Source organism: Streptopelia decaocto, assembly GCF_964273445.1.
Source record: "Streptopelia decaocto genome assembly, chromosome: 9".
Taxonomy (NCBI): domain Eukaryota; kingdom Metazoa; phylum Chordata; class Aves; order Columbiformes; family Columbidae; genus Streptopelia; species Streptopelia decaocto.
Window position 1 is genome coordinate 4,359,201 of NC_138664.1, and position 111,237 is coordinate 4,470,437.

Consider the following 111,237-nt stretch of genomic DNA (forward strand, 5'->3'; position numbering starts at 1 on the left):
GCATTTGGTCTCGCTCCCACTCTGCGTTATTCTTTTTCCTTAGCTGTGATCCTACCGCTGTGTGTGGGCTTGTGTTAGAAACTGAATCACTGACGTGAGACAACAGCTATACAGGTGGGAATGGGGGAAGGAAGAAGGCAGAAACTTGTTAAATTGGCTTCACCAAGTTCTTTTGGAGGACGCACCTTTCTTCTTTCTGTGCATGGCTTCCTCTCTTTCGCTACCTTTGCCTACCTGAGCAGTCCCACCTGTTACATGTAGATCATGTTTCTGGTAATGAGCTCTTCACATCTGTGTGTACAGACATATGTCATAATGAATGGAGCAAAATCAGTCTCTCTTGTACACCTTTTAGCCAGTACAAAGTGTAGTTGTACTACTGGAGCACACAGGACATAGAAAATGAACAGCACATCAGGTTAAACCAATTACAGTTCTGAGTTGTAAGGATGATGTGTTAATGGGGCTTTTCAAGCAAGTGACTTGGCCTCTGGCTGCTCGTGGGGATGCTGGGTGGTATAATGATAGAATTTTCACATGGCCAGAATTTCATTACATCATTTGTTAGTATATAGAATATCACAAGGGAGTTCTACTCTATTTAACATAGTAACAATGAACAGCTGGCTGCATTGCAGCCCTCTGTGTCAGCGAGGATACAGTCAAAATATATTAGTCTAGTTTAAAACATTCAGATTACATTTTTGTAGGTTAGCCAGTCTGCACTGTGAATGAGCAAAACAAGGAAAAGACAATTGAATAGTGGAAATAAAATGTCAAACATAATGAGAGTTTGAGTACTATGCAGAAGAAATGTTGGCATGAAAGGTGTTAGAGGGATTTAACCTATTTAAGGGGCATAGATTATAAAGGTATCTAGTTTCCAAGACTGCTCTGTTGCCTAACAGGACTTTAAGCCAAGAGTTATATCAGATACGATGTTTATATCACTATTCTGATAAAATTATGATTTTACTTGCCTGTAAATTCCAGTGTTAAAAATGTCAGCTATTAGCTCCATTTGTGCCTCTGTGAGTTTAGCAGGGACATTTGATCATTCCCAGCTACTGGCATTGCCTGGTCTGTTCGTGTTGTTCTGTATCACCTCTCCAGCCATCCCAGAGAGCATCATCGCTGCTGCTGCGAGGACATTGGGCTTCTCTGCCAGTTTTGATCTGTGTGACATAGAGAAGTCCAGACCCATCTGCACACTAGCACTGTGTGATCTGTCACAGCCTCTGGAACGGCTAACAGACCATGCTGCGTTAGCCTCTTCTTTCTCATTCATTCCTGTGGGGCCTTCGTCAAGTTGCTTAATTTTTCTGAGTCTCAGCTTGCTAACTAGAGAATCAGGTTTAAGCATGATTTACTCGCGTGTTTTGACAGATGGATAGAATTCTGTGATCTATTCCCTAGCAAAATATAAATATTCTGCACAAACTCCCATTCTTGTGGGATTTTTAGTGAAGTTTACTGAAGCAGATATAGTATTATACAAGTTAAAAATAGGAAGAAGGGGACTTAAGATGTCACTTCTTGCTAGTTTTTGGTATTACCCACAGACCTTTTCAGACTGTCTGCAAATGTAGTTTTACAAGCTGAAAAGGACATTGTGTTCCCACAGTTGCTACAAAAGATCTTTCTGTGGTATTGAAACATGGAATTGACAGGAAGCTTTCTCTGATGATTGTTCTGATTTTTTTTTTTTTAAGTATGCATGTTTATACTGTGGCATTTGTATTTCTCTAATAGCCAATAGAATAACACTGTCGTCATCTTTTCTTGCCAATAGGCACAACTATATGTATTCAGCATGTCCAGTCTTACAGTATCTGATTTCTCTGGGCATCAGTTGTTTGCATTGCTTTTCTTGGAAGATCCTCCAGCTCACCTGTTATTCTGCTTTGGAGGCCAGAACAAAGTGAGGGTTTCTAGATTTGGTGTACAAACCATTGAATGAACAACCAGTTGAGGTTTTATTAGCCAATTAAATGTAACTTAGGCATACTCAAACGCTCAGACAAAAGGAGATTCAAAACCGGGAGGGGAAAAAAGATGCAACAACAGCCTTGGGGTATCACCATCAAAGAAGGTGTTCAACAAGATGTCCCAGTTTAAGGTTGAACAATTAGAAAAAGGACCGAATGATATTTCACCATTTTTTGTTGTTGTTGGGTTTGTCTGGTGGTTTTTGTGTTTTTTTTTGTTGTTGTTGTTGTTTCTTCAGAAACAATTTTCTGATTGTGAAAGATATTGAGGGGGAAACTTCAGCTCCAGCAGAAGTGAATCAAAATTCATTTTTACAGTTCCTCTGAAAGAAATATAAGGTGACGGATATTGTCTCGCATCTTCCCATCGCTGATGGGGAAAGTGAGGACTGAAGGTGGGAAGGGTGGGTGAAACCTGCCTAATGCAGAGACTCTGCTGCTTGGGTCCATAACTGACAAATATACTTCTGGAAATGGACTAAAAATCACAAAATGCAAAGGAAAACATGAAATGCAAAGGTCCTGCTGATCTTCAGCAAGAAAACCACATTCTTGCCTCTCAAGCAAGAGGCACCAAAAAGCAAAGCTGCTCTTCTCCTAGTGAACAGGTGTTATAAGGGTTTATTTAGCTGACAGGAACATGACGGGGGTCTGTGTGAAGGAAGGTGCCTCTTAACCTGCGGCATCCCAGCAGAGGAGGCAGACAGCAGGCGATGCATGCGATTCCTCTTAAATCATACATTGATTCTGCCAGGCCTCTTGATTGGAACGAGCAAATTAAAAAAGAGATGTAGTATTTCATGCTGGCTCAAACACTTCAGACGACAAAAAAAAGAGAGGATGCAAATGTAATAAAAATGTTACTGTCTTCAGAATCATGGGGAGAGAGATTTATTATGGTTTTTTTGTGTGACAGCAAATTATGTAATGAAGAATGAACTATAACAACAGTTGCGACAAGAGCTATTTTTAAGGTCCGCAAACTCTTTGACAAATTCTCCTTTTAAGCTTTCTTGCCTCTCCCAACAGGTGATTAAAAATATATATATTTACAAAATTAAATAAAAAACATATCCCGATTCCAGGTCGCATCATTTAACAAAAAGAGGTTAAGAAATAACACAGTAGGGTTCAATGGAAAAAAGTAGCTCATACGTAGCAATTTCTATGCCTAAATGTAAAGTGTAGGGCCATGATGGACGTTTCAGGCCAGGACATTCAGGGGCTCAGGAAGAGCTGATCCCACGTGTGCTCTCGTCTCTGCTGGGAGGACACAAAATGCTTAGAGCTGGAGTGCTAATAGTGTGCACATAAAACATTTATTAAACCAGACTGTCTCTAGCCATCATGTCTTCATGTAGTTATTTTCCAGATACCAAAAGTTTGGTTTATTTTTTGAGACACAAGTACAAACTAGAGCATAACTTTTCATTATTTGTGAATGTTACATGTTTCATTGCTGAAGAGCAGTATCAAAGCTTTACACAGGATATTGAATTCAGTGCTGTTAAGGGAAAATCCATCTTCCCTATGCAGAAAGCATTACGTCATGAAGGGATGGAAACAAAGAGCTTGGAGGGACTGGGATAGGCAAACTTCCCTGCTTTTGCAGGAAATGGGTGAAACCTTGCTTGAAATTATTATTCAGACGTTTTGTGCTGTGAAGGAAATGTCTCCTGATAGCACAAGCTATTGGTTTCCTGTTGTGAACTAACAGTTTTGGCATAACCAAGAATGGACAGGAAGGGCAGATGATTGGGGGTCATTTGAAGAACTAGTTTTAATGAAAAGACCAGCCCAAGTAAGCGGGAAGAAATGTGGCCTGAAAAAAGACTGAAATTAAAAGGGAGACGGGGAAAGAAAGGGGATCAGTTGCTGACTGCTATAGTATCTTTATGGTAATAAATAAACAGTTTTTAAAAATCACACACGAAGTTTTAGCAGGTTTAGCAGAAAGCGGGGGGGACGCTGTTGCTGAGCAGGAAGTATCGCGGGGGGAGAAAGCCCTTTGTATCCTACCTAATTAGAGCCTGATTCAACAAATATATATCCGGCTTCTACACTGAGGAAAGCAATTTTTGGAAGTTTTCACAGACGTGGAATTGTTTTGGGGTGGCTTTTTTTGTTTTGTTTTTTGTTTTTTTTCAACCAGAAACTTCTGACAGAGGCACTTAAAGTGCTATTTTTCAGCCACGGTGTATAAATAGCACTGCCAGCAGGTCCCTGAAACTGCCTTAGCGCCAGGCCATCTTCTTGTCTTCCCTTCAAAGCAAAAGCAAGCACAGGGAAAGGCGCACACGGCATTTTCCTACCTCAGGACACCTTCCCAGCCTACTGCGAGAGCAGAAAGGAGGTGGCTTCCCCTCGTTTTTCACTGGGGTCTCTGGGGATCGATACCACCTTCATGGGCTCGCTAATGCCATGCCAGAGCTGCCCTCACATTTGCATTGTTGCCTTAGTCGTTATGGCTCTTGGTCCTAAGGGGACTGTCCAAAACTGTCCAGTGCCTCACAGAATCATTTTGGTTGGAAGATAAGATCATCGAGTCCAACCACAACCTAAATCGAGCACTAAACCATGTCCCTAAGAACCTCATCTGTACATCTTTTAAACCCTTCCAGGGATGGTGACTCCACCACTTCCCTGGGCAGCCTGTCCCACGGCTTTACACACAGAATCACAGAATGTCAGGGGTTGGAAGGGATCTGGAAAGCTCATCCAGTGCAATCCCCCCATGGAGCAGGAACACCCAGATGAGGTTACACAGGAAGGTGTCCAGGCGGGTTGGAATGTCTGCAGAGAAGGAGACTCCACAACCCCCCTGGGCAGCCTGGGCCAGGCTCTAGGACCCTCAGTGAGAAGAAGTTTCTTCTCAAATTTAAGTGGAACCTCTTGTGTTCCTGTTTGATCCCATTACCCCTTGTCCTACCACTGGTTGTCACCAAGAAGAGCCTGGCTCCATCCTCCTGACACTCACCCTTTATATATTTGTAAACATTAATAAGGTCACCCCTCAGTCTCCTCCAAGCTAAAGAGCCCCAGCTCCCTCAGCCTTTCCTCTTAAGGGAGATGTTCAACTCCCTTAATCATCTTTGTTGCCTTTCCATGAATGAATTTTTCCTAATAGCTAATCTTAACCTTCCCTGGTGCAACTTGAAGCCACTTCCTCTCATCTTATCATTTGCTACTCTGGACCATAGGCCTTGTGCCTGGTTGTAGCTCAGGAGCCCATGTAGACCCTTTCTCCTAAAACATGCCCCAATAGCTGCACTGCAGGGACTTGTCCCCTCCTTTGCTGTAGATCAGCAAGACATGGCGGGGAGCACTTGCTGAAGGAACCGTCCTGCTGCAATGCAGGCGCAGAGCTTTCATTTCTAGAAGAAAGAAGTAAATTGAAAACCCTCTCTTAGGTGTTGCAGGCTTCTTTTTGAGATGGTGCTCTAAGTTTCATTTTAAGCATTCAAAATGTTTAAAGGCTATTTTTAAAACAAATGAAACCCGCTTGGGTTTTTGTGTTATGTATTTTTTTGGCAGCAACCATTTTCACCTTTGCAGAGATTATTTCAATTGTATGAAAATTCAAGTTATAGAAAATGGCTGCCTTTTACAGAAAACACAACATTAAAGGGGTCGCTTTGCGTTCGCTGATTCATACAGGCCTTCCTTAAAGTGTTTTTTTTATGATGCCAAACCCACAACAGTGTGTAAAAATGTGCCTGAATTTGTCCTTGGATTTAAATTAGATACAATTTTAAAAAACATATACAACATTTCTGCATCCTACTCTTAGAAAAATGCAAACTTCAGTCACATTTGAATCACGCTTTTTATTTTTCTAACATCTCCTTTTAAATATTTTTGTTTCCATTTAGGACTGCCAACATCACCATGGAAACCCCCAAAAAATAAAGACTTGCCCAGCCTTGTGAGAGCACACCTGCAAGAATAAGAATTGTCTGTCAAAAGCAACTCCCCTTTGTCATTGGTGTCACCTAAGGACATTTTTGTGGTCAGTATGATTTGTTATCTCAAAATTCATTGAAAGTAAATTATTAGAATTGATATAATTTGGAATCTTGCCATGGACCAGTAACAAATGTCTGTTGCTGTTTAATATACTATCTCAGTTTCAAGAAAAAAAACACCACCACTACTCTTTGCAGACTGTAGGTTTGAGATTGGAAACCCTGAAATAACAAGATGAAATAAGCACTCATATCGGTGAGACAAAGACGTAAAATGAAGTCCTAATAAGTTGTCTTAATAAAAATCTTTCCACTGGCTTTGGAAGGACTTGGAGCAGAATTACAAAGAGAATTGCAAGAATTCATCTGATTCTTCCTAGCAGAGAGGCGGAGCATATTTACTATTGAACAGTTGGCTGCTATGAAAATTGGTCTTTTTAGATTTTTCGACATTGCTAATTTTATACATGTATACTTTTCACTTACAGAACTAACTTTGAAGCAGTTTGATCTGAAATTCTACAATTGCAACTAGTTCTGTGCAGTTTTCCAATTTTAAAAAAATTAGATAATTACAATGGTTTAACATGTATTTTCTTCAAGCAGAAGGCAGCTATGGTGGTAGAACTGAATTCAGATAATGTGGCAGTATATAAGAATATATTTCAAGACAATGTTCTTAAATTATATTAAGAAAACTCAAATTGACAAGATATTTCTTTTATATTTTTTTTCTTAGTGCTTACTGTTTGTTCTCAGCTATATGAATTGTATATTCTGCTTGCTAAATTATTAAATTTCCAGTATATGAAGGCTTTTGATTTGTATATCTTTCTGCAATGGTAGTGGCAATTTGACAGCAAGTCTGCATCAGTAATGAGCACCACTGGGAAAACAGAGATTGTTTGTTTCTCTTTGCTAAGGAAAGACTTTCCATAGATCACAAACCCAATGAAAAACTGAACTTTACATTAGGTAAGAAATACACCTTTGTGTTATTAACAATAACACAGGATTTATTTTTTTTTTTGCTATTTAAGCAAACTTAATTTAAATGCATTCAGGTCTCACCTAGATTTATTTTTCAATGCTGTTTTAATGAGCAAACTCCTTGGCAGAATTGTTTGTCAGCATAGACAAACCTCAGAAATGCTAACTGTAACACCTGCATGTCTAATGCCAAATGATCTTCCTCAAATCAACAGGACATTTTTGGAAATGAGATGATATTCCACATCAACAGGAGTATCAGACCTCACCTCTCCAGGAATATTAAAGAATGAAAGAACAAATTCAGACCTCAAAGTATTTTCAGTACTGAGCTGAGTGTGGAGAGAGAGATTCATTCAGGGAGAACATAGGAACTGTACATGACAAATTAGTGTCATGATTGTTGCACCATCTCACATGACAACCTCCTCAGGATGTGTGTGTTTTGCAGGACCGGAGTTTCCTGTTGTACACATGAAAAATGTTCACAGAGAAGTCATCTGGTGTTTACAAGAAGGAATCTTCCCAGCATTGCACAGGTACTATCAGCATGTTCCAATGGTCATTCTCATGTGGTCACCCCACTCCAGCTGTTAACCAAACCTCTGCCCTAATCACAGTGTTGAAGTCCTTTTTGCTGAATTTATCACCTTTAAGCACAGTACTATCAAAGTGCTGGATATTTGCAGTCAATACGGTTTCTATGCCACATGAGAAATGTTTTCCCAGCAAATTCTGATTCAAATGTTGTATTTTCTCGTTGCTTCTGTTGTTACCCTAGGATGATGATTATTTAGTGTTGCTACAACTTGTCGTATTACTTATACTGCTCTCCAAAGAGGTGGTTGTGTTCCCGTGTTAGGTGGGGAGTATTCCTATGTGTGCATTTGTGCTCAGAATGACCATTTAAAAATTCTTGTTGTGTATGTTCATTGATACCCTGTAAGATGGATTTGTGTTGCAGATGGGAGTAGAAGTTCAAGTTCCCCGTGAAGGTGGGTAGGAGCCCCACCGGCAATCAGATTAAATGGGAGAAGGGTTATATGTGTTTTGGGTTCTTCCGTGGCAAATGCTGTGGAAACTGTGGACAGATGAAATGCACGGGGGTTATTATGTGGGGTTAATTTTTCAGGAATTGAGAAATTCAATTAATTGTAGTTGAAGTTGTAAACTGGCATAGATTTGAGCTCAATCATTGTAGAATTATTCCTGTTCTGTTGGCTGGATGCTCTGTGCAAGCTGCAGTTCCACCTCCTAAAGTGTTAAAATCACTTCTTTTCATTTGTGCATGCTTTCTGGAACTGATGAGATCAAAACAGCATCATACCACTTCAACTCAATAGGGAATGATTGCAACTGAAAAGCAATTATTTATCTGGTGTGAATCATTCTGTATTACGTTTTGGTTCCATACTGAAGGCAAGGTTTGTTTGTCTTTTAAAGAGGTACCTTTACTTTGCTAATGCAGCTGCTGATGTATTGCAAAAGGACATTTAGGGCTGCTTTGATGATTCTAGTGTTTATCGTTACCACATCAAGTTTTTGCCATTGGTTATCAGGATGCTGATCAGTGCAAACAACAAATAATATTGCAACATTAGTATCATAGAAGAGGTTACAAATAAAGACAAATAGTGGGGTTGACTGTAATGTCAGTTTATTGATTCTGCCTTGCTAGTAGTCTTTGAAATTAGCTAAACATTAAATAGGCCAAGTTTTGTATAACTATAAGGCAGATGCTTTATGGAAAAAGTTATTTCTTTAAGAGAATTGGTGAATTGTGGACAGCAGAACTTAATATTATGGTAAGCACTTAGATTTTACTTTTAACCATATCAATAAATAAATATCAATTAATGACAACTTTCCAAAAACAAACTCAAAAATGGTAGCTGCTACAAAAGTAAAAAACAAACAAACCAACCCACAGGAGCAACACTTTCACTACTCATTTCCATCTCTGTCTTCTTAAGCCCAACCTAAAAAGACATGTTGAGAAGTAGAAGCTTCATTTTTCTGTTCATTGCACTTCCTTCGCCCACTTCTTACTCTGAATTTCCTCCATCAAAGTGTGTCAGTGACTTTGTGTCAGTGTGAACCAGTGATTAACTGCGGTTCCAGGACAAACAGCTGCTTTTATGGATTTTGGCATTACAACTCCAGCCCACTCTCAATCTCCTTGAGTTCTACCTGGAAAGTTGGTTGTTTCCAGGCCAGCTGGGAAGAGTCTCTTCACCAGGTTTGGTTCCACGCTGTAGGAGTCAGGCACTGTTCCTAATGTTGCTCTGAGGAGCAAAGCTGGTCCGAAAAAGCTGCAGATTCCATTAGTTATAGCCATAGACTGATTTATGAGAAAAGCCTTGTGCTCCCTATGCTCCCATATCCTCTGTGTGACAGTGACTTCAGAATCCCAATCATCATGTCCAGCTCATGGGGAGGAGGTTTCTTCCTTAACCAGCTGCCAAAGGGCTCTTACGCTAATGTACAGTAATTTGGCTTTTATTTTTTAACTTAGTTAATGGTTCAGGTCAGACCTATTTATTTCAATTTACATACCTGCCAATCATTCCAGGCTGGAACTAATAATCGTATTGTAGCAAGAAAGAAGCAGAGTTTGTAGGAAGAGAACATACACATAAAATTTTTATCAGGCAAATTAATATAATTGGAAAGAACAGGCAGGATTTCAAGCTCAAAGTCTTTTCTCTGGGTCTGAAAAGGACTGGCAGAATCCAAGCTGGAGTCAAGGTTAGGCCCAATTCCTCTTATTTTAATCTAATTATGTTAGGCCACTTGAGAAATAAGGGTACTTAGAAAGTGTAGGGCAAAGCTCCCTTCCCTATTACAGCAATCATAGTGTGCTGGGAAAAGTTCCGTTGCAAGGTGAGCGACACAAGGCTGTAGAGCAGTTTTCAGAGAGACCTCCTGGGTCCTTAATTGCTGACACACATTTAGGCACACTGGCGTCACACACAGCATTTCAGCCCAGCCACAGGAATACAGGACCTGCGGTGTTCAAAAATCATCCCTTTTAACACCTCAGTGCGATGTTTGCTCAGAGGGCTCCACTGAACCTGTGGCTTCATCGGTGGTTGTCGGACTGCTGAGGAGGCCAAGTCCTTCTCAGAGACCGAGAAGAGCTCAGCACCTGTGATTTTGGGAGCCTCCTTAGGACTGCTCTGGAGTCTCTCCCTGAGCTGGTGGGTGGATGAGGTTCCAATCAGACGAATGGATGGATTACCGATAAGTCTTGTTTGGCCATCTGGATGCGCTGCTGCCACCAGGCTCATTTTTCAGCTTGATGACCATAACGATTTTGGCAACGTTTGTGGCTGTTCCCATTCATTCTTCTAACAATTTCCATTACCCTGGCCAATTATTTTTGGGGTCCTGGCCTTTTCTTTCAGAACTATGTGGTTTTATATTTCAAGATCTCTGAATAGTGATTTGTATGAATATGTCCCTTTTGAGGCTGCTCCTCATCTTCTTGGAGCAGTTTTTACATAGAACATACGCCTTTTGAACTAGCTTGTGACAAAGTGACTCAGACAATGCTGCTCTAAATAACCTTCCCGGATATAGTGAATAAAAAGAAGACCAGTCTCGGCTCTTCCTTTTGCTGGACAGGGCATGCACAGTAAGCATACAGTCAAACAGATGGAAAAAAACGTGGGTTTAGTAATGCTGTCAGTAGCAGCTCCCAGCTGTTCCCCCTGATATAGAGACCAATCATATAGGACTGGTTTCAGCTGCACTTTATGCTTTTGTCTATCTTTAGTATTTTGCCAGCCCCAACAGGCTGAAATAGGCATCTTCTTTGTATTTTAAACCGAAAGAAAAGTCAGCAAACAAATACCGAGGGAGTCTATACAGGCACACAGAAACAAAGCTAGCATTATAGGATATGCAATCGCTTTTTCTGAAGCATCGTTAAGTCTCATTCTCGCAGATCCATACACACTGTCCAGCTCACGTCTTAGCCCACTGGGGAAAAAACGAGTTCCCAAGCGTGCCTGAAATACTAAACTAGTCCCAGGAGGGAAAACCTAAAAAAACATTATCCCCCTCGCTGAACACACCCGATCCTTCCCTAATCTAAACAGCCACTGACACTCTTATCACTTTCTGCCAGCAACTCTAACTGGTGTATTGTTAGGAAGGAAGGCTTATAGTGCTTGTCTAGGGTTTTGCCACCATGCCTCAGACACTCGGCTGTGTGCTGAGGTTCTTAGACGGGCTCTCCCAGACAGAAGGGGATTCTGTATAAAAATGCTGCTGCACTAAGACTAGTGGTGACTGGTCATTAGGTCACTACCGGTGACTTGTGGTGACTGGTGCCACCCGTTACACAAGGGGCTAAACAGCAGACAGAGACTCTGGCAGAATGGCTTCTGAATGACATGCTTCCTATGGTCAATGTATGTGTGTATGTACGTATCACAATAAAATAGACCAGGCATTGCTAATTACTGTTGCTAAAACACAAAAGTAGGGTCGGCCAGTCTTAGTCTCTGGATACAAGAGGTTATAAAAGAATCAAAACTGTACTTGCTGAAAATACCACCAGAAATAAAAGCATTTTAGATGTCCTTTCCTTTAATATATGCTTAATAGTTTCAAATCTTTGAAAGCATGTACCAGCTCCTCCCCATCACACAGCTGCACCAACTCCACAATCCTTGGATTCAGTTCAGATCTTGTTTTCAGTATGACAAGAACTTTTGCGGACACTAGTTAAGAAACAAGCAGCATGCCAGTAACAATACAGACAAATAAAAATACCTTGGCGAATAGGTAAGGATCAACAGCCTTGGGAAACGCTGGCTGAGTTTCTAGCACCAACAGGCACGTAGCTGTAGCCCTGGAGCTTTGCTTAAAGTGTACCCGAGATGGCCACTCCTAGGAACAGGTTTTGAGACATAACGCAACTTTTCCTTTCCAGGCAACCTGAATCCAAATTGTCTTATAGAGTCCTCACATCACACCACGTCAGAGAGGCCACAGGACATCTTGTCTGTCTAGCCTCAAACATATGGTCTCATCACAAGGGCAGGGGGGACGCAGGGAGGTGACTGGGCCAGGTGATGCTCAGAGCCCGCTCGCGCTGCAGGATACGGATCAGACGCTCGGAGCAAACTTGAGTTTTCTCTGAGTGTGCCAGTTAGTTCATCAGTCTCGAATTTGCTCCTGGGGCCTGATGGGGAATTTAATTCAAAGCAGTCATAAAATTGTTCTTTAGGCTATACACATTGCGCTTTCCTATGCATTGGATCAAGGAAATTCCTAAAAATTACACATCAGGTACGCACAATTTCATTACAAATGCAAATACACATATAAATACACAGGATTGCATCTGTAGCATGCTGGAGGCCTACTTAAATATCAGTATTTGCTTCTCTTAAATGTGTATGTAATTCATAATGGCCAGCAAACTTCATTAAGTTCTTCTTGCTCAAAGGCTGAAATACTTGGATATACATCACTGCTCCCATAGAGTAAAGAAAAAAAAACAAAAGAAAATAGGAATATAGGTAAAAGAAAAGAGGACAATTCACTCCCTACAGAGAAGACTCCTCTAGGCTTTAAGGATGTATAACTTCCAATTCACGCTTTACAAAAGGCCTAATACATGGAACATGACTAAGGCGTAATACTACCACAAAATAAATTTATCTGATAAGGTCCCTATAGCACTACTGTAGCACTGCAAACATGTACCAGTGAATCCATCTCCAATGCAGTTCATCTGTCTTGGGAATGAAGTTCATCTTTCACAGTACAACATGGTCTTCTAGACAGAAGGAGAAAGAAAAAAACATTTATCATTCCCGTGCCAGGCAGAGTTTGACTTGAAAGAAACCGGATGAAATGTGTATCATTCATCTGAAGAACAAATCCACATTACAGATTTGTCTGCGAGACAAGTGAATGCAATCCAAAAAAGCTATCTGTTTCAGAATGGGAGGCTTGAATTCGGTCCAACTAGAAAATGCATGCTAAATAGCATCCATTTATTCAGAGCAGTAATGGCTTCTTTTAAAAGCATGATGCCTTGATCAGTTGTGCTAAACATGGCACATATACCAATAAAAAAAATCCCATTTTTTGAATGCAGACTATCTACCAGCTCCAGAAAGGGATTTCTTTCTTTTTTTTTTTTTTTTTTTTTAATTTTTTAAATAGCTACTGCACTAGGGCTGTTGCCTGCAGAGCAGGTTTTTTATGTTCAGCCTACTGCGATCATCAGGTCTGAGTGCACAGTAAATGGAATTCACAAGCCTTTCCAAGTCACCTCCTGTGCAAAGCCCTGAACAGACAGTCCCAGAAGTGAAGTAAGGAACAACTCCTCTCTCCGCCCCTTTGGGCAGCTCGCAGTCGTGCTTTTAGCAATACCTAAAACAAGAAAAACACCTAGATCCACTTCACTGGGATTGACAGAAACAGAATGAGAAACTGATTTAAGTGGTGAGCCAGCTTCACATGCAGAGAAACTTCTAACTTTCTTTCCTAATGATTTTTTTCTTTAAAGCGTTTCATTTTAGCTTGTATTCCACTTAAAAAAAAAAACAGGAAAAATCTTGGCCCGTGATTTCTCAGTGCCTACACAGATGAAAGCTGTGAGAGGCCTTAAATGACTTCAGCAGGAAACTACTGGGAAGGGGAGTGGTCTGTTTTCTGACAGTCCCATTACACATTTCTAGGAAAAAATCTTTTCAAGTTCTGTGTACGAAAATGAAACAGGATTACAGCACTGCTTCTCTCTTGGAGACAATCGCAACAACACTTTTCCTGCTCCCATGCTGGAACGGTGCAAAGTAATCCCCTTCTTTCTGCTCCTTTCTCCACTTCTCTAGCTCAGGATCGTGGGCTCGGGGATAGCACTTTAAATGCATGGATTCTAAAAATTCCTTCAATCTAAAGTCTGCTCAAATAGAACCCATGTTTATTTCAGGTAACTTTGATGAATACTTGGTCCTGCAGTTGCATTCATAAATCTATCTGCTGTTGCCCAAACCCCTCACAAACTGTTTAGTGAGCTCAGGAGTTTTCCACTTAGTAGCGATGACAAAGCAGCAGACTACTGCAAAACCCATGACGGAGAAGCTGAGCAATAACAGACGCCAGCCAAATAGATCACTGGGGTGGAAGGTCATCCTTGAACAGTATTTCCATTTTTCCCCTCTTGGTAAATTGCTCTGGGAACAATCCTCTTTTCTAGCATAATGTAATCAAGAATTAGAAAGTCACCACCACTTACACAGAGCTGCAATTCCTGGCCTGACTGGCCGTGTTGGGAATTTTAACTGATGTCTCCACCCAAGCAGCATGTGGAACCAATGTAATGGCTAACACAATTCAGAGCTTAAAATGGAGCGATGTTGCAGTTCCAGCTGGTTTTGTAAGTCAGCACAAGAGATTTTTTGGAAGCATTAGAGGAGAAATAGAAACAGAGGTGAGGAATGGCTCCTAGTCTGATGATGTACACTGAGGAACGTGTGAGTGACAATGCAAAAAGCAAGAACAAAGTAAAGCATCACTTGACAGTATTACATAGCACTGTGCTCAGGAGCAAGGCAGCAACGAGAAAGTGAGGACTGGTGGGACATACTTCATGAGAAAGAGGTGCATTATTTTTTAATCTCTATTTTTTAGGCAAGGCATAGCCCTCTACATATGGAGAAGTGAAAATACAGAACAGCCTAGGTGTAGACAGCAAAGCTTTCATTCTGATGAAGAAGAAAGGTTTGCTATAAGTAGACTTAGCCCAAGTGCCCTTGACAGGTACTGTGACTCACAGTGCCCTACAAATCCCTTAATTATTAATACCAGAAAGCTGCATCTCCCTATGTATCAGCTTAATCCAAGCTAACTCTGGAAGGGCCTTTTTCTTTCCCGAGAACTGATCTATACTTTTTGACCAAACAAGTTTCCACATTCTTCCCTAGTCCTAACATGTAGAGGCCCAAAATCACCAGCAAGGCATGATGACAACAAGCATTTCTCATATTACCCAATATATTTCCATGTAGTCCCTCCTTACAAGCAGAGGTTCTGAGCTAGCTGCTTATTCTGATGCAGATTTTTAGCCATGTAATAAGTATTTAGTAGTAATTTGGTAGATCTGCTGTCTATCCAAGGCCCCTGACTAATGGTTACCTGCTTTTCCAGCAGACTTTGTCTTCCCACCAGTACTTATTATTCTTTGAAGGCAAGAAACATACTGTTTATAGAGAAGCATGTGGGGAAGAAAGGTCAGATCTTAGGAAGGTGTTCCCTTTGTATGTGTGTTTATACCTGTATAACTCATACCTGCATCTACCACACCTGATCCTTATCTGGCTGAAAGGATCCCTGTGGCTACACCAGTTATTGAGATCAAGGCAAAGTTCATTGTTTTCAGAGTTCATCCATCAAGACTAACAGTACAGGTAGGATGCTAGAGACAAAGAATTCACCCAGGGAAGAAAATCATTATATAATCTCTATCCTTGCTGAAAACAGGATCTGATTTGCTACCAACATCAATGGGTCGTATTCGCACAGGGCGCTTGCTGTGTCTTTAGGAAAATATCAAAAAAAGGCAATGGAAGTATTTAACTAAAGAGAGGTGAGATCACCATAATAAGCTTTTCTGGACCTTTCACCCACAAAAACGTATCTACAAGGCTGCCTTTAAATAATAAAAATCTGTGTTTCTTTGAAAAATCCCAGATACCCAGTCTTAGGTAAAGCAGTTCTTAACTAGCACTACAACACCCCCCTCACAACATGCTCAACCTGTACAGCCCAGTTTCATGTCTGCAGGTAGGACCCACCCTGCCAAATAGATCTAACCGAGATCCTATTTGCTAAACATATTCTAAAAGGCTTTAATTCCCAAATAACCTAGTCTGGAAGAGATAATTCTGTAATCTCTGGAATGGTGATAAAACTAAATCATTTGAAAATAACATGCTTCAGGTTTGTCAGAGTCCTCAAACGCACCACTACAAATGCAACAGCCTTTGAAATTACTAGGTTGAATTTATCTGACTTACGCCAAGCACTAGCTTTTCCCCTTAGAAATAAATTTAATATCGTTTCACTTGATCATTAACCAGGATTATTTAGTTCTGAGGAAGAATTTATGTACAGCCGATACGACTGAAGCACATAAACAAGCTGAGAGCTTTTCTAAAATTAAACTGTAGGATGTCAATGCAAATCAACAGTAAAAAGGTGTTTTAGAGTGCAATAAGCAGTGGAATAACTTAGTTACGCAGCATCTAATAAGCAAAGGGGATATTGATTGTTTTGCAGCCCACTTCTGAAAACCACAACAGAGGCTTTCACCTTGTTTCCTCCGCACTGATAAAACAAACCCTGCTCTTTTTTGGCATAAAAATACATTTAAAATGTTATTTTTAGATAGGCTATAAACAAAAGCAAAACATGAAGGAAGGCTTTCCCTCATCATGTAGCATTCAGCTGCCATCATTTGGCAGCTGAAATTCTGTAAATACTGCCATTAATTTTAAGTTAATATTCTTGAGGAAGAGGGAGTAATTCAGACAGAGAGCTTTTGGAAGACAGTTGTCCATCTTACAGAATTTTCCTATAGATGTGCTCTGAAGATTCTTTATGCTTTATTGTCTTGACAGGAGTGATTTTCCCTGGACATGAGTGATTCATGTGAACTCCAGATCACTTCAGTGAAACACAGTCTTACACGGAAGGACGTGCAACATCCCACAGATCACAGCCTTAAAAAGGATCCAAAACCAGTCAGCAACTGAATCTTCCGTAAGTGAAATCAGTCCATCTTATAGGGGAGGAAATGTCCAACAGTAATATTATGTGAATGTAACAAAACCAACTAAAACTATGGCTAAAACGATACTCTGGGGAAAAGCTTTGAAAAAGTACTGCTTAAAATCGTGTTTCTAACAGATAAATTTATTAGTTTTTAAGACTCTGTTTTACTGGAGCTTCTGAACACCATTGTGCATTTGTAAAGCATATTTATCATCCAGGGAATGTCTTCTACAGCCCACCATTATTTTCAGAGAAAAAGGGAAAAATACAGAAAAAGCTTCAAATATGTGAGCGAATTATTTCATCCCTTTACAAGTGCAGCATGTGCTCACCCTTCTCTAATGACACAGTACAAAAAAACAAGATATCATTAATGCAATTCCTCTGCCAAATGAGTGAGATCTTATAAAAGAAATTGGCACATAATTCTGATATGGGCTTTCTTGTCTTAAACAAAACCAAACTTAATAGAGAATGTTATAACGAAATAACAGGGTCCTTCAACAGATGGGTTTTCTTTTTCCAACAAAAGTGACTGCGAAGTGCTGGGTCTGTAATCAAAAGGTTATTCAGCATCCAAAACAGCAATATTGATGAAGCCAGGCATTTTTGTGTACTATCATGTAAGTAAATCAAAGAAAAATATTTAGCATTTTGTTATTTCATGTACCAAGACAGAAAAGCATGCTTTTTGCTCTGTTCCGCCCCAATGAACAGATGTGACCTTAATCGCATCCAAAACAAGATGCTCACAAGTTTCAGACTATGACTTTGAAATTTACGAGTAAAATTATTTTTCCAAGATAGCGATTTTCATCTAATTATCTTGAAACTGTCCATTAAAAGGTAGGAATTGGATAAATATACCAAGAAGGGGTTTGTTTATTTGTTTGGGGTTTTTTTTTCGCAGTTGGAGAGAAAAATAATTTTGATAAATTTTAAAATTGTGTTTTATTTTTTAGTTTAATTGTAAAACCACATGCAATCAAACATCACCATAAATGACCAGGTCCACAAACTTTCTAGACGTGCAGCTCCCACTGCAAATGACTGGGAGTTAAGCCTCTAAATACTCTCACAGTTCTGACCTAATAATTTCTCCTTAAAAACTAAGTTGCGCCCTCACTTTGAAACAAACCATCTCTTGCTTGTGCCTTTTTTCAGTCCTATATTTCACTGTAACTCTTCATGAGCATAACAACCATATGAGATACCCTGACGAGCAGCACGTATCTCTGAAGCTTCAAAGATAGAACTGGTGTCTCTGCAGCTTGTTCCGCTCACTTCAACAACTGCTCTTCAGCCTGTTCTGATGCCACCAGCTCCATTTACAAACTCCTCTAATATGACAGTCACAAGAGAAGACAAAATTACAGGTTCTGACGGAGTTCATGCCTAAAGTCAGTATTAAGGAAATCTCATGCAGAATAGTTTTGCTCACAGATGTTCTTACAAATTCTAGGACCAATCTGAGTTTCTAAAAAGCGCGTTTTTAATTACGAGCAGAGAAACAATAGCTCATTTCAACATGAAAAAGAATACACCCACTATTTTTCCATGGTCTTTAATTTAAAAATAGGTCGACCCATTAGCTTTAAAGTTTTTTAAAACACTAAAACTCAAATACAGGGCTCAGTTTTCCTTTCTGCTTTTAAAGCCAGACCCTGAGATTGAAAAGTTTCAGAATAATGGCTACTTAAAGATGATAAAAGGGGTTAAAGTGTTTAAACTATGAATCTAACATTGCCAGAACAGTAAATTTTTAAACAGAAAGTAAATTTTTAAACATCGATTAAATCGGAAGCATTTAAGTAAGACCAGAGCATTAACTACATGCCACTTTGCCAATTCAGAAGTGCTGTGGGGCCTATAATTTGTCACACTGCACATACAGCTCGACTTTTCTCACTTTTTTCCATAGCGTGCATGTTCAGAATGCAAAGAGGGGCCAAAGTACACCTGACCAGCATGCCTACCAATTCAGAAGACTTCCTATATTTAATGTGAACCAGACAGAACCAATACATACCGAAAAAATTGCCTAGGAAATGGCATTTTTTTTACTCCGTACTTTAAAAACATAACTATTGAGGCCAAAATTACCGTCTTGACCATTTGGCAATTGACAAGAGAATTATGATTGGTGGGACATAGATTCCCAGTGTTTCCCAAGCACCTTCTGCATGAACGGGAGGAACACCTTGTACACCGGGTATGAAACACATGGTCCTGCAGTTCATCAGCACCACAGGGCCCAACAGGCACCGCTCTTTTGAGAAACATTTCTGGACTCAGCAGTTTGCTGAATTTCAACCAAACTTAAGCCTCAAAATTGCTAAAATCCAGACAAAGGCCAACCAGACCTGGCTCTGCTGCTGATGCTCTGCATGCTAACGCAGGATTCAGGGCCGTGTACGATGCTCTTCAGGATTCTCTATCCCTAGACTAAAGTTCAGCTTTTTGCTACCCAGACAAACCCGGAGAAAAACTGTTGGTTTAAAATCTTAGTAGGTAAGTCAAACTCTGCCAAAAACCAGCTGCTCTGAGGTATCTCATACTTGCCATCATTTCACCTCAAACTAATTTAATCTTAAAACTGAAGTTAACAACTTGTTAGTAATCACCTTTCAAGTATTTATTTACTCTGTTGGGGGAGGAAGGGAGGGAGGAGAGAAAAATCAAGCTATTTAGCTTTCCAAGTATTTAACATAAAGCCCAAAAGAGCTCCATCTGGCAACCAGCAGGATTTCTAAATAATCTAAATAGTATCTACATAAGAACCAGGCTGTCTGTGGAGTAAGACAGCTTCAACTTTTACAGCCATAGGAAGCCTTTATTAACATAAAAGGAAATGCTAAAAAATTAAGTTAGGACAGGAACAAGAGTCTGGCGAACTGACAAAAGACCCCAGGAATTTCTGCATTAATCTTGAAATGCTGCTTTTGACTTTGTTGGAATATGGCATCGTACACCACATAGTTAAACAAACCAAGCAAAACCCAGAACCAAAAACACACACACAAAAAACCCCAAACAACAAAACCAAAATCAACCAAACAAAAAAACCTCTTAGGTTCAAAGGACTCTAGTACAATAAAACCAGTTCTAAGAAAATATTTAGCTTAATTAAAATTAATATGAAATTCCTTACTTTGCAATGCGAGACAACCCCTCACATTTTAACATAATTTGCAGAAAATATTAACATTTAATTACACAGGCTTCATTGAGTCATGGATGAGGCCCTTCATGTCTGTCTTCATTAAGAAAATGGTTCAGAATACTACTTCTAATTATGTTAATTAAATATACCTTTGAACTACTGTTATACAAAAAAATTAATAATTCATCATTCCCAAGTAAATAAACACCTCTCAGACTACACAGTATTTAATTTTCCAGGTTGTTCATATGAAGGATCTGACCTGGCACTTCATACCTAGCCTGGATATTTTTTGGCCCAATGATCCAAACCTGGTGGTGGTTTGGTGCCCTATGTGAAATATTTTTATGGTCCTAACGGCCCATCAGGTTGCCACTGGGATTTACTATCAGTTTCTTGGCAAAATGGCAAAGACTGAAACCAGTGGGCCCCCCCCCCAAAAAAAAAACCACAACAGGTTATGGTGATGCTGTGAGGATACGGCAGCCTTAACAAAAAGAGTGTTATCCCTGCGCTACAGGAAGAGAATTTCTATCTTTATTATGGCCCATCTGGCACCTTTCACAGGCAGCAAGAACAAAGTAGAATGTACTGGTTCCTACCATCTGCTTCTGCTTGTAAAGTCTAGAAAGAGCCTGATAGGGAAGAGAGGAAAAAGAAATAAAATAAAATAAAATAACAACCCCTTCATTTCCCATCAAACTGTTCTGGCAGGTAGATGTTTTTGCCGGTACTTCTTCAATACCTCAGGGCAAGCCCACAGGCCCTTGGTGCCCTCCAGCAGCACAGCTGCTCAACAGAGCATCCCCAACACTCCCAGCCCCACAGCTTCATTCACAAGCGTCGTAACAGCCCGGAAAGAAGGGTTGCGTTGAGATTTGCTTTATTCCATCGGCCTCTGTTTTATCTAGAATAGGAAAATTCCTGTGGGTTTAATAGGAGGTGTTACCCTAAAGATTTTCTCTGGTTCCACCTCCTTTCCCATCAGCCACATCCCCTCTTGCTGCAAGGCTGCATACACCATGTGTTGGCTCGACCCCTTCTGTCTCTGACAGAAGTTTGGCCAAAAAGAGCAGATTTTCTGCTACTTTGATCATTTCCTGTGGTAAAAAGTGAAGGGAATTATCTGACCCGTGGTCGTTTCTTTCTTAGTTTTGAAAAATAACATAGATTTACACTTGCAAATTCCCTTAAGTAGTGTACTTGCTTTTCCATAGTGTTTTGCTGCTAGTTTACTAGTTGTCTTACAGAACTTATTTTGTTTAGAATCAGAAAACATTGCTCCGATCTCGAATTTCGAGACTCAGCTGCTGTATTAAATCAATAAGGAACTTCACTGTGATGAAGCAGCAATCAAAAGATAATACCAAATTCATAGACTATGCAAAAGTGACAACTTCTCTGTTAAAAAATTCTTACATTTAAAAAATAAGCTTAATTCTCCTTTGGTGGGGATAGTGTTATTTTTGGCTACAAATGTGCATTGCATAATGTGTTTAGAAATAAGTTAACCCTTTTATTAAATGCACTGTTAGAGTAGATCTATGACATAGGTGATGTAAGCACCCTGAAATATTTTCTTTTGTCAAAATCAGCAAGGTTCCAGAACAGAAATTACATCTCATGCTTGTTTAAGCCTATGTTGAAATAGTGACACTACCCATTGACCTAAATGCCGCAAGCATTTCAGCGACAAGGGCCTAAAGTATGATGCCAAGTGATAATCAGTGACCTTGATGCGGCTGCAATCGCACCCTGAAACTAGTCCATTATGTATTTTTTCTGTCCCAGAAAGTACAAAGTAAAAACACAACATGAGTATATCTACTGATATATCTCTTCTATCAGAATTAATACTCTGTAGGAATACATTTCAACTAAATCATCACGATATACAATGTCTTTATAAATGCAGCTCTACAGCATGTAAAACATACATATGTTCACAGTTAGTAGTGGAACCACACTCCTTCAGCTCAGAAAATGCCACAATGTGCATATGTATATATATTTTCCTGTTAATCATTTACTCATAGTGCATAAAAACAGTTGTACTTGTTCACATCAAAAGCCTTTTTTTTTGAACTTTGCTGTACCGATTTATGAATAGCACAGATTTGGACAGATACTCTCTTAAGCTGAGGCCAGGGAGCAGTGCACGTTGCCTTTCTGTGGGTTCTACTCTGGAAAGAAATGATTGAACGTTTTGAAGTGTTAAAATTACTCTTATTTTAGAATGTTACAGTAAGTTGGGTGAATTTACTATTTGTATATATATATATATATATTTTAAAATCAGCTTGTTAACTAAAATCCTGGCCTGACTACTTTTCACGTTATATGTTATAAAACGCACACACCTCCAAAGCAATGAGAGGTCAGAGCAGTTTGTTTCTCTTCGGTGTTAAAAGAGAAAAAAGAAGATACAAAATTATTTATATTAATATATGTATGCATGGACTTCGCTTCAAAATATAATCAAAAAGGAGGAAAGAATCTGCAGTATCCTTGTTAAAACAAAAATTGCACTAAACCACTTAAAATCTTACCACAACAAAAACCGGCGCTATCATAATTAATAATATATTGCCTTTCATATGCAGAGGTAATAAGGAGGCCGCACTGTGATCCAAATAACCTCAATAATGTATAAATGAATCAAAAAGAATCTAATTAGTTCAGCAGCACCGAAAATTACTGAGTAGAAACATCAAAAGAGCCGGTGGGACATGACTTTCTTCTCTTTTTTTGTCAGACATGCTGCGGCGCTGCCCTTCAGAACCCCCTGGTTTATATCTGGAAGGAGGCCTCGCAAATGTAGGTCACGGTAACTCAAAAGAAGGGAGCTAAAGGATGCTGCCCTGGTACACGCACCCTCCCACCATGTCCACATGTCCCACGGGACGTTCTGCACCATCAGGATCTGTGCAAGGGAAGGGTGGAGCCGGCTCCTCACCTCCTGTCTGCAGCCACAGGAGATACCACATCCTGCGAGCGCTGCCTTCCCTACAGCCCCATTTTCCTCCTTCCCCTCAGCAAAACGGCGGAAAAGTAGGAAAGGCAGATGGAGACGGCATCGTGGCTTCCACAGAGACATGCTAGGAGGGAGGGAGACACAAAGGATAGTTGAGGAGACAACCGCAAATGCTACAGAGACACAGGACCTCCCCGTAGATGGCCTTGGCTTCCTACGAATCCCACCGGAGCCCTACAGCTGTTCCTGCCATCCAGATGGGAAAACGTGTTTGCACGCACATGCGAGAGCCTCTGAGGAAATACCTGTGGAGGCATCTAAGTCAAACTTCAAACAGCATGTGTATGTATTTATTTATAAAAACAGATGCTGACATCCATGCTTCTACAGCATATACAGCTAGAGTTATATTGCATCAGAGATAACACAGTGAGAAAATCATACCCCAGAGGAATGTAGCTTGAACTGATTTTTCCCTAAGAAAAGACCTAATCATAGAATTCCTGAAGTCAGAAAAGTTTAATTTAAAAATAAATAAAACCTAATACTGGGGTTCACTGTACTTAAGTCAAGGAATTATTTTCTTCTAACCCCAAAGATACGGCTATACAAGCTTAGCTTGTATCTCCTTTGACAGGACGTATTTGTCTACTACTCATTAATGTTTTACTCATGTTTGAAATTAAGTAAAAGCATCTCATGCAAGAGAAACAATAATGCTATAAAAGGAAGACCTTTCACTACTCCAGGACTGTTCCATATCCAAACCCAAACTGTTTACTTCTTCAAAGGGATAAATAGGACAGTACTCATGCAGTAAAGGCTTAAACCATGGTAACCACATTTTTAAGGTACATTCTCCAGTAGTTTTCAACATTGTTCGACTTGCAGACCTATAAAAAAAAAATCCAGTTATGCAATGGAGCTCGGCAGACAAAGAAAGCCTCCTTGCCAGAGACCTGCTATTCTATTAACCTTTCATGGAATACATAGAAGGCAACAGACCCCACAGGTTCACAAAGACCAAGCTGGAAAAAAAAAAAAAAATCATCATTGCAATTACAGGATCTACCACAGTATTCCCTAAGGTCCACTCATAATTCTCAAGGAGGCGGACTGGGCCTCAAATTAGCTAACTTTTCCCATTATCTGCACTAAGAAGCTCCAACACAAACCGCTGAGGAATCAAAGGGCCCAGTCCAGCAAACCTTTGCGCTCCTAAGCCAACACATGGAACAAGCAGGGCTACCCGGCAAGGTAATGTTTGTCAAGAAATCCTTAATAAATTAATATGGGAACTCACAAATTTAACACAGGTGGCCTACATCTGCAAGAATTAAACTGCACAAGCATCTCAAAGAGAACACAGAACGCTGATAAAGATGGACCAAGCCAGCCTGTGCCCCTTGCAGCGCCTGCCGAGCAATTGTCCCAACGCCACGGCACTGTCCAGCGTCCCACAGCCACAGCCACCCAGCAGCTGGCACAGGCGTCCCGAGGAGCAGGGGCAGCAATTGCGGGAGGGACAGTATTTATGAAAATAAAAGAAATGAATTGCAGCCTGTACGCTGCTGTCTAGAACAGCAGCTACATTTGTACCACCCATTCCCTGGGGAAAATGACATACAATGCAAACAGGCCTAGTTGTTCAATTATTCAAGTATTAAGAGATTCACAGAAAGACATCTGAGAAACATAACATTTTAATAGATGAAATAAATACTCCAGTACATGCAAGATAAAAACTGACATTGGAAAAAAAATTAAAAATCACTTTTGTTATAGTGTAATTTGTTTGTTTGTTTAAACACTCACAGTAGCTTTTCCCCCAGTTTGGAAATCAACACATGGAAAACATAATCACAACCTCCAGTCCTTCCACTCCTACACACCAAATGCACTTCTAACCTAACACTTGATGCAAAATAAAAAAAAGTCATACAAAACAAAACCAAACAAAATAGTAGCTACATCCATCATCTACGTGGTGTTGGGTTTTTTCATTTTTTTAAATGAGTGAGAACTGAGGTAACCTTTTTCCTGCACAACCAAACAGTAAAATTTAGAAGGGAAATTTCGGAAGACAAGACAAGACAAACTTTAAAAACCGCACCCAGCGCGATTAAAGCTTTTTTTAAAACTTTTCTTTTCCTAAGATACCCCCACCTCCCCAAATATAAAAAACCTTTTAAACAGTTGTTATTACCATTTGTGTGAAGACCTTGCTGAATAAAGGAAAATTTATCTGCAGATAACTTGCTTGACTTTAAAGTAAAATAATGAGAAGCCAAATCTGGCTACCTTTATTAGTACATATAGTTTGAATATGTTCTGCTTCTTCACCACATGAAATCAAAGGATTGGGCTCATCCAAGCAAATTCTTTGGTATACAAAAAAGGGGCGAGGAGGTGGGATATTATTTTCCTTTAGCAATGACAAGTATCTAAACAGAAGATGTGGGGGGTTAATTCACAGAATTGGAGTTCACTGGCGGTAAAGTCCTGGGTGAAGATCTTTCTCTTAGTGCCTGAGATAACAGGTTGCAACCATCTGAGACGGCGCAAGCTGAGTTCCTCAACCTTTCCCTGTAATCGCTCATTTTGGTGCTACTTTCGGGGTGTTGGGCTATATCCCTGAGGCATTGGGTCAGGAGCACACAAGCAGATACCACACTCATGGCTCCTCCGAGGATGGCAGTTTGCACAGCTTTGCCCTCTGGATTAATGGTGGCAGCTTTACCCAAAAACTGGGGCTCAGTGGCAAAGCCCACCAGGGCATAGACAGACTGCACCAAAGGTCCGCTGAACAAGATGCATCGGTTCCTGGTCAGCTCGCTGGGTGAAGTCTTGACCTCCTTGACACACGCCAAGAGGGCAGTGGCGCTGGTGCTCATACATTTGACACTGAGTTTGAACTGCTCCTTAGCAAATTTATCCTTGGATTTCTCACTGGCCAGCACACAGGCATCTGTCAGGAATTTCAAGTTCTTGGACATGTTCTGAGAAACCTCTAGCAGGAGCTGAGGGCTCATATCTGCCAAAGGGGTGGTCTTCAAGACCCCACAGCCGTGCTCCACCTCATGCCTACATCGGGTCACCTTGTAGCGATCCACCAAGCCAGGCATAGCAGGCTGGGCCCCCGGAGTCTCCACTGCAGCCAGGTAGGCAGCGTGGGCAGAGCATTCGGTCAGGGAGACCACCAGCTCCCCCATCTCCATCAGGCTTTCCCCCACCTCCCCGAAGCGTCCCATATTGAGCTGGCTCTGGACGTCATGGGTCAAGATGGAGAGTCCTTTGGTCCTGGCAATGATCGTGTCCCTGCACTTCTCGAAGGACTCACCGAAGACAGACAGGCTCTCAGTATTCACCGGCCTGGTCTCGCTCGACAGCAGAAGCAGATCAGCCACCAGTTGCATCTTGATCTTGCAGTGGTCGCAGATAGAGATGAGCTTCTTCCTCTGCAGGGAGCTGCTGCTGGGGATGCCGCCGCCAGACACCTCACTGCTGGACTTGCCAGAGCCGCCGCTAGCCATAGCGCCGGGGGGGCACTCGCATGCCGCTCGCTACCCCGCTGCCACCGCCTCTGCCACCGCCGCCCGCGCAGTCCCGACTGAGCCCGGCAGGATCGCTCTGCCTTTTCCGCAACATCATTCCATTAATCGCCGGGAGGCAAGAAAGGGCTCTGGGCGCCGGGGCTGCCGCTGCTGCGGGGAGCGAGCTCCGCCGGGGCGCCCGCCCCGCTCCGGCGCCAGCCTTCGCTCCTACGGCGTTCCCGCGGCGGGTCGGTGCTCGCTGGGAGCCGCCGGGCCCCGTTCCGGCATCTCTTAGCTAAAAATATACAGATAGATATATTTTTTTTCCTCTTCGCAGGTTGGCTCCCCTCCCTTCCACCACCTCCTCCAGCTGTGGGATCCTGCGCAAAGTTCCCTTTACGAGACGGAATACCTCAGGGACGCCCAGCAGTCGCACGGAGTTGGGGCATGGGCACAGCCCTCCAAGTTGCTACCGTGTCCCCGGCTCCTCCGGTCGCTGAGCGCCAGCCGGGCGCAGCTCGCAAGGGCCGGAGGGGCGGCGGCTGCGCACCATGTGCCGCCCCCGGCGCGCCCGCCGCGGCCCCGCGCCGCCGGCTCGCAGGAAGCGCCGCGGAGGGTGTGGCCCGCCCGCCGCCCCGCGCCGCCACAGCCCCGCCGCGCACCCCGCCGCCGGGCCGGGGAAAGGGGCACCGCGGGGAACCGGGACGGGGGGCACCGCGGGAGGGAAGGGAAATTAAAAAAAAAGAAAGAGGGTGGGAGGGGGTGAAAAAAAAAATCCACCGGATCCGGGTGCTGGGGGCGGGCGGGATCCGTTCCCCTTCCTTCTGCCGCTGCCTCACTCCTTCCTGCCTCGATCATTCACGCGGCCGCTGCGAGCTCGCTCCCCGCCGCCGCGGTCCATGCCCCTTCGCCCAGGGCCCCGCAGACTCGGCGCCGCCGGCCCCTCCTCGCTCGGCTCCCGCTGTGGCCGCCGCCGCCGCACCAACTTAGGCTCTTCCCGCAAACAAGGGTGGTGGCTCCGGGCTGCAGCCGCGGATGCTGCGACCCGCCTGGCCTTGCGCTCCTCCTGCCATGTTTTCTGGCTGAGTCGCCAACTCCCAGGGAAAGAAAATAAAAAAAGAAAAAAAAAAAAAAACGGAAATCTTCTTTTAAATTCCCTTTCTCAGGCTTTCAGACAAACTATTGGGAAGAGGCGGCTGCGGCGGATCTGCCAGCCAGACGCTGCATGGCTCTGAGGGAGGCTCCCCCCTCCCCGTTGCCTTTGCTGTAACCTCACTTAAGCCTATCGAAATCTTTTGTGCGGTGTCACCGCCCTTCGTTTAAATCCTGCCCTCCCCCGCCGGCCCGCTCCACGCCCGCCGCCTCTTGCTCCTCCCAGGCGGAGGGGGCAGCAGCGCCGTGCGGCGGCCGGCACCGCCCGCCCGGCGCCCGCGGGCCCTCACCGGCCAGCGGCACCAACGGCACCGACGGCGGCCGCTGCCCTTCCCGGGCGCGCTGCCCGGCTGGCGGGAGGCGAATCCCGTCCCTACGGGCGGGGGATTACAGCGGGTTGAATGAATAAATAAATGACGGTGTGGGGTTGAGCACGGCGGGGCGGGGGGAGGAAAGGGGCAGCCGGATGAGCTCAGCCCGGCGGGGCTGCGCGGCGGCCGCGGCCGCCCATTGGGTGGGAGCGCGTCGTGCAGTCGGATATCGGAGACGGAGGAGATGCCGAGGGGGGAATTGAGAAGCCGCCCTCTGCCCCAGGCGGCTCGGGGCACACGCTGCCCGCCAGGCCCGCTGCCCGGGGCAGCCCGCCAGGTAAGTGCGACGTTGCGGTCGAAGCTCCCGTCGCTGTCACCGCCCGGCGGGGCTCGGTGAGGACACGCAGGGCAGCGCCGGGGCCGCCGCACCGAGCGGCCGTTGCGGACTGTCCGGCTGCAGGTAGAAGAATCCGTTCCCTATTTGAGCCAGTGATGGTTCAAAGGCAGTTTAACAGTGTTAAAGGCAGCGGCCTTCCCTACATGAGCGGGACTCTGGCTGGCTTTGCTCTGATGTAATGAAAAAGCCCAAACCTCTTGCTAGCCATAATTAGTGCTGTAAATATGGTTTGGGATCTTACTACATCTTTATTTACATAGAAATATTTCCCTCAGCACTGGTCTTGACCCATTTTTTAAACCAATGAAAATTAATTCGATATGTTTTGCTCGTGTTTCTGCCATTGCTTTTGAAGACTGGTTACCATTTGTTAGAATTTAGCAGGGAAAATGTAAACCTACTGACACTAACTTTGTGTACCGAGAGCAGTAAAAAAGGAAAGAAGACTTTGTTCTCTGATCTGTTGCCATTCTGCAGCACACCAAGAACTTCATTAGACGATTCTTGCTAAAACCAAGATGTTATGCTCACTAAATCTGAAGCATTCAAGTAAATGCCATTAAACAATAATAAAATTAAAATTACTAATTGGGCTGGAACAAGTTATAAGAAGATGGATTTAATGCTGCCTGGGATGCTTCCAAAGGGTATATATAGTTTTGTAAATGATGGTGATGAGAATATTTACATCCCACACATCAGATTCTATGTTGTTATGCATTATCTCCATCAACATAATCCTGAATAATCAGAGTCCATGTTGAAACCATATCTTAAAATTGTTACATATTTTGCTGCAGCTTAAGCTCCAGCTAAATAATAACATTTGTTTGCTCATTTCAATCAGACTTTCTTTTTTTTAAGTTAGACTCTTAATTCTAGGCATTTACAATGCATTTAGCAAGCTGCAGAAATCCAGAAATACATTTGTCCCACTTCACAGTTACATTAATGTCCTGCTACGTTCATATGACTGCAGAGGTATAAGTGACCTTGACATAAATGAAAACTGGACCAGACTTCTCACTTGCAGGCCAGATCCACCAATGTTCTGGCACAAACAGAGCCCACCTAATGGGTTGCATACATTTAAAGAGCTTCAGACACATTTATTTGTACATATTCTCACTCATTAGGCAGAGGAACTCTTGACCTTCTCCGCAGACTTATAAGGAAGGATGTGAGCAGCATGAATGTAGATCTGAAAGTGGAGGGTTAACAGGGCAAACACTGTTGGAGGGGAGAGGGAAAGCCTTGCTGTGGAGCCAGGCTGGAGGAAAGGGGCAGATTCTGGTCTTTGGGTGTGTTGAAAATATGGCAGTTCTCCACCCATCCCTCCTCACAGCAACAGTGTGAGGGAAATTCTGTGTACTTGAGTCAGATTATAGCAGTTTAAAGGAAGGTCATGATTTGGACCTAAACAATTTTGGCTTACTGCCAGCAACTCGCTTGCAAAACTATAAATAGGAATGATTTCAGAATACTCTGAAAAATAAAAATCAATGGGCAGCAGAAGCCAGCTGAACTCTATTTCAAAATATTTCCAGATATGTCCTTAAATGATATTATGTAGCACGAGGAATGCCTCTCATAAATATTAACCTAGTTTATTTTTAATGAGGATTGACTAGATTTAATTAGGGTTTGAAAGATTTCATTTTAGGAAACGTAGGCCTCACCTCTGGCTAGGAAAGGTGTTAAATGACCTAATAATCTTTTCCACTTTTAGATACCTCCTCCTGCCGTGATGCTCCCTGTGATTTGTGCCATTCCCCAAGGACAAAATGGAGAGGTCCTTGGTTTGGACAGTTCCACTGTGGCTCCTCCACCAGCCTTCCTCCCAGCCGCTTGCGCCAGAATCAAAGCCAGGTTGTAACCCATGGCAGCTGACAGGGCCACCAAAGCTCTTTGTAAGTGCTATAATGTAAGGCAAATATTCTCTGAGCTCCTCCAATTTGTCCACAAGATTGATCCAGTGCTTATCAGCCTCAGTATCAGCAAGGGGCAAAACCGGTCATTATTATCATGCAGTAGGTGTTGCTCGTGGACAGTCTCTCTCTCTCTGAGGCGGTCTTGACAAATGTAATTTTCCTCCAGTAGCAGCCCTGGGTGTTCAGCTCTTCTACATATGAAATGCATTGCTGTTTGGAAAAAAAAAAAAAATAGAAAATACCACCTTAATTGGTAATTTTTACCGTGGAAGAGGCATTTCTTGGAGCAGCAGCCTGTTAAATCCTTCCTACAGAGTGCATTGTTGCTTCATAAGTACTCCTGGCCCAGCTGGGTCCAAGATCACTCATGGTCTGGTTTTACCATGGTTATGATTTGACCATCAACACATAGTCTTACTATAAAAATGAGCCTCAAAGACAGGTTCTCTTGGGTCCAGTCATTTGAGTAGAATTGAGGATCAGCTTGTTACGTGCTTTAAAAGTCCGGTAGATGTATCTGTGTGGTTTGGGAGGAAACTTTTACTCTGATGTTTGGGGTGGGTATTTCCTTCATAAGTGTTTTGCACATCTCCTTCAAGGGGAATGTGTGCAGACCCATTCATGTCATGGCTGCTGAGTCCAAAGGTGACCCATGGGATTTGGGCAGCTCTGTGAACTGGTTGTATAGACTTGTAAGACTGAAAATCAGGTGGCCGTGCTTGGCTTTTAAAAAGCTTTGACTGACAAGAGCCTGAATGAAATAAGTCTCTGGGGCTCAAAACAGCAGGCATTGTCAGATACAAGGGATTAAAAGGCTTTTTAATGTGGCTTAGTAGTGTACAGAAGATTGGCTTACTTGTACGAGTTCGTCTTTTGTCACATTGATCTTTATTTTGCATTGTGCTTAGTACAACAGAAACTGGAAGCTGAAGTCTTATTTCCCCAGTCATTTGACAGGACTTGGCCCTTTTATTGCTTAGTAAAATAATTTTTTCGGAGGAGGCGGAGGAATTGATTTTTGCAAGCGTAGCCAGTGTTGAGTAATAGCTGTAGAATACCAAATTGCAATGATTTTATGAACACTGTAAGTGGCCAGGTTGGTGAGAGGAAGTACTGTACAATGGGTTATACTACTTTATGTTACTTTCCTGTATAGATGTGTCAATCTAACTTCATAGGGAGCTAACTGATGAAGGAATAAAAGGCAATTCAGTGGTTCCCATGTGTCAGCTATTTGTGACTAAACCCACGAGGTGGTAATTACAAGATGATAGCTCCTATTCTGAGGGATGCAGCTGGTTTGTCAGGCTGAGGACTAAAAATCAGAGAAGGATAAAGTTGGCAGAGACTGACAGAAGAAATAATTTAACACAGAGGCAGATTTTGCAGAAGAGGCTGGAAGAATCTGGGCCTTCCTCTCCATGGCAATGGACTAGTAAGTCATACAGAAGGAAATGCAAGTGTGTTGACTGGTTTGTTGTTCTTAAGATCTATTTTACCTTCAATGTTTTGGTGCTAAGTAAGTGTTTTGTGGTTAGTACTTACAGTCATAACTTCAGGAGAGACTAAAACTGCGAGATCCGGGTCTGTCTCAGGTCTGCAGAGGTAATCATGGTTGATACACTGGGGATGCAACCTAAGAACTGGTCTGTGTGTAGCAAAAAAAGAGAGCTAGAGGTCTGGAGGAACAGTTAACTGGTCACTTGCAACAGCAAAATGCAAACACAGTCACAAGTTTTGTTTTTACTTCTTTGAAAATGGTTTTGTGTATAAATAAGTAGCTCCACTGAAACATAACACAGCAAAAGTGTTTTGTATTTTGTTGTCTTTTAGTCACCATTTATTGTACTGTTGTTTTCACCTCTTACCACATACAATCGATTGGTTGTCTCCTGCTGTTACCATGGATATTTAATGCATAGACATGGAAAAAAGACATTTTTATGAAAAGGAAAATGCAGGTACAAAACTCCTCTTGCACAGAACAGAAGGCTGCACCGGATTTTATGTTGATACAGCCAATAATGGCTTTCTGCTTCATGTTCTTAGCTACCATCTAGACACGTGGCTCTCCATCCTATACCTCACGTTTTGGGAGGCTGGTGCCCAGGAGGGAGGGAGATGCACACAGCTCCTTGTGTCCATCCCCCCCAGGACAGGCAGGGAGGGCCAGGGCTGTAGGTCAGTTGGCCTGAAACTCAGAAGCACTTCATGGAAGAGTGGAAAATGCTATTGATAAGAATGGTCCAGCATAAACAGGAATCCAAGACCCTCCCTTCAGACTCTCAGGTCTGGGGTTTGTTTGAGATCAAAGGAGAACTCAGTATTTTGAACAAAATGTGCGAGGGCCCACCCTTCCTGAATGGCACTTTTGGTTGTATGTTGTGTCCTGCAGCTGTGATACTCTACAGAAGAGTTCAGGGTTTCCCCCCACCCCTCCTTTTTAAATATATATCATGAGAGAAATTGAACAGATGTTTTCATAGGAGTCTCTGATCCTACACTTTTCTCGTTATGCCTGCATGTTCTATGAGGAGAGCTGTTGATCATTACTCGTTTAAGACTAGCACCTTTAATTCGTCAGACGTGCGTGTAATATATTACTTACATTAGATGTAGGTGCCAAAACTGACCTGTAAACCTAAAATTAAATTGGGACTACAAAATTAATTTCACTTAGATTGTGGAAATTAGACTATAAATGAAATTCCTATGGGAACTGTGTAAACCTTCTTTGACATTGATTTAATGTAATTCTTTTCTTAATAGGGTAACTTGAAATTGTGTAACCAGTACATAGTTTTTAACCAGCGCAGATTTGTAGCAAATATTGCAGTAAGATGAGTAGTAACAGGAACATTCTGTGGTGTTTCTGAATTTAAGGATTACAGTGTATTGCTTTATTGCAGCTGACTAGACAGTCTGGGGTCATACCCCCTCCCAAACCCGATCAGATAGGTAACCATACAAAGCTAACGTGTCATTTCTCAAATACCTCCAGTCAGGCAATAAGTTTTAATTTCTAAAATGCGAATGGACAGGATAACATGAATTTGAGGCAAAGATTTATTTTGTGGTCAAAACTGAATTCAGAATCTGAATGTCAAGGTTAGTACCTGAATCAATATTTCACGTCCTAATCGCAACAATTAATCCCTAGTTTGGGAGAATTTTGAATTAAAAACTTCATTTTTCAAATTAGAATTCAAGGTCTGACTAGCTCTGGAACAGAAATCTGCATTCTCTTAATAGATGGTGAGTGTGCTCATTTTATGCATGAAATTAATTTGAGGACTGAAATTATTCTGAATCATTCAAATGTTTATGCTCTAGATGACAGCGTATTTTGCTTGATGTGCTTCTAGTAACAGGATTAATAAGCATATTTTATTTTGATTTAAAAATATTGTTGTTTTTAAAGATAACATGTTCAGGTCTGATTATGAGAGGTTTTCTCTGAATGTCGTGGCATTCAGAGGTCTGAATTAACACATGTACTGTCTGTGTATGAGAGCTCATGCATTAGATTGTCTCCGCAGGGCAACATTTAAGGTACTTAAGATAATTTGACCTATGAAAACATTATTTTTGAATGTTTTACTGAAAGTAACTCAAGATATCCTGCCATTCTGTAAAATGTATGACAATGCTTTTAAACAGGGTAAGAATACTCTGAATGCCCAAAACTTGCTTCAAGTTTTCCAGGATAAGTTACTCAGCAAGTCTTCTGTATTATTTAACAGGATATTGTCCCCGTCCTTCACTAAACTGGTAGGTGCAAAAGCAGTTCTGATGCCTGTCAGGCTGTATAAAGAGCACAGCTGTACTCCAGACCTCACTCGTTTTAGTTATTAAAAGTAATCACTAAAAGGCTCCCTTTTGCGACACTTCATTAATCTGAGCCAGTACTAAACATCCTTTTGTATTAGCAGAGTTCTTAAAATGAACTAATTCTTCCAGACAGGGCATGTGTTGATAGCAGGTAGCCCTTGCATGTTCATTCTCCCTTCTGCGTGCTTAGGGCTGTTCTGATCTTGTTAGTTTAATCTCTTAATTGTCTATGTGTCCTTCCAAGAAGGCGCTGCCCTTTCCTTGATGAAGTCCTTTGTTCTTTCCAAGGTTTCATTCTAAGGAATGTCAAGGGACAAGCTCAAGATCCTACTGTACTGTATTTGCAAAGACAAGTAGAATGTGACAAATGACAATTCTCTTTAAAATAGAAAACTGCACGCACAAAAACTACCACTTGCAAAGACCTGAGACGGCTTTTGGCAGCTAAAAATATGTGCACATTCTTCGTCTAACTCATAAGAAATAATGGTATGAGAAGTATATTTGCACAAATATGGTTCCAAAAAAGCAGGTTATATCTGAAAAAAAAAAAAATCCCAAATTTCATTAACAGAAATGTAGAACATCCTGAATCCTCTCATATTACAGCTTGACCCAACCCTACTCAGTAATGAAAGCAGTTTACATCAACGAGGGGAAGGTAGATCTGCCTTTCTGATAAGTAATTGAAAGTACTACTAATAAAATTCACATGTTGCAGAAGTAAAAATGACAGACAGAGCTTGAGATGTTCCCTGGCATGACTAGAGGGGACTTTAAGCTACAAGACTAAAGCCTTAAACACCTTACTTTTGAAATCAATAATTAAAGTAGCTGTCTATTATTGGTTACGTTCTGCGTTGTAATCACAACAGATTTAGCTGTTAGGGCTATAAAAACTTTTAAGGAATGTGATAATCCTTAAACTATAGAAAACCATAATTGTACGATTCTACAGATAATCTGAACAAAACACAGTGTGCTTCAATAAAAAGGAAATGCAATTTAATGCACCCCGGTAGTGGTAGGTGTTTCTAGCTGCATTGCTTTTGTTTCTTGCATGGGAAAGAACAGGAGAGTGAAGAGAGAGGCTGAATAAGTGTTTGTCCTGCAGCTGACTCCACTTTGAACAAGTTCTTTCAGGACACAGAATTCCGCCTGAACAGAGATGGTTGCAAGGTCAGAGCCAAGCATGAAAAATATCTCCCTTTCAAGTGAAAACCTTTATATGCATGACAAGGAAATGCACAGTGGTGTTTGGTGCAGTGCTTGGATATACTGAACGACTTGTTCACTTACCAAAGGGAATTGCATTACTTTTGAGATCCACATCTGAAAGTCAAAGTCGGGTCGGTTTGTTCTAATACGAGAACACAGAATTGAAGAAAGTATTTCCAAGTAGAAATTCAGTGAAACTATTTTATGCTCTAAGTCCAGCATTCCAAAATTAAATCTTTAGTCTTTTTTTTTTCCAGTGAATGTATTCATGATCCAGTAATAACAAAAGTTACCAGAAACATACTTTAATAAAACCTCATTAATCAGGGCAATCTGAAATGGTATACCTGATGTTCATTATATTTAATGAGAAATCACTGAGCAAATGTGCTCATTAGTGACTTACTGGACAGCTTTGTGAAAGGTGCTTGACTAAGACCCCATTTCATTACTGTACATTTAACAAGCTCCATGAATAGCTCTGGTCTAACTGCTTCCTGTTCTTCGGGCGCACTGGCAGTCCTGCTGAAATGGTATAAAACGATAACCCTCCGTATGGAGGTTCCACACCAGGCTGGCTGTTTATCAGGGTGCTGAAATCTTGGATCCCACATCCTCCTCTGCTGTTTCTCATGCTGTGCGAGCACTTGGCAAGCTGCTGCTACTGCTTCACGGGGCACGTCTCCCTGCTGTTCACAGGCTACACAGCCCTTTGGTGTCTGACAATTTCTGGTTAGTCCTGGATGCAAAAATCCCCCAAGCCCACCCCCCTGCTGACTGACTGCTTTTGCATCTGCACACTGTGCCTGTGAGGGCAGTGGGCTCCTTGGTCATTAAAGGACTATATACAACAACAGAATTGAGGTGTTCACTCTCTAAAATTCATCCCTCTGTTCTGAACCTGCTCTCCCATCAATGCTGCCACTGGAATGGAAAAGCACCCAGCTCAGCACCCATCAGCCTGGCCGTGACCAGTATCTACCAGTAGCAATGATGCTTCCTTGAAGTTCCAGGTTTAAACCTCTTGAAAAGGCAAAAGACCCTGCTACTTATAATTAAAATGGCTTCCATGAGGAAAAAATTAAGACTGAAGAGTGAAATAAGGCAATGCAGACATCAATCTGTATAATTTCGCTTGTTCTGCATAATGGAAAAATTGAAAGAACAAAACTTGATCTCTTAACTTTGTGTGCTGTTCAGATGTTCTGGAGCTGTACTTTAATAACTTAATGGTTTTATTTTTAGAAGTCTTCTAGAAACCTAATATTCCAAGATACTAGGCAAAATCAGGAGTCTCAGTGCAGTGAGCCCAGTTCCTATCACAAATATCAGTGAATGCAGTTACTTGTCATCCCGCTTTAAAAGCAACCAAGAAAAAAATAATCGCGAAGCGTTCTTCCAGGAGCGGGTCCATCAGATGTTTGAAAAACAGCCCCAAAACAATGTCCACCTTTGATTCAGCAGTCGGGGCCGAGATCTGCAGGGACTACACCCGAGCGGCGCCGGGGCCGCCTGAAGCGGCTCATTGTGTGGGGACAGCGCGTCACACGCCGGGGCGCGACATCGCGGAGGAGGAAGAGGAGCAGGAGGAGGGTGCTCGCCGTCCACCCACGACCCGGTCGCTCCCGGTGCTCGGCCACGCGTGTCACAAGCGGCACAACGGCCCGGAGCAGCCGCACACGGGCCCGGGAGGCCCCGCCCCGCCGCCCCGCCCCGTAAAGCCGGCGGGGCCGCCTCCCCGCGGCGGCGCGGGCCGGGAGAAGATGGCGGCGGCCGCTGGCTGGGTCGTGCTGGGCCTGGCGCTGTGGTTGTGCGCGGCAGGCGGCGAGCCGGAGGGGAAGCGGCGGGCGGGGCCGGCCAAGAAGAAGGATATTCGAGACTACAACGATGCGGACATGGCTCGGCTGCTGGAGCAGTGGGAGGTGCGGGGAGGTGTCGCGGAGCGGCTGCGCTCCCCGGAGCCCGCAGAAGGAATCCCGGTGTGGGGAGAGGAGGAGCCGCGCTCCCGGCTCGGGGCAGCCCGGGCGGCTGCTCTGCGCGGCGCCTCGGCGCGGGGAACGTGGGGGTTGGCCCCCGCGGCCCCGCCGTCCCGCCCGGGCCTGGCGCGGCGGGCGGAGCGATCGCCGGGGCCTGGCGGCGCTGGGGCGGCTGGTGCCGGGTTCGTGTGGGCTGAGGTTACAAAATCGGGGCGAGCGGGCACGGAAGGGGCGCCCGGGAGAGTTGCCGTACGGCCCCAGGCCCCCTGCCGCCCCCTTCCCTCCTCCCGAGCCCCAAACCCGCTGTCGGTGCACGCCAGCGGCCTGGTTTGACTTACATGCCTGCTGGTTTGGGGTGTTGAGGGATCCGTGTTTTGCAGCTGAAGGATGGATTGCAGGAGAAATACTCACTTCACATTAACAGAGTAGATTTTTTTTTTGGTTTGGTGTGTTTTTTTCCTTTCCACTCCTCATTGTAAAAGCTTTAAATTTTAGTTCTCTCCTGTCCCCCTTCGTTCCCCTCAGCCCGCTGCATTAACTTTCTCAGGCAGTTCCCCGTTGCTGTTTTCTCCATGTGGTTGTCATGCCACCGTTGGGTTCTTTTCGCTATTTTTATCTTCCGTCATCTTCTGATAAATGCCAGAGCGCTCATCAGTGTCTTTTTGTTCTTTCCCGTGAGGCTGTTCCACAGAATGTTATGCACAAAACCTGCAAGAAATAATAGAGTGAAAACTTTTGTGTCCTGTAGCACCATTTACAGCTGTAAATCAAGGTGGAGAAAGAGATTTTGTACGTGCAGTACAGATAAAGTTACCTATTTGAGAAGTAAGGATGTCTGCCTTGGACCTGGTTGGCAGGTTATGGACTTGTTCATCCCATTGACTATTACTGTGTCTATCCCTTTAGGAAGGGAGATTCTTAGAACATTGAGTTAAAATTTTAAGTAGAATTACATCAAAAGGTCAAAGTTCACCTGTTAGTGGTATCAGCCAAGGACCAGGTAGCCCTAGTTGCTAAAATATCAAGGCTTATATGATAATATTGTCCAGCTTCAACTAAATTTGGCATTGTAGTAAAAAGTTGATGTGCATCTCTGAGTTTGAATTAGGTGCCTGGGTGGCTCAGGTTAACGCTGTTGTGACTCTTTGACTGTATGTTCTGTTCCAGCCATGTGGCAGGCAGGCTCAGGATGTTGTTCAAGGTTTTTCCTCTCTAGCTGGAGCAGGTCTCTGATCCACTTCACCATGTGCTGCACAAATGCTCGTAGCCATGTTGCGTGCAGATGTCGCCGAGCAACTGGAGAGTTGGGTGCTGCGGTTGGCATTGGCACTGAGGAATGTGCATAGAAGGAAAAAGACACTGAATCAGGGGCTCAACAATTGACGGTTGTTTGGTCTTGGGGTTAGTTGGCTGGATGGCATTTTGCCTGGTGGTAGTTAGAACACATATAAGTGACATGAAAGACATGAGGGGGTGGTGGCTGGAGGAAAGGGCATGAGTGCACTTGATGGGGCGGGATGAGAAACAAAGGGGCCGTTATGAGTTTGGATAAAAGCGGGAATTATGCTTGGGAGTGAGGGACGCAGGTCTGTACAGAATCAAGTGCCATTATAATACTTTAACTTAGTGCGATGACTCTTAATATTTTTTTTATTTCCATGACAATGGAGCCAGGCTCTTCTTGGTGACAGCCAATGGTAGGACAAGGGGTAATGGGTTCAAACAGGAACACAAAAGGTTCCACTTAAATTTGAGAAGAAACTTCTTCCCAGTGAGGGTGGCAGAGCCTGGCCCAGGCTGCCCAGGGAGCTTGTGGAGTCTCCTTCTCTGCAGACATTCCAACCCGCCTGGACACCTTCCTGTGTAACCTCATCTGGGTGTTCCTGCTCCATGGGGGGATTGCACTGGATGAGCTTTCCAGGTCCCTTCCGATCCCTGACATTCTGTGATTCTGTGATTCCTCTCAGATAAGTGTTGTTCCCACTTAGTGAGGGCAGAGGGACTTTCCTGGGGCTCTCCTTCGCTTCCGATTCTTTTAATGTGGAATTCTCAAAGGCGTGTGGACTCCTTGAAGGCATGCTTCAGACTTGCAAAACTGAAATAAATATATACTAGTAAGGAAAGAAAGGATCCAATCCGAGGCTTCTACAACTGTTGTTCTGTAGTAACTAAATTTTAAACTCTCTTGTCAGAAAGGCAGCAAACTCAGTGTAATTGAGAGGAGGAGAATAACACAGGTCACTCATATCAAACCATAACCTTTAAAGGGTATGGGATGCTCCTTGTAGTGGGATGTTGTAAGAGGATGGTGTTGAGGTTGTATATATGTATGTGCAGAGATGAGGCTGTAATGTGTACTTAGATGTAAAAGTCAAGCTCAGCTCCTGACCTTTGAGGCTTCTGAAGGGAATTTCTTTACACGCTGCTACAGTTCGTGTTCTGAATGGAGTGATGCGTAGTTTCACTAAATGCTTGAAGTCAAAACAACACCTAAAATATCTGCCTTTTTTTTGTTGTTTGTTGGCTTTTGTTTGTTTTGGTTTTTTAGTTATTAATTCTGTGACACAAATACTGTTTAAGCAATCAAGTTCTTGTTTGATAAGTTGTCGCTATGCTCACTCCTCTCTGTTTCAAGCTGTTTTAAGGGGCAGCAGTTTGAATTCTGCCTTTCCAAATATTTAAGTGCCTGTCAACCTCAGCAGAGACATCAAGAGTTGTTTTTCATTGTTTTTTCGAAGTGATTTACTCTTGGTGATTATGTTGTCAGATGGTGAACTGCATCTGTGCATTAGAAAAGTCATGAAACCTTTTACTAAAGTTTTCCCATGGCATGAACATTGAAATTGTGAATTCTTGTGGTTCTATTTGTTTAAAGGCACAAAGAAAATTACATTCTCAAGTGATCCCATGATTCCCAGAAGTGAGTTTTGACCTCTGAAAACAACATGCAGAAGGCGGCTTTTTTATGTATGTGTTTATGAGGCTTTTTAGTGCAACTTTCTCAGTTCGTCTTGTATACTTAAAAAATTTATGTGCAAGTGTGAACAAAAAAAAGGTGTTATTTTATGAGGTGCCTAAGTGGGATTGTATTGAATTAGCCTTGCAGCTGAAATATTTGTCAGTATGTTATAAAATGAGATTCTACCTGTCAGTATGAAAATGTGCATCATTTTGAGTCGAGGGTTATAAATGGGAAGAGTGTTCTTGGTGAAGTATCCTGAAACAAAACTCATTGTTTCTTTTGGTTTGAGAATCTCCGTCATTAAACTAAAAAATACTTTTATCAAAGCAGAATTATTCTCTAAATATTGGGGAATTTCAAAAAAGAACAGCTTTGTGGAACAGTTGAATTTAAAGCCTCCTTTTCCTTTTCAAAACAGAAAGATGATGATATTGAAGAGGGGGATCTTCCTGAACATAAAAGGCCTCCAGCACCAATAGATTTCTCAAAAATTGATCCAGGCAAGCCTGAAAGTATCCTGAAGCTGACGAAAAAGGGGAAGACTTTGATGATGTTTGTCACAGTGTCGGGAAATCCCACAGAAAAGGAGACGGAAGAAATTACGAGCTTGTGGCAGGGCAGTCTCTTCAATGCCAACTATGACGTGCAAAGGTAAGCTGTTGTACACGAAGATAAAATTATTGCTTTTACAAAACCCTTGTTCCTTTCCTCCTGAAAATATTTTCAATTGTTCATCCTGTGCCCTTCCCCACCTTCATTTGTCACTATTTCTTTGTTTCTTTATCAGTTTATATGCCTGCTTGTTTTAAGTCATGCTACAAAAATTCTGCTGTGGTGCACAAATCTTTCTAACGTGCGTGACGTATATATAGCCCTGTTGCTTTTTATCTCATTATGTCTCAGCTATTTATCAGTTTTAGTGGCAGTAGTTTGCTTTTATGTGCCTTATGGAAAATCTCACACTTGGAAGACTTGTCGCCACAGAAAGATCTTTGTTACACTGGCTAAAAATGCAATTTTTTTCTCAGAGAGAGGGAATCCTTTTGCAACAGAGGAGTGTTGCACTCTCAAATTGAGGCTCAGAAGTTTTGCAGTAATTTTAAACTGAGATTGGACATGGCACTTAGTGCCATGATCTAGTAAACGGACTAGAGTTGGACCAAGGGTTGGACTCGATCTCTGAGGTCTTTTCCAACCCAGTCGATTCTGTGATTCTGTAATTTAATGCATGTTACATAGTGCCAAATTAGTTCGTAATGTGTTTTATTTTGTATTCTCACTCCTCTTTGGTTATTTGTAAACTTAATGCATTTTATTTTTATGTGTGCTATAAAATTGTTCTCTTGTCACCATTCCCAGAACAAAACCAACTTCTTGCTCTTAAATATGTGCCTCAGTTGTGGAGGTGCTCTGAATTAAACAAAATGTTGTTGTGCTTGAAAGATGTGGAGCTAACTGAAAAGATATATGTCTTTCCTTTAGGTTTATTGTTGGCTCAAATCGCGCCATCTTCATGCTGCGTGATGGTGGTTACGCCTGGGAGATCAAAGACTTTCTGATAAGTCAAGAAAGGTGCGCGGATGTTACTCTGGAAGGTCAAGTTTATCCTGGCAAAGGAGCAGAAGAAAGCGAGAAAGTGAAAAACAAAACCAAACCTGAAAAAGCAAAGAAGAAAAAAGATGCAGACAAGAAATCTGATAGCATCAAAGAGGACAACCGAGCAACCAAACAGAGAGAGGATCTATGACGGACACATGAACCAGACTGAACACTGCTCTGCCGTTCCTTGAAGGGAAACTAATTTTCCATACAATTCTTGGCTTTACTGGGCGGGGAGGGGGAAAGAAGCAGAGAGTACTGAGCTTAAAAGACTTTTATGTTGAAACACACCGGTTTACTTATTAATGTTGGCGTTTGTTTAGTTACAGGAAAGGTAATGTTTAATACCAGCGATTGACTACTTTAGTTTGTCATTTTTTCTGCTTTTGTTTTTGTTTAAAGTTAACATACAACTGCATGCGTCTAACATCATGAATTTAAATTGAAGTGGAAAAGAAGAAATACAATCTCAGAATACACCGATGTTCATCTGTAGTAACCATGTCCATCTTGGGTACGTAAGTTGGTCATAGATTTAGAGCTGCTGTCAGGTAGCAGAATACAGTGCTAAAAGATTCTCTTGGACACCAGTTTGCTAGACTCAGTTTGCAAAACAGCCTAAAATTGCAAATAATAGTGTTACAATGGCCAAAGGTGCCTGAAATTATGGCATTTAGGGCATGTCTAGTTAGACAGCCTGTTTCTTTAAAATAAAACCCATTCAGTGTGTCCCCACAAATGCACACAAGTGCGGTAGGAGCTAAGGCAGATACGCTAATGCACCCCAAATCACTGCAGAAAGGAGATTCCGTACCCACCCGAAGTGATGCTGGGATGTTACTGGAATTACAGTTCCCACATGAGCAGTGTCGGGGAGAGAAGGAGCAGTCAAATTCTTGTCATTCAGGTTGCTATTGCTGCCAAAGAACTGAGCCTGCGGAAACAAGTGTTAAGTATTCCCCATTATCTAGACAGTGAGCTAGAAGAAATCGCTTTAACTCTGAAATTAATTTGTTTTATTGGTTTAAGGGTTTGCTTAAGTCTTTGAAAAAGCACTCGTTACAGTACAGAGTTAGACTTTGAGTTAGACGTATTAGTTACTGATGTTGTATGACCAGGTATACTTTTTTGGGTACAGATTCCTGGATTGACATGGTTGATTATAAATGAACATTGGATTTAAATACTGTAATTCGCATGTATGGGAGCAAATTTGATTTCTTCTCCGAAGGTTTTGAATAATTGGGGAGGTTGTATTATATTCAGATTGTATTCAATCAAATGCATCACTTAGAATTGTTTTCCTTCTGCCTTACTATGCGTTAAGGACTCAATGCACCAAGTATTTATGGTCCATGTCATTTTCCAGGGGATGAGCACAGTATTAACTGTCTTCATTCGATACTACTAAGATATTACTTTGATTCTTTATTGAAGGTGCTAAAATCCAAGTGTTTTGGATAAAAGGTCCTAATTGAACCATAATGGTTGATCTTGTGGAATATTTCAGTATCAAAAGTGGAGAAACTATGACTTACTGAGTGCTTGTTCAAAATAAAAGATGTCACTAAACCTCCTGTTCCACTGAGTAGTAAAACCTTTTAAACAATTATGCATTAGATATTTGGGAGACAGGTAAGTCATCCTTGTATGTAAGGACTAAATGATGCTGATGAGGGTTCTAGGTGACTGATTTTATTTAATTATGTGTGTATTAATTTAGGATTAAGGAAACCTTTTCTGCCACACTTAATTTAACAGGCCTTTGCCTGTTTGTCTGAGTAGAAGAAATGAAAATCCTGTGTTTCTTCTAGTTTAACTCCATTACTTTTGTATCCTACTATTAATCCAAATGTGTAGCAGAGTTGAGAATAGTCTCTTGGATATCCCATTGGATTGAGGAGAGATGCACAGTCCATTTCTTATTCGTAACTAATTTATCATTTTTGCAAGTGTTCTGGGTTTGCACCTCACTTTTTTTTTTTAAAGAATGTTGCTTCTCATATCAAGAGGTGAAAAACTTCTAGATATGAAACGGTTAGTTAGATTATTCCTTTTAGAATTTATGGTATAGAGATGACAATTCAGATTACGATTAGAAACGTGTGGAAATGCGGTTTCCTGTCGTTACGAAGGTTATCATGACTTCTTTTTTGATTGAATTGCGTTCATCCTGAGCTAAGTAATTCAGCAATGCAAAACCGGATACAAAGCAAATTAGCCAAGAAGAAGAAGATACAATCACTACACTATCTCTGTAGCCCAACTTTTCCGAGCAGGTACTTGTTTTAGCCATTCAGAAATGGGCTTTTGCTGTTGTGGTTCCGAGTGGGGCAACAGCTGCTCTGCGATTCAGCCAGCTGATGAGAGGGCTTCACTTTGGCTGGTTTGACTCACTAAGTTGCCTCTGCAAAACGCAGCCGTGCTTTGTGCCACATGCTTTATTGAAATTTCAAAGTGTTTCGAGGGGTTTTCTAGGTTTTTAATAGGAGTAATGGCTTGATATCAAGTACAAAAATACTGCCTTCAAGGAGCTTTTTTGGTCTTCCATTTTTCTTTTCCCTTTCTTAAGCTTTACGCTCAACAAATAATTCAATATGGTAGCAAGTATCATATGTCAACCTAGCAGGAACTTCTTTACTGGCCCGTCCTCTGGTACCACAGCTCACAGCTCTACTCCAAAACAACTTGTGTTCCCTTTTAGAACCAGTAAATGCTTGAGCGCTTGTCCTGGTGCCGAGTTACACAAGCAGCTGTGATTTTGTTATGATTTAAGAGGCCTGAACACAATATAACTTGTATAAATAAATACCTTGAAGGTCATTAATGCTCCAAGTGGCCCAGCAGATACTGGATTCTGCTTTGTAGGTGCTGGGTGTTTGAGTCTCATCAGACTTCAAATAGCAACTTTTTGACACTACAGACGTGCAATTTGGATACAGCCTTTAAAACGTCTTTCTACAAGTAGGGTGGTGATTATGGCTCTTATTTCTTTATTTTTTCCACTGCTATGCAGGGGTACGTGGAAAATCATTGGCTTTCATGACAGGTGAATGTTTGCTGCCTTTCTCCACTCAGCTCAGTTTTCTAAGTTCTATTTTATAACCCAGACATCCTGCTCAGAAAAAAAGTTTGTCCAGGATAGTACACAAGATCTAGATAACGCTTTGCAAAAAAATTTCGATGGACAATCAGCTTTTTATGTAATAAAATACTGGAACAAATATCTTGGCTTTGTTTTGGTTGCTTGTTGGTTTGGTTCTCATTCTCTTTTTCACCCCTTTGTCTTTTTTTTTCCCCCATTTTTTTGCCTCTTTCTCTTTTTACCTCCTTTTCTCAACCCTTTCTACTTTTCTCAACACTTTATCCTTTTCTCAACCATTTTTTGCTCCTCTTATGGGATTTTTTTTTGCCCTTTATTTTGCCATTTTCTCTTTATTTCACACTTTTTTTTTGCCCCTTTCTCTTTTTTCACCCCCTTTTTTTTTAGGCCTTTTTCATGTTTTGTTTTTTTTTTTTTTCCCCTCTTTCTTTGTTTTGCCTCTTTCTTTGTTTTCATCCCTGCCCCTTTGTCTTTTTTACAGCCCTTTTTTCCCCACCTCTTTCTATCCTTTTCACCTTTTTTTGCCTCCTTTTCTCGACCCTTTTTTTCTCTTCTTTCAGGTCTTTTTTTTTTGCATTTTATTTCACCTATTCCTCTTTAGTTCCCCCTTTATGAGGCTTTTTCATCTTTTTATTTGTTTTGCCTATTTCTCTTTATTTTGCCCCCTTTTTTCCCCTTTCTTTCCCCCCTGCCCCCATTTTAGGCCTTTTTGCTGTGTGTGGTGTTTGTTTGGGTTTTTTTAACTTTGCCTCTTTCTGTTATCACCCCGCCTCTTCTTTTCACCTCTTTACACTCTTGGTTTATTTTGATTTTTGCCTTTTTTTTTTTTTCTCCTTTTCAGGATTTTTTTTTGTCCCTTTGGGTTTTTTTCTGTCCCTTTTTTCACCTCTTTTTCTGCTCTTTTTCTGTCTTCTGTTTTGCCCCTTTCTCTTCCTTCCCCCCCTCCCGCCCTTGCTTTGGCCTTCCTCCTCCTCCTCACCCCCCACTTTGGCCTTCTCCCCTTCTCTCCTTTTCCCCCCTTTTTTCTCTTTTTTCAACCCTTTCACTTTTTTTTGCTGTTTTTTTTCTCCTCCCCCTCATTTTTTAGCCTTTATTTTTTGCTTTTTTTCATCTTTTTTCCACCTTTTTGCCTCTTTTCCCCTTTATTTCTATTTTCCCGCCTTTTTTTCACCTGTTTCTCTTTTGTCTTTATTTTGCGCCTTTCTTTTTTTTCACCTGTTTTTCCCGCCTTTTTCTGTTTTCACCCGGCCTCTTTTTTTCCTCTCTCTTTTGCCTCTTTTTCTGCCTTTTTTCCATCTTTCTATTTTTTCATTTTTTTAGGCTTTTCGTGCCTTTTTTGCCTCTCTCTTTACTTTGCTTCTTTATCTTTATTTCACCTTCTTTTTCCGCCTCTTTCTCAGTTTTCACCCGCCTCTTTTCTTTTTGTCTTTTTTACCTCTTTCTCCTTTTTTTTTTTTTTTTTCACCACCTTTTTTAGGCTTTTTCAGGCTTTTTTTTTTGGCCTTTTTTTGGTCCCCTTTCTCTTTTTTTTTTTTTTTTTGCCTTATTTTTCCTGCCTTTTTTTTTCCACCTCTCTCCTTTTTTTTTTTCCGGTCTTTTTTTTTCACCTCCTTTTTTGCCGCCTTTTTTCACCTTTTCCTCTTTCTGCCTCTTTTTTTACACCACTCTCTTCTTTTTTTTTTTTTCCTTTTTCTCGTTTTTTCCTTTTTATTTCACCCATTTCTCTCTATTTTGCCCTTTTTTCACCCTTTTTACCATTTCTTTTCACCTCTTTTTCCATCTTCTGTTTTGTCCCTTTCTCTTCATTTTACCCCCTTTGATGCCTTTTTCTCTTTTTGCCCTTTTTCACTTTTTCTGCATTTTTCTTGTTACCTTTTTTCACCCTGCTCCTTTTTTTGGCCATTTTTCCCTCTTTCTCTTTTTTTCCAACCTATTCACCTTTTTTGTCTTTTTTTCCCTTTTTCCCCCACACATCTCACTTTTTGCTTCTCCTTTTGCACCTTTTTTTTCACATTTTTATCTTTTACCCTTTATTTCGCACCTTTCTCCCTTTTTTTGCCCCTTTTCCCACTCCTTCTCTGCCTCTTTCTCTCTTTTACCCTGCCTGGGGTATTTTGTCTCTTTTCTCGCCTTTTTCTTTTTTTTTGCCCATTTCTTTTTCCCCCTTTTTTTCACCCCTTTGTCTTTTTTCAGCCTTTTTTTGCCTCTTTCTCTTTTTGGCTCCTTTTTAGGCCTTTTCCTTTAGTTCTTCATCTTTCTATTTACTTTGCCTCTTTCTCTTTCTTTAGCCATTTTTCCACCTCTTTTTTTTTCACCACTCCCTCTTTCTTCTCTTTTTTTTCCACCTCCTTCTCTTTTTTCCCACCCCTTTCTCTTTTTTCACTTATCTTTTAAGCCTTTTTAATCTTTGTTTTCTTTGTTTTTCCTTTTTTTTTTCTTTATTTCACCCCTTTTCCCACCTCTTTCTCTGTTTTTTTCCCACCTGCCTTTTTTGCCTTTTTTCACCTTTCCCCCCCCTTTTTTTTCCCTTTCTCTTCTTTTTTTGCCTTTTGATTTTTCCTTTTTTTTGTTTGTTTGTTTTTTAGGCTTTTTTTCAGAGGGTTTTTTTTTGCCTTTTTCTCTTTGCCTCTTTTTTTCACACCGCTCTTTTTGGGTTTTTTTGTGCCCCTTTTTCCACTTCATTCTTTTGCCTTTTTCTCATTTTGCCTCTTTCTTGCGCCTTTTTCTTTCACCCCTTTCTCTGTTTTACCATTTACCTCTTTTTCTTTTTTCACCTTTCTGGTTTTTTGAGGGCTTTTATTTTGGCCTATTTTGGTTTGTTTTTTGGGTTTTTTTTTTTTGCCTTTTTCTGTTTTTTACCTCTTCCCTCCCATTTCTTTTTTCCTATTTTTTTTTCTTTCTTTTTTTCCTCTTTTTTTTCTGGCTTTTTCAGGGTGTTTTTTTCTTTTCCCTTCCCCTCCCCTCTCTTTTTTTTTTTTTTTCTTTTAATGGCCCTTTTTTTTGTCCTTTTTCACCCTTTTTTTTCCTCTTTTCTCTTTTTACACTTTTTTAACCACTTTTTTTTTTTCAGATTTTTATTTTCTGCATCTATTTTTGCCCTTTTTTTTTCCTTTTTCTCTTTTTTTCACCTCTTTTTCCACACCTCTCCCTGTGTTTCCACTTTTCCTTTTGCCCCCTTTTTTTTTTCCCTTTTATTTGCCTCTTTCTCTTTCTTTCACCCCTTTTTCCACCTCTTTCTTCGCCCATTTCTGTTTTCACCCTGCCTCTTTTTGCCATTTTTCCACCTTTTCTTCTTTGTCTCTTTGTTTTCATTGCCTCTTTTTTTTCTCTTTCTCTTTTTTTGTTCACCTTTTTGCCTTTTTAATTTTTCCCCTATTTATTTCTTTGCCCTTTTCCACATTTTTGTTTTACCTTTTTCTTTTTTGCATTTTTTCACCTTTTTTTTAACTTTTTTTTTTCCCCTTTTATTTTTCCTTTGGTGCATTTTTTTTCCAAACGATTTTCTTTTTTTTTTTTTTTGCCTCTTTCTTTTTCTCTCGCCTCTTTCTTTATCTTTTTGATATTTTTTAGGCCTTTTTTTTTTTTTGCACACTTTTTTTGCCTTTTTCTATTTCTCTTTTTTTCCCTTTTCGTTTTCTTTCTCCTGTTTTCGTGTTTCAAAGGCTGCAAGTTACTCTCTTCCCAAAGCCCCGAACCTCCCCCGGTTTGTGCTGCGGGGGTTACGCCGTGCGTGTCACAGGCTCCGCGTTCGAAGGGGCGTTAGTGAAGAAGACGAGCAGGAGGAAGGAAGCCGGAGGGTGGAGCCGCAGTGGTGGTTTCCACACATCCCTCCCATCCTTTGGCTGTCACAAAACAACCTCTTTATTTAGGACACCGGACAAAGGGTGTTTCTCCTCGGGTGGATTTGGGATGATCTGTTCAGTGGAGGAGGCACAGCCCCACATCTTGCAGCTCCGACAGCTCAGAAGAGACTGAATATGTGTGACACGCGGCATTTATGGAAGAGCCCAAATCGCTGCGTCTGTCTTGGTTTGTGATTCAACTCCTCCCCTCGCTTTCCATTGTCCAAACCGGCAAAATATCACACACACACGACCCAGCACTAACATTTTTCGCGGGGAGGGGGGGAAGCGGGCGCTGTGCCCCCGTGCGGCCACTAGGGGGCGCGCGCGGACAGGCAAAGGCCCCTGCAGCTTTATTTATTGTTATGTTATGATGTTTATGTTATGTTATGTTATGTTATGTTATGTTATGTTATGTTATGTTATGTTATATGTTATGTTATATGTTATGTTATATGTTATGTTATATCATATTATATTGTATCCTATTGTATTCTACTGTATTATATCCTATTGTATCGTATTGTATCATATTATGTTATATTATGTTACATTATCTTACATTCTAGATCCCAATAAAATATAAAAACTAGTATTGCTATAATTAAAGTTAATTTAATAATATATCTATATATGTTTTATATTATTAATATATAAATATATATATCAATCTATAATTTAATATCATAACATTAATATTATGCATAGTTACATAACATATAAAGTCTACAGTGATACATCGTATCATAGCACATAGTAACGTGACGTTTTCATATTACATCATTATGCTATATATTTTAAGAACATATTATATTTTATATTATAATATAATTATAATATATTATGGCCTTAATATTAATTATGTCATGATTATGGCTTATTATATTGGTATCTGTAACAGAATGTAACAATATTATATAATTATGATTAGTATGATAGACTATGATATACTATACTAATATACTATAATATACTACATATAATAAGATGCATAATAATATATAGCACTCTATGACCTAACATATTATATAATATTGTATTATTTTATATTATATTATTTATATATTTTTATATTTTATATTATATTATTTATATATTTTTATTATAGTATATGATTTTATATAACACATCACCTATGTAATAATTTATATTATATTTAAAATATACTATCCAAATACACATAATATTTTATATTTTTATGATTTTTAATCTTTAGTAACATAAACACACTGCCCTTTTACGCACAAATAATACACACACACACACACACACAAATACACACACACAATCAGCCACACACAAATATACCCACCCCTTACACACACAACTACCCGCACTTAGACTCTTGTCATATACACCCCCATATCCGCACACAGAGGTACAAATTGACAGTCAAAGTCTCACTTGAGCTAATAGTTCATTGTTAAACAGGTAATGAAGAGACGAGACAAAAAAATAAAATAAGAAATTTGCATGGAATATTTATTTTGATAAACATTGTGTACTCCAAACAACTACATGTTATGTCAGTTGTAAGCCACCATCTGTTGGAACCAACGTCCCAAGGGTTCTTTTGTCATCATAAACCAGACAGTCACTGCATTACCGTGGTCTGCGGACACAGAGCTTCCAAGTGCAAAGCAGATTATCAGAAAAGACACATTGTTGACCTCCTGAACAACCCGGACAATGCTAAACTCCGTAAAAATGCTTCGTATGTCTGCATTTTAGTTGTCTTAGTGCCATTGTAATAAATTAATAGAAAATATATCTTTTTTTTTTTCATTGGAAAGTCTATAAGAAAATGTACAAACATCTAACTCCGAAAAAGGACCAGCTATTTCGGCGACAGGTAAAACAAGCAAAAAAAAAAACAACCCCAAGCATCCAAACAAACAGATAGACAAACAAACAAAATGCAATCAAAAAAAGCCCACTCTACCAATGGCAATTGTGTAGGCAAACACAGAAACATTTGCAGTAATAAAACCTTACAGAGGGTAACTGCAGCTTGTGCGGGGGCTGTACAGGACGTACAGAGAACAGTCGGGTAATTCACTTGTCAAAATGTGCAGGTGCAAATTCTAGAACAGTCAAAGATTGATAAGTAATCATGGCACAAAGCTATTGCTGACGGGTGATGGTGTCAGGCTGCGTTCTGTCTCCATCCCTAAAGGCTGGTGGGAGCCCTTTGTATTTCACTGCCCCGTTGCACTACGGGGATGCTCTGTTATCCCTCAGGCTTACAGAATGCAGCGATCCCAAACTCCTATTCACTGCGAGCCCCACCTGAGCTCCAAACAGGCCCCACGTGCCAAGAGAGAACAAGCTAAACGTTTTCTTCTCTTAATAAGGTAATATTTTTTTAGGAAAAAAAAAAAGAAAAAAGAGCTTTTCCTAAAGCCAAGTCTTATGATTGCACCCTGAGAATTCCCAAAAATAGTAAAATCAGAAGCTACACTTGAGCACAAGGGCAGCGTGCTCATACAAGCTGAACCAACCAGTCCAGGGGATGGACCCACCTGGTCTGAGCCTCCCGGGCGTTCACACGCTCCCAGAGAGCAGGAGAAGGGAACCAGCTGGCAGAGCACCTCAGAGAGCCAGATCCTAAACCAGGGTCATCTGAGCCCGGCTTTCCTGCCCACTGTTTAAGTGCTTGTGAAGAAATACTCCTGCGTCAGTCCATCTCTTGGAAGTGAGTGTGGTCCACTAACACTGGTGCAATGATACCAACCGAATTGCCTCAGGACAGCAAAGAGGTTTCAGTAACCCAGACTAATGTACTCAAGGGACTTATTTTTTTAAGTCTATTTGCTTGACTTCAGGGACCTGGCTGTATTTTGGTTATAAGAGAACATCAGATAAATGATGTTAGGATAAGAATGGTTGAACCACAAGTGAGACTGACTTTTTCAAGGAATAGCTTGTGAAACCTCCAAACCACCATAAGACACTGTGGAAAAAGAAAACGCTCACCTTTTACAAGTGTTGCCTATTCATTCTAGAAATGGCACAAATACCTAAAGAGCATTTGGTAACAGATTCTTGTTGGGAAGCAAGGGAGGAAAAACTTGGTGCTTTTTTAAAAAAAAAAATACAAACCAAAACCAACACCAACAATACATACAACATTCATTGAGTTCAACTATAGAATAAGACTGAAAAGAACATTTCCAGTTTCAAAACCCAGGAGAGACTTGAGTGGAATGTAAGCTGCAGCACTGTCTAAATTTTGCTCATGGTTGCTTTGACTTTCAGAGCAACTGATCTAAACCAGGGTTATAACACCTGCCCAGCCTTTGGAACGACACACAAAATCCTCGCTCTTTCATTCCAGCTGCAAGATGATAACGTTTTGGATACAGTGGGAAAAAAATGACATGAGCTTGAATTAAAACAGAACAAAATGAATTAACCATCAGCAACTAGAATAATTTCTGCAGCAATGGGGACAGGCAGAGAGAAAGTGAGGAAACAAACCCAGATATTATTGGCAAAACTGACATTCTATGTGCTTTGAAAAGCTCGTCATCCTATTTTTTACCCTTTCCCCCTTAGATTTCTTAGAACAGCCACAGCCTCCAGAGATGCCTTCATGGCACTTCTGAAGAACAGACAGAAACATCACTGTACGCTGGAAGTGCTTACAGCATTTTACAAGATAATGTTTAATTTCCCAGCTTCAAGAGATGTCCCCGCAGGAGTCCTGATTCACACTAATCTGCCTTCATAACCCAGATATTGCTTTGAAGAAGGGGGGAAGGAGGCACAAGACATCCACCTAGTGTATGGGGAGTCCCACTAATTCTTCAGCTACCTGTTAAGACCTCTGTCACCTTCCATCTCATGTAACTGTTCCAGGAGGATCAAGACACTCATGCCCTTAAGCCTGTGGACAGGATCAGAAAGCACCACACAGCAGAGGGGGCTGATCCTGCTCCCTCTGCTCTCCCTGGAGCCGCCCACCCTATCTGAGGTTGAATAAGGTGAGTCCCAGTATTCCCAGTTAGAAACTGGAAGCCTTGAACAGGACGACTTTGGCTACCATAAACCCTCCAGACTGATCCTGAACAGTATTACTGTATGGGAAAGGCTGAGAAAATATATGTGCTCATAGACATTGCTTTCCTTCTAGCCTACAGCTGCTTGTTGAAGGAAAACTTTCAATTCGAGCAGCCACTATTAAAAAACCTTCATCCATAGGAGAAACACAATTTTCCGAGCAAACAGAAATATGTGGTTTCAACAGCCCCTGCTGGCATATTTTATCTGCTCCTTCTCTAATCTCTTCCCCAACTATGTGCATGTACAACACAGATCCCAAAGAGCTTGATCAAATATCATTGAAGCTTTAGGATAAATTCTTACTGTCCATTAAAGTTTCCCAGCATCTAGGTAATCATTCATTGAATCTTTCTATATTAGATTTTCAACCAGCCTTTGAATTGGTATTTCATGTTTATATGAGCAAATAGTTAAACCAGGGGAAAAAAAAAGTGTTTTGACAACTTAGAGGCTGGTAAAAGCAATAATCCTCGATGGCTGTCAGGCCTATAGCTCCCCCTTCAATAGGCAGCACGTAAGTTAGTCTGTCACAGGCTTGCTGATAAAACCAGCACCGTGTAGAACAGGTCAAACCTCGCTTAGTAACACGAGAGTCAACCGGCGAGGGGCTGGTGATCACAGAACACGCTGATCGCAGAGGAGAAGGCTTTTCTGTCACACGTGGCCACTCTAGCTACTTACAGTCAGATTTCTTTGTGAACAACAAGAAGACGACAACGCTGCGCCCCTGGAGCGGGGTGCCTGCAGTCAGCCCACCCCGCGGGGGCAGCGCCGGCAGCCAGAGCTCTCTGTCCTCATAACTTCATTTTCTTCACCACAGGAATTGGCAGCGCTTGGTAGATTTTAGCAGAGTCCTCATCAGTGACCAGCTTCACCCAGACAGGGCGGAAGCTGCCTTTGAAGCCCACAAAAGCCATTTTTTCTGCAAATCAGAGCAAATGTATTATTAGGAGTATGCCAGGGCTGCCCAGAAAAACACCCGTGTGGTGGCTACACCCCCTGGCTGGATGGATGCGGGTTCACAAGAGCACGCACATGCACTCAAGCTTTCCCAATTATGCATTCTCCAGGTACTAAAGAAATACCTTCCCAATGAAGCTTAATTAAAATTGTATTTGCATGTTGTATGCTTCTATTAATTAACCATGTGTGATACATAGCAGAGAAGAAAGAGAGGAGGAAACACCCTTCTTAGCAGGCGGCTTGAGCTCTCTTTTGAAGCTGTAATTGTTTGCATGGTGGTCATACTCAAAACCCTTTCCTGCTTGGGAAAGGTGAGGGGGTGATGAGGGCCAGCACAACAGACAAAACCTACATTAGCGAGCTTACACACACAAAAGAGGAAAGCAAGTCAAAAACTCACAGAGCTGATCAGAGCAACATGCACAGTAAAGCAATACTCTAGTGCAGTATATGATGATTTGAAATCTATAGGCTTTGGGCCATCAAGTCAGAATTTTGTTGCAAGTGAAAAGCAGCTAAAAATAAGTTCAGAGAAGTAAAAAAATCCTGTTTGGGGGCATTTAGTGTGAAAAAAAAAAAAAGTCCAATATTCCTATTGTTAAAGTGCCTTTTTTATTTAAAACTAATCTGGAAAATCAAAACTCCTGAATTCTTTACTTCTAAGAACAACTACCAGAGCACTTTTCCCTTCTACAGTATTAAAGTGAGTGCTGTTATCCAAAGCTGCAGTGGGTACAACCTTACCGAATATACAAATGACTGTTCCCAGGATGTTTGAGCACATGCTGATAGAAACAAGCAAGGCAAAGTTAAGAAGTAGGAAAAGGTCCTAGTTGGAATGAAGGGAAGGGAATAGTTCAAAGGGGTTTAAAATTGAGTTTTTAAAAAGTGGTTACCTTTTAATCTAAACCCCTCTCCTGCTCCAAGTTTCTCCAGTACTTTAGTCCATGGTCCTCTTGAAATGAATCTTCCTTTAGATGTCACCAGCACTATGGAGCTGAAGAAAACAAAGCCATTTATAAACAGATGAAGAGACAGAACACATTCCTTGCTTGTTGGTCTTGAGCAGCAGTAACTCCTGCCTGTGTGACCCATAGACACTCATGAACTACAGTGGTTTCTGCTTTAATGCCTTGTGTCAACGCTTTCCAACAGTTCAGTCAAATATTCGCTTTTCCAATCATGTAAAACCCACTAGAAAGCAGACAGAACTTTTTTTGTTTGTTTGTTTTTCCTTTAAAACACTCTTTTCTAGGATGATTTACAGGTTTCCAACCAGCAGTTCTATCCTGCTTTACTCAGAACATGCTCCTCCTGGGATGCTCTTAGCAAGTCTCAGGTAATTTCTTGTTCTTTCATCATTAGCAGATTAAACCTGAAGAACTTCACTTATTTGAGACCTGCTGGCCTGACAATTTTCCTTCATTGTCAGCCTGCTTTTGCTTAAAAAAGTGTATTATTAATATTATTACTGCCTTAGTTGCATGTACTGTGTTTCATCTCAAAATTCTTGGGGTCCTCTACAAGTGCCAAGTGATAAACAAAAGACTTGAGGTGAATTAAGTTAATGTGAATCTGCAAATGCTTGGTTAAAACTCAGTAGCTGCCTAGGCTTAATTCAAGAGGAGCAGAATAAAAATCCATGTTAAACCTGAAGAGATAATCACATAGTGATACTTTTTGGGGGAGAAACACAGGATACTCAGCGAATTTTAGCTCCCTACAAGACACACAAACACCCCCAATGATTATCTCAAAGCCTAACGAGGAAGAGCTACACTCCAGTGAGTTCTATAGAAGTTTTGCTAGTAAGTTCAGTGAGGCTGGGATGTCTTCTTTGTTCACCTCCCAATTAAACCTGCACAACAGTAATTGAGCAAACACTTCCTTAGATTAAATTATTTCATTCCACCTTGCAGGGTTCCCATGGATGAAACTTCCCTGACTCAAAAGGCATTTGCAGTCTCGGAGGACGGGAGCCTTGCTGGGTCTGCTTTCCAGCATCACAGTGGACACGAGTCACCGAAATTAATTAGGGAACAGCTCCTGCAGAGCTCCAGCCCTGAGCTGCCCGGAGCAGCAGTTACATCTTAACACCTCAGCTGGAACTGGAACTGTTCAGGGAAAAATAGCAACGGGTGGTGGCGGAGGAACAGAGAAGAAAAGGAGTTAAGAATCATCAGGACTTTTCTCAGAATAAACCTGAGGTGCTTACAAGTCCTCCAGTACTTACAAGAGTGGATTGGGCTGGCAGGCTGGTTTTGACTACTTTGCAAATGCTAAATCACCTACTTTTTCTTCCTTCAGTTCACTAAAATCATTACTTTCTATTAAGCCTTTTCTGCTATGGAAGTTTAAAATAAATTCGCCAGATGTTTTGTTTTCTTGTCCCTGGGAAACTCGTTCAGAGAATACAATGAGGCTCAGAAAGACTTAAATACTTGAGAAGTCTGATTACAATTCAGTCTTCTAAAGTAAGAAAGAATCCAGGAGCTGGATCTAGCCAGGACTGAGATTGGATTTTTTGTAAAGGAGGATAACGGCCTCTCTGAAAAGCTTTTTATGAAATAAAAGACAGCAACTACCACGCTTCTCCGCAGTTATTACTCGATGTATTTTTTTGCAATCTTCAGAATTATTTAAGACACTAGAAACAAATCTTGATCCACCTGCATGGCACCCTGCTGAAACCTCCCCCGCGAGCCTCTAGAACAAATGCCAGAACAATATCCTGTTATCTGTCCACAGTTATGTCAGATGATTCAGCAACAAAGCAATCATATTTGTATTAAATGTTACATAACAGATTTCCAATCAAAACAGATTTAATAACGATGAAATATATCCATTTCCCAATAGCATTCCACAAACTAATATGAGAACAAGCCCTTTGGTTAAAGAGTTTCTGATGTTGTGCCCAGACAACAGCCACTGTCCTTCAGGATGCAGGAACATGTGTTGGATACTTATCACTCAAAAAACTCTGCATTTCTGGCTGCCCGTACTTAAAAAATAAAAGCACTCAGCCCTTATGTCTGGGCAGGGAACATGTGCAAAGAGGAATTTGTTTTATGAGCGGAATTTTCTGCTATTTGAGAGAGCATGCAGGCAACAGAAAAATGTAAACTGCGCACATCTGTGCCGATAAGTGCAGAGTCTGTGAATTTAAGTCTGCAGTTTGTCTGTAACTCAGAGCATAAATGTAGATCTGCAGTTTATTAATCACGTGTACCCCTGCAGTTTATCTGGGGCTCAGTCAGTTCCTAGATCACACAGTCTGCATCCTGCTGCTGCCTGCACGTCCCGCTCACATTTGGACTCAGTTGGAGCCAGCAGGTACAAGAACTCATTGTCAGCCCGGTCAGTCTGGCCCATGTTGGGTGACAAAAACCAGGAAAAAGATGAGTGTTGCACGGCATTCTTGTATATTACTCCTTCGTAGCACCAGATTATTTACTTACTGATCTCTGATGTTGTTGACGTAATTTTCTATCTGTGCTGGGATTCCTTGTAGAATTGAGTTTTTGAATGTCACACGATCAACAACTTTCCCATGATGCCCATCAATCACAACCAGCTGGATACCCTCATCAGTGAGGAAAAACCTCACACCATCGACCTGTGGATGTGGAATAATATTCTTAATCTGTCAAAGTAACACAATTACAAAGAACTACCTGTAAGAAGCACTAGAAGTGTTGAGCCATGGGACTGCTCTTTCTATCAAAGGGCAGAATTCTAGATCTCTGACGTCAAGCTAATACGCATTCCTGCTAATATGTAGAAGTTACAACTTTTTTTTTTTCCAAAATACAAAGCAAAAGAGACCTGAATTTAACTATCCAAGGTAACTTCATAAGCAACTCTTCCATAAAAACAAAGCAAATATCTTAAACTTTTGTCCCATAAAGTTCATGGGGAAGATCTGCTCACCTCAATGTATGCAAAGTCATCCTTTAGGTGGAAGTACTGTTTCTTATAAGTTTCTATTTTCACTTCTAGTAGGTGGTCCTTAGTCTTCTGTTTCCAAAAAAAAAAAAAACCAAAAAGAAAATAGTTTCTGGTGAGGATGTCCATTACCTGAACACTGCATTTTTAGAAAACATTTTAAACCTTGAAGTTCAATCAAAAGGAAAGCTACATAATAAGTACTAACTCGCCAAATTACATAGTTAGTGAGACTAAGCACAATGGTAATCTATTTGCTTATCCTGTCATTTAAATTGTTTAATCAAATGGTAAAGTATAAGTGATTCTTCCTTTAGAGAGCTGACACATAACTCTCTGAGGCTTTGCTGTGCACTCCTGCTTCGAGGGTGCAAAAAACCAAACCAAAACAAAAGACAAAACCCCAAACCAAGCAACCAACCAACTAAACAAAACAAACAAAAAACCCAACCCAGATAAATATCCCCTTTCTTCCCCCAGAACCAGACCGGGCTGGATATAGGATACATCATGAAATCCTTTACATGAATGACACACTCAGCTCTGCAGTCCCCTCTCTGACAATCTGCTCTTAGAGCCAGGCAAGAAAGCTTGTGTGTCTCCAGAATCGCATTCCCTGGGCCAACCTGTCTTCCAGCTCATCACTTTTCACCCTGTGAAAACAGAGCCCCTAAAGACTGAGTATCCAACTTCAAAAGAAATCTTGGGTAGCTCTGTCCTTTGGGGGCCTGCGCTCTCTGCACATGCAAGAACCTGTTTCATACTGTTTCACATACCTGGAGCATTTCAGAAGATCAGGCAGAGGTTATACTGAACCTGGGACAGTCTTTCTATGTTTATAGCCACAACATATGCTAGAACTACAGACTGACAGGCACAATAATTCTGTGATAAGAAATCAACTGCTTTACCAGTTGTGCACCAGAGAGCTTCTTAGGCATTGGCACTTCTACTATTGGTGTCTCAATGTACTTGGGATAGGCCATGGCTTCGCAGTCACTGATGCCAGCAGTCTTTGGGATCACAGCTTTGATCCTTATTCGTTCGCAGCCTTTGACAGAGCAGAAAGCAAATTTATCCTTCTCATTTTGAGCTTTGAGTTTCAGAAACAGCAGCCTGCAGGCAGGGGAGAAAAGTGAACAGCAACTTTGAGACTTCTGTGAGAAAGGTTACTTAGTCCCGGTTTTGGTGGACTTCTTACGAATGCTTTGCAATAACGTGTGTTGCAAACCCTCAGTGTTGATGTCTGCATTTTATAGTGCTCAACATCCCACATGCAAATACAGGGGACATGCATCTCTGAAATGGTTTGAGCAGGTCAGGGAATATAAAAGAGAAACAAGATGACATCTGAACTCCCTTTGAGCTCTATTTTATGATGATATATTTATGTCGAAATACATGCTTTGTACTCTAGCTCTTTTCTTTCTTTCCCATTATTTTAATTCTTTAAAAGAAAATAACAGGCTTTACACCCTTAGTTCCTGTGCATCCCTGTCGTAATGTTTATAAATAGTTGCTGTTCAAAACAAAAGGAGTTGGGTGTGTTTCCAGTTCAGTTTCATGGTCTGCGCTTTGCTTGTCTCTTTTTTTCCTAATTCGTATTAATTTGGCAAAGCATTTACTGCCAGAGTAACTGGCAGTGCAGCAGAGGCTGGGAATGACTGGCAGCTGTGGGAGTCCCAGGAAAATTAAATGCTGGTCACATTCCCAGAAAGACTTTCTGGTTTTGTTGTGATCTCCGCTGATGGCATCAGCCAAACAGCTCACGATTCCAGCAGCTTTCTCAAAGCCGTGTCCAATCAGCAACGTCTGCTTCCTTACCCGGTGTCCTCATCCCAGTAGTAGTATCCTTTGGTAGGATATCTGTGCTCCAGTTTCTCCATTTGAGAGGTTCTATAGAAGGTTCCAGTTTTGTACGTTTTCTTCAAGAGACGGTTGTGGATGTCTGAGAGAATGGAAAACGTCGTCCCTTTAGGATAGCAAAACCCTACTTGGATCCAGTCGTTCCTAAAAATAGCAAAGACCCACGTTATAACAAGTCAACACATGACTATTATTTTCCTGGGCAAGCCAGAAGCCAAACTAAATAATTCACTCTGAAATGTAACTTATTTTTTTCCTGGCCAGTTAAAATTTTAATGGCTTGGGATGAATCAATGAAATGTAAATTAGACATAACAACCATGGGTTAGTTAAGCAATGTGGGTCAAATCTGCTCCTGACTTCCACACCTGTGACTCCCATGCACCAGGAATTAATTAGTATTAGGCTTCTAAAAATGAACTGTGTTATCTTGAAGGGCTTCCTGGGGGAGGTAACAGGAGTCTGAGATGTCAACTGTTAAGATGGTGAACTCAATGGACTTCCTGGAACAAGCACGTTCATTCTGGAAGAGCTCATGAGGTGATGACCTCACCCATTAAAAATGTGCAGTTACATTACTGGGCTGGAATGTTGGAATTCGGTCAGATCACTCACTTGTTGAAGTTGATGAGCCATATGGCCAGCTCTTCAGGGGCTGTCTTGTCCCAGTGGATGGTGTAGCCTTTCCTCAGAGTTACAACTGGCTGATACTGCTGGTAATGACTGCTTTTGCTCAAAGCCCCTTCCAAGTAGAGTGGGTGATTGTGGTAGTCGTTTTTTATTATTTTCATTTTCAGGTTGGCTGGCTTGTAGGCTTGGATGTATATCTAGATGAAAAAAAGTTCACCAAGGGTTTAATGAACTACAGTAAAACATTAAATGTGCAGCTACTCAACAGAAGTGGACCCGTGTGAGTGCCGTACACTTGTATATTCAGTTTCTTAGGCTTCTTTTTCAACTAAATAAACTGTTTTCAGAAAAAAAATAAGGATCATTTCCTCATCCACTGAGTTCAAGATTATGTGCCAGTTAAGGTTTCAAACAGACCTGCTCTAGGGCTGAAGAATTTTTCAGTATTAATGATGACCCTCAGCAGTGGGACAGATCTATCTTACACATCTGATTTCTGAACAAAGACCCTTCTGTCTGGATTTCAGAAGCAGGAAAACCAGGTCAGTGGTTACAAATTTGCTTTAGTGGTACTATGCAGAAAAAAAACACAACAGTTGCAACACCCAAACCAAAAAAAAAGGCGCTACTCATCAAAGGAAAAGTGAGGACTCTCTCACGGCAACGGCACCCAGAGCTCGTGTGGTAGGAAGAATAGTTTGGTGGTTACACAACAGGATGAAAGATCATAAGAGTCGAAATCTAATTTTGACTCCTTAGCACATTTCCCATAACACTGTGGGCAACACTTCCCTCCATAAATCAAAGAAAAATAACTAGCTGACAGCCCATAGATTTATGAATATGAATCTGTCAATGCTCATGGAGCTCTTAGGGGGCTTCAGGCAGAAGCTGTTAGAGCTGTTAATGGTCTAGGGCAAAGTGTCTGGAAATGTACCACAGAATCTTCATGTTCAAAACCATCTGTGCAAACATGAAGATAAATAAATGCTGAGCACCTGAAGAAAGTCAGCTTTTAAAGGGCAGACTTTACAGTGCAAATAAATTTAAAATAAAGCGATAACAATACTGCAAAGTACGCAGCTTTACCTGCGCAAAGTGTCCGCTGCAGATGGAACCTCTCCAGTCAGGCACGTCAATGCAGTCAGGGTGCTTGATTAACCAGTTATCTTCTTTTATGAGATATGAACCTGGATATTCCGACACAGAACCATCTACATCATGAAAAACTGATGTTTTATCACCATCCATATCCAGATCATTGAACCAGGGTCCAGGTTCTCCAAAGAAGACCCTTGAGGTAATCTAAACAAAACAGTGAAACACATTTACATTTCCAGATAAGAATTAATCACTTACAGTACAGAACAAAGGTTGGCTATGGTCACTTGAGTGGCTCAAAGGACCCGTTTTCTGACTTTATTTGGCATCAGAAAGTAGCTTGGACAAGAAATAATGTTGAGTTTGTGGGTCAGCTTGGGCATGAAGAAATCCATGTGTGCATTAACATCACCATTCTTTAAATGGCCACAGATTTCAGCTGCTCAGCTTGAGACATTGTGGGCTTGATGTTCAATGGCTCTGAGGCCCCATGACTCCGGACAAAGCCTGGCACTGCAGGTGCTTTGAGATAGGATTTATGTGGTAATAAAACTACAAGCTTCTGAAACTGAGCATCCAAAAATGGAAGAACCGAAATATTGGTTTTGTTAGTCAGCAGGAACATCAGTGTTATTTAGTATAGGAATATTAGAATTGTCTCTCCATTGCCCGCACGCTGCCTCTTGGTTAAGCCTGAAGTCAGCACTGAGCTGGGTAACACACTTAAAAGGTGTGTTTGATTTGTCAGACAGAGCAGATGCGGATTTCCCTGCTGACCACGGGGGAAAGGCTAAAACAACCAGCATTTCAGCCTCCACTGTGAGAAGGTTTGTTTTAAAATTCTGGAGGAAGGTTCAGGAGACAGTGTGATTTCACTAAAGCCACTTCGGTCTTTGTCTGCTAATTTATTTGTAAGGTTCCAAAGCCACATAAAGTCACACTGATGCTGGGAACAATCAGCAACCTCCCCTGGGAAATGGCTGCGCAGACAACTCCGGACTGATATTTTTATCCAGCATAAACAAATGTCATGTCACCAGCCTGCCTGGTGCAACGTGAGAGAGTGAGCGACCAACACTTTTAGGGGAATTTTGCTTTTCCCGTCCCATTTGGCACAAGGATTGCTAGTCAGCACTTTTCCTGACACACGAGCAAGTCTGCTAATTTTCTGAAAGTTAAGCAACCCAAATAATTTCGGTCCTAACCACTTTATTTACTTATTTGTTTGTAATGTTTGGCTGTTGGATTTAACAGCCGCTAGAGGTGAACCTCAGCAAACCAGTTAGCACATCTTTGTGCAAGCAAATACAAAAATAACTCAAAAGCACAGACCCCTAGACAGGTTCAGACCAGCACCCAGAAGTTCATACTGTAGTTTGGCAGACCCTTTTTGGCTGGGTCCTGCTCTCATGTATGTCTGCAGAACTGGAGTCTGTGGGATTACCCCGGTGTGCAGGGCTGCAGAATCACCCTGCACTAGCTCAGTTTCACTGGCTGTTCCCCAAATCGGTATTTTCTGCTTCCAGGTGAGTTAGACCTTCCACAACACACTCCCCTCAGTTGTTGCTTTAATATTATACTGCTGTTGAAAATAAGAGAGCAGATTCTTCTCCTTATTTCGACATTTTCTGAGACGCACAGAAGTGGAAATGATTTCCATTTGAATGTCACTATTTTTTTGAAACTAACGTCTGCCTCTGGCTTGCTGCAAGCCTGTCAGAGAATTGGATTTTTTTGTTATTTCATCCATCCAATATTCTCTTTCTAAGCTGCCACCCTCTTTGTTAAACTTCTGGCAAAGATAATGGGCAACCTCCTGAAGGTCTTGTGTTTTCTCTTAAAGGCTGCTGCACCTTTTTTGCCCACAACCCCATTTCCAAGCCAAGAGGAAAAGGCTTTGCTGGGAAGGACAACTCACAGGGACGTCTTCAAAATGAATGTCGGTGACGTTGTTGTTGGGGCAGCTCTGCCAGGCGTTGTTGAGGCGGAAGGCCAGGGCACTCGTGTGCCGGCCGTCCAGGGCAGCAAATTTGCGGAAGGTGCAGTTCTGGACGTTGATCGGTCCATCATAAAATTGTATCCCTCGAATGGGAAAATCCCTAAAACACATTTGGAAAGACGGAAAGACTTGGTCATGACACATTAGCAGGAGGATGAGTATGTATTCTAGACATGCACAGTCCCATAGCACTTGTTTCTCAGCTGCTTTCATTTCCCACAGTCCTTAGGATGACTCCTGAGTTCGTGTTTTGGAAGAGAAGGGATTTCCTTCCCTTTTAGGTCTGCAAAGTCCTCTTATCCTTGCAAGTTCAGCTCAAGTTCTCTATGTCTGAACAGACCATCTTTATTTGGTCTGTGCTCCTCCAGGGAAGGAACTTACAGCAATGCCAAAGCATTGACCTAAAAATGAATAAATCCAAGTTTGCCATCAGAAATGAGTTCTGCAGCAGTGAAACCTGAAACTCATCAGAGCTGCACTGGGCCAAGTTACAGCAGGGCTAAAAGAAGGACAGAAAGAGTGCAATTTGACTGCAATAAAATGGATCTGAAAACAAGGAAAGGTCTTACAATCTATAGGGTTGAAAAGAGGTGAAGGAGCAGACTAAGGAACCTTTATTAACAGCCTTTCTGATATCATCTGTAAAGTAAAGAACATGCCATTTTTCACACTGATTAGGTGCATGAGATGCTTAAACTCCTCAAGAGGCTGAGATGTTTCAAATTTCACTCATGATAAATAAATTTGATCCCTTCCTCATAAGAATGGTTTCCCTTAGACAAGACTTGCCTGCTCCTGTGCATTTGTTCTGTTACTGTGAGTTTCTCCACACAACACCCAAGATGAGATATGCCCACATATATATGTAAAGGATATTAGGAGAGTCATAGCAGATTGGCTTTTCATTCTAGCTATAGTTAATAATAAGCCTTTTGTATCACTACTAAAAAGCAAAGTTGAGGCACATAATATAGCGGAAAAAAAATCAGCTGAGCTGTTTGTTCCCTGTAGGGCTACCATTAGGATAACTATGTTTTTAGGTATAACAACAAAACATTATTGCACTTGCAAACCAATGAGTAGGACTAAGGTCTAGGAAGAGGCCACACACAAAGTTCACTGGACATTTCAAAACTATTTAGCAAAGGCAACAAACTCCTGTAGCACAGCAGCAACCGTAACAGCAGTTCTGAGAACATCTATGACCACGTCTGGGCCAGTCCCAGACCAGCAAAGGGCTTCTATGAGGTTTCCTGGCAGCTGACCTGGATGGATACTGTCACATTACTGCTGACCACATACCCAGAAGTGCCCAGCTAGCACACACACCTCTTTGCTGTCTTCTCAGCTCTGTTTGCAAAGGGGAGGTGGAAGGAACAAGGATTTCGATGCTGTCTTGGCAGCCTTCAGGTATGTACCTGCCAGCAGCGGCTGCACAGTGAGGACTTTGGGATGGGGAGATATGAAACCAAGTCCTTTGTGTGTCATGGTTATTAAACCGAACATTGCTTAAGAAACCATGCTGGGCTGGAATTTGCACTGGGGGTGGGAACAGAGAACGCTTTGCTGTGCTGAGCTGAACTTACGGGCCGATGGGCAGGGTCCTTCCCCTGTGATCCAGACCTCCAGGTCCCCAGATCTCGTTGTCCATCGTCTCGGTGCCCAGGTTCCCGCTCTCGCCAACAAACAGGCTGTTCTTGATTTCTTGCTTTGAGCCATCGTCATGAGGGAAAGTCCCACCACTAGGAAGGAGGGAAGGGCTGGAGGTGATGGGGCTGCTCACCCCCATCCCACCAGCTGTGCCCCAGGCTGCAGCACAACCTGGCCACACTTACCTGGCCAAGGTCAGGCCAATGCCGTTGTCAGCAAACCTGCAAAGAGAAGAGAGATGCTTCAGAAGACGTTTGGTTTTGCTTTGGTTTATCATGTCAAGCTAAAATAACCAAATCTATGAGGTGGGGGGCAGCAGGGCTTAATTACTGAACAGTGTTCATGGGGAACTCATGCTTTTCCAGGTTTGTTCCCTGTCCAGCTTTGGAAGATCTTTCTTTGGCATATCTTATGTATATGAAGATCATATGAAGCAGCAGACGTGCACCTGATTGCTCCAAGCTGAGGTTAAGCTGGTGATTACTGGGCATAGTTTACTTGTCTGATAAAGCTTTTCCCTGTGTCTAATGACTGTGCTCTTTTCACTGTTAGGTAAAAAGATCATGTTTCTCTCTCACTCCAACTAGTTTTTATTATTTAATAATACTTTGCATTAAGCACACCTCTGTGCTCCCTATGAGATACTGCTTCTGTAAAATATCTTTACAAGACAAGGTGTTATAAAAGCAGAGAAGCTTGGCTTCTCTTTCATCAACAGGAAGACAGAGATCAGGTCTTCCTTATTATTAAAATAAGATTAAAAAAAAAAAAAAAAAAAAAAATGTCCAGCCACTTTGCTGAAATTCCAAAGCTTTCAGACGAGCTAAATCACAACTGTCAGTCCACAACTCCTGCTTATAGGAATTCATGTGACAGTATGAGTAAGCCTTTATGGTATCGGCACATCAGTGCCACACTTAACACTTCTGTCACTATTCTCAGCAAAACCAGCAGCAGAGTCGGCAGCAGAGCAAACCCAGCTTTGTCCCGTGTCTGTCTGTAGATGGCAGCCCTCCACACGCTATCGCCTCCCCTCTGCTTGCGGCAGCCCCACAGACACACACAGTAGTTTATATACCGCACGCCACATTAACATTTGTTTCGTTAATGTAATGCATAAGTCTTCCTGTAGCAATACAAATGGAAATTACTGTGGCTATAATGACAATTACAGTGTGATGGCTGCTCCCTCAAATTCATGTGCACTTATAGGTTTGCTGCCGGAAACTGATGAACTACTCAGTCTTCCAGCAGCCTCCACACGCTGCATTTGCTCCATAAGCAACACAGATGTCTAAATGACATGAGTGTGATCCGCAAAGACAATTCTTGCTGGTCATGGAGTGTGCTAGACACTTCTGACTCATAAGTTCAAATAAGCATAAATTGTATTATCAATATTGTATTTCTGAGTGTTCTGCTACAGCCTCATTCTTGCCAGCCTGACTGGTCACTAGAGCCTGTTCGTACCACCGGTTGCTTTAAGAGGTTTGGGTCACTGGAAGGTAAGGCAGCTCTGGCCGGTAATTGGACACCAGATAACAGTGTGACAGCTATTCCTACCAGGGTTATCACAACATGCCTCCTAAAGTAACTTTTTCCTTTTTCTCCACTTTCTTCATTGAGGTTGATATCAAGAGCCTGGCTCAGCAAAAGAAACTGTAGGAGATCGTCTGTTTTCAAGCGCAAAACAAATATCTGTTCTGACCAGCGCAGGAAATGGCCTTCAAAGGGTACAGCATGCACTTGCCCAGTCTCCCTCCCTCACTGGTATGATGCATAGTTTTATGTCTGCTCCGTCAGGACTTGCTTATTCAGCATAACAGTGAACCACATAAAACTGATCTGTGAGCTGGCTTAGCCAGGGAAGGTGGTGGATTTTTCTGCTTTCTTTTCAAAGCATCTCATTTCTAATGTAAAAAATTGTGGTTTATTTCTAGTCATTTTCATCTATGTATCTGCGTGAGTGTGACCATTTTTGAACGCTGGTCAGAATCACATAGAGAAATAATCAGAAAACAGTTCAGACAAAGCAGGTTCTGTTTGTGTAAAATAATGCCTGTGTTTACTTAACGTTTCATCTGTATTTCAATCTTGGCCATATGAAAGGTGCAAAGCAATATAAATAGTCTGAACCACAGCTATGCTGGCCATAAACACCAGGCTGAACTTTGAGAGTTGAAATAAGGCAAAACTCACTGGCAGTTGTCCAGCCACACATCTCCACCCCGCAGCCAGGCCCCGTGATCCTGATTCTTGTAGGCAATAAAGCGCTCAATTATTGCAGGTTCCCTGGGCTTCAAAGGATCAGCATCTTTGTGTGGGCTGTATCTGTAACCAGGAGGAGAGAAGAAAGGTTGGGGAGGGAAGGCAGCCTTGCTCGGTGCACAACTCTGCTGAACATCTGGTTTCTGCTAACTCAGGAACAGCTTTAGGAGAACAGTCCAACCAAGTGGCGTGTGTAGGCAAGCGGCGATGGCCAGACCCAGCTGCCAAGGGAAGGACGGTCCAGGCAGAGCAGTTGTAAAGACCCACTCCAAGTTTCCTTTCACCTTTCCATTATTGTATTGCTGATATATTGCTGAAAGCATGGAAAGTTTATTATTGCTCCCAAAAGCCTGAGATATTTTTTAATCCCTTACTGTTATCCTTTAGCACATTCCTGTTATTTAGATAAATATCCTTTCGTTTTCCCTTTTGAGCATTCTTATCTCCTAACCTTGGCTATACTGTGGCAAGGAGTACCACTGCCAAATTTTGCTTGCTGTGGAAAGGAATTAAAACATCTTGGAGAAGGGCTGAGATTATGTCCTCTGCTATTCCCACTATATGTTCCCAGGACACACATATGAGATGCTTTAACTCTAAAGTTCTCAAGTATGATGAAATACTGGCCTGATGTAGGAAAAAAGCAGACACAAGCGGAAAATGCAGCAATGTGTGCCCTCAGCTGCTGCATGTCGGCCACAGGATCTGAGCAAGGATCTGGCTCGCAATGGTGATGCTGAGCTCAGCTGTCATTTACCCAGGCACAGCTCTCCCTTCTGCTACCGAAGGAGCATCTTCCATCACACTACGCAGCTCAGAAAGCTGACAGATGAGTATCCAACTCCGTGCCAGCAACGGATGGTCCAGAGATTAAAATTCATACCTCACCAACGGGTAGCAAGGCCAAGCTGTCAAATCGCTAACAGATATTCAATAGCGCTTTGCTTTGCTTAATAGGCCATCATATCAGTCTAAAACTGAGCATCAGGCTGATAGCGTTCCAGTAAATGAATATTGTTTTGGCAGCTTCATCACTGTGAATTTGCTTTCAGAGAGATTTAGTATCAGCCTTTGTGAATTCCCCAGACATTGTTAAATACAGATATTTTGAGATGGATTCCAGTTTCATTCACATCCGTATAACCAGAGGAACACTACAGAGTACAGAATTTGGCCAGGATATTTAATGCTGTAACTGAACGCAGAATAATCTCTCCAGATGTCCAGCCTACCTCCAAGTCTGCCCCAGCCAGTCCAGCTATAATCATTTATTCAGTCTTTCAGACTTGACACATGAAAAGTGGAAAGTGGTATAAATAATCGGAGCTGCAGCCTGTGCTGGTGGGTTATACCCGAGCACAAACATGACTGCATTATGAATTGCTTGGCTTCAAGGGGTCGTTCCTGCCTTTGTATGGCAAGGGACAAATTGCCTTTTGTAATTACTTACTGCGCCTGTGGCAGCAGGCAGTTTCTCAAAGCACACGTTCAGCTACATGGAAAAGCAGCATCAAGTTCCCAAGAGAATCTGGAGGTACTTGCAGAGCAGGCTGCTCTTAATAAATTATTTTTTTAGCAGTTACTTTTGTTAGTAGACTATAATTAATCATTTCAATTAATTGAGCATTGAAATAATGTAAATAATGTTCGCTTTTGAACACCTTTTAGCATCAGCTGCTAGGCAGGGCACTGGAGTGATGTGGATCACAGATAACCGATATGTGAGCTTCTGTCTGGGTGCCCCTGGGGATGAGGACTGATCCCAGCCCTGTGGTGCTTGCCCAGTGCATGACCACAGCAATCTGTGTAACTCACACCCCAGAGATGGAAAAGAGAAAAGGAAGAAATGAACAGCCATTCTCCCCTGTTGAGCACGGGTTTTCGGCAGGTTTCTCTTCCCTACGTGGTTTCTTCTGTCAGGAAACTCACTCATGGGGGAATGCAGGTTGCGTGCAACTGCAGGCAATTGGTCTGTCAGGAAAGAAAACTATGAAACTTGAGAATATTTAAGCCCTTTTCTCTCCATGGGATTGGTAACTAAGTTAAGAGCCAGATTCAAACTCTAAGGAGATAAAAGGGTGCAAGACCTCACCTAGGCATTCCTGCTCCAGCAGGGGGATTGGACTAGATGATCTTTTGAGGTCTCTTCCAATCCCAAACATACTGTGATACTGTGAAGTGCGGTCCTTATGCTATTATATTTTGCCCACAAGAAGCCCTCTGCTTACATCAGCCTCCTCACTGGGCTCAGCTTTGGGCAAAGAGTGGGGATTCTCAGAAGCCACCAGACCATGGTAGGTTTGCTGATACGATAGGCTCTATAGAGAAGTTTCCAGTATTTCTAAATGACTCGATGATGCTGCACAGAGTCTGTGCACAGCAGCAGGGATGATGGGTTGCTCTGTGTATTCAATTGTAATTATTATTGTAGTGTCAGATTTGGGAGTAGACAGAAACTGGAAATAAAAGTGTGAGCTCTGCTACATAAGCACTCCCTATTCAAGCAGGTCCTAAAAGAATGAAGAAGATCAACAGCATTTCCAGGAAATACTTTAATTTCTTATTCCTGGGAAACTCTTGCAGCAAGTTATGCCTAACGGGGCTGTTGACTGGACAACATTTCATTTTCTTGCTTATCTACAAAAAATAAAAAGTCAGCGGTACACCCTGTAGCAGATGTAACATTCACACCAGCTCAGCTCAGAGCTAAAAAGCAAGGACAAAACCAGAAGGGTGTGGGTGCTGGGGGTCCATTAGGAAGGGTAATGGAGAGGATTAAGTTAGAAAGTGGTAAACTAAGACCTCTTCTCAATAAAAGCCACTCCAAAGGCATTGCTATGATTATTGTCAACTTCCTTGGGGGGAATTTTATAGCTTTCAGACAGTGCTATAGAGAAGTATTTTCCAAACCCAACTGTACAAAATGCTTTACCTCCCAGAAATCAGTGTCAGGATAGGTCTTTTATCCTTGGCAGAGGCTGGAGTGGTTTTAACGCCATTATCGATGATCATTCCAGCCTAAAACAGAAATGCAATATTACAGTAAATATTCTGTATATATTGTACAGTTCTCTCCATCCCTAGGCTCTACCTCCAACTGTTCTAAGCCCGAGTCACTCACACAATCCCAATAACTGCTTCTGTTTGTAGCATGTGAAACAGAGGAGCTACCAGGACTACCCAGACCTGCAGACATCCCCCCAAACTGCCACAGATTTCCAGAAACGGCATCTCCCTGGTAAACGCGTGTATGCCCATAACCACAGACACCCTGCTGCAGTCTAAAGCACTCGGTAGCACACAGCCCCACAACACAGCATGCTAAGGGTAAATAAGTAAAGAGAAGGCGATCAGACACAGAGGCCTGTATTTATGCCTCTAGAAGCTGTTCAGCTAATTGCTAACATTGGCAGCTGAGGTCTATAATTAGACAAACCACCAGTAGATGCTCCTGGAGGCACTACTTTAGGAGCGCAGAAGCAGAGCAGCAGCCTGAGCAGAGGCAAGAGCCTCTTTGAATGCCCAAGAGCCAAGCGAAGCGGGTGCTGGCTGACTCCGAGAGCTCCCACGCCAGCATTCAAGCTGCTTTATCTGCAGACACAAACAAGCTTGCAGTAACTTTTGGTGAAACAGAAAGCACAGGCATTAATAGCTTGCAGACCCAAAGAGCTGGAGCGAGAAGATGGTGTTTTTTTCCGAGGCAGCATTCCCATTGCGTGCAGACTCACCCGGTAGTTGGAATGTGCTCGGTTGTTGGAGAATTTCCCCATCGGCATGTGCTCCGAGTAGCCGGGGGAATACATGCCTGCCGAGGGCCCTGTCGGCACGTGGTGCAGAACAAACCAAAAGCCTGTTTCCTGATAAAGAGAATGGACATCTGAGCCTCTGCTTGAACGTCTTTGCTGGTCTACATTAGCCCAAGGATTTATCAGCAAAGCCGCAAGACGTAAGCCAGCAGATTTCAGAACAAATCACAGCCAGCAGCATTGACCTGATAACTATTTGTGGCAAAGAGTTTAACACACACATATATTCACATTAATGTCCTCACTTCTTCAAGGTGCCTTAAGCTCTGACATCTGTAGTGAAACTATAAGCGAGACCTTCAAAATCTGTAACACATACACTGACGTCCTCTGGTGACTTCCTGGTCACATCTTAAAAATCAGATCATTTTCATTTAGTTGCCTAAAAATGTATCTAGGAGCCCAAATCTAGGTACTCAGATTTGGAAGCTTTGGAAAGACCACATCTCTTTGTTTAAGGCTTGGTTTACTTGTTTATTTGTCTTAGTAGGAAATAAAGGCTCCTGATGTGATCAAGAATCCCTATGGAATTAGCATTAGTGCTGATTGAAATTTCAGAGCACCATTACTGTACTGCAACAAACAGAATCATTGCCAAAGACTTCACTGGGACTCCACAGTCACATCTATTTAATTTATTCAGGCTGCACACTGTGCAAAGGCTGGGAATTTTGTTAAAGCCATCCAGCTCTAGAAACAGCAAGTGACAAGAAGTGTGGAGCAAAAAGAAAAGCATTATTTTTTATTGGCAGCACTGGCCACGTTAATATAAGCCTCGATCTTGCAGTTTCAAAAATGCCTGAGTAACTGAAGCATATTTATTCCAGCAAGAGCCTCCGCTTTTCAGGGCTGTAACTGGTCTGAATTGTTACCAAAAAAGAAACTTCTGCACTCACTTCAGATCCAGCGGCTGCACAGTTTACAAGGTTGTTGTGTGGGTTGGCTATCCAGAAGGTGGATACAGCGCTGCAGGTCAGAAAAACAAAGAATAACTTGAAAATGACACTTTGAGCACACACCAGAGTCAGCAATCAACACACCCCCAGTACGGGCAGGGCCAATAACTCTGTAGATAAGGGGTCCTGCCTAGGGGGCAAAGGGGATGTTGTTTTTTTTCTTCTTTTTCTCTTCCCATACCACATGTGTCCTCTGAGGTTTGACAGAGAGCATGGCCTTATCTTTTAAAACCCCAAGTATTAAAAGAGGAATTTTGACTGCAATTCCAAGCCTGCTATGAAGCTGTCAGATGTCAATCATGTTTTATGATAAGGTAAAAATATGCTGTTGCACAAGTCACAGAAAAGAACTTTGCCCCCAAATAAGCCCTCAGGTTCATTAGAGACTCATTTAATCCAGGCACCCAACGAATTGCCTCTTAAGGGCTTTGCAAGTGTACCCCAGTACCCGCCTTTTCCAAGAGCTGCTGTGATTCATTAATTTTATTTGCTCCCACTCCCCTATGCATTTCTTTTGGGACAAAAGGACTCCATTTGTCTAATGCACATAAAAGACTCTTAATTGAAAGATTCCCATCAAGGATGAAAGATCAATCCATCACTGTCCATCCTGTGACATACAGCATTCATTAACCAACAGGCACATGAACTTCGGGAGGGAAACATCCAGCACTTAGAGCCAGCAGACTGGCTCCTTGAACTGGTTGGGTGAGATTTGCCCTCCTGCAGGGGATAAACCTATGGAATCCTAATGTCTATTTCAAATTTGCTATGAAGGACTTCACAGGGGCTTTAGGCCAACTGATTTTACTGGCCTAAGATGAAGTTCTGTTTGTGCGGCTTTATCATTAAAAGACAGCAAAATTTTTCTAATTTTGGGCATGGGACTAGTCTAGAAAAAAAACAATTTGAGATGATCTATAGAGTACCTCCTGCTGCGTAGGCAAGGGCAAGGACATTGTATTTCCACAGGGACCTGTCTTTCAGCCCAATCTTGCTCCTCAAAGCCAAGTGGATTGGACAGGTTCCTGTGTCATTTGGCACATTCCTATTGTCTTAATTTCTAGCAGCCTCTTCCAAGCTGAATGAGCTGCAGTCAGTGCTTGTCCACCGTCCCTGCACTGGGGGCCTGGGCCGCTGCCCCAGGGGCAGTGTTACGGTACTCAGGTATCTTCAGGCTGGGTGAGCCCAAGTTATTTATCTGATCAGACCTTGAATTCTTTCGTAAAGGAAGACATGGCAGATCAAAGTACCATAGGACCTTTTCATTAGACCTCCGCCTATCACTCCTAGCACTTTTTCATATAACAGTCGTCAAAATGAAAGAAAACATATCCCTCTGGCTATTAAATGGATTATCAGTGGACAAGGAGCACAATGGTTGATTAACTCTTATTTTATGAATGGAGACATTAAGTTTAATTCATAAACAAACACAGATGTGAAAAAGAGCATTGCACAAATTCATCTCTTTCCCTTGCCAAACTCAAAAGCTAAAAATATGTTTCTTTGGACAGAACCCCAGTTTGTTCTGAGGACAGAAGGGGTGATACTGATATAGCCTCAGCATATTGAGAGTATTTCCAAATAAAAGAAATCCCCTGAAGATTTTTAGCTCTTAGGCATCAATCAGCTTCTAACTGTCTCATTTCCAGGATGGAAGTCTGGCTCCAGAGACTTTCTCATTGAGTTTTTGTGGGTCTGAAAATTAGCTCTTTTTTTAGTGTAGATTTTTCCCCCACATCAACTACAACAAAACTACAAGACAAAACTTCATCCTGGAAGACCTTCCATTCTGTCGCACCAGGGGCTTATCCTCAGGATGATCCACCATCAATTGTAAACTCTTAAAGGCAAGCTTGATGTCCAGCTATTAATAGAAAATACTCTGAAAACACGGTTCCACAGATCTTCTCCAGACCACTTACTATGCTACCTGGACTATAGCTGGGGATCTGCTTGCCTAGCTGCTGAGCACCCAGGTTTTATGTTAAGAGTAAGAGGAGCTGGGGGAATGAGGGAAGAAAAAGAAAGAATTAGCTTCCTGATATGTATCAAAATTAATAGATTCCCTAAACAGCTAGTAATTAGTAATGAAATAATATTCCTAGGTTGTGCACCTAGATTTTTGGACAGAAAAAACAGCTGGGAAGTCATGGAAAGGAGGGCTAGAATGGCCTTCAGGAGCTCCGTGAGTCGACACCCTGCTTTATGACAGGGTCAACTACAACTACAGTATTTGTGACTGGCATTTCTCTAATCTGTGCTTCAAAATTACTGCTAATAAAGAACTCAGGAATTCCTCTAAGAAAAATTTCTAATGCTTAACTGTTCAGCCAAGCTGGCTGTGTTTCTTCTATATTTCACCTGATTTTTTTTTCTACTACACAACAGAATGGCAAAAAGAACTTTTAAAATCCCTTCTTATTGTAAATTCTTCTATAATCCTCATCTAAACCTTAGCTGGCAGATCTGCAAGGGCACATACAGGAAAGGATTTTACTAAAAAGGAGATGAAAGGCATTCAGTATTTTTCAAACTTAATACAGCGTTTGCAGCAAACAGAAGTTTTCAGAAGTTCTCATGGAAACTTTTTCATGAGCTCATGTATAGATAGACTACTAGAAATCCAATGGGTGCATAGAGTCTTCAGTCTTTTATTTTCAAGTTCAAATTCTGTGCTAAACTGCATTTAATACATTATTTTGGTTTCACTCCATAGTTTGGGCAGACCGTGCCAAATGAATGCATAATGTCAATGCTGTATCACTAAACAGTATCTGTTCTTCGTAAATAATGACTTCTGAATTGATGGGAGTATTTTCAAAATCAGCAACCATTCACCATGAGCGTGGATGTCAGAACCCAGCCCATTCTAAACTCAGCAACTTTTTGCTGAGCCATGGGAGCCAACATTCCGTAAGGCACAAGGCATCACAGTGTACTTTGAAAGACAGATTTTCAATATCTGAAGTAGCAACTATCTCAATTGACTTTATGATAAAAATGGAAATTACACCCTATGTATGTAGGCGCCTAAACAGCACAAGTAGAAAGATGCCAAGGAGGCTGCTCTCCCAACCTTTGTGGCATGCAGCCCAAACCTCCACAGATGACTACATGATCATCTATATGTAACACTATCTTTTATGGTTAAGTCATGCAAAGCAAAGGAGAAAAGGAAGGTGCTCACTCACCTACAGTCCTGCCGAGGTTTGGGGATGTACCCTGGGTAAGCGCCCTCCGTGATCAGCTTGCACATCCTGCTGTCTCGGTCTGAGGGGAGCAGGGTGCTGGGTTTAACAAGCAGTCCAAGGCAGTGATCAAACGTGTTGCGCTCTTCTGGTCCATCTTCCGTAAAGAAGCAATGGCCCAGTGCATCGTAACCCACAACGTCCTTTACCTGCGTGTACAAAACAAAGGTCTGTGCTCAGATTTCATCCTTCAGCCACTACATAATAAGAAAAAACTTTACATTAATGTCATACAGGAACTTTAGTATCCTCTTGAACTCAGGATGCATAAGCAAAAGGAAAAGCAAGATTGCTCCCTGCTCTTAAGAGCTTATAGTTTAAGCAATAACTCCAACACTTACATTTAATTAGAATTTGTCATCATCTAGGAAATGCTCATTCCATTCTTTTCTCTGCCTGTGAAATCAGAGACTATCTTAGCATGAGGCTGGAAAAAACATGGGGTGGGGGATGAATGGAGGATGGTAGATGTTCAAATCACATCTGGGCTCATTCATCTTCACATGGAGTTACATGAGCAGCTACATAAAATGCATCTGAAAAATGCAGCTGAGCTGAAAAAATATTTTTTCAGGCTATCAGAGAGGCAGCAAGTTGTTTTCCAGACAGGCTGGCTTGTCTTAGGTTTGACCTGATCCTTTTTTCCAAGTTGTTGACAGAAGCTTTACTTGACCCTGAGACAAATCAGCTGGTGTTAATCAGTGCTGTTCTGGTTTTGGTTTGAATGTTGTTAACATTGGGATACCTTTGTGTTGGGCAGAACAATACCCATCACCCCACTGAAAGATCTGAGAAAACAATTTCAGAAGCAGATATGTGAATTCAAAGCCTAAGGCTAGGACTGGATGAGAAACAACAGCCTTCAGACACACCATGTCCAACAAATCAGTTGGTAGTGGCTATGTCTGGGATATGGAAAATGAATTTCAGGTCTCCATTGGCCAGGTGGAGTGCTGGCTCTCCTGGGCTCTCTCCTTGCTCTTCCCATCAGCCATCACCCACCAACCATCTTGGACTTAGGAAAACTTCCTGACTAAGCTTAGTCTGACACCAGTGTGCTCCTACAAATGCTTCTGAGGAAACAGCAATTGCCAAGGGGCAAAAGACAATATTAAAGTAGATAGAAGACTCATTTTTTATGGTGTCATTTGAAGAACCAGGCACACAAGTACCTGAATTATTTTTGTAAACAGTCCTGAGACATCTCTGTCACCTACATGCCTCTTTCTTGAGGAAATGAGCTCTAGCTTCAAATCAAATCCCAGGACTAGTGTTGAAATGATTACAAATATGTTTTCACATAAGAAAGAATACTTTGCTTGCCAAATCTATTACAAGCTTACATCTGCACACACATCTATTATGTATCATCCATGCTCCAGTGTAAATACTCAAATCTCTGAACACGAGTCATCACAGTAAATTAAACACAGCTAAAATGACCTGCAAAGTGGTGCATTCCTTTAAGCTACCTCACTGAAATTTACTGCTAACTTCCCCGATCTAATTAGATAATAGCTTTTGTAAGGCCAAGGTTTCTTTATTTCGGTGTAAAACATATGTACTAGACTGAACTGTCCTTCCTTGGAAGCATGAGTTGTCCTAGTCTTGTAGTTGTAAAGGTTTACAGGATAGGAGAACACATCAGGACAGTGACCTATCTTCAGAAGAAGTTTTCCAACATGTACAGGGAATCGTAATCACAGAGATGTCAGAATTGCACAGAAACTGCCACCAGAATCTATTTGTTTTCTCTCACACACAATAATATTGGAAAGACATGTAAGTAATGGTGCCACGACATTTAGATGACAGAGAAGGTTTTGGTAGATAAATGCTAGCCACTTCGTATGACCATTGATCTTTCCAGCCAGCAGAGCACTGCACCAAGACTGGGACATGAAAACCTGCAGTGACCAGACCAAGGCTGGGGCAAAGCCCAGCTCTGTGCATGGGGAGTAACACGACAGGGGAACCCATCTCCTCATCTCCTAGTATGGGGAGAGGAATGTGCATCAGCAGAGGGGCTCAGAGCCAGCAAACACCTGTTGTTCTCCTAACTCATCCTTAAAATCCCACAGAACAACACAGAGTTATCAGCCAGGGACCTGGTCCTTAATATATTTGTTACCCTTCTTTGATTAATTACTTTTCCCCATATCTCATCTCTTGGTCAGCTCTGACTTAGTTTCCTGTGCGTGTTTTCATACACAAGCCCAGTACTGAAATGCTTGGATAGCAAATGAGATGCTTGTTCCAAAATAACTTTTCCAATGGATTTATTTTTTTTATTTCATTAAAACCCTCTTAATAGTCCATAATCTTACTTTAACCATGAATAATTTATGGCAAGATGATGGCCTTCATGGTAAAACAATTGCTGTGTAGTATAGCTGGATTACTAAAAGTAGGTACCACTCAGGCAGTTAGATAGCACAACCTCTTATACCATGAAGTACAGCTCTCCGCTGGATTCTGCCAGACTGTTTATTGAACTCCATTTAATTTTCCTCCCCAATGGCTGTTTCTATTTTAGCTCGCACACTGGGATCCAGTGGAGAGAGTGGGAATCAGAGCAAAGTTTCATCCCCGGGATTGCAGTGGCATAACTAGGTGGGTTTACGGACAATGTACTAAAGAAAACATTGGGTAATTATTGCATTTTCAAACAATAATTGTGGCGAGAAAAGAATTTCTACAGATTTGTTTCCAGAAGGACCCTCTGTGCCTTCCAGTGAACATGAACTTGTAGACAAGTGCAGAATAGCTCGTTAATGAAGTGAATTCATGTTGAGACAGTTATTCATAGCGTACTGCACAGATCTGTACATTTCTGCCATTGGGAATAACTGGGCACTCTTTTCTCCTAGTGTTTTCCATATGAGAATTTCTGAAGTGACATGCCAAAAGTGATAGCAAAGGAAGCAGGGAAGCCTGTGTTACCAGCCTGCTTTAACGATAGTTAAAAAAACCTGATGCCCTTCTCCCATTTGCTAAGGCATTTGCACGGGTGCTCAACCACAGTCATGCAAGAAGCCCCTTTGAAATCAGTGGCCTAAAGATAAGGACATCATTAAGTGTTGAGGTTTAATAGCCCTTCTAGGTATTTTGTATTGCTATTTCTGAATTATGGCTTGTGTGCATCAAGTATGCTTTGGATCTACCTGATCTCAGAGGGAATGAATGTCACCTGGGGAAAGACAGAGCTCATCACTGTTTGCACAAATGGTCTTCGTGCCTGTAGAAACACGAAGGGTTGCCCAAGTAAAAAGATAACAGGTAACTAGGAAATGTATAGAACAATCATTGTACTCATCAGAGATTCACGTGGGTATCTGTGAATGTATCTGGGGCAGAAGGAAGAGGAGAGGAAGGAAAACAGAGTCAGAGAGCAGATGAGGAGGTTGTGGTGGGATCACCTGATGACTCAAGGCATGGAGCTGCTTGACTACAGATGTCTATCACAGAGCAATGAAAAAACATTTAAGTGATGCAACCTTGGAGCACGACTTCTATGATGCAACTGAACAAACCTGGTCAGAATGCTGTATTTCACTGGGGCTTTCTTTTCAGCTGTCAGCAATAATCATACAGTTAGAATAAAAAACAGGTGAAGCACTACAAGTAGATTGAGTATTCACACATTTTGATAAACTATAATCAACAGGGATTAAAGCCCTGACTAACATTTCAGACTATTTGTCCTAAATTCTAAGATTTCTCTTGCAAAGCATGGTTGTTTAAGGAATTGTGGCTGTTGAGCAACAGCAAGAGAATCAAGCTGCTTTCATCAGCTACATCATCCTGTCTAAATTTCACCATGCCGTCTTGTCTGGAAAAGCCTGAGGACACGGATCCCTATGCCATGGATCCCCCACAGCACTGTTGTCATTTGGAGAAAGCACAAGAGACAAAACTATTTCCAAATTACCTATATGAACCCACCCGACTGACCGATAGCAAAAATGCCAGGCTCTCAGTATTTGGTTTGGCAAGTATTAATCACCAGGGAATGAAGATCTCACAGAAGCAGAGTTTTAGCTGGCCTGCAGCTCAACAGCTGTGCAACCTCTGTGCAGCCAGAGAACATGTTTATGGTGCCACTGGTAACAGCCCACGCTGGTGTGACACACGAACCCTGCAACGCTGCCGTCCCACTCTGCACATCGGCTGCATCCCGAGACCCTGGGCTGGTGACTCTGGATTGGGAAGATGCCATATGACCCTGAACACCTTATATAATTTATATAGTAGAATGTCTCTTTTTCTTCAGAAGCTGAGCTCACGTGGTAGGTTTTTAGGATCATGTTATAAACTTAAAAGGACAGAGGTCAAACCCAAAACCTCAGATTCATAAATAGCAGATAAAGGCTACTCTGCTTCTGAAGCTGCAATTTCAATGCCCTTTCTTCAACTTCTGTGCATTTTAATTATGCCTGTGACTTTCTTTTCCAATTCTGCCACTTTTAGAGGCTGTAGCCCACAGTCCTTGACAAAAGGAAGATTGTAAGACAAAGCCCTCCACATGCTACAGTCAGGAGGAAGCATTTTTCGGCAAGTAAAGGGCAAAAATCATGTCTTAGCTAGGGACTGAAATCAAGTGCTGTCCCCAAATAAGTTCAAGGAAAATAGGTTCTTACAGGCTTCTACAATGAGATGGTAGAATAACTTTAGAACAGTGGTATGGGTACGAATTCCTAATGCACAGTGTCTATCCAGGTTACAACTGCCAATGATGTGTCTTCTCTTAAAACTGTTTCATATGGTAGCAGGGCTCTTGACTGTACAAATGTTCCTCTTCAGGACTCTCAGGCACTTTTTTCATTTTGGAATACACTGCCCTCTCACTGAATGGGTGAGAATTCTCTGCCTACAGAAATCTTGGCATTTAAGACTTCATATTTGAGCTGATACGCGGGGAAAAGCTGTCGAGTCAAACCTGATGTTTATTTCACACTTTCAGCAGCTCTGCTTTTGGGATAGATTTCTGCACATTTCCTGAATACAGGTAAGAAGCAGCTATCAGAAGCAGGATAAGAGTTAGGAAAGCCCTTCTGGGGTTACGTGCCAGTCTCCAGGTTACTCAGTAAGGTAGCGTTGTTTTCCCTCTGCATCTTTACTCCAAAGAAGAAGGCACCACTACATCTGAACATGTTCTTACCATCTCTGGTGTTCTGTAACTTGTCTGGTAAGCATAGATCATTTTATAGATTTATCCAAAAGGATTTCTCGCTTTGGAGAGCATCTCTGACAACTCAGAGCTCTGTGCATGCTTAATGTTGTGAATGGCATTGCAAACACAAACCACCATTACAGGAAAGATGAAGCACACTTAAACCTTCTGATTATCCTCTCTGAATTGCAAGCTGTCTGTCTATAGATAGATCTAGCTACTCATTAGAGATGGGCTGGTCTGCAGACATCTCTGCACACAGACAACAGCTCTGCCTGCTCTGAGTCACACACAGCCTACAGTGCCACATCAGCCTCCTCCTTTCTAATGCAGGTTGAAATATGCCTGGAATGTATAGACACACCATCAGGATGGGGGGAAGAGTCAGACACTAGCTCTAACAATAATACACATCACCCTGCAATAATTAACCTGCTTTCATGATATGAGGAAATATTTTAACTAGTGCCTTGATCTCTAAGGTAGACATTGGAGATTCTTACCAGTAAACCATTTGACCCATGGACTGTGACACAGCGGGAGAAGGTATGGTGGATGGACACATCCTTCACGTACGTTGGAGGGTTGTAGCCTCCTTTCTCATCCACATCTCCAGCCATATGGAAGTGAATCGGGTAATGTCCCATTGTCTGCTGGCCCATGTATTTTAATTCTAGGCCTTCAATATGTGTAGCCTTAAAACCAAGACCAATCTGAAGAACAACGGAACATGAGTCAAAAAACTGTTGAGCACAAGAAGTTATTTTAATATGGGAGTAGGAAGGGTTATACTGTTATTTGTTAGAGAGACTTACTGCCTAGAAGGGACTGTATGGCTGCAAGGTAAGGGAAAGAGGGTCACAGTGGCTAAGGGGACCATAGTTACTCTGTAATCCCACCACTGCTTCCACGGCCACATGCGACTTAATTTCAGAAGGAAAACCATTTACATTTAATGGTTTGCATGAGTTTCAGTCAGCTGGGCCTAAATCAAACTCCCTGGCTGAGCACCAGCAGAATCTGGGGAAAACTGATATTGGGATGTGGAGATAGTATCTCGGATGGGTTGAGCACCAGCCTGGCCGGCTGAGCAACATCTGCAGGGATGTGAAGTGCACTTCAAAGCCAAGGGACAGGCAGCAGTGAGGTGGATCTGCTGCACTCTGGGGAGAGCCTGTTTGCTCAGCAGTTGACACGATGGATTTTTGTCTTTCTGCATCCTGGCTCCCTCAGTATGTGAAGATGTGGTTGGGTGGAGGAAAGTGCAAGGAAAGGGCCCCAGACCTACCTTGATATGTCCCCCAAAGGTGTCGAAATCAAAGAAGGAGCATAACTTGCTGCTGTACTCATAGCACCGCCCCTCCATCTCGCCCATCACCACCACGTTGCGGCTCAGCAGCCCCACTTCTGCCCGCATGTCAACACCATCAATGACTTCACCAGTGTGGAGGTATGTTGCTTTCCCTAAAAGAACAAGATCCAGTTTCAGGGTTATTCTGCCAATGCTGCTGGTTTCCCCTTGTGCTTCCTGTGGTGGGGTTGGCATGATAATGAAAAGAGTCATTGAACCAGCAAAATCTGTTGGCTGACTCCTCAAACGAGGGAAGGCTGGAGCGCAGGTGTCACCCAAGGTCTTGCTGAGCTATTTGCAAAAGAGGAAGTGAGGTTTTTTGGTCTTAAGTTGCTTCATTTAGCCAGGGAGTTAAACCCACAGCCCATTAGACAAAACACATTTCCTACCTTGAAAAGGGACAGAGATCACTCAAGAACAATCAGCTGTGTATGAACATCCAATGCAAAGGAAATTGATGATGCAGCTACCGAAGAGTCTAAATCCCCAAGGATAGCACAGCACTTCCTACAGTAAGACATTGAGAGCTGCTCAGATCCTGCAGCACTGCTCACAGGCGAGCATCAGTCTGATCCTGCTAACGCCGTGGCTGTGAATCTAAGCAAGGAGAGGACTGGGCACAGAGAGCCTTGTGGAAATTGTGGCTTGGGACAATTGCATCCAGCTTGCGGGCTGCAAAACCTCCTCCTGCCTGCCCTCCAAAACTTCTCAATTTTAGATCCGCCCATCTTTTAGATCTCTCCAACTTGCTCTCAACACTTCCCTTTGCCCTGGTGTAGTCGGAGCTGATAGGATCTTCCATGAACCCCATATCACATCTCTCTTTGCCAAGCCACGTTGCTCAGAACCCTGTCCACACACACCTGGCTCTGTGGCGGGGTTAAAAGCACAGAAAGCCTTCCCTGGCTGGACGAGAAAGGGGTGAAGTCCAGGCAGTGCAGATGTCTAGAAAGCAAAATAATCTCTTTGCTGTAATTTCATTCAAACATATTCACATTCCCTCCTTCCTTCTGTGGCTTTCTGCAGAGAATGCAGTTGGGAAAAGGTTCATCTTACTGACTACATTCTGTATTATTCCAGTAAAAATAAGTAATAAACTCTTTAAGTAAACACTGAACTTTCAGGAATGCTACACTTGCATGTATTTGATTTCAATGGAGTCGTTCAAAGCTGTAATTAGAAACAAATGGCAAGTCTGAAGCCTGGCTATCGCTGCAAAGCACTTTATGCTTAAGCGGAGGTGCCAAGTTGAGGGGAGGATTCTGAACATTGAAACCATCTTGTTTTTAACCAAAACATGATGCTTTGACTTTATAGCAAAGACAAGAAAATACCATTCACTCCCTCTTCCTTCTGGAGCTGGGAGCAGTGTAGTTTGATGGTAATGTTGGGATTTGGGAAGGGTGAGTGCTCCTCCTTGCTCCAAGACCGCTGTGTTGCAGGACGGAGTTCACACCGCTAAGCGTGCCCTCTGCCTTGGCACCTCCACCTCCAAAATAGTATGAACACGTGGAAAAACACTGTTAACTAGAGGAGTGGTGATGGCAGGATGGGTGGGTGTTTTTATCCAGGGCTGCGGTGGGAAGATGTGGCTCCTCTGAGCTCTGTGTCCAGAGCCAGAAACAAAGGTCTGCAGAGGCAAAGAGGTTTGCACTTCACCCATGTTTGCGATTGCCTCCCCAGAAAGATGCTGGGCTTCCCCCTGTTGTTGCTCTGAAGCCAGTGAGCCTCATTGGGTGTGTGGCCAAAACCAGAGCCAGCTCTCCCAAAAAGTAGCTTCGCTGTCCTTATTCATGTACATTTAAAAAGCCACTGCCGTGAGTGTCCTCCACACAAGGACATTCTGTGTTGGACCCTTGAGTGAGTCTGCTAAGCAACACAGCCTCTCATTATGAAACTGTTTTTAAGCTGTTATTTTTCAGTTTCCCCCGGAGCTGACCTTTCCTTGATTTACTGAAATGCAGGAAGAAGTTCAGATAATCACAAGAACATCCTATTTCAAGCCACATCTCCAGGATTTGTAGCAGTGAAATTAGATAGGCAGTTTTGTTATTCATGTGCTGAGCTCTAGAATAATAAATGTCATGCTTGCATGTATTTAATTTAATTTAACACTAGTCCAGACATGCAAAATAGTGTAAGCACTGACAGGAATGTTAAATACGGACTAACCAGTTTCTAAATATAACTTCTTGGGTGCATGTTTTTCACATTGTGCTTTTGCTGACTTGACTTGTTTGGAGATAAAAGGAGAGATGGAAAGCAATTCCCTTCCAACGTAGAAATGGATTTTGAATAATAGCTCCTTTAACAGAATTTTGAAAAACAAACCTCTCTTCTTGGCAGTGTGAAATTCAAGCTCCCCATGGCAATGGGGCCAAGTTCCCGAAACAGCTCACGGGAGACAAACCAGACAAACCCTGGCACAGGAGCCCTCAGGTGCTGCAAATACCTGTGGGAAACCAGCACCCCAGGACCAGGCGCTTCCCAGGGAGCCGGGACCACCACGATGTGCATTTATAGACAATTCATAGACATGCGGCACTCTGAAAGGAGCCACTGGGGCACGTTTAGGAAAAAAAGCAAAAGAGAGGCTGCTTTGTGGCGAGTTCAGGGAGTTCACACAGGGATGGGAGCCTCTCACTCTGCAAAACTGCAAATTTGAAGCTCACAGCCAGCATGTGGAGCCTTCCCAGAGAGCGGTCACGATATCTGAGACCCTGGGCACTTGACCATGGGCAAACCCAAGCCAGGGGTTTGCGAACTGGCACTAAAGTGGTGATACTGAAAAGGCAACACTGTGCTTTGAACGTGGGAGGAACGTGTCTGCTGCTTCAGCGTCAAAGCGGGTGCCAGTGATTGCCCAACTGCAAACAGCCCCAGGGGTCACTGATTCACCATCTCCTCCTTTGGGCTTGGCCTTGCTGCATCCCTCACAGACACATGTTGCCTCGCCAGCAAGCCAGGCTTGTGCCATGTTATAATCTAAACCAAACAAAGCCTTGCAGTGACACGGATTACGTCTTCCCACAACAGGCCTGTGCGACGGACAGGAAAAAATGCCCTGGATTTGCTGCTCCATTTGTCATACCGGCACCTCCAGTTAGCAAAATGTAAATTAACAGGGAACAACTTCTTTAATGTGTGGGCTTGCCTGGTAGAAGCCTTGATTCAGCAAAATTCATGCTCATTACTCAAGACAGTGACTATTAAAGTCACCAGTTGTTGGTGAGGACAAGGTAATTATTAAAAGAAAGTATGCATTAAGATAAACCTAGATGATAGGGCATGCTTAAATCAACAAAGCAATTCAAAGCAGAGTCCCTCCAAACTGTACAAAGCTCCAGCAAAACCTGCCACATTGAACCTACCTATAAAACCTGGGTCACAGGCTTTATCAAACCTAAGGAGGGTGGAATTTTAAAACTATTTCAGCTGCTGGAAGGGTGCTGAGCTCTGGAAAGTTAGACAGATGTCTCTGAAAACCCTCCCAGGTACACTCATGCATTCCTAAATGTCTTGGCTCTAAATGACACAAACTGCTAAATATTCCTTTCAGAAGTGAAACAGGCACTTGAAGGTCTGGGTTTGGTGAAGATAAAGTAGAGCTAAGACCTTCTCTCTCATGGTCTTTTCCTGTTTCCTAAACGAGAGATTTTAAAGGAAATGCTGAACACAAACTTGTTTGTTCAGCCCACGTAATCTAGTGACGGTGAATCCTTCAGGGCATCTTTAAAATCAGTGCAACTCATTGTAGATGCCAGCCCAGACCTCTGTCAGATTTATCATTTTGTCAAATGTTTGTCATCACTGGTAATGCCCCTATTGCTTATATTTAATAACCAACAAATGTGCACACAGGCACCCTGTCAAATCCTCATTATTCTGAATTATGTTGATGGGGTTTGCTATTGCATCCCTAAGCCACAAGCCTGTAATGCAACGCAGCATGGTTTGGGTGAGCTGACCAGATTCTTGACTCACGCAGTACAACCCGGTGTCTTAAGGAATAAATATTCCTTGAGTTAATAACTTTTTCATGGAAAATCAAGTTTCCAGTAAAAAGACATACAGCAGAAAGGATGAAAATTTATAAGGAGTTCAGAGCTAACTAAGCCATCTTGGGACAGATTCCTGCTGGGTAGCTCATCCTATTTTAGCCCTTCAACCCTTGTGTCCTTCATGGTGTCCTGCAAAAGCTGGAAATACACCCTCCGCTGTAGAAGCGTGAAGAGCCTTGAGTTCACATTGATATTATTAAGTATATATTTAAATGCTGCATTGGATCAAAGCCTCTGTAGCTGTTTGGTTTCAAGGCTGAAATGAGTGGATCTTATTGCTGCAGATGGATGTGATAAGAGGATTGATATGGACTGAGGGCAGCACATCTGCTCATTCTAGCTTTAATTGAGCATTGAGAGGTCTCTGTCAGGTCTGTTAGTCTTTTATCCCAATTGCAGTGTCATAAGGCTGCTCACATCCCACCCCATGCTCTCTTTCTGCAGCAGCTACTTAGCAATCTACTGACATAATTCTGTACATTCTAGGCTTTTCCCTTCCGACCTTCCATTTTTTCCTCACCTTATCCTGATATATAAGTTCTTGCAGCTGGGATGGGAAGATTAGGCAGGTCTGGTGGACAAATAGATTGAATCCTTACTTAAATCGGGCTCAAACTCAACCCTTCCAAACCACCATGTAAACCTGAGTATGTTTCTTTCAATTCTGCTTCTAAACAATTCTCACAGGTAGAAGAAAAATCACTGACGGACTGTTAGAAAGGGCCATTTCACAACATTTCCTGCCCAGCCCTCAAGCACCAGGGATGTCTTAAAAAAAGAGCTTTTGGCAAGTTCCAGCCAAAGTGATGCCAACTTCTGAACAGAACCCCTAAATCTCTAAAAGTTTCTGAATTTTGATAGTGGAGTAACTTCTCCCATCCTTACAGCAGAAGATGAATCCTGACACAGGCTGTGCAGTTGTTAGAGAATTATGTATTTACATTTTTATTTTGAAGTTCTCTGCATGAAGTAAACTCTGTATCTCTATAGTATTTGCAACCCAATAGGCAGGATTTAAGATATGTGTGCTTGTAATCATAGATTAATCAGTACGTGGGATAATTGGAGTAATTATGCCAGGCAGAGATAGATTTTTCATGTTTTATCAAGAGCCTATAGGAGCACAAAAGAGCATTTCATCATTTTTGTTCCATGGTGAAACTTATCAGTATTGGTAGTAACTTCATACAGAGCAACCAAGATGCAGATAAGACTTGTTTCCCAGGGAAACTAGGCAAAATACTTGATCTTTCCTACTATCCAGTTCTATCATAACAACACAACCCTTCCTTCCTTCCTTCCTCCTCCCTCCCTCTGCCCTGTACCATTGTCCCTCCCCAAACCTTGTGAAGTTGGAAGATCAAACAGTTTTAATCTGTTCCCACAGAGAAAATAATCTAGGCACAAAAATGACAACTGAAAATAAAGTTAAACAAAGGAGGCAAGTGGAGAAAAAACTTCCATTTAAGTGAGGGTCCATTTGACTGGGAGCAGGACCTGCAGAGCCAAGTCCTTGTGCACGCTGCACTTAGTCATGGGAGCAGCAGTTTTGAAATCAGTGCAATTATTTCAATAACAGAGTGCACAAAATCAGTGCCTTCCCTCCCTCTCTGCACTGAAATTTGCAGAAGTCCACTGTTAGACATCTAAATTCTACAAAAACCTTATGGGAATTGAGTATTAACTCTCATAAGCTGTTTTGAAATGACCAGCCTCTAATCAATTCATTTCTAGCAAGTAAAGCAAGTATGAGTTTTCAGCAAGAAGTAACGAATATAAATAGGACATGAGCTAACTAGTGAGTTTGACTTATTTGGCACAATACGCGAAACCATGTCTATTAAAATATTATTAAATGATGAGAGCATCAATTATAATTAAACCTTGGTATGCCAAGTGGCTGCCACACCAAATTGTCTGTCCACAAAGCAGAGGTTTTCTGCCTTTTTTTTAAACAAAGAGATTCTTAAGTAGTTCAGACCTGACATTTAGGCTTCATTTACAAAAAGAATGGAAAGGAAAACAAATAAAGATTAAAAGGGAAATAAACCATCATAGGTAGGAATGGTTTTATCATTTGTCTTTCAAAGGGCAGACTTTTGGAGTTCTCAGCTTCTAAACTAAATCTCTTAGAAAAATTAGGCCATTCCACTTATTACAAATTACATCACTCTGAGACTCCCTACATAAATATATCTGTGTGGAGGTCTTTTCTTGGGAGGAGCAAAGCAATCTTGAATATCTCACATCAGGAAAGGAAGGCAGACATTTATGATTAATGTCTTCACACACAATTAAGAGCCTAATGCCACCGTGTAAGCGCAGGTTGTGCAGAGGCTGCTCACCCATGCTAAGGACTTGATTCTCCCTTCACACAAAGTTTGATGAGCCACTGGGACAAATAAAGCCCTATTTAACACAAATCTCACAGGTAATTCATGGAATCCCAACAAGTTTCATCAAAGTCAGAGCCTGATCGCAGGACAGTGGATTCATACATACAAACCCATGCACTGAGAGGGTTTTGTGCAAGCCAAGATCTCAGAGCAGTGGTGGTCACCTCCTCCAGCAATGAGTCCAGCCCAGAACCCACCACCGTGGTATTGCCACCCCCCTGACAGGGCAGGGAGGGGGCAGGCAGAGCTGTGCTGAGTGCAGGCATCGTGGTGGGGAGGAGGCATGGAAGGCACCCACCCCTTGGCTCATTAGTGCTCCTTGTTGTGGCTAATTACACGTCATGGCACAGGGCAATGGATGAAGTTACACCTTAGCCGGGCACAGAGCAGCTCAAGGACATCCTGCTCCTAAAGGCAGGAGAGATCTCAACCTTGCCCAGGTTTAATTTCATCTAGACTGAACTTAGAATCAGGCAGATTATTTTATTTTCTAGTGTGAATGTGCTTTTGTTACAAGAAAGTTGGATATGATTTTTATTATTGGACCAGATTTTGCCTTGATTTATATAATCAGTGAAATCCCATTGACGTCAATAGAGTTGCCTGGATATAAGCAAGGGCAGACTTTGGCCCTGGTGTTCATGTCATTTGTGGTAATAAAAGGAATGTCCTAATTCTCCTAAAGAGTAATTGGAGACCAAGAGCATGATTACTTTAACAAGTCTTTCCACTGCTTCTTTATTTGAAATTCACATGAACTTTTTTATTAACCCTTGATTAATATTCTTGAACTACCTTAGTTGCTGTTGTTATAGAAGATAAATGCAATTATGTGAATTTCACAGATCCATTAGATTATGGGAAGCCTATAAGAAATATTCCTATGCCATCTTTATTTTTACTGACGATCTTCCAAGATCATCTCCATGATGTGACTCGTATCATACTAGTCTGGTACAGTTTTTCCAATACCTCAAAAGTTGCTCAAGAAAAATATTCAACTTGGACATATGTCTTCTTTGAAAGTACTAATCATTTTAAGTCATAAGACTATGATACATTCAAACTGTGAATAACATTTTTCTTGGCTTGATGAGCGTCTCTCTTTCAGGCCATCCAACAATGAATGGCTAGAGCTCTGTGGGGAGGCAGTTGCCAAAGGAAGTATATTCGTACCTTCCAGAAGATGTTGCATCACAGATAATGGTGAAGTAGTTCAGTTCACAGAATGAGCAAACTCCCTGGTGCATTGGATATTCCAAGTGCACTCATGGTTTCTCAGAAAGATCTTGCTGTAAAAAAAACCCTCTGCCTAGAGCAATTGCCACCGTGTAAGCAAAGGATAATGTAACGTGCATTTACTGCCAGAGAGATGCTGCCTTGGAAATATGGCTTCAGCTGTTACATCCTTTTATATAGTAAAATAATTTCTACTTTTTCAAAGTATAGCAATTAAAAGTTCTTGATCTATTCACAGAACAGGCAGTTCACACGGTATTTCTATGTTACGGTTATCGGTGTGCCAAAGTCTAGTTCTAGAAGGAAAGAACACTTCACAGACTCACTTCCGCTCTGGATTTCACTTTTATGTTCATATCAGTAACAGTCTGTGCTTCATCACAGTTATGCTACTTAATTGGACTGAGAATCTGAAGTCCACTTTACAGTCATTAGACTGCAATGTCTTTTCATCAAGAGCAATTTGTTCTGGATTTGAGCTAGTCACCTTCAGGAGAAAAACGCTTTGGCTCTGCAAAGTTTCCTGCTCCTCCTGCTCAGCCCTTCACCATACTGACTCCATCCCAGACTAACTCGGGCAGCACTTCACCGGCTCCATCTCCCCCCGTGCTGTGGCTCAGGGCAACTCGCCGGCCACGTGATGCCAGAAATGTTTAGTTAATACATCACCCCTAAGGAATGCCATCTAGAGACACAGTGAAAGAGAAAACAGTAGCTTCAGCAGTACAAAACAGGATTTCTAAAATGTAAGATTACAGTTCTTGTGAAACATAACTTTCTTAGGAAAAGAGCCAGCTGCTCATTACTTCACAGCCTCACAGTCTCTCACGGTCTGCTCCTGCCCTCGCTCATTCTTCGGATGAGCTCTGCTCATCTCCTGCTTGCTAGGAAGTGATCCAGTTTCAAATACAGTTATGTAAAACTGAACAATTCAAATACATGAGATGTACTTGTCTGTCTTAAATAAATACATTAATTCAATAATGTGCCTGGGGACAAAAAAACGGAGTCAGCTACAAAAAGGGAAGGCAGAAAGGAACCAGAATCAAATTAGATGACTTTGAAGCACAGAAAGCCTGTGTTTCCCAAAAGCATCTAAAAACTAGACGTCAAATTCAGGTGTGTGTCTTTCAATTCTTTGCAATTCTTAATGGAGACACCTTAGCACAAGTGACAGAATTTGTGAACAGCAACACACCAGCATGACAAGATGAAGCCCCTTACCTGCTACCTTGACCTGGGTGGGTCTGCAGGCTCTGCAGGGCAGGACTTGGAACTCCTCCGCCTGGTACATGGAGTAGTCAGTGCTTGCAACCACCAGCCTGTCACCGGGTTTCCATGAGCTCACATCATCCAGCAGATGCAGGACGGTGCTGTTCACATTGGTGTCAATGGTTACTGTAAGCTTTGGTTTCACTGAAAAGCCAAAATGGAATGGTGGAGAATTCAGTTAATCTTATCAGAAAATGCCTGTTTTTTGTTTTGTGTTTTTTTTTTTCCCTCCCTGGAACACCACCAAAAATGATGATTTCTTCATGCAACAAAAAAAATAGTTAACTCTTCCAAATATGCTTTTTACTGGCTTTGGCTTGGAAAGCAAACAAACAAGAAAGTGTTTTCCTTTAATTGCAGGCAGGTGGATTTTCCACTAAGCCCAGGACTAAATTTAAATGTAGCTTTTAGAGGCTGATTTTCACCACACCCACTTAGCAGCAGCACTTGTGGGTGCTGGGCACTGTTATTCACAGCAGCCAAGTGGTCTTTAACATAATGACTGTTTTTTCCAGAAAAACAACCATTTTCCACCCTCTTTTTCCCACCAGCCGAGTGCTGAAGAATCCTAATGACCTGTCTAATGACCAGGCTAGGGACAGTGGTGTTGGAATTAATAACTACAAACCAAAGCATTACTTTCAAAACCTGTTGTCTTCGCAAACTCTGGTTGACTAATCCTACCTCATCTCAAAATGCTTTAGCAAAAGACGAGATATTTACAGGAAGGGACTTGCCAAGTATTTGCCAGAGCCTCGCTGGGTTTTGAGACACCACCCTGTTGCCTCTGTTAGCGCTCAGGAATTTTTCCTGACATAAATCTTCAGCTGTTTTATCTGTGTTCATGTCAATAGCTTAGCTGAAGTTTCAGCTTGGGGAGTGACTCAAGTTGTTCTTACACCAAACAATGGCCAGTTATGGAAAGACAATATTTCTGCTTTTCCCTGGTCCGGCTTTCAAACATGGGGCACGTACCAGATCTGCCACACAGGAACCGTACTCGGTAGTTCTGACAGCCCTCGCCCGTCTGGTCCTTGCCGTGGCACAGAAACCTGTAATCGTGGCCACTCTTGTAGAAAACCTCAGTTGTTAAATTAGCTCCATCAAGCGTCATTGCCTGGAATGAGAACAGAAATCTCAACCAGGTGATACCCTGAGGTGGAAGGGTTTCACCAAAACATGCCGTCAGAAGAGGCTGTTGCTTTGTTTTGAGTGATGCACAACAGTTGTATAACAAAACACGGTGACTGTTGTGTGTGCTATCCAGCCGGCACTCCAGCTGGTGCTCAAACACAGCTATTTTATCCTCAAGCTGCACAGATTATTGCTAGGTGCATGCCTTCCTCCCGTGTCTATATTAAGACCATGCGCTTTTTTGGGAGGAGTATTCTAAGCTTCACTAACATCTGCCTTGGTGCCCTAGATTTTCTCTTGCAGTTGATTCGAGGGCAGATGAAAACACTGAACACAGATGCTTGCACTCAAATGAACTCATAGTTTCAAGCCTCTTCCCTGCACTCATTTAATTGCTTGTGGCTAGGTGATGTCTGAACCTTGCAGAAGAAAGAGGTGGGGGGCTTATTTCTTCTTTGCATGGATAAGTCTCTAAGAAAAAAAAAAGACAAAGTGGCTCTAATATCCAGCATGGACTGAGAAGAGGTGGCCTTTTCTTACGCACAAGTACCAGCCTGTAGAGCTGCCTTGAGAGAAAAGGCTGTATCATAGCAAGAAGCAGAGGGATATGTAGGCTCTCCTGTGTTCCTGCTGGAGCAATGTCACCCCCCAGGGTAATGTTAAATTTCACAGTCTGGCTCTAAAGCTCGCGATTCTCCCGACCCTTTCACAAAACCGTGCTGCATTGCACTGGGCAATCCAACTATCACCTGCATTTTAACACGGCACTGGGAGATAAGCCATCTTTCAACTAAGGGTCTGATGCTGATTCCCTCACTCATACAGACCTTCCTTATTAATGCACACACCCCGCCGCCATGTATAGGATTAACACTGTCAGCGGAAGGAATGTGCCTGTGGCTGTGCTGTGCTTCTGTTATTATCATCATATCTTCAGTTTTCTTGTACGGAGCATAGCTGGAGCAGGCCAGCTGCTATAAATCAGTGTGACTTTATGAAAGTAATGAGCAACACCAGATTACACTACCTGAGGATTTGCCCTCAGATCTGCAAGATAAACTCAAAAATGTCTCTCTTTAGTAAACATGAAAAAAAAAAAAGTAACTGTCATTTAACAGAAGAGATAAAAGGTTTGTTTCTTGAACAGAAGAATATCTTTCTTGTTTCTCTTTTAATGTGCATGCTAGAAAGGGCTGTATCACAACAAACATCTGACCCCTTTTTTGAACTACATTGTCACCTCTAATATATGTATATGGAGGCAGAAATGAATGTGGATTTTCTAAGACCTGGCAGAAAATTATAGGGCAGTTTTTTCCTTTCTGTTCAAGAGGAGAGTTTAAAACATCTAGCCCTGGAAACTTTCACTCATACTGTCAGCATTCCCGTTTACTTCAATAGCCACATTCTTGTGAATAAGAACAACTCCTCTGGTTCAGAGTATGCAGGAACCTGAGGTTCAGCCTCCCACAGATATCAAGTATTTTATTGTCTTTTGCAGGGCAATGCTTCTGCTGTAGATGTTTTACCAGGTAGATATATAAAGTATATGGTGAAGATCTGCAAAAAAAGGCTTGGTTTTTACTCCTCACTTTTTTTTTAGTTTGTCCTTAAAGAGGCTTTTGCAGTCTCAGAAAAGGTATATGATTTCTGCTCAGCATGCTGGACTGATGGCATCAGTATTATGTTTAGCCCCAAATAGAATTCAGATTTCTTTCCACACAGAAAAAAATCTGACTCCAAGAAATGGCTGCAAGCTCACCAATACTTTTTCCAACCTTCTACAGCTGGTAGCTTTACCATCTCATTACATTGTGTGATTAATTTTTTAGGTAGGTTCCATTCCAGGACCATTTAAAAAACTTTGAAATTTTCATGTGTTTTTTTCTTTTTAATCTTCCAGCAGGGAACCACATATTTCATGATAGCATCTGTGCTGTCCATGATCCCATCTGTACTCCTTTTCATGCCAGAAGCCAGAAAGGCTCTCAGTTCTATAAACTTTTGTCTCAGAATGATACAAGGCTGGATACCAGCTCTTATTGGTTATGTATGAGAGCAGTAAAATAGTCAGTGTCTTTTATTTAGAAACAAAAATTACCATCAGGCACAATTATTTTGGCATTCAGGGTCAGTCCAAAGAGGACTTGCCGCTGTAAAGCAAGTGGTAAGCTGGCCTACCTGGATGTCAATGGGTTGCCTACAGATTTTATCAGGATAAGCAGCTTTGAAGTCAGAAAGCTTCTCCATGTCCTTAGATCTCACTTTATCAGGCTTCTCAAACCACTCTGTCCATTCGACATCTGGAGACAAGCGCAAACAAGGAAAGTCATTTGAAAGTCAAGCTTGAATGCAGCAAAAATGCATGAAGCATAATATGATCTCAGATATCATGCACAGGTTTCTTCACTGATGATCTGATTCCTGCCTCTTCCTGCCACTCTGTCAGCTGCTTTTAATGATGCTGTGAAGCGTAACCAGCCAAGGGAGAGCAGAGTTATTAAAAGCGACACAATTGGAGTATGCAGTATGAGCATTATTAATAGGTATGGATTTTGGATCTGTGTCCTCCTTAGCTGCCTTTTCTGATCTTCAGATCAAGTTACAACCAGTTACTCTATGTTGTCTGAAACATAGACATGACGACTATGCAGTCAAAAGCACTAAGAGGTTGTGTGTGATCTCTTAGATCATAAGAGATGGAATTTCATACCCAATGCAGTAAAAGGAATAAGGATCCCAGTTATTCAGAGAGTCCTGGAGACAATTGGGGAAAGAATCTGTGTGTGTTCTTTACTGGTGTTAGCAGCAATGTAAATAGCAGCTAGCAAGTTCACTCTTCCCAAATGGAAAAGTATTGCAATAAAAAGGATGATTCACCCTATTTGTCAACTGTCTGCCACTGAATTAAATGGCACACAGACCTCTTACCTTGAACCCACTCACTAGTCGAGGAGACATTAAAATATTCTCCATTCTCAGCTTTGAATAGTTTGAATACTTTGGCCACAGCTGACCCTTTGTGACCTGTAAAAAAAATAAACATTGGTAAAATACCTGAATGCGATCAATAAAAGTCAGAGCTGAAAAGGTAACAGACCACGTGTGTGTTTGCATATTTTGGCTACATTATCCAGAATTAGCCCTGCAAAGCTTCCAGAAAAATTTACTGATCCTGGAATGAGGTTTCAGACACTTTTACAACTGCTTGGACAATCAGGAGGAAAAATCTTCAAAAATCAAGACAGGATAAAAACCCCAGTGATTTGTAATATGTTGCTATTTTTGTTTGATGTTGCAGTGAGCCACATTGTTAGGTGCTCTTAAAAATGCCATGAAAAGACACAGTAAGCCTCAACAGGGTTTGTTCCATAGCTTTGTGTTTAAGACAGGCAGAGTCCAAGCTCAACAGAGTTACGTGGGTTTACACTGATGCAGAATCTCACCTTTTTATCTCAGGGTTTGGAAAACCCAGGTTACATCCCACTCAGCTGCTTCAGCTGCATTAATGGGAAGAAGCAATATATAATATACAGAGAACATTCAGTTAAATATGTCTAGCCATCAATTGCTCGCAGTTTTGATGTAAAGCAATATCAAGTGAAAACACCATCGACCAAATTAATCCAGCCATAACTCCAATAACTTCCAGAGATAATGTCAAGCCAGCATTTTGTGCATTAATTACCTTGATATTCAATGTGGTCTTCAACAGAAGAGAAGGGATTTCCTTTAACGGTAATAAAACTCCATGGGTGCCTGGAAAATGAAGATGAGAAATGATCAAATTATGTCATGTCTGAGATGCATATTTTTTACAGCACTGTGTTCTTGCATTTCTCAGGGGCACCACATACAAAGCAGTCCGATTAGTGTGACAGGCAGCTTTGTTAAAATTAAAAATATATTAAAACTCTATATTTCTTCAGTAAATATATCAAAAGAGCAGGAAGTTCCAAGACAAATTCCTGCTTTATACACTCCTATAACAAGTGTGTTTCTTTTCTAAATGAATGTTTAAAGAGGCTTGTGTGTGATAGACCCATAGGACACTGGCAGCTCCTTGGGGAGCCTGAAAATCTTTCGAGTGTGTGTGTTTGTGCACACTTGCACACACAAAAGAATACGAAAAGAAGCCACTTCTGCATAAATAAATTTAGCTCACGCTGGAACCTTGTGTATCACAATAGTTCTTTGGAATGACCCATGAGGATTTCTAAAAGACAGACTGGCTGGTAAAGGGCAATAAAAACTACCTAGTCAGTCTCTGGATATCTAGTTTCCTTGTTTTGAACATTGAACAGGGATAAAGGTTTATGAGTCTGAATTGTCTTTTCAAATCTGATCCTATTTCAGAAGTAAGTTCATTACTGCCTGAAGGTTATTGGTTGAGTGGGTTCAATAGCTATCAGCAACACTGGAGAATGACCACATGGATGAGCAAGCAATGGAGACAGAGAGCAAAGTGCCTCCCAGCCTTGGGGTGAACTCAATTAGTGGGGGTCAGGAGGGAGTTTTATCTTTGAAATAGAAACAGTTCAAGCATATCTGCTCTTAATGACTAACAGAATAAAAAATACGCTTTTAGGGTTGTAGGGAGACTGTCACCCCCACCTTGAATTTAGCAAACGGTCCCATAGATTAAATCATGTCTCTATCGGTATAAATACCCAGTGATTTCAATTGCATCAAGGTTCACCCTTGAGTCTTGCAGGTCACCTTACATTTACCATCTGCTGGTATAAACGAACTTATAAAACACTCTGGGACTTCAGAAGAAAATGTATACAGACATTGACAGATAGCCACAAATCACCACCGGCCTGAGCTGGGATTCACAGCCCTGGGCTTTGGGGTTGGCAGGAGCAGGTGCTGGGCAGCACTGGTGCACCCCATGCCATGCCCAGGCCCCCCACATTATTATTATTATTATTATTAATAATAATAGTTATTATTATTATTATTATTATTATTATTATTATTATTATTATTATTATTACTACTACTACTACTACTATTACTATTACTATTACTATTACTATTATTATTACTATGATTACTACTATTATTATTTTGGCATCAACTTTGAGACAAGTGACAAAAAAGACAACAGCCCCCAAATAAACTGAAAAATAATCTAAAGAATAAGAAGCTAGCTAGTTCTGCAGCTCAAGCTTTGGCCCGATTTCTTATGTTAAAATACTTGTGTCTCCCAGTTATTTTGTCACTAAAAATAGTTTTAAAGTCATTCAACCCCAGCACATGAGGACACAGGCAATCTGTTCGGGCTATATGAAACAAAGGGACCAGTAAATCCAGAGCCAAACCAGCAATATTTGGGTTGGATTCAAAAGAGAACAATTGTGTCATGAAGCACTGAAAGGCTTAATTTATTAGTAGAAGGAAGGAAGGAAAAAAAAAAAAAGCTTATGCGTAAGAGAACAAACTGAGTTTTCCAAAGAACTACAATAGAGGAGGAATGCAAGATTTTCCTTTCATTCCTAATGTTCTGGACTCAGCAAACAGGCAACTGGAAGAGATGCCAGCAGCACAGAAACATTCTTGGATAAATCAGCATTGCTTACTGGCTCTTCTACAGCAAGGGGGAGTTGCACAACTTTACAATCTGGCTGAATATGGAGCAACTTCAGATATAGACAAGAATTTGTCCATATAACTCCTGCCATCACCCCAGCCAGAAAACAACCCAGTCTATGGCTGAATAGCCTGACTTATGTGGTACCTCACAAAAAGTGAAACAGAAATGTCCTGTGCCAAATTACTGCCTGGGGCTTACACCATCATTGTCTGGGTGATGTCCATGGTCAGCCCCAGCCATGGGCAGGGAGTGGAGTGGAAGTTCAGTTTGTATAAGGAGAAAAGCCTGGACACATCTGACAAAGCTGCCCGTCTTCCCCTCTGCCGTCTAACTGCCTTTGTAAAGCTGGTCACAGCTGCCATCCAGACAATGTTTTTTTGTGGGTTTTTTTGAAACTTGATGAACTTAAATGCTGAGAACACTCCCCAAAATAGCCTTTTAAATAATGCACCAAGATGTAGGTATTTTTTCCACATATCACTATGCTGGTGGAAGCCAATATTTACCAACTACTACCACGTTAGGGTACCCACAACATCCCTATTATTAATATAAGGAAATAATGTGGTATTTCAGATGACAGCATGGCAAGGATTAGCTTTTTGACTGCAAACAATACCAATGCTGAAAGTCACACTTCCATGGATGAATTTCTATGCTATTTCCATTATAAGCATTTGTGACAAAGAAGTGAGAAACTAGCATTAAAACACCACAGCAACCTAAAAACATCAAGTGCAATTTGCTTTTCTAAACATATGCAAAACCCATCAATTTCTTCCTGTTGCACCATTGGGAAAAAACCCAAAAAAAGTACAATGTTCAAAAATATTTTCCTGTTTCCCTAATTCCAGTGTTTGAAAAGAAACCCAGCAGGCTACTGGGCTCTAGTATGGGTTCTGGGTATTTGAGAGCAAGCACTGCACTGATGGAGACAGCGTGGTTTTAAAGGCTATTTCTGCAACCTTGGTTGAGTCTTTGAAAAGTGTTATCTGGTGCACAGGAGTCCCTGTGGTATTTGACACAAACACTTCATCAAACAACTAAAATGTTACTTCATCTGAATGTGGCCAGCTGACACTTGTCTGCTCCCACAGAGTCACTTCTCCCCACAAGGCAGATTTTTGGTCATGTTCTGCAGTGACACTCTTAGTGTTTCTTCAAAAAAAAGCTACATAAATTCAGATAAACACAGCGAATATAATGGCTACAGTTGGGTAAATAGCACATACTCTCAACAGTGTGTGTGCCAACACAGACACTCTACTGGCCACAGAAGTATTTACAGTCCACAGCATAAATTCATGCTTGCTAAATTTCTGTGCTGCACAAGTCCCGAGATATGTATTGGACAAGCTGAAGAAGATGCTGTATGTATGTCTATATGTATTTATCCAGGGCTATATGGCTATAATTCTACCCTCCTTAATGTTCAGCCCATCCAATCTACTGTGTATATGTAGATATGCTTCTTAAATCTTTGGGGGATAGGAACAATATCTTGAAAAAATGTATTTTAAAATGTGAATCGTATGCTATTCCTCAATCTGCTAATAATAATACCCAATATAGAGACAGAGTGCATCTTAAACTATCTGATTAACTTCTAAAACTTCACATTGAGACATTTCCTTTTTTTTTTTTTTTCTTTTTTTTTTTTCCATGTGAAAGAACTTTGTACCTTTGAGAGGGTGGAATTATTTGGACATCTCAGGAGCATAATAAAGCCTCTGTGCTGGGAGAACTGGCAGGACTGGCACATACCTAAAGCCAAGGTGGAGGAAATGCTTGCTGCCCAGTTTGGTCATTGCTTTTCTGGCCGAGTCGTCCAAGTTTCTAGATCCTTCATCGTTCACGGCAACCGACAGGATCATGCCATTCGCAACTCTGCCCAAATACTGGGCAAGGCGTATGCTTTCCTCTTTTGCTCTATAGGTATCAAACCTAAAGTGATAAAAGCATCCGAAAGCATTTACTTCAGTGAGCATCGCAGCTTTGTGTACTGAAAAGCAAGTGCTATAAAGAAATAACTCTTTTATATTGTTTACAGGAATAACTGTTATCCTGTTGCAAAAACACTTGTCTAACAAGGTATATTAGGGGCTTCTGTTAAGTTGAAACTCTACTTGACAGGATAGCAAGGGAGTAACACCACTCACTCTGGTTTTGGAGATTACTGATCTGAAAGGAACTGTATATAAAGGCAATAATACTCCTTTGAACAAGATGCTAGAATTAGTGTTTCTGAGCTTGCTGAGATGCTGACCCAACCTCTTCCCAAAGATCCTCACATCTAGAGAGCTGAAAAGTCACTCACCGATCAGAATGGACAACAGCACCCGTCTTTGGGTCAATAACATGGACAATCACACCCCGATGGCCCCAGCTCCTTTCGAAGTAATATCCACCTTCTTCCATGCCACCGGGATGAAGAGTTTTGTTTAAGAAAGTCCAGGACAGCTTTTTCTTCCCGTGGATCTCAAGAGTGCCACCTTTACTCACTCCAAGATATTTCTGCCCAAAGTAGGGGTCTGGCTGGCTGCCGTCATCCGCTCTGCAGCAGGAGGGAGGAAAGGAACCGGTTTTGGGTTTGGATCTAACAGCCAAGGAGCCTTTCCCCTTGTTCTGCTACGGCCCAAGGACGGGAGAGTCACAATCCGCAATGTATTTCTTTCAACTACTCTAAGAATCAGAAACTGCTCAGAAAACAAATTATTTTAAGCAATACTAGAAACTACTGAAGACCAGCAGTGATCTGGAATTCAAATTATATATTTGAGGCCAGAGGAGGCTTGGAGTCCTGACTGAATGACATATTTGTGTTTTTTAACTCTGGAGGAAGTTAGGACCCTAACCATGGGTTAGGAGATTTAGTAGTTGTCAAATATGAGTTGGGCAACCTTGAAAATCTAAGAGATTCTGTAGCAATCTGCAGGGTATAAATCTATTATCCTTTGGCTCACCACTTTCATGAATGGATGTTTAGGGAGAAGAATTTTCAGGATAAAATAACTCTTTGGGCTTTAAGTCTATGCTGGAAAATCAGCTTGAGTGGTGGCATAGAGCATGCTGATTTTCTGGAATGCCCAAATACCCCAATGTCCATCTCCCAATAGTGTTTGAAACCAGAACTAAAACTACGTCAAATTTTTACAGGGCATTTAAATTGTTTAAGAAGCTACTGAACTGTCCACTGAGCACAATGATCTTAGAAAATGTCATTTTAAGGAACATTTTTGTTCCCTTTTGTGGAAGAGAGATCCTAGAAAGTTCCAAGATAACATTTTATCGTGCATACGTACCGCCCATATAAGACGATAACCACATTGCTTTGGTAAGGGCACATCTCACTGCCGATGTGTAACTCTCCATCATTTTCAATGAGTATATGTCTAGTACGCAAAATGATAGGCTGCACATCATCTTTAATGACCAGTTTTCCTAAGCAGAAAAGGTTATGACATTTGTTTTAACACACAGCAGCTCATCAGAGGGTGTGAAAACATTGTACTAAGCCCATCTCATCTTGATTTTTGAAAAATTCTGCCCATCCTCCCCAAAACAGCTTTCAATACAAATCCTAAAGTCATTACATGTTTTTTACTCAGTTCAATTCCTGAAGAATGCAGCTAAGATTTGCGTGGAAGAGGACTCATTCAAAATTGCGACAGAAAACAGAGTTAAGATGAATAAAAGCTATTCACGCTAGCAGACACCAGCAACACTATGACTCTGTCCTTAGAGACAAAGAGACACATACGTATCTGCCCTGTCCTGAGACCCTGAGAACACAACTATTGCGGTATGATGTTATCAGCACAATGAATTAGTGAAAAAAAATGCTTTTTAAACAAATTGCAGAAGTGGAACTAATGAGCATACTGTAGTACTTTTGTGAATTCTCTGGAAAGGACAGCCAATAGTTGATTATAAGGGCTAAAGAACTGATAGCATCTCAGCTACCACCCACCCTTGTACCAAATTAAAGCCAGGTTTGGCCAGTAGCCACCCAGTTCTCAGCAAGAAGCAGGAAGGTCTCCCAGTGTGAGACAGAGTGATTTAACTAGTCAAGCAGAATAAAATGAGAAGTGCCTTTCCCTCAGCCTTGCCACCACCACGTTTTACCTCCATCAGTGATGTGGATGGAGTGGACAGTTGCAGAAGAAGAGAGAAGGAGCTTCTTGCCATTACGGATTTCAATGCGGTTTTCTTCGTCGTGACCTGGGTTCCAGTTTTCTAACTCAGGATCCTTATCAGGACAAGTGACAGCTGCTTCTGCTAGGTAAAGATGGAGAGTAAAGACAATTACCATTTGGCTGGTGCAAGACAGAAAGCTCCGTATCTGGGCATCTTTACAGTGTTGCTGTACCTCCTTTTGCTGACTCCCTGGAACACAATGGTATCTGTGTGCAGCAGAGTACATGTGGGTCATCACCAAAAGAAAATAAAAACAGCTTGAGTTGTATGGTTTTCTGATTTCTAGAAGCATGGAAAACTTGCTACCCAATGCAAAGGAGCCTTGCGAGGGATGCAGCTTCCAGAAACTACCTAGAAGAGGCTGTAACTGAGCCCTTCCTGCAGTGACATTCAGCTCCGTTCATACCATCCAGACACAAAGCCTTTCACAAGCCCAGGGAAAATGCTGATTAAAGGATAAAACAACTACCACTTTTAAAAATGTCCCCGAAATGCCTGCGAGATTTGAATATGTTAAAATATGGTTGCCCACTGGAGCTGGAAAGTAAAAGTGTTCAAACTAACATGGAAACACCAAGCACCATAGAATTACCAGTCCACCCACTAACAGAGAGCAACAGGAATCTCACAAGATAGAGACTCTGGGTTTGTGAGCTTTTCCAGGCAGAAGCAATAAGGATTTGTTCACTTTGGGTTCACACATCACCAATCTCCACACACAAATTTGATTACAGACTGCCATGACGTGTTAGTCTAAACGGCTCTCATACCAAATCCAAGAGTCTCAGAAGTATTTACTTAAGATAAAATATTTTCCTGATATCTCACTCGATGTGTAAGTGTCACATCTTACTCCAATCATCAAAACTGTGAGTGCAAGAGTCCCATGTGTGATGCATATTTTCTGAGGGTAGAAACCTTTCTAATCCCAGGAAGCTGAGGTCAGTGGAAGTTTGAACAACGAGCCCTTTTCCATCAGAAAGGGTTGGAAGTTCTCACCAACTCTCCAATTGTTATCCTTTAGAACAAAAACACCATAGGAAAACTACAGGATCCACAAATCAATAATAATAATGGGCATGGGATAAACACCTTGACTTTAGCAGGGTTATGTCTCTGGCACTTAGTATAGGCAAGTTGGGTGGGTTTTGCCCCACAAATACTAATGCATTCCATTAATGGAAAGGACAATATTGTGGATCCATGCAAGAAAACATGTCCTGGTGCTGGTGTAGTTGACAATGAGCTGTTGTGTGTTGCCACTGTGAAACTTGAGGGACATCAGTAATTCCACAGCAACAGAAACAAAATCTGTCCACCTGCAATGCAGTTTCGTCTCCGATTCCTCCACCAGTTTCATGTCTCAAGAAAACAATAGAATTGGACCAACCACTGCTTTGATGTCTCCAGGGACACACTAAATACCAGCTATTCAAGGTAAGCAAGGGACATTTCACATGGGCAACGTATGTCTTGGCTCTCTGCAAACTTTTTCCATAGACGTGAAGTGATCAAACCAGAAAGGGCTAATAATCTGTCAGGCAGCAAGTCAAATACTGATAAACATCCAGGACCTGATTTTGCTACCACTTGTGCCAGCTGGAAACTGGAAGTATATCAGTAATGTCAGAGGCACTTTTTCCAATTTACAGTAATTGAGCAAAATAAGAAGGTGTTTCTGGGTTCCTACCAGAAGACACACAGAATTAATAAGAGTTGGAAAAGATAAATATTTCATGCAGGAAATGAGACTTGCATTGTAAACATATATGTTCACATATAACTGTGATATACACTGACAACAATTTCAAAAAAAAATAAGCTGTTATTCCCATAGGAACAAGGGAAATAGAAAAATTTGCTCATGATGAGAAACTAAATAAAACCAAAAACATTGATTCAAATGTAGAGGTATAATTTATCAATTAGATTACAATGTAGGATAAAAGCTTGTTAATTTTTCCATTTACTTGGCTATGCTAGTGTCCAAAAGAGTTTCCTGCAGTCCTGCAGATGACTTGTGCCCCCAAAATTCATTATTTAGAAACAGAGAGGAGGACAATGAAGTCCAAGGGGAAATCAAGAGGAATTCACACTGCTGGTTGGTATGACCATCAGCAAAAGCCAACACAATCCAGAACAAAGGACTCAAATTCCCAATGTCATTAACCAATTCATACCAGAGAGCAGGGGCTGTGCATCTGCTGCATCAAGGACACTGGAGGGCTGAGCATCTTCTACCAGCTTGTCCGGGTACCTCGCTATTACTCTCATTGTCATTTTTTGAATAAGAATGTAACTTTTACCCAGCACAAGGAATTAACTGAATGTTTTGCTTCTTGGCCAAAAGGGCCTGAGCACAGTGTTGAAAGGTTGCTTCATGCAGCTGCAGCGTTTGGGGCAAGACATATGGTCTCTTTGTTTTAAACAAATACAAACCCTCAAATTAGCTCTGCTTAGAATATGTATACCCAGCTTCCCTCTTCGTCTTTCCCTGACTGCTTAGGAAAAGGGCTACTTGGAAGAGGCAAACCCCAAGGGACAGAGATGTCCCACCCAGAGCTTTTTGCTCTCCACATCTGGGCTTGGGCAATGCAGCAAAATGCTCAACTTCATCTCCCACGGCCACAGCCATCAGGACCTGGGGTTTCTTCTGTTATTTCTTTGTGGCAGTTTGTTGGATTTAGGTTTGTTTTAAGAATGCGTGGCAGCATCTGAGGGATTCCTGAGGCTACTTTCACCTGCTCAGAAATGTCAGCCTTTGCCTCGCCAGCTGCCCTTGATCAGGAATATTGGCACATCAGAAATCTGCTTGTCTCCTGAAATTTCTCATTTTGTCCTTGACTCTTCTTATACAATCTAAACCAGCGATGTCTTCATGTAAAAAACATGTTAAAAACCATGTCCTTTTTCCCCGTAGCAGGAAAACTTACCTCTGCTTACAGAAGAGATCACAAACAGAAGGAAAATGAAGATTTCGGCAAGATACTTGGACGTAGGTAGAGCCATTCTTCAGGATTTTTAATTCTCTGGGTAGATATCTGTGAAGAAAGAACATAAAGCAAATGTCACGTTTGTTTGGCTTTTTTTTTCCCTCCCCAGCTCATGCAAAAATGATTCACTGCACAAAAAGGTGAATTTATGCCAGCCCGCTGTCACTCCCATTCAGCTCTATGGCTGAGAACACCTTCGTGCTGCTTCGGGACCAGCCCGAACAGAGCAAGAAAGCAAGGGCAGCTCCTCACCCTTTGTTTGGTCTGGGATAAACCCACTTGGGAATCCAAATAGACACTCAGAAAGCAACCACCAGATGTAACCAAAAACACCTTAGGAATGCAGTATAAACATACCCAGTGTCAAGACTCAATATTCACATGTGCAAAAAAGTAATGAAACACAACAGAGAAGGCGTTTGCAGAGTGAGAAATTTTCATGAAGCAACTTTTCGATGGCACCTCTCTCCCCCCATACTATTCCCACATTTTTAGCAATGGTGTTTTGTGCACTCACAAGATAAACTGTATTCACACTCGCAGTCTGAAGCATGCAGTTTCTTATATTTCAGATCCAAGAAAACATTGCCTATTTAATATGTTCAGCTGAGAATTTTCTTGCAAAACCAAAAGCTGCTTTTGAAACCAGTCTACCTTATGTTTTCATTTCTTCAGCAGCCAACCCCCAGCAAAAACAAACAAGCAGTGTCATGAAAGTCAAAGCTAGACTTAATGTGATCCTCTCCAGTCACCAGTGATTGATTCTGCAGCTCTTCCCTGTGCTCGTGACAATTTATTAACATATGTATTCACACCGAGGCAAGGGCACCCACTTCTGTAAGTGTCAGTGCTCTGTATTCATAAGGTGCTGTTTAAAATTCACATGTAGTCCTTGGAGCTATTAGGTTTTATTATGCAAGCCAGTATCTGAGGAATATCGAAGAAATTTATTTGTAGCTGTCATGTCACATCGCAGTGATGAAATAGGATAAATGTATGCATCGCACAGCTTAGTTAGACACCAAAAAAAGCAATCAAAAAAACCTCCACGGTGCCCCAGTTTCTTTAGAGCAAAACACACATGTTATTTGTCATGTCACTTGTTAATATAAAGCAAACAAAAAACATCAGAAAAAGATAAGCAAGAAGCCAGGATTTAATCTGGAGCAAATTTAACAGGATATATATGCAAAACACGTCTGCTTTTCATGAAGGTGATACAGCTTGAAGTACAATGGTACATTCGAACCACATGTAATCCAATGATTGCATTAAAAATAGCATTAGAACCAGATTTGTCAGGAAATACTCCAGCAAGAAAATGTTTCCTTGTTTTGGTAAGGTGTATTTGACAGCCGTGAGCTCTGGGAACAGCATGGACTCAGGGCTCAGTACAGTCTATCAGGTGCTGAAATGCTGTTACAGAACAGCAGAAAAGAGGAATGCACTTAGTAGTGCTAGAACTTCGAATGATATACACTATCAGAGAGCAATAATGTCACCATGGAATTTGTACCAGAATCAGACTGCACGTGTTTGACATTTTAACAACATTAACCATCAACATTTGATAAGACAAGGGTCTTTTAAAATAATATTATTAGAGGTACGCCCAAAGTACAGCAGTCACCATTAAAATGTCAAGATTTATTAGCGATTATTACACAGCCTAATCTGCAAACCCAATCACTAGATTGTGCTTTAACGACAGAGGAAAAACTAAACGAGTGGTAATACCACCGGATGGTCATTACAGATAAACAGCGGTTCTGATAGCATGGACACAGCTGTATTCTAGTGTTGCATAAAGCCAGATTCCAAGTGGTAAGCTATTAGTCATAAAATACATTCAGATTATATAAGAGTTCACAGAAGTAAAATGAGGGGACTGATTTTTTTTGGCAGTGATGCCATGCATTTGCTCTCCTGTTGTTTCGGAGGTAGCAAAGATATTTCTTTGTTCTGGCCCATTAGAAACTCAAGAGGAGCATCTCTGCTCCATCCAGCTCATGATCTTGTTTCTGACAGTAACCTGTAGCAAACTGGTAGGAAATCAGTGTAAGAAATTTCAGTTTTTGCTTTCTTTGGAGCCAAGAACTGCACAGTACTTACCATGGGGCTGTGCAAAATGGCTTCTGCTATTATATCCCTGGTTGCTCACCGGGGAATGCTTCCTTGATTGCATCCATCTTCATCAGCAGAGATCAAAACAGGCAATCAGACACTGGAAAGCCATGTCATTTTTGGAGGCATCAGCTGTGTGCCAGGCTCCAATGTTTTTGTAGTGTCTGATCTGCCACAGTCCAAAGAATATCCTGCTTATTTTGTGACTGAGGTAGGGTGTTTGATTCGGCTTGCAGCGAGCCCAAGCTCATTGCAGTGTTCTTTTAACTGGCACTCAGGTTGGAAATGCTGAGCGCCACGAGGGCCAAGAGGATCCAACTCCTCTGATTCAGCGCTGACTAACACGCTGCCGGAAAACGCCGCTCGGAGGATAATCTCAGGAATTTTCCTTTAAAGGTTCTCAAGCGTCTTTCCCAAATATTAGACATAAACAGTGACATGCTTGGTTTTACTATTAAATATAAGAGGAGGAAGAGATAGTGACTCTTTTTATCAATGTGTCTGGCTGGAGAGGACTTGGAGCAGTTATCTCCTGCCAGCCAGGCGGTTCGTCAGCTCCGCGCTCGGAGCCGCTGGGGATGCAGCAACACACATCGCGCTTGAACCGGCGCCACGTGGCTGAGTCCAGCTCTGATGTAACCAGCTAAGTCGACAAATCTCCCTGCAGTTTCGGGCACTCTGAGAGCACACAGCCCATACAAGTGTCCTCCTAAGTCTATCATCTCCAACATTTCTCAAATACCATCTGTGATTCCTCTCTTGGGTGAGAAAAGCTTTTTCATCTAGCCATTAAAAGCTGCCTGGCAATGGCTAGTGGGACTCATATCCCTGGATCTGGCAAGGCAGACTTTCTGAAATGATTCCCAGCTGCTGTATCTTTCCAAAAAGTGAACAATAGCATCAGACAATGCTAAAAGTAGACGCAGGAAACCATTAGTCCTCAGCTGGCTGCTACCGCAGGTGTCAGCAGTGGTACTGTACTAGAAAGCACACTGGACGGACAGGAATCCTGATCCACTGCCCTCCCTGCTGTTTTAATGCTGGAGGTAACACAGAGGAAACAATCCCAAGTGCAAAATGGCAAAGAAATGCTCTGAGGAAGCTGGATTGTCACAGGCATCATGATGGGGTCACACAGACGCCCCAAATCCTGGGCAATGGTGCAGAGCTCTCCACAGCAGCAGAGTCAGTCGTTCAGAAACACACACCAGGCTCCAACCTCAACTCGCCACCTTGCGTGACTCTGAGCCAACCACTCAGGCCTGGCACCAAAATATTAAAAAAGTAACTCCCAATATTGAGTAAAATGCTTTTTAAGACAGGCTTGACACACTTCAGAGGATGTACCTTCAGTATCTGCTGAAGATGAGGCTCCTTGCTGGCATGTCAAGCGAGGCATAACAGCTGCATTAACCATCCGTTACAAACATGACAAGGGTGGAAGAAAAGCAGCAGCTACCTGATATTCCCTGAAAAAGATGTCAATCAGGAGCAAGGAACCTGCCTACTACCTGATGGCTGCTGCTGCCCAGCAAGAGGGGCCACAGATCTGCATGGGGGCAAAGCTGGGATTTGGAGCCATCTTCAGAGAAGAGCAGGAAAAGCTCACATGGAAAAGGCGCCTTCTAGCCTGGCAAAGAGTGAACTGTCAGCAGATGTTAGATTGCACAGGTTCTTGAGAGGACCTGTGAGTAAAAGCTTTGTTCCCCAGGAGCCATCTCTGCAAGGTGAGATGCTCCAGGAGACCCTGGGCCCCCCTCATGTTCCAGGTACCCAAACCTGGACCCTCCCACTGCCACAGCTGATGCTGAGGCTTTAGTGGTTTGAGGGTAGGTCTGAAGCCTTGCTGCATTTTTTATCATTCATATGCAAACAAGCCAACAGCAATTTGGAAGCTGATTCCTGAGAGAGGGAGGAGCTGTTTAATTAGCACCTCTGTTACCTTCTCGCTTTCATTGCACGGCAGTAGCTGTTCTCTTACCCCACTTGGGGAATTTTGCATTTTTGCCCCAGCTGAGAAGATGGATTTGAGGAGCACATTTGCCTTTCTGACTGCAGGATATGCCAGCTCTCGCAACAGTGACATTCCTGTGCAGGGGAAGCCTTCACACACCCAGCCACGAGCACAGCTAAAGCCTTCAGACCGCTCAACAAATAAACAAACGCATTTCTAGGGATCCCTAATGAAGATGTTTTCCCAGTCCCAGCACATGACAGCAGCATAGCTGCCTCTGCTCTTCATCTTGATCTTGTGCTTGCCACCCGGCCATTAGCTGCTCTTTTTTACTGGCAAAGAGCAGAGGATTACATTCAGGAATAGATGTTACTTCTCAATGAAAGCAAAACTGGGGTCAAAATCAGCACTCTGACTGTTTTCTTAATGAACCTTGGTTTCCTATAAATTTATCTGATATATTTCCCTAGAAGGAAGAAGGTTCTGCTCATGTGTTCTGTAGATAAACATCACTGTAAGTTTCTTGATTCCTGGTGTTCATAAGAACAGATTCTGAACAAGAAACAGAAGTTAGAGGAAATTTTTACAATTGATAAATTAAAGGAAAATAAGGTGTTTGCAAATTTGTTGTAACATTGGAAAACTACTTTGAGACAGAAATAAAAGGAGAAAAAAGAGTTGGTTTAAAGCCACGCACTTTTTTTTTGCCTTTTTTTTTTTTTTTCCCAGTAGTAACTTTCCTTTGCAGCTGCTTACAGACCTTGAAAAGGGAAGGAAACAATTTTTGGCTCAGCTAAAACAAAATCATTTGCAATTCATATCACTCCACCCATCGCAGGCTGACTGCCTCCCAGTTTCACATGCTTTCGAAGTGCTCAGCATTTCACTGAATGAAACCATCATCCGCCGCATCAAGTTTTCAAAGCATCAAAGGAGTGAGCAAACCGAACCCTGGTTTTGGAGGTTCAGAGTGCACTGACTTTGCTGTGCCTGCTGACAGTAACTCAGGGTATAGCCAAACTCATGCTGTCGGTGAGCGCCAGAGCTCCTGTGTTCCCACTGCAGAAATGCCCTGAGGATAAGCAGGGTGGGATGTATGTCCTGAATGCATTAGGAGTGCTGAACATGCCTGGGTTAGCCACAGGTCCACGTGGACACACACAGTCCATGTGGACTCCAGCATATGGCTGGAGATCCTCCTGCTCAGGAAATCCCCGTCAGGAACACGACAACTTTACACAGATGCAATGCCCACGCGACACTTACCCCGCAGCTTCACACACACAGACCTCTGGTGCATGCCAGGTGAGCAGCAGCCTCTGAAAACATCATCTCGAATGTCCCAAGGGTCCGTGGAGGAACTGCAGCCTCTGCAGAGCTTCCCTGCTTTTGAAGCCTTTTTTTCCTCCCAAGGTAAGGAAAGTGTGTGCAGTGGCTGAAGAGGATCACAGCATCCTGAATCCTCTTCAAACTGCTGCTTTTAACTACCCAAATAACTGCATCAGGATGTAAATATTTTTCTTTTTGCTTTTGTGGTACTTTACTGTTTGCATCTGGCTTGCCACGTCTCCACGCCTCCTCTCCAGGACATTTGCCATTTGCTCTCCTTCTGGGGCAGGAGGAATAGAGATTTTTCAGAGGTTTAGGCACATTCCTCTCCTTCCTTCACCAGGCTCTTCTTTTGCCAATTGTTTAGTCTCAGCCTGGGGTTAGAGCTCTGCAAAGTTTTATTGGGATCCAGGGTCTGGACCTGTCACAGATTATCAAATAAATCTCCAAGAAGCTAAAAACGGGCTCTGTCAGTAGCTGTTCCAATGTTAGACTTACGCTCCCAGGCCAAAAACATCTTGCTTTTTTTCCCCTGCACAGCCTCAGAAATCAAAACAACTAGGTACTAACAGCAGTTCAAAGGGACTTCAGGGAGCTCCTCAGAGGGTCAGTCCCAGCCGCTTGGGCTCTTGCACCGCTCCTCATCTCCACCGAGAACATTGGTCTCCATCGCTCCCCACAGGGAGCTCAGACCCAGATGTCCTGTGCACCACTCTATCTTACGTTACTGAGCAGCATCAGTGATTTCTTCACTTTCTAGCAAGCCAGAATGTCTCCCCTGGCCAAAACTGACTCCCATCTCCCCTACCTGGTATGGGGAGGGAGCCACAGTCCCCTCCTCTGCCTGTAGAGCTTTCAGGTGTCCTCTCACCCCGGGTCCAAGGACCACCAGGTGGTACGTGTCTGATGGAGACAAGTGTCCCAGCCCAGTTCAGTCCCTGCCCAGAGGCACAATATCAGCTGGCTGGTGTGCGGATGCCAGAGCGACTAACTCACCAGGGAGCAAAAGTCTGGCCAACAAAACACTAACCTTTCCCTGTAGCAACTTGTTTGGCCATTTCCGAGAATTTCAAAGAAAAGACGGGACATAAGTAACAAAGCCTTCACCTACCTGTTTGCGCAACCCGTGTGACAAAGACAAGGATAGTCTGAAATCACCTGTACCCTCCCTGCTGT

At 42.1% G+C, this 111,237-nt stretch overlaps 3 protein-coding genes and 2 long non-coding RNA genes across 6 annotated transcripts; 3 read left to right on the forward strand and 2 right to left on the reverse strand.

Annotated features, from left to right (window-relative positions):
- Nucleotides 1–5,871: 5,871 nt before the first annotated feature.
- On the forward strand, nt 5,872–24,419 carry LOC309443700. The gene is made up of 4 exons (XR_014184845.1): nt 5,872–5,997; nt 7,395–7,482; nt 16,588–16,729; nt 22,660–24,419. It is a non-coding gene; the product is annotated as an uncharacterized lncRNA (long non-coding RNA).
- A 144-nt stretch (nt 24,420–24,563) lies between these two features.
- Nucleotides 24,564–27,691, reverse strand: TLNRD1 (talin rod domain containing 1). Its single transcript, XM_082060883.1, has 2 exons — nt 27,192–27,691; nt 24,564–26,706 (listed from the first exon to the last, which is right to left on the reverse strand). Exon 2 carries the CDS (start codon nt 26,409–26,411, stop codon nt 25,344–25,346), a length of 1,068 nt encoding a protein of 355 aa, XP_081917009.1. The 5' UTR covers nt 26,412–26,706; nt 27,192–27,691; the 3' UTR covers nt 24,564–25,343.
- A 317-nt stretch (nt 27,692–28,008) lies between these two features.
- Nucleotides 28,009–33,424, forward strand: LOC309443903. Its single transcript, XR_014184879.1, has 4 exons — nt 28,009–28,211; nt 30,001–30,181; nt 31,577–31,637; nt 33,405–33,424. It is a non-coding gene; the product is annotated as an uncharacterized lncRNA (long non-coding RNA).
- A 3,544-nt stretch (nt 33,425–36,968) lies between these two features.
- MESD (mesoderm development LRP chaperone) lies at nt 36,969–45,014 on the forward strand. The gene is made up of 3 exons (XM_082060871.1): nt 36,969–37,173; nt 40,608–40,840; nt 41,672–45,014. The coding sequence occupies exons 1-3, from the start codon at nt 37,015–37,017 to the stop codon at nt 41,934–41,936; spliced, it is 657 nt and encodes a 218-aa protein (XP_081916997.1). The 5' UTR covers nt 36,969–37,014; the 3' UTR covers nt 41,937–45,014.
- A 5,175-nt stretch (nt 45,015–50,189) lies between these two features.
- CEMIP (cell migration inducing hyaluronidase 1) lies at nt 50,190–104,704 on the reverse strand. 2 transcript variants are annotated; one of them, XM_082060979.1, is made up of 28 exons: nt 104,595–104,704; nt 101,590–101,739; nt 100,767–100,905; nt 99,782–100,018; nt 99,229–99,408; nt 95,554–95,624; nt 94,797–94,892; nt 94,047–94,168; nt 91,707–91,848; nt 90,684–90,875; nt 81,701–81,876; nt 80,916–81,125; nt 75,183–75,388; nt 71,926–71,995; nt 70,952–71,080; nt 70,156–70,241; nt 67,155–67,286; nt 65,141–65,176; nt 64,892–65,047; nt 63,225–63,405; nt 61,295–61,510; nt 60,191–60,402; nt 59,534–59,719; nt 58,621–58,825; nt 57,695–57,781; nt 57,223–57,380; nt 54,658–54,758; nt 50,190–53,720 (listed from the first exon to the last, which is right to left on the reverse strand). In XM_082060979.1, exons 1-28 carry the CDS (start codon nt 104,668–104,670, stop codon nt 53,593–53,595), a joined length of 4,080 nt encoding a protein of 1,359 aa, XP_081917105.1. In that variant the 5' UTR covers nt 104,671–104,704; the 3' UTR covers nt 50,190–53,592. The 2 variants fall into 2 exon arrangements, with proteins under 2 accessions (XP_081917105.1, XP_081917104.1); XM_082060978.1 differs by having other exon boundaries at nt 101,590–101,742; nt 104,595–104,696.
- Between the last annotated feature and the right edge of the window lie 6,533 nt (nt 104,705–111,237).

Excerpts from the sequence above, each read along its gene's own strand:
- TLNRD1 (XM_082060883.1), bottom strand. The coding sequence starts at position 26,411 with ATGGCTAGCGGCGGCTCTGGCAAGTCCAGCAGTGAGGTGTCTGGCGGC.
- MESD (XM_082060871.1), top strand. The coding sequence starts at position 37,015 with ATGGCGGCGGCCGCTGGCTGGGTCGTGCTGGGCCTGGCGCTGTGGTTG. Across the intron at positions 37,174-40,607 it reads GGCTGCTGGAGCAGTGGGAG|AAAGATGATGATATTGAAGA; the intron begins GTGCGGGGAGGT and ends TTTTCAAAACAG. Across the intron at positions 40,841-41,671 it reads GCCAACTATGACGTGCAAAG|GTTTATTGTTGGCTCAAATC; the intron begins GTAAGCTGTTGT and ends TCTTTCCTTTAG.
- CEMIP (XM_082060978.1), bottom strand. The coding sequence starts at position 104,670 with ATGGCTCTACCTACGTCCAAGTATCTTGCCGAAATCTTCATTTTCCTT. Across the intron at positions 94,169-94,796 it reads GACTAGTGAGTGGGTTCAAG|ATGTCGAATGGACAGAGTGG; the intron begins GTAAGAGGTCTG and ends GCTTGTCTCCAG. Across the intron at positions 54,759-57,222 it reads GTCAACAACATCAGAGATCA|CTCCATAGTGCTGGTGACAT; the intron begins GTAAGTAAATAA and ends TGTTTTCTTCAG.